The sequence below is a fragment of the Schistocerca cancellata genome, chromosome 7, assembly GCF_023864275.1.
Source record: "Schistocerca cancellata isolate TAMUIC-IGC-003103 chromosome 7, iqSchCanc2.1, whole genome shotgun sequence".
In the NCBI taxonomy this organism is placed as follows: domain Eukaryota; kingdom Metazoa; phylum Arthropoda; class Insecta; order Orthoptera; family Acrididae; genus Schistocerca; species Schistocerca cancellata.
Genome location: NC_064632.1, coordinates 224,290,993 through 224,435,171, shown reverse-complemented (window position 1 = coordinate 224,435,171; position 144,179 = coordinate 224,290,993). Strand labels below are relative to the sequence as shown.

Below are 144,179 nucleotides of genomic sequence, written 5' to 3'. Positions count from 1 at the left end.
GCATGCCTCTGTGCTACACACCAGCAGCTACTTGGACATGGTCGTTCGTCACAGAGTTGCCTACTGCAGCAAGATTCCCATCTGTCTTTGTATGTACTGAAATGAAATGATCGTAGGGCGTCAGTGGCCGGGAGTTCCCAGACGGGAAGTTCGGCCGCCAAGTGCAAGTCTTATTGAGTGCGACGCCACATTGGGCGAATTGCGCGTCGACAATGGGGATGAAATGATGATGAGGACAACAAAATACCCAGTCCATGAGGTGAGAAAATTTCCCACCCCAGCCGGGATTCGAATCTAGGCCCCTGTGCGTGGCGTTCCAATGCACTGACGGTTCAGCTATTGTGGCGGACTTTCTATGTACTGACACCTGGTGGCATACAATGCAATGCGATTCATGCAAAAGGGTCGCTTGCCAAGCACGAAGAGCAAGTGTCAGTAAATTAGGGTGTGGCTTGTTGCAGCCAGCTGGGCAGAGCAATGGCTGACCTCTTGTTGGCCACTGGCTATCTTCGCATGGAGTGGAGGCGTAGTGGCTACCGACAACGACGCGCCACTACGTATTTACTCGAATCTAAGCTGCACTCGAATCTAAGCCGCACCTGAAAAATGAGACTCGAAATCAAGCAAAAAAAAATTTCCCCGAATCTAAGCCGCACCTGAAATTTGAGGCTCGAAATTCAAGGGGAGAGAAAAGTTTTAGGCCGCACCTCCAAATCGAAACAAAGTTGGTCCATTGTAATATGAGACACAATTTAGGTCGAATGAATGAAGATACAGCTACAGTAGTTTGGTTCGAGTCGTAAGCTTAGCAGTTAAGCTTTACCAGGTAGCCATTGCTATGCGTCAGGCGCTCCGTCCGTATTTATAATACGGGTACCCTTCCTTTTTCACGAGCTTCGTCTGGTTTGAATTGATTGCTTATTTTTCTTTGATCTGATAAGTGCCGTTCTCTTTGATATAGGTGTTTGAGTCACTCTAAGCTGAAAATGCATTACTGTACCTGCATTGTTTGTTGCATTCTGATAATGAGTGTTTACAACCTGTCGCCGCTCAAGGCATGGCTTGTTTTTGTGCACGCTACCGCTGCTTACAATAAAAAAAGAGAGGAATCGTCTCATTAGCGAAACAATGGCAAGAGACTGCTATTTGTTGTTACTTGCACTGATGCTTTCTTTGATAATGATCAACAAGCACCAAATAATAGACTGCATATGATAGAAGATGTTCTGAACGAGAGTTTAGCGAAAAATTTTCTCCGTTTGAAAATCTTTGCAGACGCCTCTTTAGTACATTACATTCTGCACAGAAATTAGAGTTATCTTAGATTTAAAAATCTAGTCAATTTCCGTGCTTCATTTCTGACTGTATCACTATTAGGCATAAGAATAATACGAATATAAACATGACATGCGATGTATATTCTTCCGCGTTTGCTGTTGTCTCACTCTAGTTTCGTAGTTTATTAGGCAGACAGGATTTAAATGAGATAGCAACAGCAAAGAATACATGGCAAAATGTTTATATTCGTATTATTCTTATGGTGAAGAGAATACTGCATGTGATTCACAATTCATAAAAGTTCCTATTAGCAACCATCTCTTCTCACAGGTAGGAAAACATTCAGAATGTAGAGTTGGCCATATTGGCAAACATCCCAAACAGTGTTGCCAGTCGGATTTTCGTAGTCCATTGAAATGCTGCTACTTTCGAAGATGAACAATACGGAATTTGTATTTACTTTGTTGGATAATGTATGAAAATGCAGTGGTCGAAACTCGGGGCGGAGAAAAAAAGCTCGTCTTCCACCTTTTTTTTTTTAAATTTATTTACTGACGCAGAGGTTTTGGCGCCAGTATTTATCTTTGTGCCTGCAAAGCATGCCTGTGTAGCGCTACATATATTCGACAGCAGAAGTTAGTTGTGGCAGCACCTACCAACATTTTTCAAAACTTCCGCTTACTTTGCACTCGATTCTAAGCTGCAGGCGGTTTTTTGGATTAAAAAAACCGGAAAAAAAGTCCGGCTTAGATTCGAGGAAATACGGTAATATATGAGTGGAAAATAAAGTAGTATTTTGACAGCCGCTTCTAGCTTGGCATTCACTGGCTTGCTACCCCGCCTCCATCCTCTTCCAAATGCCATGCCGACATTTTAGGTAACTCTCCACCGCCAGGGTCAGCCACAGCAGGAACAAATGTCCACAGAACACTATATTGTAAGGTGGCTATAATTTTGCACCTTACAAGCACTCATCTACATACTTTGCCATGAGTTACAACCAAAATTAGGTATCATTTGATAGGCTGTACATAGTATAGATGAATATATAATAAGACTGATATTGTCACATACACTTTGTAAATAGCTGTTAACACTTAGTGAATGAGAGGTGATGGAGTGTCCTTATAATCAAAACGGCATAATGAATTATTGCTTACACTAGTAGAGATTGGAATGCCAGTGGAAATGAAACAGCAGGCGTAACTCAAGCCCTGGGTTGAAAAGCCTGCACAGGTGTGTTGGTCCTGCTTGACGCAGGAATTAGCCAAGACAGACGGTCGGGGCATCTGAGCGCTGCAGCACAATACAGCGGCGGCCGGCTGGTGTTGTAGCGGGGCCGGAAGGATAACCAAATAATACTTCGGAAACTCTGAAAATCTTGAGCATAGCAGAGAGGAACGAGGCTGTGTTATTTCTGAGGATTTTTAGTCTGAGAAGCATACAATTGTATGAATTCCTAATAAACAGGGATAGGTATTTCCTCACAAACTTTCCATGCTGGACGATAAAAGACTAAAATATAGTTGATAGGCGTTCGGAAGAATCTGTAGAGAGGGAGAATATTCCGTGGTTTCGAGAATATGATTTGACTTCTGCATCTACAAGGGAGAGGAGCTTAGCTTTGCTGGAAGCCAGCATTGCAAAGAAGGTAGTTCTCCGTTTTGAGCGCCTGCCTTTGGCGGTCGCTCAGTATTAGCTTTTGTTGGTACAGGCAGACTTGCTGTCTTTGCACTCAGGAGATTTTATAGTTAGAACAGTTAGCCACTGGACTATTGCGAACTTTTATGATACTGGACTTCACTCCAGGTAGGGAGTCATTATACAATTATACAAAATTCTGTGAAACATCCTGCATAATTTTACCTGGTCATACTTATGCTCTTGGGTTGCATTTAAAAAAAAACATCTTTTCACGAACTGTGTATACTCTTTAAACATTTAAAAATACTTTATGCTCTAAAGCGTTGCTTGACAAACTTCATTTACATTTACTGTGACAACTGATATTGGTGATAAGAGTTTGGATCAACCACCAATTTTAACCAATGTTCTTGTTCACAGTGTATAAAAATGTAATACATTAAAACATTAAAATCCATGTCATCATTGTCAAAGAAAGTGACATACAATATTTTACATAAATAAATACACAGATGTTTAAAAACATTGAAGCACATAGAATCATTAACAAAGAGAATGACAAACAAAAATTTTACATGAATAAATACACAAATATTTTCTTAAGACTACCCTGAAAAATAAGTACAAGATGCTTACAAAAATAATAAATATATTGGAAACTGTTAGTTTGTGGGTATATCTGTTCAGTATTCATCAAATTATATGGCTTTTTTTTTAATCGAGAGTCACATACAGATTCGGATATCACAACACACTTTCATCTTCATTTGTGTATGGGGATGGAAGCTACAGTTTTAGATGAAATTTAGGAAGGGTAGACTGGTTCAAAAACTGTTTGAGATTAGTCATGGTGGCTTTGCAAGTCTGTCTTTGGACCCTCACCCCATTGTTGATCCTGTTGGGTTACAAGTCTCTCGTAGAGTTGATAATGTGGAAGTTCCTCAGAATATACAGCAAGGTAAGTGGCTGAATGTTTTGAAACAGCCAAGTTTTCGTCGAATTTGCACACAGTATGAGGGAGGTACAGTCAGGTAGGATCTTTATAGGTCACCTAAAATTCTTCTGTGTTCGCTAAAAGAAGTGTAATGGTATCTAGTCTTCTGTTCTTCGTGTTTCTTCTTCTTACTATGTTTGTGTTCCTACTCGTATGTTCTTCATGTCACTTCTATCTCTTTATATTAATATTGTATTTTGTATAAGGATAACGGTAATTGTGGACAGGTAGGTTATCTGTTTCTGACATTATACATGGAACTTGAGTCATTGTGTGTGACTCAGATTCCTCAGAAGTAAGGAGAACGGTAGTTGTGGACAGGTAGGTTATCTGTTTCTGACATTATACGTGGAACTTGAGTCGTTGTGTGTGACTCAGATTCCTCAGAAGCAAGTGACTGACTGCTACAGATTATGATGTCTGGCAGAGAACAGCAGAAGGAAAAGCAAACAGAGTTCACAGCTCCATACACCTATTAGCAGTTTTACCGTAGGATTAACTGACTGTATCAAGTGTACAATTTGTTTATCTCGTCTCCTTCGTGTAGTACAACAGTGGAGACAAGTAATTAGTGGCCGTTTAAACACCCATTTTGACCTGACCCAGCAGGTATGCCATGGATTGCAGCACTACCTGCACAGTCGTCTCCTGTGCCGCCAGAGATCTTCAGGTGGGCGCATTTGAATAGGCCTGCTGTTTGCCCACGTCTGCGACATGACTTTGGCTTACAGAGAGCATCCCTTGCTTCCGCTTTTCTCTGTAGTTGAGCTGTTAACCTCCTGTTCCATCTGCACATCACGTTGTTGCTTCCAGCATGTCTCACAAAAGTTTCTTTTTGTGATACCTGTATCCACTATTACATACAATTAGTTTCCAATTTACGCAAATACTATAAAACACATAACACAAAATAACTGACATGTTTCTATTAATATACAGAGTGGTCCATTGATCTTGACTGGGCCAAAAATCTCATGAAATAAGCATCAAACTAAAAAACTACAAAGAACGAAAGTTGTCTAGCTTGAAGGGGGAAACCAGATGGCGCTATGGTTGGCCCACTAGCTGGCGCTGCCATAGGTCATACGCAGGATACCAACTGCGTTTTTTTAAATAGGAACCCCCATTTTTTATTACAGATTCGTGTAGAAACATGAATGTTTTAGTTGGACCACTTTTTTCACTTTGTGATAGATGGCGCTGTAATAGTCACAGACATATGGGTCACAATTTTAGACGAACAGTTGGTAACAGGTAGGTTTATTAATTAAAAATACAGAATTTAGGTACGTTTGAACATTTTATTTTGGTTGTTTGAATGTGATACATGTACCTTTGTGAACTTATCATTTCTGAGAACACATGCTGTTACAGCATGATTACCTGTAAATACCACATTAATGCAATAAATGCTCAAAATGATGTCTATCAACCTCAATGCATTTGGCAATACGTGTAACGACATTCCTCTCAACAGCGAATAGTTTGCTTTCCGTAATGTTCGCACATGCATTGACAATGTGCTGACGCACGTTGTCAGGTGTTGTTGGTGGATCGCGATAGCAAATATCCTTCAACTTTCCCCACAGAAAGAAATCCAGGGACGTCACATCTGGTGAACGTGTGGGCCATGGTATGATGCTTCAACGACCAATCCATCTGTCATGAAATATGCTATTCAATACTGCTTCAACCGCACGCGAGCTATGTGCCAGACACCCATCATGTTGAAAGTACATTGCCATTCTGTCATGCAGTGAAACATCTTGTAGTAACATCAGTACAACATTATGTAGGAAATCAGCATACATTGCACCTTTTAGATAGCCATCGATAAAATGGGGGCCAACTATCTTTCCTCCCATAATGCCGCACAATACATTAACACGCCAAGGTCGGTGATGTTCCACTTGTCGCAGCCATAGTGGATTTTCCGTTGCCCAATAGTGCATATTATGCTGGTTTACGTTACTGCTGTTGGTGAATGACGCTTCGTCGCCAAATAGAACACACACAAAAAATCTGTCATTGTCCCGCAGTTTCTCTTGTGCCCAGTGGCAAAGCTGTACACGATGTTCAAAGTTGTCGCCATGCAATTCCTGGTGCATAGGAATATGGTATAGGTGCAATCGATGTTGATGTAGCATTCTCAACACCAACCTTTTTGAGATTCCCGATTCTCGAGCAATTTGTCTGCTACTGATGTGTGTATTTGCTGCGACAGCAGCTAAAACACCTACTTGGGCATCATCATTTGTTGCAGGTCGTGGCTGACGTTTCACATGTGGCTGAACACTTCCTGTTTCCTTAAATAACGTAACTATCCAGCGAACGGTCCAGACACTTGGATCATGTCATCCAGGATACCGAGCAGCATACATAGCACATGCCTGTTGGGTATTTTGATCACAATAGCTATACGTCAACACGATATCGACCATTTCCGCAATTGGTAAATGGTCCATTTTAACACGGGTAATGTATCACGGAGCAAACACCGTCCGCACTGGCGATATACCACGTACTTATACGTTTGTGACTATTACAGCGCCATCTATCACAAAGCGAAAAAAGTGGTCCAACTAAGACATTCATATTTCTTTACGTACTACACGAATATGTAATAAAAATGGGGGTTTCTATTTTAAAAAAACGCAGTTGACATCCGGTTGACCAATGGCAGCGCCATCTAATGGGCCAACCATAGAGCCATCTGGATTCCCCTTGCAAGCTAGATGAGTTTCATTCTTTGTAGTTTTTTCGTTTGATACTTATTTCATGAGATATTTGGCGCGGTCACTATCAATGGACCACCCTGTGTGTCTATATATATATATATATATATATATATATATATATATATATATATATATATATATATATATATATCAGTAAGGTCATTTATCCATTTATCTTTCCATTTATTATTGTTCTACTAGTACAATCGGCCAAGATGCTCACTTATTTACTCTTATTATTCTGATCAAAATTTCATGTACAAAGTTAATGTTAATTATAATATAATGTATTCCTCAACTTATGCAATTTAATTATGAAATATATGTTGGCTCCTGTATACCTATGAAAAAATACACATAACAGTAAAATTAAGATCGTCACCAGATCCCGATGTTAATAATTGCAAATAAGATGTAGCTGTCACTGCCAAATGTAGATGTTGGCGTGCGGTGGAGGAATGTTGGACGTGGATGGAAACTGTCAGGATGCGCCATATTAAAACTCAGCCTTGATCTTCAAGTATTTTATTATTCCCAGCTATAGTGCCATGTTCCCCTCTGTCTGCATCACAGGGCCCCACAATGCCGAGAACGCCACTCCGCTGTCTGCAAAACAGCTTGGCATGGAAAGGCTACCTCAGCGACCCTTGCAACATACTGCAGCATGCCAGCTGTGTACAGCCACAGTGTTTTAACGACGTCAGGATGCGCCGGCAGCTGACTCAGCGGCCTTTGTCCCCATTGCCTCAGCGCCGCTCGCTGGTAGCCGCAGAGCAGCCTGCTGCATGCTTCTTCGCCGTTGTGATTAAGATCACAGCCACAACAAGCGCCTGTGATCTGACAGCCAAATCTGTGGCTCTCTCCTCGGGATACCTCCGGCGTGTGTTGGGAGCCAACAAGACTGCCCACGGAAGCCATCAAGTGGCCCGCCACTGGCTGGCTATGGAACCCGTGTTGGCCTCAGAGGGTTGAACCAGCGACCTGCTGTCGACTGGAACATTGGCGCCCTATCTGCTGCTGTGTGTAGCCGGTGGTGTGACATGCCTCGCCGTCCAGGAGAGCTGCCACACTTGAATCCCCCTCATTAGAAAACCAGCACCTATTTATATGCGGCTGTAAGCCTCTGTTTTTCTAACTCGCCACTCCGAGTCATGTACTCGTAACACCTAGGTTGGGCCAGCGGGCCCCTTCTGCCTGTAACTTGCGCCTTGCAAACCGATACATTTACTTTTTTCAGTGGTTCTACAGCCCTGTGGCCTCCATTCTACTTCACAACCGCTGGTAAGGGTAACTTACTGTCAACAGGCCCGCACCTGGCTGTAACTTGTGCACTCAGAAATATTGCATCGAATTTAACTTTTCCCTATCTTAAACGGTGGTGCCACTACATTATTCCCCCCTTCGGAAAGACACAATCCCCGGGTCGACCTCTAATTACTCTTAAACGTATTTGGGTCAGCATGTACTTATGACATACACTCCTGGAAATGGAAAAAAGAACACATTGACACCGGTGTGTCAGACCCACCATACTTGCTCCGGACACTGCGAGAGGGCTGTACAAGCAATGATCACACGCACGGCACAGCGGACACACCAGGAACCGCGGTGTTGGCCGTCGAATGGCGCTAGCTGCGCAGCATTTGTGCACCGCCGCCGTCAGTGTCAGCCAGTTAGCCGTGGCATACGGAGCTCCATCGCAGTCTTTAACACTGGTAGCATGCCGCGACAGCGTGGACGTGAACCGTATGTGCAGTTGACGGACTTTGAACGAGGGCGTATAGTGGGCATGCGGGAGGCCGGGTGGACGTACCGCCAAATTGCTCAAAACGTGGGGCGTGAGGTCTCCACAGTACATCGATGTTGTCGCCAGTGGTCGGCGGAAGGTGCACGTGCCCGTCGACCTGGGACCGGACTGCAGCGACGCACGGATGCACGCCAAGACCGTAGGATCCTACGCAGTGCCGTAGGGGACCGCACCGCCACTTCCCAGCAAATTAGGGACACTGTTGCTCCTGGGGTATCGGCGAGGACCATTCGCAACCGTCTCCATGAAGCTGGGCTACAGTCCCACACACCGTTACGCCGTCTTCCGCTCACGCCCCAACATCGTGCAGCCCGCCTCCAGTGGTGTCGCGACAGGCGTGAATGGAGGGACGAATGGAGACGTGTCGTCTTCAGCGATGAGAGTCGCTTCTGCCTTGGTGCCAATGATGGTCGTATGCGTGTTTGGCGCCGTGCAGGTGAGCGCCACAATCAGGACTGCATACGACCGAGGCACACAGGGCCAACACCCGGCATCATGGTGTGGGGAGCCATCTCCTACACTGGCCGTACACCACTGGTGATCGTCGAGGGGACACTGAATAGTGCACGGTACATCCAAACCGTCATCGAACCCATCGTTCTACCATTCCTAGACCGGCAAGGGAACTTGCTGTTCCAACAGGACAATGCACGTCCGCATGTATCCCGTGCCACCCAACGTGCTCTAGAAGGTGTAAGTCAACTACCCTGGCCAGCAAGATCTCCGGATCTGTCCCCCATTGAGCATGTTTGGGACTGGATGAAGCGTCGTCTCACGCGGTCTGCACATCCAGCACGAACGCTGGTCCAACTGAGGCGCCAGGTGGAAATGGCATGGCAAGCCGTTCCACAGGACTACATCCAGCATCTCTATGATCGTCTCCATGGGAGAATAGCAGCCTGCATTGCTGCGAAAGGTGGATATACACTGTACTAGTGCCGACATTGTGCATGCTCTGTTGCCTGTGTCTATGTGCCTGTGGTTCTGTCAGTGTGATCATGTGATGTATCTGAGCCCAGGAATGTGTCAATAAAGTTTCCCCTTCCTGGGACAATGAATTCACGGTGTTCTTATTTCAATTTCCAGGAGTGTATTTACTACTACTATTAGGAAACTTAGATGTGGTCTAGTCCTCTTAAAACACATCACATCAGACAAAACATTTAAATTCCTTACTGGTTGACCACTCCACTTAATGCTTGATCAACCCCTTACCTACCCATTTTACACCCTCAGTATCCAATCCACTGGGATTTGGACTACTGTCGGTTCCCTCTTGGAATTGACTCTCCACCTGATCAGAATGAAAACAACACACAACAAAGTTAAGGCTGCAATGGCACTTGGCACAGAGGTGATGAAAACAATCGTTATTTGTTGTTGCTTTTCACTATATTGAGCGACATGCTGCACAAGCTGCGCAGCTGATATGCGCCCCTCTTGCTCTGAAATGAAATGGTTTATGGATCTCAACAGACCTGACTCCAGAGTTCGATTTAACAAGGTCAGATTCTGCCTTCGCAAAAACTCTAAAGTTGCTTCTGGTCAGTACAGCTGTGGCTGTCTAACATTCAATTGCGTGTCTCCTGAAATTGACGCTAGCACATGAAAGGTTGGTCCTATTGTGTTACACGCAGTTCCATTGATTAAAATTCTGCTCCCCTCGAACTCTATACGTTTTGCTTCTGCAAATACTACCTGCTCAAAACAACTTGCTACTATTCTCAAATTTTTGTAGGTGGAGAAGATCCAATGCATCCTGACCCATTGCAAGCTCAATTTTGGCTCCACAATGTCCCTTGGACAGACTATTTCTTTCCTCCTGGCTAAAAATAACTGCACCTTGCACGTGTTTGGATTGGTGCTTATCACCCTGGCTGGACGTACCATTACCTTCCCTCTTCAAAAAGACTGCTGTCCCTAACAGGCTCAGCCGGCCAGAGTGGCCGAGCGGTTCTAGGCGCTACAGTCTGCAATCGCACGACCGCTACGGTCGCAGGTTCGAATCCTGCCTTGGGCATGGATGTGTGTGATGTCCTTAGGTTAGTTAGGTTTAAGTAGTTCTAAGTTCTAGGGGACTGATGACCACAGCAGTTAAGTGGTCAGAGCCATTTGAACCATTTTTTTGAACCCAGCAGGCTCACAATACTCGAAAACATATACAACATATGAAATTACAAAGCCTAATTAATCTACACAAACCCAATTATACAAAACAAGAAAACAAAAAACTACAAATACTCTACTACTTTCTGGATCACAAAGCTTACTGTACATCATGCTTAATCTATCTTCCTGGTTTTCCCTGCACTTAACACCTCTCCCCACTCTCTCTTTCTTCCTCTTCCATTCCTGTGACATGCCTGGAATCACATCTGGACAACCCTTAAATGGCCGCAACCGCCCAATGTGTACTATAGTTGTTCTAGTTGGCAGCTGAAGCTTAACATTAATGGGGGATGCAGTTTCAACTACTTCGTATGGCCGTTGATACCTTGTGACGAACTTCTTCGTTTTCCCTTTTGGTGTATGAGGGCTGGATACTATTACCCATTGGCCTACACTATACTGCAGTAAACTTTCTTTCTGGTTCACTGCGTCTCCCTGCCCTTCCGAAGCCTTCATATTTGCCCGAACTGTCCTCGCGAATTGACGTACAGATTCACCTGTCCTTCCTTTCTGTAGTTCACGAAATCAAATGGTGACGGCATTTTTCGCCAGCACACTACCTCAAACGGAGACAAAACGGTATCGGTATGTATTTTTGGATTGTATGCGCATACAATATGCTTCAAACACTCGTCCCACTGACGGTGATGAGAATCCACATAAAAATTCAACATCTTCCCGATTCTTCTGTGTACCCGTTCTGTCCTTCTGTTCGCCTGTGGATGCAACTCGCTCGTCCTCAACTTCTTTATGTTCAACAATTTACACAGTTCTTTCATTAAATCTGACATGAAGTTGGTCCCTTGGTCAATAATTATTGTCTCCAGTACACCAAACTTCAAAATCTAGTTGTTTATTAATGCTTGCGCAACCATTGCTGCCTGTTGATTTGACGTAGCCAACATCTCGACATACCTCGAAAAATGGTCTATTATTGTTGGAACGAATCTATTCCCCGATGGTGTGCGTCTGAAAGGTCCTACGACATCAATTCCCAACACAGAAAATGGACATGTCGCTTCTGGCAATCGTTGCAGCTGTATCTGTTTCTGACTCAAAACTGCTCTCTTGTGCACATGGTATACAATTCTTGACGTACTGATCCACATCTTCTGTCCTACCTGTCCACCAATACCTCTCTGCCACTCTCCTATCCGTCACTCTAACCCCACCGTGACCAGATAACTCGTGATCATGTGCTTTTAAACCTCATCTCTCAGCTTCGCTGTCACTACTACCCCTGCCACTAACTTCGTTTCCCTACACAGAAGACCTGCGTACATATTAAATTATGGCTGTGTCCATTACAATTTACGATCGTTGTCAGCGCCCTGTAATTCTTGCCATACTGATAGGTCATAGGCTATGACTTCTACTTTTGCCACCTTTCTATGCAGTGCATCTGCATTACCGTGCTTCTTCCCAGGCTTGTGCACCACCTTGTAGTCGAATTCACTGTGCCTCACAGCCCACCTAGCGAGACTAGTGGACGGATTCTTCAACCCCAACAACCACTTCAACGCAGCATGATCTGTCACTACCCGAAATCTTCTCCCATATAAATAACATTTAAATTATGTGATTCCATAGATTACGCTAAGCATCTCCCTCTCTGTTGTTGAGTAATTCCTCTCTGCTGCATTCAACTACCTAGACACATAGGCTACAGGATGTTCTTTCCCATCAATTTCCTGACTAAGAACACACCCTAATGCTTGATTGGATGCATCGCATGCTAAAATAAATTCCTTTTCAAAATCTGGAAACACAAGAACCGGACTTGATTTTAACACTTCTTTCAGTTTGTCAAACGCTTTCTTACACTCTTCTGTCCACTGAAATTTCGCACCCTTCCGTATCAATCGCGGCAATGGCTGTGCTAAATCTGCAAAACCCTTCACGAACTTTCAATAGAAACTGCAAATTGCGACGAATGATTGCACTTTCTTAACTGTTTTCAACTCCCAAAAATCCCTTACAGCCCGTATCAATCTCGGATCTGTTCGCACTCCGTCCTTACTGATGATATGGCCTAAATATTGCACTTCTTCCAATGCAAAATGACACTTCTCCAGGTTCAACGTCAAACGAGCTGCTCTTAACCTCATAAAGACTTCCCTTAACCGCTGTCTATGCTGCTCCATACTACTCGAAAACACTATAACGTCATTCAAATAGACAAGACGCTGCTGTGGTTTCAAACCCCTCAGCAAACTGGCTAGCAACCTCTGAAACGTTGCCGGGGCGTTTTTCAAACCGAATGGCATTCTGATGTACTGGTAATGGCCTCCAGGAGTAGAGAAAGCAGTTTTTGGACGATCCTCTGGAGCCACCTCTAACTGATGATAACCACTTGTCAAATCCACTGTAGAAAAGTACTGGCACTATACTAAATGATCCAAAGTCTCCGAAGTGTTTGGAATGGGGTATGCGTCCATTACTGTCTTATTATTGAGGTATCGGTAGACACAACAGAATCTGTATTTCTTAGTTCCATCCATAGATTTTTTGGGCACAACGACAATGCCCGATCCCCAGCAACTATTACTATGCTCCATAATATCGTCCGCAGGCTGCTGATCAATGAAATCCTCCACAATCAGCTGCAAATACCTCGATATTCTGTATGGTTCATGGCAAACAGGTGCTTCGTTCCCTGTTGGTATCCTATGTTGAACTAATGGAGTTGCTGGTAATGGCCCTCACGGAAATACAAATACTTAAATTCCCTCAACAATTCTTCCAATACTACGTTTCACAAAACAACCTAATGGATCCAAAACTCCATTATCCTCCAATAGTTCAATAACACATACCGTACCCACAGGTAGACTTGACTCTACACTTATCCAAAGCGACTTCCCGGTGCCGCTAGAAACACACTCATGCAAATTAAGCCTTAATGCTAATGTACACGGCTCGATTGGTTTGTTCATTATGTTGAACGTCCCTTGCGACAGCTCTACATCAACAACTGTTTCCCCTAGCTGAAATACATTCCACCAAGTTCCACAGTTGGTTGTCCAAGGTCAATTTTGGCATGATGTTGATGCAAGAAATGTACTCCTAGGATCATGTCGTAGCCCTCGCTTCCCCATGGTACTACCTCCATGTATGCATCAAATCGAACTTTCCCTGTGCGAAAGTCAACCGGCACTAGCCCCAAAGGTGTGACCTTATCCCCCACTCCACACAACCTATAACATGGTGCGTATAACTTCCTTTGTCGCATTAAACTCTTAGTAGCCACTGACACTTGCAGCCCTGTCCAACAAAATCTTAAACTTTTTATTTCCTATGGATCTCACCCCTGAACATTCTATCTCTGCTTACATATTTGTAGGACTGAAATTAAACGGGAGCTCCCTTAGGTGGGTCTTGGGCCCCTCTGCCATTTAACCACTGTCCACCTCTACTAACTCCACTTCTCCATACTCCACACTGCTGATTTTCACCCCTTTCTCTATTCCTCGGTGACTGGGTACATTGACTCTGCACATGTCCCATATGACAACACTCATAACATTTTATACTTTCTGTAAATACTGTTTGTCTATCACAGTCCCCGATGCCACGTCTATTTCCTCACATTGGATTGCCAGCTGAATGGCTGAATACAAATCTATAGAAGTCCCTTCACGCACTTTCCGCGCCATATGCGCCGGTAACCCCCTCAAAAATACGACAAGTGCCCTTTGCTTGGCCTCCTGCAACAGAACACCATTCGCTTCATCGCTCCAACACAACTCGTAAGTATACTCTTTAATTTCTCTTATTCTGTCCACAACTTTCTCTACTGTCTCCCCCTGTCTCTTAATCATTGTACTCAACCTCTCCCTAAAGTACCAAGCGCTGTTGTGTTTCTTGTACCTCTATGAAAGCCCCTCTTTCAACTGCTTAAATTGTCCTGCCTTCCTTAAGGCCTGAGAACACCTTATACATGTCTTTGCTTCACCCATTAGTCTAATCTAGGCTACATGTAACAACTGTTCATCAGACCAACCATTCACCACAGCTGAAGTTTCCAAATCCTCCATAAACGAATGCACATCCTCAGATGCCTTGCCAGAAAACGGAATAATCAGACTCGTGATATCTGGATAAATCTCCTGCTGCAGCACCCTAGGCAACAACGAATGATCAGATGCACAGTTTCCTGCTCACTCCTACATGTTAATTCACTTCTCAACTGCGTATTGTCCGCTGTCAGTTGTGCTACCTTTTCCAACAAAATAGTACCACTTCTAGTTCTGACACACCTTGTGTCCCTGTCTCTGCCATTGTGTTGCTTTCGTTCCCAGTTAGTCCCATTTCAACCTATAAAATACACAGAAACAAAACATTTAACTACAAAAATAAACTGGCTTCCTAAAGCTCGGTATCTCATCTTACGTTTTATGTGATGATGTAATAGGAGACGATAAATAAAACATCATACTTAACCCAATACAAAAGTAATGAAATGCCACAAAAAAATCTTACTGCCCCAAACACACTAACATTTACTCTGACAGTGCAAAGAAAGGAAACGCCCAACACTCAAAAAGAAAAATTGGTCAATTCTCACACATTTTGTGACTGTAATGCAGGCGGTGGGCTCAAACGTCGTACTTTACAGATGATGACCGCTATTCTCACACTAAACGTTGCTGTCACTGTCAAATGTAGATCTTGGTATGTGGTGGAGGAATGTTGGACGTGGATAGAAACTGTCAGGATGCGCCATATTAAAACTTGGCCACGATCTTCAAGCATTTTATTATTTTCAGATACAGCGCCACATTACCCTCTGTCTGCATCACAGGGTCCCGCGATGCCGAGGACACCACTTCGCTTTCTGCAAAACAGCTTGGCATGGAACAGCTACCTCAGAGACACATGCAACATACTGCAGCATGTCAGCCGTGTGCAGCCGCAGTGATTTGATGACGTCAGGATGCGCCGGCAGCTGACTCAGCGGCCTTCATCCCCATTGCCACAGCGCCACTCTCTGGGAGCCCCAGGGCAGCCCGCTGCGTCGTGGTTAAGGTCTCGACAACAAGAGCCTGCAATCCGACAGCCAAATCTATGGCTCTCGCCTCAGAATGGCTACAGCATGTGCTGGGAGCCAACGAGACTGCCCGCAGAAGTGAGCCATCAAGTGGCCCACTGCTGGCTACGGACCCCGCATTGGCCTCAGAGGGTTGAACCAGTGACCCACCGTGCACTGGAATGCTGGCGCCCCATATGCTGCTGTGTGTAGGTGGTGGTGTGACACACCCTGCCATCCAGGAGCGCTGCCGCACATGAATCCCCCTCATTAGAAAACCGGCACCTATTTATACGCGGCTGTGTGCCTCTGTTTTGCTAACGTGCCGCTCCTAGTCATGTACTCATAACAGCTAGGTTGGGCCAATGGACCCCTTCTGCTTATAACTTGCGCCATGCAAATCCCTGCGTTTACTCTTTTCAGTGGTTCTATGGCCCTGTGGCCTCCATTCTACTTTGCAACCGCTGGTAAGCATAACTTACTGTCAACAGGCCCGCACCTGGCTGTAACTTGTGTGCTCAGAAATATTGCACTGAATTTAAATTTTCCCTATCTTAAATGGTGGTGCCACTACAACTACTTGTTAAACTACTGTCTAGTAGGACGTTTATACTAGACTAACTACAAGCCTATTCAAAGTACTACACTATCGTTGGGTATCACAAGATCGTCCGATCTCATGGCTCTTTGTTTTGTCGTGGATGTCGTCGTGAATATCTGTGAATAAGATAGTGCACGTCTGCACAAACATACACAAATGAACGATTAGGCAGGCTTCTTTTTCATTTCATGCTTTGGCTTGTGTCGTGTGGACAATCATAAACTACAGATCAAGTTTAGTACAAAATTACCGACACTTTCTTTAATCACACTGTCATCTATCTTCTTTCATGGTTTACTCAGTAATACCTCCTCTGTCGCTGTCCTTTCTCCAGAGCTGCTGCTATTACCTTTATCTGTCGTTAACTCTTCCTTTTATGTTAATAAAGTTACATTTTATTTTACTAGTGGTACCTGCAAATATAAAATATGCATTATATAATATGTATTACCCACGATATCGTGCCTTGAATGTATAGCATTTCATACTTTCCTTTACGAATTTTTATGTGTCAATATCCCCTTATTACACGTCAATTTCATGACGTTATAGCACTCAACATTTCGGTACGCTCATATGGTATTCTGCAGAACTAGCCAGCATGTACACATTTCTTCCACCTCTCTGAACAGCATAAATACAACACTTCCATTTACAAATAACGGTGCGCTCTCGCGTAGCCACGTGGCGCAAGCCACACAGTGAACTCTCGTTTCTCTGAATGGAGAAAAATCATACTTGGACGACACACCTGTGTGTCACTGCAAACCAGTACTAGCAAGTCACTCATTTGTGATCCCATTGCTAAACATGGAAAATAGACACTCATTTCATGAAGTAGTTCTAAATATTTATCAGAATGCTGACGTTCTCGGCTAATATGTTCCACATCAATTGGGTAACAAACTTACCTATTCACACATCTTTACAACATTTTTGCAGTACCACACGTTTCTCATTTTTACTTTATTCTTTCATGGACAGATAGCACACCTTAAACTCCAAACACCTTTTAAATTGTACACTCAGCTTGCTGTGCACCTAGTTATATCCTACACAAAGAAACATACCCTAATTTTCTCACCCTCGACATCCTACCCTTTTTATGCACTGTAGTACTTCTTTTAACATGATAATAGCACAGAAAATATTGATAAATCAACATATCCCTTCAGTGTAATAACTTAACTTAAATGCTAACTATATACAATATACTTTACCTTCGCCGTACAACCTCGTTTTAATTTTTCCTACTTATTCTATAAATGGTTTGAGATAGCTCACATGATGGAAGCCTAAAGATTTTCCTGGTATCACAGTTTCAATTTCAACTGCATTTGCGTGCGCCAGTGTTCTTATACGAACAGCGCCGCTGTATCTACGTCTACATCTACGTGATTACTCTGTTATTCAGAATAAAGTGCGTGGCACAGGGATTAATGAACCACCTTCAAGCTGTCTCTCTACCATTCCACTCTCGAACGGCGCGCGGGAAAACGAGCACTTACATTTTTCTGTTCCAGCCCTGATTTCTCTTATTTTATCGTGATGCTCGTTTCTCCATATGTAGGTGGGCGTCAGCAGAATGTTTTCGCGATCGGAGGAGAAAACTGGTGATTGAAATTTTATGAGAAGATCCCATCGCAACGAAAGACGTCTTTGTTTTAATGATTGCCACTCCAATTCACGTATCATGTCTGTGGCACTATCTCCCCTACTTCGCGATGATACAAAACGAGCTGCCCTTCTTTGTACTTTTTCGATGTCATCCGTCAGTCTCATCTGATGCGGATCCCACAACGCACAGCAACACTTCAGAATAGGGTGGACAAGCGTGGTGTAAGCAGTGTCTTTAGTAGACTTGTTGCACCTTCTAAATTTACTGCCAAGGAATGCAGTCTTTGGTTGGCTCTACCCACAACATTATCTATGTGATCGTTCCAATTTAGGGCGTTTGTAATTGTAATCGCTAAGTATTTAGTTGAATTTACAGCCGTCAGATTTGTGTGACTTATCGAATAATCGAAATTTAGCGGATTTCTTTTAGCACTCATGTGGATACCTTCACACATTTCTTTATCCAGGGTCAGTTGCCACTTTTCGCACCATACGGATATCCTAGATAAATCATTTTGCAATTCGTTTTGGTCATCTGATGACTTTACAAGACGGTAAATGACAGCATCATCTGCAAACAATCTAAGAGGGCTACTCAGATTGTCTCCTATATCGTTAATATAGATCAGGAACAATAGAGGGCCTATAACACTTCCTTGGGGAGCGCCGGATATTATTTCTGTGTTTCTCTTCTTGGCAACTGTTCTTGATTGGAATTCAGGAATATTTACTTCGTCTTCTTTGGTGAAGGAGTTTCGGGAAATCGTGTTTAATAACCCTGCTTTAGTGGCATTTCCATCAGTGACTTCACCATTGTTATCGCGCAGTGAAAGTATTGATTGCGTCTTGCAACTGGTGTGCTTTATGTATGACCAGAATCTCTTTGGGTTTTCTGCCAGATTTCGAGACAGGGTTTCGTTTTTTGTAGTTACTGAAAGCATCTCGCATTGAAGTACGCCCTATATTTCGAACTTCTGCAAAACTTTGACAGTCTTAGGGATTCTGCGTTCTTTTAAATTTGGCATGCTCTCTTCGCTGTTTCTGCAACAGCGATCTGACCCGTTTTGTGTACCATGGGGGATCAGTACCATCACTTTTTAATTTATGTGGTATATATCTCTCAACTGCTGTCGATACTATCTCTTTGAAATCATTCCACAACTTTTCTACTCTAACATGATCACATCGGAAGGAGTGCTGACTGTCTCTTAAAAAGGCGTTAAGAGCATTTTTATCAGCTTTTTTTAAATAGATGTACTTTGCGTTTCTTTTTGATGGTTGAAGGAGTTACGGTATTCACCCTAGCAGCTACTACCTTGTGGTCGCTAATCCCTGTATTCGTCACGATGCTCACTGTTTTTCCAGGATTATTTGTTGCTAAGAGGTCAAGTATGCTTTCACAACCATTTACACTTCGAGTGGGCTCATGAACTAACTGTTCAAAATAATTTTCTGAGAAAGCAATCAGTACAATTTCGGATGACGTTTTATGTCTGCCACCGGCTTTAAACGTATATTTTTTCCAGCATATCGATGGCAGATTTAAGTCACCACCGACTATAATTGTATGAGTGGGGTACCTATTCGAAATGAGATTCAAGTTTTCTTTGAACTGTTCAGCAACTATATCTTCTGAGTCGGGGGTTTTAATAATAAATAATTAATAATAAAATAATTAATAGTTTAGTCCGATTGTCAAGTACAACCTCTACCCATACTATTTCGCAGGAACTATCTACTTCAATTTTACTACAAGGAAAACTACTTCTGACAGCAATAAATATTCCACCACTAATTGTATTTAATCTATCCTTTCTGAACACTGTTAGATCGTTAGAAAAAATTTCTGCTGAACCTATTTCCGGCTTTAACGAAACTTCTGTACCTACAACTATTTGAGCTTCAGTGCTTTCTATTAGGGCTTGGAGCTCTGATTCTTTCCCAACGCAGCTATGACAATTTACAACTTCTCTCGAAAAACTTTTGACGTAGCTTCATTTGTTTATTGGACAACCTATAAGACTTAACTAAAGCTTTTTGTCCGACTACTAATTCCCTTACGTGCGCCTTTTTATCCACACACATCTTGTGCTTCTGTCCAGCGACCCGAATACTGCGCAAAGCCTCCTCCACTATGACTTTATGTTGTTGGAGCGTCCTTTGTGGGAAGTCGATCAGTCTTCGAATTTTATCTGGAGGGTCCCTATTCTTCAGAACCATCATAGGTGGCATCAATGTAGTACTGTAGGGGAGCTCGTTTATCACATCCCGAAAATCTTTAAGAAATACATCCTAGCTATCATGATTCTTTCCACAGTATAGTCTGCATAAATTACCCAAATCTTTCATCGTTCTCCCTGCAGGGTTCGAACTTGGATGAAATCTACTAATAAATATGGGCTTTATTTTACACCTTCTCAGTGTTCTATTCCATACCTCAGATTTATATTGAGGGCCATTATCTGAGATACCGGTAATACAATGTACAGTTCCCACTTGGTTTATGGAGTCTCTGCACAAGACTCTACTCACAGTTGCACCAGTCACCCTTTTTAGTGGTATCAACGTCACAAATTTGGATGTCAGCTCTAATACTACCAATATATGTTTATGACCCCTAGATGTATTGGGTAATGCTCCCATTAAATCCGTCGCCTTAGTTGCTCAGGAATAATTGGGTATAATGGAGCCTAAGTCCCTAAATTTGTGGAGTTCGCCTTTTGGCAGTTTTCAGATGGCTAGTACTTTCCTTGTACGTTTCTCCATATTTTTAAAATAGCAGATACTCCTCATTTTCATGAAACATTTTCGTGGATCGAAATGTGCGTAAATTACTTGTGTATACCATATAAACTTATTTATTAACTCATTTGGTATGCACACCACCCACAACGAGTCATTAGCGTTTGCGCTATAAAACAGAATCCCTTTTCTCAAGAGGAAGAGCTGTCTTATGTGGGCCTGCATCCGATCCTTCCATTTTTTCTTTATTTTGACTAAGTCTGTGTCCTTGTCCTGCTCATTCTGGATATTCCGCATCGTTACAGTGACGAAGTTTTCAAACGCAACCCTTTTGAGGTAGAACAACGAAAAGAGCTCTTGATCTAATGCTTCAGCCGTCTCTTCTGGCAGCGCTGAGTGGCCGCGTGGTGTGAGGCGCCATGTCACGGATAGCGCGGCCCCTCCAGCCGGAGGTTCGAGTCCTCCCTCGGTCATGGGTGTGTGTGTTGTTCTCGGCATAAGTTAGTTTAAGTAGTGTGTAAGTCTAGGGAGCGATGACCTCAGCAGTTTGGTGCCTTTGGAATTCGCAAACATTTGAACATTTCTATTTGTCTCTTCTGTTATACCAGTAGGAGAGCGGGACAGGGCGTCAGCAATTACGTTTGTCGGACCAGGCACATACACTGTTGAAAACTGGTATTCTTGAAGCACAGCTACCCATCTCGCTTGTCTTCCACATGGAAGTTTAGCGGTTAGGAGAAATTCTATGGTCCGTATAGACTTTTGTTTGTCTACCGAACAGAAAGTATCTAAACTTTTTAAATCCCCATACTATTGCAAGGGCTTCAAGTTCGCTAACAGAGTAATTCCTTTCACTTTTGGATAGTACCCTGCTACCAAAGGCGATTGTTCTGTGTACTAATTTGCCATCTTGTTCAAACTCCTGAAACAACATAACTCCCAGACCGGACTTTGCACTGTCAGTGGCCATACAAAAATCCTGTGATAAGTCAGGATATGATAAAATAGGAGCATTGACGAGTGCCGCCTTCAAATTATTGAATTCTTGGTGTGAACACTCATCCCACACCCAGGGTGTTCCTTTTCCCGTCAGTTGGCAGAATCGGGGACTAGCTAATGTTTCTACATAGATAAACGTTTTATAAAAGTTTATTGTCCATAGAAACACTCTCAGTTGTTTCCCGGTTGTAGAAATGGCAAATTTTGCAATTGCTGCCACCCTCTCTGTGTCGGGTCTAATCCCTTCTCCTGTTATTCCTGTTATCACGTGTCGGACGAAAGCTAATCCTACTGCTCCCAAAACAAGACTTATCAATATTTGCAGTCATCCAATACCTTTTCAAACTGCTTAACACTTCCTCTAAGAGTTTGTTATGCTCTCCCAGGTATTTCCTGCTATCAATATATCGTCTTCATAACACATGAGCGTCTCTTTTAACTCTTCACTCAATATTTTGCTAAAACCACTGATAAATGCAGCTGGAGATATATTCAATCCAAAAGGGAGCCTTTTGAATTGAATACACCTTCCGTAGGCAATAAAGGCTGTGTATTTTCGTCAGTCAGGATCGAGCTCTATCTGCCAAAAGCTCGATCGCAAATCAAATGAGGAAAACACCGAAACCCCATGAAATCTTTGAAGGAACTCCTCATGCCTTTCAGGGCGATCCGTCTCTGGCACAATAATGGTATTTATTGTCCGCCCCAATAGCTGAATGGTCAGCGTGATGGAATGCCGTCCTAAGGGGCCTGGGTACGATTCCCGTCTGGGTAGGGGATGTTCTCCGCTCAGGAACTGGGTGTTGTGTTGTCTTCACCACCATTTCATCCCCATCCGGCGCGCAGGTCGCCCAATGTGGCATCGAATGTAATAAGACCTGCACCAAGGCGGCCGGACCTGCCCTGTAAGGGGCCTCCCAGCCAATGACGCCAAACGCTCATTTCCATTTCCATGGTATTTATTTAGCGTGAGTCTAGCACCAGTCGAATTTCACTGGTTTTTTTTTGTCTACTATGCGTGGTGGACTATTATACTCAGATCTCGCGGCCTCTATTACACCTTCGTCCTCCATTCTTCATAGTTCACCTAGAACCCTTTCCCAGGATGACCACGGGATGGCATAAGGAGATACACAAAATGGTCTATGTTTATTTACCTCAAATTTATATTGATACCCCTTAATGCATCCGGTTTTAGGTAAGAAGGTCTCTGCGTTATTTTTGAGTGCAAGCTCCAACCCTTGCCTGTCCATATGATCTGTTTTCCAGATTCTCGAGTTTCGAATCAATCTTACTGTTAATTTCATTAATCTGCTCACGCTCTGACTTGATCTTTGCTCTATTCGCATTATTTTTTCTACACTCTTCCCTCGGAACTGTATGTTGGTTCGTGAATTGTAGTATAAAATAGCTCGCCGGAATTTGAGCCTTTATTGTTTTGTCATCAAATCTGATTTTTATTTTATTCTCTTTCCCTAACATTAACTCCCCTCTTCCTAGGTCAGTGATAGCTTTCTGCGCTGAAAGAAAATCTACACCAATTGTTATATCAGCTGTTAGTTTCGGTATTGTGAACAGATTTGCAGTCATCTGGTGTCCCTGGCATTCAAAACCTAGACGTGTTTGTTGCGATATTTCCATACCCTTTCCAACTAAAGCACCTCGTACCTTTGTTTTTTGTACTGTGAGCATCGTTGGATTAACTGAATCCTTACATTTAGCGAACAGCCTATATGAACTAGCTGAGAGTTCACTTCCACTATCTATCACAGCAGTACCCATGATTTCTCCAATTTGTGCTTTTACCACCGGAGAGATTTCCTGTTTGGGTAACGTTTCCTTTTCATAGAGTAATATCTCCCTCATGTCCTCATATTCTATAATATTTGTGTTATTACTTTCGATATGGGTTATGGGTGCATTTTCACTAGTGCCCGTCATCTGGCCTAGTCATTGTTCACTTTCTACGTCATTTTGGCGTTCTCTCCCAGGGTTAGGTGGTCTAGTTTCAATTGATGGTTCCTGATTCGTGTTGTTATTCGTTCCACCCCATCCAGGGTCAGACCGTTGACGAGTTTCTCTATTGTCGCCCCATGATGCGCCGTTATTTTGTGGCTCCTATCTGTGTTCATTTTGTTACCTATATTCTCTACCATAGTTCTTCCACTGTACATTGTTCCCACTACGATATTTATGGTCCAAGTTTTGGTGAGGTGGCCGATTTACATTGTTTTGCCAATTATAGCCTCTATTATTCCCTCCGTTGTTCTCCCTTCTGTCACTCTGCCTACGTTTTTCTCGCGCCTGCTGTTCGTTGAAAGCGAATCTCGTAGGATACACTTGAATCCTTCAACATCACTTTCACATCGGCCGACAAGCGTTTGCTGGTAGGGAATTGGCAGCTTCATATAACACAATCTTATGATCTCAGCTGGTGCATGGGTCGTCCAAATACTGATTTTTCTTGGTCAAGTTTTCGAAACATTTCACCCTGAACTCTCCAAGTCTCTGCTCATCATTATTTCCTGTTTGATCCTGTCCTGTGTCTCCTTGGACCAGTATGAAGTGCATGTTTTGCAATGTTCCGCATGCATTCGGTCGATGTTCCGTCGATATGTAAACATACAAAGTCTAGTTTGTACATCAGAGGCCAGTGAGGAGGTAATGATCAATCAAATTGTCCAATGAAAGGCTTTGGGTGTAAACATTACCATCGTCTTTGTAATGATGGAATTTTCGTACAGAGATGAAATGTGTAACATCGAAAATTTCATTAGAATATCTTCCCACTCGGCCTCCCACATTCTCACTTGGCAGTAACGTATCCGGTCTACCGTTACTTTGGGCATCCTCTCTTCTACCGCCTGTCACGTTTTCATCACTGGAAATGTGTCCCATGGTCGCATTTTTGGGGAACAATTATGCATATGAAATATCTCATTGCTGTTCTCCGTATTCGCAATTTGCTACCCAGTCGCACCCTGTGTAGACGTGAGGGCCCTATCTCTAGCGATATTTTGTTGCTCTGCAGATACACTTTCAGTCTGTAGTTGACGAGCAACTCTTACATCAGAGCACATTCTAGTATCGTCTGGGCTTGGACATGATCGTGCTGAGTTTGAACTGGCTTTTTCGCCGGTCGGGGTGGCCGAGCGGTTCTAGGCGCTACAGTCTGGAACCGCGAGACCGCTACGGTCGTAGTATCGAATCCTGCCTCGGGCATGGATGTATGTGATGTCCTTAGGTTAGTTAGATTTAAGTAGTTCTAAGTTCTAGGGGACTGATGCCCTTCGAAGAAGTTTAGTCCCATAGTGCTCAGAGCCTTTTTTTTTTTTTTTTTTTTGCTTTTTCGGTTTGTGTTATTTCCAAATCGCCTACTATTTCTTTTCTGAAATATGATTTTTGATTAGGTTGCGACCTGACTTCCTGAGATAATTACTTAATTTCGCTTTCTATGTGTTGTTTAAATTGTGAGATCTCCGTGGTCAATGCCTTATTTGGCGCAATTTCTGTATTTTGCAGCTGCGTTGTTTCTACTTGTTTCAAGCGCCTCTGCAACTTCGTTAATGCACCTCTCACTGTCTTTGTCGTATTTTCTGTCTTCTCTAATGTTTCAAGAGCAATCTGCTTTGCGCCCCTCGCTAGAAATCGCGCTTCGTTCGCGGTTTTTCTGACCTCTGCAATCTCTCGTTCTAGTTTTGTTCGGAGCGTCACTACCTCATTTTCCACTTCCCTCGTTTCATGTTTTATTGATTGAATTTCGACACTAACGTTTAGAATTTTACTTCCCATTTCAGAGCGTACTTCATTATTCCCGTTTTTTATTTGGCTTCCCAATTAAGAGCTGACCCTTTGAATTTTATTTCCCATTTCTGAGCTGACCTTCTGAATTTTATTTCCCATTTCTGAGCTGACCTTCTGAATTTTACTTGTCATTTCACTTCCCATTGCTTTTAGGTATGCAAGGATGCCCAACACACCTGTGTTATCTAAATCTTCTCTCGTATTGTAACTTTCTCTTCCTCTACTCTTAGGTGATCTCCTCTTTTCCCTTTCCATTTCTCGGTATTCAAGGAAGTCATCACCGCGCGCCCCTGATATGCCTCATGACGATGTCACTAACAGCGCTCTACTACGATCCTTAGTTGTCTGCGATCACTTGGACTCCCTACAATATAGTCCTGTATATTTACGATTGCCTCAACGTGTCTCTGTGCCTCATCTTCGATATCAGATTGCGCACCACGGGCTTGACTGTGTCTATCATCCTCAAAAAGTTCCCTTGGATAGGCTTTCTTCTCACCTGTGCCTTGTACTGCTAACAAAGCAAACTCTTTCTCGTCCATAGGCTTTCTTGACTACCCTGTGTATCTGCCATTTCTATATTGTTACAACTACTGATCTGTTGTGCTGCTAAGTGTGCTTTCACCCTAGTTACCAAGGACTGATCCCTGATAACAGTTCCCTCTTAAAGTACACACAATTTACACTACCCACATTTATTATGTAACGGGCGTGTAACATAAAATATCTACAACAAAGAAGGTAACTAATGGCATCGTCATGAATGAGCAGTGTTGTTCCAATACAAACAAAATACAACGGCAAAGGACATAACATAAAAGTCAATAAATAGCAGCCAGCAGGCTGAAGCACAGCACTTCTGAATAGAAATACAATAAAATATACAAATATTATTTTTTGTTAACACACGACTTTAGCACTGCAAACTATACACACAAGCAGTTGATCACTATCAGTAACACTTAAACATTATAAATGGAATTTTTTTAAATTTCCGAGGTTTCAGACCACTTTATAACTACTATCAAAAGACTCTAAGTAGGATCCTGGTAGGGTAAGCCATATCCAAGATGCTACTCCAGGCGGGTGTAAAATAAATGTGCACAACAGAAAATATTGAACGGGAAAATGAAGAATTGACCCTGTCTGACTACTCTTGAAGCAGATCTTAGGATCTCTTAATGGTGATATTATCTCCTCCTTCTTGCTCTTTATCATATAAATTAGATAAATGAATGATTAAGGGAACTTGTAACTACAAAATGGTAACTGCTGTTTCTGCTTATAGTACATTTCTTGTAGTTTACAATCCCTTTACATGTTGCAAATGTTTATATATTAATGTCCAATGGACATAAAGAGACAAATGAATTTCCTAACTAATATTAGTGATCAATTGCCCAAATCTTCCTCTTTTATGGCTACACGATCTAATATAAATAACGCGAGATGACTGACATTATCTATGTACCAAACACTAGAAGACACTACTTTCAAAGATGATCTACAGTGGTGTGCAAACTCAGTGGAAATAAAAGTTACATGATCACAGATGTTTAGCTTTATAGCTCTAATAAGCCAAAGCAGTTTGCAATATCACTGTATGTACTGTGGCTGGTGCGTGAGAGTGATGGTTCTCGTACACATCTGTAATGATGGAAGAACTCCAAGCACAAAATATAAAAATAACTCATTCAAATACTAGGACGGCAGAAGATGGTCCTCTGACTAGTACAATCTAATACTGTCTCCTCCTCTCTGTGTTCTACAGACGAGAAACGCGAACTCCCAGCCACAAGGACGGAGTTCAGATAACAGCGCAATGTAGGTATAGGCAGAAGAAGTTCTCTCAATCACTGAACACTGCGTACTCAGTGACGACTCCCTGCTGGGAGGCGAAGTCCAGAATCGTATAAGTTCGCAACAGTACAGTGCCTAACCGTTCTAACTACAAAACCTCCTGAGAGCAAAGACAGCAAGTCCGTCTGTACCAACAAAAGCTGATACTGAGCGACCGTCAAACTCGGGCGCTTAAAAATGAAGACTACCTTCTTTCCACCCCTGGCTTCCCAGCAAAGCTCGGCTCCCCTTCCTCGTAGCTGCAGAAGCTAAATCATATTCTCGAAACCACGGAATATTCTCCATCTCTACAGATTCTTCCGAACGCCGATCAACTATATTTTAGTCTTTTGTCGTCCAGCGCGGAAAGTTTGCGAGAAAATACCTGTCCGCGTTAATTAGGAATTCATACAATTGTATGCTTCTCAGAGTAAGAATCCTTGGAAATAACCCAGCCTGCGTGATTTCCGAGGTAACGCTTCCTCGTTCCCCTCTGCTGTGTCCAAGATTTTCATAGTGTCCGGAGTATTATCCCGTTATCCTTCTGGCCCCGCTAAAATACTGGCTGGCTGCCGCTGTATTGTGCTGCAGTTACTAATGTGATCTAAAATCAAGCAGAATATGATCAGCATATGCACCATGCGATTCAAAGAGCGCAGAACACCCACAAATTCGTGAGCAGAAATACAGTGCTATGAAACTAGCTTCTGTTTCGAAGGAAAGCAAAATAAATGAGGAAGATTTTAAATCAACCAATAAAGGAACAAGATGATAGAGGTTGCAGCACTCCAAATGGTGTGGCAGTGAACCATGACTGTGTTACCTACAAATCCCTATACAAGTTTCACCCCATGAGCCATATTGGCAGCAATTTATTGCTTGTGTTTGTGACCTTCAAATCTTTGCTGCCCTGAACATTTCAACTGTCTACAGGAAAGAGAGAAATGAACACAACGTGATCAAATCTATCTGGATCTGTTGCCGTACAGAACAGAATTGGTCACATTAGTTGCTGGCATTACAAGGCACAGCGCTGTATTGAATAAATGGTGGGTGTGGTTAAATACTAAAATCTTTGAGATGTTATAATGTATTTATATTAAATCTGTAACGTTAGGTCATGTTTGGTTGGTTTGAAGCCCGGATTAGTCTAATTACTGCATGTACAGAGGCATTTAAGCAAGCAATGATTCTTCCGTATGTGATCATTCTACATGTGAATGGAATGGGAAGAAAACCTAATATGTAGTACAACAAGAAGTACTTCATATCATGCACTTCACAGTGGTTTGTGTACTAAGACTGTAGATGTAGAATTGTGCACTGCATTAACCACCATTTTCTTTTGAGTTTTGGTCTTATAGTGAAGTCATTTTGACAACCAATAGTAGTTTGTTTGGCTTTATGTTCAACTCTTCTTTCATATAGTTAATATTTGTAGCCACTCTTCCTCAGCTGGCATTTATATGATCAGTGCCACATGGTGTTGCCTGTCCAGATTCCAAACAATGCTGATGGTGAAGGTTGTGATATTACCTGACTCCATAGATATTTTGACCAGCTTTACTTTTGTACTTGTTAGGATAAAAAAAATATATATCCAACCTCTAAAGGATTGCGCAAAGATTTATTAAAGTGCCAGAACTTAATGTAAGATCAACAACAGAACAACTATATATTGTTTAAAACTTCACAGATCTCTAATACAAAAACAAATACATCAAAGATACTTGTACACGTGTAATAGACACAAATATGAACTTGTAATATTATTTACAATCGTTTAACACTCTCCGCAAGTTCGTATTTCATCACCAAATCAAGAATTTAACTCAATCTTTATTTTCATTAGTTACTTCCATCCCAATCAAAGTTTTCATTCTTGATAGCTTCTTTGCTGATAAGCTCTTAGTAAGAATGTCAGCTGCCTGACCTTGTGTTGAAACATACTCGACACTGATCTTCTCATTGACTAACTGTCGTACATACTGATAGCGTGTTTCAATATGCTTAGCGCGTTCATAGAATCCTGCACCTTTGATATATTTAATAGCACTTTGATTGTCAATGCATAAAGTAGGAATTGAACTCTTTTCAACAATGTCAGTTTCTTTCAATAAAAGATGAAGCCATACTAGAGATTTACTTGCCTCACTGGCAGCAACAAATTCAGCTTCCATTGGTGATTGTGCGACACATTTCTGTAGTTCACTTTTCCACATTACTGGTCCACCACAAAAATTTCATTAAACCTCCATTTGTTGAATGTCTATTCAATTTTTCACCTGCATAATCAGCATCGATATAGCCTTCTATAGCAGAATTGTTCATTTTCCTAAACTGAATTCCTTCATTTATTGTACCCTTCAAATAATGAAGAATTCGTTTAATTAATTTTAGGTGTGATTTGGTAGGCGAATCTTGTGCTCTTGAAGCAAAATTTACAGCATAAGCTAGGTCTGGACATGTCCCTAATGTTAAATATGTGAGATTGCCTATAATTTCTCGGTAAGTGTCGGTATCAGTAGCTGGTGATGAATTACCAGGTAGCCATCCAGGCTCAATTGGTAATGATATTGGCTTTGCATCAGTCATATGATACTTGGCTAACACTCTTTTCAAATATGCAGTCTGATTAATCCTCATACAATCATTAAATCTTTGGACTTGCAAGCCAAGATAACAATCCACTTCACCCACTACCATATCAAACTCTTAATGCAATTCTTTTGTGTAATTATGAACTGTTTCCCCAGGTCCCATTATCAATCCATCATCCACATTAAATAAAACGATTATATTAACATTAAAATACATACAAGGATCAGCACTATTCTCCCGCAAATTTGATTTCTTAAGGTATAACTTTAACATACCAACATTTAGCTGCTTGCTTCAATCCATACAAGCTTCGAGGCAGTCTGCAAACATGGCCTGTGCCATCATCATAACCTTGTGGTTGTTGCATGTACATTTCTTCCTCCAGTTTAACATTCAAGAATGCTGTTTTAATGTCAAATTGTTTGATGTTCCAATTTCTTTGAACAGCAACACACAAGAGGGCTCTCGGAGTTTCAAACCTAACCACAGGACTGGATGTTTCGGAAAAATCAAGCCCTGGCCTTTGGCTAAACCCTTTTGCAACTAGCCTTGCTTTTGTACCATACAATGTTATTGTTATTATCCAGTTTAATTGCAAACACCCATCGATTTCCAATAGCCTTCCTTCCAGCTAGTAAATCAACTAATTTCCAAGTACCAACATTTTGATGTGAGTCCACTTGCTCATCCATTGCAGCTTTCCAATTTTCTACATCTGAGGATTTGACGGTAACGTATCAACCTTCTAATTGTTTGTCTGTCCCTCAAAACTCGACGACCATCTTCATTTTCAGTCACTTCTACATGATCCTGATGATCCAGTCTTGTAATATTTTCTTTTGATATTTTGTCATCATTAGAATCAGATGTTTCTGTATCATTCATAGTCGATATGTCAATTAATTTGGTATCATCACTCTTCAATAATTGCTTCAATATTTCATCATTGAATTTTACATCTCAGCTAACAATAACTTAATGCCTATCTGGAAGGTATACTATTGGAATTTGTGCAGCTGAATAAGTATTAAGGAGAAAAAAAGGACATTTTACTAATAACTATATTTGCACATTCAAGAACAAAAAAAAATTTGTAGCGAACACAACAGAATAATTAGCGCACACAAAGAGTGTTAGACAATGCCAAAGAGGTCTATTTTACACAGTGCACTTTGCGCCGTCACACACGAAATATATTGTTCACACAATTCCAACACCCCTCCTTGAACTTATATTTTATGTGTTGCTTCCACAAGATAAATCAAATTGGCCCACAATCTTCTCAAACTTCTCCCTTTCCAAGGGTTTGGTCAGAAGGTCAGCTAACATGCCTTCTGTGCGCAGATAGTCCACAGCAATGTTCTGTCGCTCTATGGGTCCCGAATGAAATGGTGCCGTATATCAATATGCTTTGTCCTAGCACTAGTAACTTCATTTTTAGCTAGGTTTATGGCTCCCTTATTGTCACAGAAGATGGTTGTAGGTTCCTCAATTAAATTGGGTTCTATTTCACTTATTAATGTTCGTAGCCATAATGCTTCCTGTGTGGTGTAAGATAGTGTCATACACTCGGCCTCTACGGTGCTCAATGCAACAGATTTTTGCTTTTGACAGGACCATGATGTGAGGCCCCCCATTAATTTAAAACAGCAGCCAGTGGTGGAGTATCTGTCTCCCAATTCACTCCCACAGTCTGCATCACTATATCCCTCTAGTTTTGCGTTACCATCTCTATGGTATTTTAACTCATAGTTTGAGGTTCCTCTTAGGCATCGGAATATCCTCTTTACAGCTTTCCAGTGCTTTTCCTTTGGGTCTCTGCAATATCTGCTCACTGCATTGGTGGCAAAAGCAATGTCGGGTCATGACGTTTGAGACAAATATAACAGACTCCCTACTGCTTCTAAATAAGGAACATTCTTGTCACATTCTACATCAGTCTCATTTACACTTAACTTCACTCCTACTTCCATTGGAGTACTTATGGGTTTGCAATCACTCATGCCAAATTTCTTTAATATTTTTTCCGTGTATGATGATTGACTTATGCTCAATTCTTGTCTTTCTTCATCCTTAGTAATCTGCATACCTAAATAACGTTTGACTTCTCCCAAATCGTGCACCTTAAACTTGGTTTGCAGCTGTTTCTTGAAAATTCTCATTTGGCCTTCACTTTCAGTCAGGATAAAGAAATCGTCCACCCATATCGCCATTATTATTATTTCCTCTTTTCTCTCTTTATAGTAAATGCTGGGATCTGCCTTGGATTGCTTCATATTCATATTTATTAGAGTTTCATGTAGACATCGATTCCAGCAATGTCCACTTTGTTTAAGTCCATAAATACTTTTTCTCAAACGCCAAATCTTTTTACTTTCTGATCTGGTTTTTATGGCTTCCCTTGGTGGAATGACATATATCTCCTCCTCTAATTTCCCATTTAAATATGCTGTTTTAACATCCATATGATGAATTATTAAATTTCGTTTTACTGCCAAGGCTAAAAGATATCTCAATGATGCATACTTGACTACAGGTGAAAAAGTTTCTTTGTAATCTACCCCTTGTTTTTGTGAATATCCTTTTACCACAAGTCTCGCTTTGTATTTTGGTAATGAGCTTTCAGGGTTCTTCAAACTGAATACCCATCTTGCCAGCAGTGGTTTTTTATCTCCTGGCATATCTACCCATTCAAAGGTTTCGTTCTGATATAAAGATTCTAATTCTCTCTTCATCGCTTATTTCCATTCTTGACAGTTTGGGCCACTCATTGCTTCTTCTGCTGTTCTTGGCTCATCATTAAAAGACTGTGCTGTATACTTCTCAAAATCCGGATATTCCTTCGGTTTTGGTACGCGAGTAGAATGCCTTACATTGTTTTCTTCATTTTTTTTATCCTCTAACTCATTGTCATCATAAATTGTATTCATTTGTCCATGGCTGTCGTCTTCCTCTTCTTCACTTTCTGTTTCCTCACACAAGGTTTCACCTTCTGAACTAGGTGCAGTTGACTTAGTGGTTTTGCTCCCTTTTGAGTCCTTTCTATTTTCAAAGAATATTACATCTCTACTTGTGACAATCTTTTTAGTCAATGGATCCATTAATCGGTAGCCCCTTGAATTTTCACAATAGCCTACAAAAATATACTTTTTAGCTTTTGGATCCCATTTTCCCCTTAGCTGTTTTGGAATATGTGCCATTGCATCACACCCAAAAACCCTTATATTGCTTAGATCAGGTTTCTTTCCTATCCATATCTCATAAGGGGTTCTATTCTTTAATGCTTTTGTAGGTGATCTATTGTTCAAATATGCAGCTGTTGACACTGCCTCTGCCCAAAAATCTTCGGATAATTCAGCGTCAGTCATCATGCTCCTTGCTTTCTCAACAATGGTCCTATTAGCCCTCTCAGCAACCCCATTTTGACACGGGCTGTACCTTATGGTAGTTTGATGCCTGATTCCCTTTTCTGCCAGAAGTTTCTTCAATTTCTGGTTAATATATTCTCTCCCATTATCAGACCGGATGATCTTGATCTTCTTTCCCCTCGACCTTTCAACCATATTGCAATATCCTCAAAGATATCTCTCACTTGGTCTTTAGAACTAAGAAAATAAACATGAGTATATCGTGAGTAATCATCAATAAACGTAAGGCCACGCACTTCTGTGTGGATTAACTGTAAGACTTCTGTGGATTTACTCTTACTAGTCTTCAAGGGTAACCTTGCTTGTTTTCCCTTTATACATGTCTCACAAGGATCCTTGGACACACTAAAATTCTGTATTCCCTTTACCATATCCTTTATTATCGACATACTCATTCTATTTATATGTCACAGCCTCCGGTGCCATAAAAAACCTTCTGCTGAATATACTGAATCACTAACATTTTTATGTTTACTGTCAATGGTATCCAACTTAAAAATACCCCTTTCGTTACTTGCTGTAGCTATAACTTCACCACTTTCACTGATTACTCTTGCACCCTGCGTGTCAAAAGTGACTGAATTTCCTTCCTTGACAATTTCCCCTACAGACAGCAGGTTAGTTGCCACATTTTTCACATAATGAACATTGTGTGCTGTAACCATATCTGATTCACCATTTACACTTACACGTAGATCTAGTTTCCCAGCCAGGTGACATTGGAGCTTGTTGCCATCAACAGTAGATATTCCCATATGAGTCTTATCTTTGATATCATTTGATTTATCTTTAACAATATGCACAGATGCACCTGAGTCTAAAATCCATTCCATATCACGATTACTCATCGCACCAAAAGAATAAAAACATGAGAGTGCCTTACCTTTGTTATTGGTCCTTCTCTCTGGGCTATCAGTAACATACCTCTTTTGCTGAGTGTCTGATCTTTGCTATGCCCATTTTGCAATCTTTCAAAAAGTGTCCAATCTTAACACATGAAAAGCATTTCTTCACATCGCGCTTGCTTGAATTTTGCACTTCTTTCACATTACCCAATTTAATTTTTGCTTCGTTGCTGTGTAGATACACTTCCCTTGGTTCTTGAAAACATTGCAGCAGCTACATTTGTTTCTTCTCTGTCTTCAATTCGCAGCTCATAATTCAAATACCTTTTCTGTAGTTCATGCCATGTTTTGTCAGCTTGTGGTAGATCATGCCAAGTTACGTAAATGTGATCAAATTCTTTTGGCAGCGTCTGAAGCAAACGTGCACACAAATCAGCTTCCTCTGTTGGTTTATTTAGCATAGACATCTTTACTTCTACTTCGTCAAATTTTGCTAAATGACCTTGCATACCACCTGACCATTCCCACTCGATATTGTGAAATTTATGTCGTAACAAGTCGATATTTTCAGCAGACTGAATATCATAAATCTGGTGTAACTTATCCCAAACATCTTTTGCAGTTTCACGTGTAGCTACTCGAAATAGCGGTTTTGTTTCTAGTGATAAAACAAGACGTTTCTTCGCTTTTGAATTCGCTTTCGTCCAAGCACTTAATTTCTTTACATAATCTTCAACATTTGTTTCGAGTTTCACAAAAGATCGGCATACAACGTCGTAAAGAGTGTCACATTCCAAGACAGCCTTCATGAGAATACACCAGGTAGCCCAATTTTCTTCGCCATTTAATTTTTCAACCTGTTGTTTTTCTTCAGTCATGATGTCTTGCCCTTATTTTCTGTTTACGCTTACAAAAACGTCGAATAACTTCGTAAACTGTCTGCAAAAAGGGTGATCGCGTCGCAAGCCGTCTGCTTGAATTAGTCGATTCTGACACTATTAAACACGTCTCAATTATAGATCAAATCAATGCTAATCGGAACCACGCTCTTCTGCTACCATGTTAGAATATATACAACATCTAAGTGATTATGCAAAGATTTATTAAAGTGCCAGAACTTAAAGTAAGATCAACAACAGAACAACTATATATTTTTAAAACTTCACAGATCTCTAATATAATGAACAAATGCAGCAAAGATACTTACACACACATAACAGAAACAAATATGAACTTGTAACATTATTTACAATCCTTTAACAGTACTGAACGTAGAATGAATGGGCTGCCACATGGTGTCAACTTCTACTACGCTGAAGTCCTCGCCGCTTCCTTGAGGCAACTGGTGATGAGATAGTTTTCAAAGAACTTACACCTACATATGTGAAATCTCAGGCAGCCAGATCTCCAAAATGGAGATGTTGTAATGTGTTGTCGCCTTAGAGTACTAAAATCTATGGCATGAACAGTCGGGTGTGCAGAACGAGTATTCTGTCCGAAAAATCTACTACAGCTCAAGTCACATGGTCCTGGGATGGTGCAATTTAGCCCATATAGTGCTTACCGTATTTTCAGTGCTATTACTTCGCTGCTACAGACGGATCACCTTCAGAAGTAATGTGAAACTTTGTACATGCATTTTAAAGTCATCTTAAGAATTAGATACCAGGAACTGAAGTTTGCTTAAAGATGTGATGAGCAATGGTATTGTGCTCTTTTGCAACAATATCATAGCTCAGATTCCACTCCATTTAACTTACTTTTGATTATGGGCTAAGAAATGAAAGAGTTAGGTATTGTATTTCATTGATTCATATTGTCGAATTTCTTCTAATTAATTACGTTATAATGACACTGTATAGGAAACTATCTCACGTGGAAATACTTAGATACACACAAGGGTTTGTGAACCTGCGGAAATTAATCAGACTGTCATATATAAATTCGCATATTAACTTAGTAGTAGTATGTATACGCTGGCTAGCAGTTTACTATAACACACTTGCAAGTTTATCTAGCACTTGTCTTGTGGGGACTGATGACCTCAGATGTTAAGTCCCATAGTGCTCAGAGCCATTTGAACTTGTCTTGTAAACACACGGCCATAAAATCACAGAAATTATCTCTACAATACAATACCGTACTTTATAGCACTGTGTCTCGATATAATGTGCTTTATATCAATACGTCATTTACCGTTATACATTTTTTGTACATAGCTATGAAAAGTACCTTATCCTCCTTTCACATACTTCTCTTTACATCGTTAGCAACAACAATACTGCACCATAGCTGTTACTAATACTCAAACGTGCAGAAACGTATATAAAGCAAGGGAAATACATGTAATACTCAAGTTGCGATATTACCGCAAACTATAGACAGGCAACGTTGCCCCAAAATGACGTGACTGGCCCGGTTTGATGTTGAGAACATGCGCAGTAGATCATGATCACTTCTTAGATATACATATTCTATGGTTGGCGCCAAAGACTATCGTAGTGCAGTGCGGCGCGCTAAGTAAGAAGGCTGTGGTGATAGATGTTTTTTAAAAGTTGATGGCAGTAGGGAAATTTGACAACGTATTTCAACATTATGACAGTTCATCCCAATGTTTCGAGAAACTCTTTTTTCAGCTGACCAATAGACACAAAACAAAATTAAATGGCAACACCTAACCTCTTCGGAGAAACTTCAGATTGGAGAAAAAGTATCCTGTCACAACTGCAAAACAGAAACAGACAAGAATGTCAGCCCTTTAATGACCTCATAGCCCTCCGTAAGTAATTCACTCGGGCTGCAAAAGCCATTCAATAAAGTCATGGAGCGTTTTTAATCGTAATGGGTGAAGTGTAGGTAATGTTTACGATTTCCTAACCTATAAATCTTGATGTAACTGTGTTGTGGGAATATCCTGCTGAACATTACCATGTTTTATACAATTTTAATAGATGTGGCGTTGTTTTTTAATGCTGCAACGATATTTATTCAATGTGACTCACGAAACATCTGTGTTACCATAATGTGCTCCAACCTCATCGTGTTTTCGTATCACGCCAAAGTCACACAGCGATTTATAAAAGATTTAAGAAATTTTGTAAATTGTCATCGAAAAATATTTTGTGATGCAATTTGTGTTACTCGCTTTCAGATAATCGCCTTTTTGAAAGTGCGGCAGCATTACGAACTGAAAATCGTGAATTATTCGTTGAAAATGAGACCTTGCGCCGACAATCCCTCGAAAGACTGCCGAGAAATAGTTTGTCTGATGGAAAACCCAATGACAGAGTGCAGGCCCTGGAACAAAAGCTACTCATGCAGCAAGAGGAACTTACAGAACTTCACCGTCGAAAGGGGGAAAATGCGCAACAGATAATAGATCTAAACAAGAAACTCCAGGAGAAGGAGAAACAGCTCAATGCCTTAGAAATCAGGTACGGATTTGGTAGCGATTAATCGTATTTAAATTATTTTAAGTGACGATCCCGATATTGGCTTCGTTCCGTGACGTGTTGATGGTGTAGTATTTGACGTCATATGTGTGCAAACAGACAAATGGGGGACAATCTACCGATATGGGATGTCGGCTTTTCCCCGTGAGGTAACGATTCATAGTGTGACGACATACATGTGCCTTAACTGAAGACTGGCTGATTCTTTCTCTCACCACCTTTTTCTTGTCAACTGTGACAGTATTCATAAAATTGTTTCTTTACCCTAGTCTACATTAGTAAAATAATGGATCATTGTGTTGAGTGTTGTCTCTGTTCATCAGTGCTTCATTTATTATTGTGCTGTACCACTTATCCTATTCAGTTCATTCCATGTTTTCTCATACCGCTCAAGGCTGCACAGTGGCAACACATTGGACTCACTTTCAGTTGATTCAGATTTCTGTCTGGCCATCCAGATTTAGGTTTCCCATGGTTTCTTAAAGATAGCCTAAGGCAATTGTTTGGATTATTCCTTTGAAAAGGACATGATTAATTTCTTTGCCCGGCGTTAACTGAGGTAATTTCCATAATGACATTGTCATTAATTGAATGTTGAGTCATAATTTTCTAGGTCTTGTGAAGAACAGTAAGCTGTGGGGAGTTAGAGGAATGTTTGCTATGATTGTCAGCTTTGACCAATGACGTAGGCAACAAGTGGCAAACACTGTAGACAATAAGACGACTATAATGTGATGTTACGGGCAATTTTTCCAAACAGACTAAGCTATAAATCAGTCTGTCACCACAACCAGTTTTCTTTTTTAATATCACATCCGTTGCCATTGCCAACTTTAAACTGACCTACCACTGTGCTGTGTAGCCTAGGCCTCTGGCAAAGCTACAAATCAGTATGTTATCACAACCAGTTTTTATGCTTTCATATTCATTGGCTTCACCAGATAACAAAAAAAAAAAAACTGTGAATATGTGCACCAAAGGGGACGTGACAGCAGCGACTATAATTGTCAATGGCCAAAGACTACGCAATTGAACATTTCTCTTGACCTGCCAATGGTATATTTCTTTAAGTGCGATATCATATGTTTCATAGGTGGCATGTTTAGTGTTTTTATTTGTATATTTCAATTGTGTGTTTCGTTTACAATATGTTGTTTGCTTGACATGGATGGTGGCTTATATCATCTCCTTTACTAGATCTCTGGGGTTTAGTGGAAATGGTGAGTGTATAGGGGAAGAGCATTGTTGTTCTGATATGACCAGTGATGTCACTGTGAGAACGTTATTATTATTATTATTATTATTTTAATTGATGTTGTGCTGATGATAAACTGTAGCATAGGTTGATATTAGACTGTAAGGTGATAAGTGGGGTTTGAAAGTGTTAATTACAAGAACATCCCCACCTAAGACCACCTATTCCCATGAAGCGGCCATCAGATGGTCAGCTTTTATTTTGCTGATATTTTTGTGTTCCTGTCTGCACTGATTTGTTGTTAGTTGAGGCTTAAATCTTTGTGATATTGATGATTTCATTAATTTGTCGGAGTGGTGCTATGGTGTTAACTAATCGTAGCCTTTCTTACTTTGTTGCCTCACATTGTGCTCTAAGTACTTAGAATTTATTTTGATACTACAGATGAAGGCTAGGCGTATTTCTGTCCACATGTAATTGTATTCTTTTTATTTGTTTATAATGAAGTTTTACATCATTTGTCAGAGCTGGAATAAACAAACAGATTATTCACATTCTGGCTGGAGTGTGGTGTTGGGACACCACCTTGAAATCTTGACTGATCTTAAGTGTTTCCCATGGTCTTGGTTAGGGTGGATGGTGATAATTTGTTTTTGAGTTGGCAGAGCCCATCAATGTGAATGCCAAATAAAGGTTGTGGCAAGAGACTGACATTTAACGTAGCAAAGTTTTCTTTTCATACCATATTTAACACACTTCCCATTTTAAACACACACAAATTCAAAAAATCTATATCATATTATGTGCAAGTTTCCAGTAAGTATTTTGATATATATAATACAGATATCATGAACAATGGAGTTGGGGGGGGGGGGGGTCCACTTCGTAACCTGTACCCACTTTCTGTGCAGGTCAGAGCTTCCATTATATTTTCCAGATCTGTGTCTCCAGTTGAAAACATAAATTAAGATTTCAACATTTTCTTATTTCATGCCCTCTACCATTTCATACAATTTCAGTTGAGCAAACAGAGGACAACCAAATTTTGTATGTAAATGTCAGGTTACTCAGGTTTTTACAAAAATTGTTTAAGTATCTGTCATGTGAGGCTTGTTCTTAAGGAGAACATTCATATTTTAGGGTAGAAAAGTAAGATGGTTAAATGACATTAGGTAACTACAGGTACATTGCAGGTAAGAACCTAAAAATAGTCTGTTTTTATTAGTGGGAATGATGCCCGCATATTAGGGAACAGAAAGTAAGCTGAAACTAGAAGGGAACAGGAGTGAAATCTTAAATTCTGATGGAAATATAAACTGTACATTAAAAGTTTTGCTCTACATGCATATCTGTGAATGTTTGTGGACTTAGGTTCCAGGTGAGGAGAGAATGAAAGACTAGGAATGGTCAAAATTGCCAGACTTTCCAAATATTGGGCGAGACATTGCTGCTATAGCCTTTGTCATTTTTTGATGGATGCTCTTCCAAGGTCATCCACTGAATAATAAGGTTTCCTGCCACAATATACTACAAGTTTCAATTTGTCCTAAACGTGCTCGATTGGATTCTCTTAGCAGGTCATCTATTTGGTTGATTCTTACCTTCTGCAGAAAGGTTTTTAGAATTGTCGTTAATAATGGATAGCTAGAGGCCAAATTTGTGTGCAGACATTTGTGTATTTTCTGAGTTGACAAAGCCCTCCCAGTTGCCACCATAAAGTGTGATATGTCGAATCCTCCTTGGGGTACGTATGACTCACAATTTATAGGTAATAGTTATCAGCCAGTGGTTTTGATCACTGACTAGCACTATGAAGTAGATCTTGAAAGTATCGTTTTGCAAAATATCAGTTAAATGTTTGAATGTCAGTGTGCTGTATGCCATTTAGACAGGCAGCTTCCTGTATTGACAGCTTGTCTTGCCATAAAGTGACAGTGTGTGCATGCTTAAGCTTGAAATGACCCTTTGAGGCTGGTTGACAAACTGAGTGACAGACTAAAGCTGGTGAATTGTCCTGGATCACAGTTAGACACATGGTGCACTCTAAGGAGTGGTTGGCCAACTTAAAAACACTGTACTATATTCTGACTACTTGTTGCTCCTTGGCACTATCTTTTGATGTTATCATTCATTTTTCTGAAAACTTCTCAGAACAGTTAGAGAATCAGGGAATGAGGGCACGGGCTTTGATTTCTTGGTGACTAAGAGACATTAAATTTTTTGTTCAGTTTATGTGAAGTAAAAGCAAAAATGTCCTCAACTTGAAGGTTGGTTTGAATACCACAGTGCTTTACTAGACATTGTCATCCTGTGGGTGGTATCCCCTTGTATTTGTCATGCCTTTGAACTGACCTACTGGCACAGTTACAGGGGACCTACTTCTTAACTTCAGCTCTGAACCATGTTGCAACATGATATTTCCTTATGTGTCACTGTGAATGTGATGTCCTAGTACACCACCAACTCCCTTGCCATGGCTGCAAGGCCTTTCCAAACATCCAGTATTACCCTGGCTTTGGAAAGCTCAACCACATCCTTCACCATTGTTTCAACTATCTCTCGTTATACACTGATATGAGGGATATCCCACCCACATCACCCAAGGTAATGTTTTGTAACACACCCAACCTACAGGATATCGTTGTCCATCCCTATTATACTGCTGCTCCCAATCCTGCACCACGTGGCTCATTTCCTTGTGGTCGGCCCAGATGCGAGACCTGTCCCGTACACCCACCCACCACCTCCTACAGCAGTCCAGTCAAAGGCATCACATATTCTGTAGAAGGAGGGGCCACATGTGAAAACAGCCATGTTATATATCAAACACTCTAAAGTCCTTGTTGGAATACCAACAATATTATGAAAAGGTCAAATTGCTACTCACCAGAAAGATGACATGTTGAGTAGCAGACAGGCATGATGAAAAGACTATTACCTATAATCTTTCAGCCAAAGCCTTCTTCAGAAAAGAGAGAAATAAACACACACACACACACACACACACACACACACACACACACACATTCACACAAGCACGCGTACTTCACCACACAATAGTTACCTCTGGCCAGACTGGCTATGCTGCAATTATTGCACAGCATTCTTTATGGACATGAGAAATAACAAACTTCGTGTTTCTTTAGAATAAACAGTTGGAAGTTCTCTTTCCAGCATATCCTATATTCTTGCAATCCCTCAGGTCTAGATCTCCACTAACTTCATTTCCCACTACCTTACCTTACCTTTCCCCTTCTCTCCTCCACCAACACCACTCTTTCCATGTCCAGATCCTGTATACTGCCTTCCCTCGACACACTTCCTCTTTCTCCTCTACCCCCAGCATGCAGGTTCTCTCTCTCTCTCTCTCTCTCTCTCTCTCTCTCTCTCTCTGTGTGTGTGTGTGTGTGTGTGTGTGTGTGTGTGTGTGTGTGTGTGTGTGTGTGTGTGTGTGTTAGTTATCTCCCCTTCCTCTCAGCTTTTCCCTCCCTCTCCATCACTCTTTATATCTTACATGCTCTACTCTCTGAACTTCTTTCGTCGTTTTGGGCAGCCAATGAGTCATCTGCCAAAAGACATGCTTCGCTCTATCTCACTACCGCCTCCTTGCCTTGTGCATCTTTCCCTGCACCTCCCAACTTCCATTAGTCCAGGCAACAGCTTTCAGTAATCAATAATTAGTCTCACCATGGGAATGTATATTTGGGTATTTTTTTGTGTTCTTTTACTAGGAAAAGAGAAAGAGCTTGAAAGCTAGTGTGAACACTGCTTTTTGTTGCATGTTTCTATGCTCCAAATATCACTCCACTGTAGGTGAGTGATTGCCTTTCCCTTGTTTTATATATGATATTTTTTTACATTTGCAAATCATTGTCGGAGGTGAAAAAGCCATAAATGACAACAAAGATACTAGAAACTCCAGGTTGGAATATCAGCAATATTAGGAAAAGAATAGATTGCTACTCACAGCAACGATAACCTGTTGAGTTGCATGCAGGCACAATGAAAATGCTTGTGTACCTTATAGCTTTTGGCCAAATCTTTCTTCGGCAAAGAAAATACACATTGTCACATTTCAGTTGGAGCTGCCAGTGGTAGCGGTCATGTATGTATGAGGTATGCCGGCTTGTGAGAATGTGTGTGTCTTTTCTTTGCTGAAGAAGGCTTTGGCCGTAAGCTATAATATGTAAGTCTTTTTGTTGTGGCTGTCTGCAGTTCAATAGGTCATCTCTATAGTGAGTAGAATCTACCATTTCCCTAATATTCTTAATAAAAATACTAGGACTGAAAGTAGTTTGAACCCCAGACATAGAACTCGTAGCCTGGTACTTACCCACTGAGCTACTAAAACACACTTGTGAAGGAGACAATCTGTGTCCTTAAGGCATCAATGACTGCATGTATTGACTTTGAAAGGCCACAGCCGCTTTCCTTCCCTACCCTTTCCCAGTTTGAGCTTTGGCTCTGTGTGCACTGAACTTTTCATTGAAATGCCATTAACCATAATCTCCTTCCTTGTTTCATACACACAGATGACTGTGATGCTGAAGTCTTTTTCTTAAATTTATTTTGGTGAGGATGGTCATTCTATGGTCCACTGAAGGACAGATGCACATAATTATAGGGATACATTGTTGATGTCAGTCTGTTGTGTTATGGAACATATTGTGTGCTGACACATTATGACCTTTTTGGAGAAAGAAAATCCTCTCTGTAGGAATGTGCTTGGAATCTGCTAACGGTAGTGTTGTTAACTCAGTTGGATTGGCTCTCTCAGTTCTTTTTTTACCTGCAAGGTATGTGGAATGGGCCCTGTTGTTTAAAATTTTGTGTATTATCTGAGCTTTAGTGTAAGCTTTGTAACTGCAATGTTGACTGTGTTACAAAACTGTTGGCTCATCCATTTTTTAGTTTATTGACATCATCATTTTTTTCATCTAGCTTAATGTTTTGTACCTTAACTTCAAAGGGTATTCAGTATAGTTCTGCACTGTCACCTACAGAATAAAATATGAGCATAAAGGATATTGGTCCAGATTTGTGTCTGGATTCATGTGACATCAAGGAGGTGTCTATATTTTCAGGTGTATAAGTAAATTTCAAGTGGCTGCGTGTGAGTGTTACTGTGTTGTTACTGTTCAGTATATTTTAATGACCTGATGGATAGTGTCAGTAGCTCTTCTGAATCTGTTACAGACAGTGTATATAAGAAACCTGCAACACCAGAAAATTGTAGCAATATGCAGGAAGTCCTATAGAGAATAGATGCGTGGCGTAGCAACTAACAGTTAAACCTCAGTATAAACAAATGTCAAGCATTACACATAACTAGACAGAAAGACTCATTGTTGTTTGACTGTATAATGTTCCTTGTAGAATAGGTAGATGACAGACTAAAATAGTTTGGTAGAATGCTAAGGAGGTGTGTTTCACATTGAAAGATGCAGCTTACAAAACCCATGTTTTACTAATTATTCAATATTGTTTGTCAGTCTGGGCACCGTTATTGGGAAGAATTGATAGAGGAGGTTGATAAGTTCCTAAGAAGGACAGCAAATCTCATTATAGGTTTTAAGTAACAAATGGAAAGCTGGACTAAGACTTGAACTTGGGATTTATGACTTTTGCAGGCAGATGCTCTGCCAACTGGAACCATGTCTCAAGTTGTGGCTAAGCCATGTCTCTGCAATAGCCTTTCTTCCAAGAGTGATAGTCCTGCAAGTTTCAAAGGAGAATGTATGTGAAGTTTGGAAGGTAGGACATGAATATTGTCAGAAATAAAGTTTTGAGCATGGTTTGTGAATCATAACTTGCATAGCTCACTTTGCCTGCAAAAGTCAAAGGTCCTAAGTTTGAGTCTTCATCTGGCACACAGTTTTATTCTGCCAAGAAATTTTATATCAGCACACACTCTACTGCAGAGTGAGAATGTAAAGCCCTGGTTGGAATCTGAATAATGGGAGGAAATGTTAGAAATTCCCGATAAAGTTGAGGCAGACCTATGAAAACATTTAAAACATTGCTAAGCATTCTGACAGTGTGTCCCTTCAGAGCTAAGTGGTACAGAATACACCTATACTTCCATGGCTGTGTTATCCCAGCGGTCTACCTTTATTGCTTCGTGGAGAGAAATAGGAGTGCTAATGACGTCCTGGAGTGATAAGTATGGGTAAGCATTTTAGGAGAGTACTGAAGATAAAAATTGAAGGCTTAAAAGAAAAATGTGATATAAACACATTAAATATGTGCAGAAAACAGATAAATGATTAAGTGAGCTGGCTGTTACGGGATGTGTGGAGAACAGTTGGAGGATCCAGAAAAAAAAGAAAAAAAAATTCACTTTGTGCTGAAGGATGGTTCCATGGTGTGAGAATATGTGTTTGTATGTCAGTGATCACAGCTCACAGGAAAACCTTTGCCTTATGAGAAGTGGTGGTAGACACATATTACATTAAATAATGATAGGAACAATGTATGGAGGAGGAGTGGCTAGATTATGGTCTCTGTGAGATGAGGGATTGGTATTGACAGTTCACCCAAACACATGGCAGTATTGCTGGACATGGCTTAGGGCACCCTGTACCCATTTGCTGTTACTCATGTTCTCTAGCGCTAAAATCAAAAACCTGAACAATATGGAGGTTGTATTTATGTGCGTGAATTTATTTACACTTACTGTGTGTAATATACAAACTTGAAAAATTGAAAAGAGTTATTTAGTATCTAATATGCTGAAATTTCTTTGTTATAATTCACAATAGGACTACAAACTTTTTCACAATATCATTGAACATTCATAGTTTTTGTTTTCATTGTTAAATATTTTCATTATTAACTAGTTCTGCAATGGGCAACAAAACATAATTTTTCTGTATATGTAGCACATCATTTAATCACTGAGTAATATTAACTTGAAATCTGGCAGTCATATAGGTAGGTGGATAATGAACATTACGTCGAAGTAGTAGTGCCACAAAGTCTTACAAAACTGCACTAGTACTTACTTTACTCTCTGTTTCTAGGCAATAGCATCTAAAGTCTCTTCCTCCAGAACTATGCAGCTTTAATGGACTTGTCATTGAGCAAAAATAGATCTTCTGCTGTGAGAACAAACTCCATCCCTGAACCTATGAGCAAACGTTCAATTGTCAGTGTTTCCACACATTTGCACTGCTCATCTTTGGAGTAGCCCCACATAACCATGTTTACTTTGCATTTTGTGACTCCCGTTCTTAATCTTTTCTGTGCTTTCCATGTACTGTACTCTAGTTGCTACACTGGACTCGCATTCGGGAGGACGACGGTTCAATCCCGCGTCCGGCCATCCTGATTTAGGTTTTCCGTGATTTCCCTAAATTGCTCCAGGTAAATGCCGGGATGGTTCCTTTCAAAGGGCATGGCTGACTTCCTTCCCCGTCCTCCCCTAATCCAATGAGACTGATGACCTCACTGTCTGGTCTCCTTCCCCCCCTCCCTCCCCCCCCAAAAAAAAAAAATCTAGTTGCTGCCTTTGTGTGATTTCCTCTTTGTGGTGCAGGTTTGTATTTCGTTCGCAGAATGTCCAGCTGTAAGAAAGGCGGCAGGTTTCAGGTCGGCCTCCTAGTGATACTATTCATTGGATAAAGCTCTTAATTGATTTAAGAAGAGTTGTATCTGTTTGGTGGTTATACATTACATGCTGTGGGGTGGTTTGCTGCTTTTTACTTTCTGCCTTGCTGTTCTGTACTATACTAGTAAAGAATGGTAATATTTTTGCATAACGCAGACTAGAATGAAAACATAGGTGACAGTGTGGAAAGGCAATAGGAGACGGGAAAAAACGTAAGGGAGGCAAAACAGCAATCATTTGACACATAAATGTGACTGGAAATGTTGCCAAGCTTTGGTGGTGTCCTCCTGAGCTAACTAGTAAGTGTAGTAACCAAAACCAACTGCAGGAACGCCTTGGGCTGCGGATCGGAGCCACAAGGCGGCAAAGCCGCCGGCAGTGGAGCACGCACCACCGGGTAAACACAAGGATGAGTCGGATGACAGACCAATGACAACTGACAACAACCGACCATGACCAACACAACAAGGAAGAGATAAACAACGGAGGCTTGTGGAAACCACAACACCAAACACCAACAGTGAATCCACTCGGAACCAGAGCCAGGCAAATGTCAATAACGAGCAACAACCAGAATGCAGTACTGCCGAGATAGAAACGAAATCCAGAGCGAGTACCAGACTGGCTGGACTAGGGCAGAGCGGGTCCCTATATACGAAACCGGAGGGAGCGGCTATTGGCCGCTGTCTGCACGTGGCGTAGTAGTGGCGCCCTCACTGCACGAGAGCCACTGCGCGGAATAGCCACTGTCGAGGTGGAGCCCTCTATGGGCTGACCACGTCCATTTGTTCTGGCGCGTGTTCAACTTCCACGGCGGAAGGTACTAGAGTAAGGAATTCACACCCACATAACTGCATTGCCCTGGCCTATCAACCACTCAACACTCAACTGTACAGTTAGCAGGATATATGTTTCACAGGTTTCTTGCCATTTCATATTTGTGCACAACCTCAAGATTTTTATGATTTCCGCTGTCCTCAGTGTCAGGACTTACCTACAGGCCATGTTGCAAGTTTTATGAAATGAGTGATGGAATAGCCATGGTTTCTCTATTGTGTCGAGTAATGGCTAATTTCTTTATGGACCATTTTAAGAACACACATTAAATTCAGCTCTTCTTTGTCCATCTTGCTTCTTTCACGGTGTTGACAACTTTATGATATAGGATCAAAGCTCGTCATATGTTCAATGACCATATGACAGTGAAAAGAATCAGTTACTGACAGTATAATGTAAATGGATAGATGAAAAATCTATTCACCAAGCGGTGGCAGGGAACACACACTCAAAAGGGTTTAACTTTTACAAGCTTTCGAAGCTAGTGGCTGCTCCTTCTGGCAGAAGAGTTGAAGGGGGATGAAGAGGGGTGAAGGAAAAGGACTGGAGAGGTTTAGGGAAAGGGGTACAGTTCATACAACTCAACATCTCTGCTATATAGTGAGTAGCAGTCTATCCTTTTCATAATGTTGTCATTATTCCATCCTGGGCTTTCCATAGTTTATAGAGTGAAAAGTTACATTAAAATAGATTTCACTCTAACTACAGTAAATTTTGTATGGGGTAGCAAGAAATTCTGAAGTCAGTGAGAGGTCTCCAGTAAGTGTCTTTGTGAGTAGAACTGTCACGTCACATTAAGCAACACTGCAGCAGAATGCAAAACAGCCTGCATAATATCCAGTCATGATAGAACTGCACATCATCTAACATTTTGGTAAAGGGGTTGTGACCTGCAAGAAATGGTAAATTTCGACAGTAGTGAATTAATGGAAGAATGAGAGCCTTGATGATATGACTTGTGTATGGAATGTGACGGAAAACTCCCGTGTTGAAATGGAGAAGATCGTAACATCAGTGTTGTCCTTCAATATGCTCAGTCTTCTCATATTTATCCAGTTTAAAGTTTGACTCTATACGCCAAATTGTTTTGGAGATACATTGGCAGTATGTGTGGGTGAGATATTTGGGTATGACCCTGGCACCTCATGTACAGCTTCAATATTGTATGCTAACTGTCATCAGAAACGCTCTATCTAGAATTGTTCCATGTACGTGCAGGAAAAGATGACCCGTAAAATTAAAGTAATCAAGCACGAATGCAGTAAAATGAGTACGGCATAAATCCTGCAACAAGCTCATTACTTACTGACATAGTTTATTACTGCAGTGGTGGAACTAGTGTAAAAAAGTAAGCATATAAACACACACAAAGGTGTATGTAAAAACCCGCACATGCAAATGAGCTTACTAAAGTGCTCCAGAAAGTCACCTCCCAATGTATATAATGAATCCTCAATGCATTACAGCTCCATATCAAGCCACATTTACACATAATTGATGCACAAATCCATTAGTATCTCCACAGCATTTGAAACCCAACTTTGATCAGTAAAATTTAAGCAAAGCCAAAAAACAGGCAACCTTAAGAGCCCAAAACTGCTAGCCCACTCAACCTTAGTTCTGTCTAGTGGAACTGATGTCATCTTCACAGACACACAGTTAAAAAGTGAATCTGGTCTCAACCCAAAGATTGGTTAGAATACCATAGTGTTTGACTGTTAGTGACTTGGTGGACAGGGAATGCCCTTGCCTTTTCTGACCTTCAAACTGACTTCTCAACAAATTATGAGGGGGCTACAATTTAATACAGACTCTGAACGATGATGCAACTTTGGAATTTTCACGTCACTTATTCCAAGAGATGAAACAAGTGACAGAAAAAAACTGTAGGACCTACTGAAGATTCAGCCCCACATCATCAGATCTGTGCTCTGGCACTGAGCCACCAAGATGTGCCTACTGAGACTGTGGGCTATGAAGTCTGAGTCAACCAGTGATTCCCTCAGCCAGTCAACCATGCTTTGATGTTTCTCTAATTTGGAAGAAATTAAGTGAAAAATCAAACAAAAACACCACTGTTAACATGTCTCCCACACTGCTGTTGACAGTAACAGTTTCAGAAGACTCTGCAGCTATTTCTTCTACTGGAAGACTTCAGTGCAGACAAACTGCAATGGGGCTTATTCAGTGCTTGTCCAGCTTGTTGAGTGCCTCATGATTTCTCAGAACTTTGTATCCTTAATATTGGCAACACCACTTAGTTCAGCACTGTTAAGAGCCACTCTCAGCTATAGACATTTTGTGCTGCCCTCCAGCACTCACAGATTTTGCTCAGTGGGAAGTTATTAAAGAATATCCTTCAGCCCAACGGCCATTTCACAATCTGGACCCATCAACCACAAAGATGTGTTCTTTAAAGGAAGCCACCACGGTGGATGATCCTCAGAGCAAATGGGAGATATACAGCCAGCTGGCTTGTTTTTACAATCAAGATGTTGCCCATGATTTGCTGGATCAGATTTCAATGTGCAAATGATTCATAAACTCCAAAGCCCTCAGGTTATCTTAGGAGATAACCTATTGAGTAATAAGGGCTCTGTGCAAACTAACCTAGGCATGTGACGCACAGTTATTTAACTCCTGATCAGCCACAGAAAATCTGCCAGTCTTGGTTTTATTCAATTTTGATTTTATTCATCCAGATGTCATCTCCCAATGATATAGGATTTGTCTTCATAATGTGATGAAAATTAAATAGTTAAAAAATGTAAATACACACAGATCTATTATTTTGCCTTTTATGCCTTTTCCTAGTATTTAACTCCAGTCACTTAACAGAAATAAATTTTTGTCTCACTTATCTGAACAATTTCTTTCATCTAATAATACAATTTTCAATCTTTTAATCATCTGAGGATTTAGTTGGCATACATTTCTGTAGTACTGTGTTGGTTTATAGCTTGGTGTCTGTCTTTGCTATGATAATCCATTCACTATGCTGTTCATAGTAGTTACCTACACATCTTATTCATTTTTGAACTATTCCCTTGTCCCTGTTTTTGAGTTTGTGCCAATAACCTACACTTGTTTGTTTGTTGTTGTTGTCTTCAGTCCGAAAACTGGTTTGATGCAGCTGTTCATGCTACTGTCTCCTGTGTGTGCCTCTTCATCTCTGAATATCTACTGCAGCCTACATCCTTCTGAATCTGCTTACTGTATTCTTCTCCTGGTCTCCTCCTACGATTTTTGTTTGCCCTCCACAGTTTTCTCCAATACTAAATTGGTGATACCTTGATGTCTCAGAATGTGTCCAATCTACTGATTCCTACTTTCAGTCAAGTTGTGTACATTTTCTCTCTACTTTGGACATCATTAGTTATTTTGCTGTCCAAATAGCAAAACCCATTTACTATTTTCAGTATCTCATTTCCTAATCGAATTCCCTTAGCATCACCTGACTTAATTCAACCATATTTCATTATCCTTGTTTTGCTTGTGTTGACATTCATTTTATATCCTCCTTTCAGGGCACTTTCTACTCCATTGAACTCCTCTTCCAAGTCCTTCACTGTCGCTGATAGAACTACAATGTCATCAACAAATCTTAAAGTTTTCATTTCTTCTCCGTGTACTTCAAGTCCTACTCCAAGGTGTGTTTTTTTTTGTGTGTGTGTGTGTGTGTGGGGGGGGGGGGGGGGGCGGGGCGCATTTTACTACTCGTTCAGTGTACAGATTGAATAACAAGGGGGTAGGTTACAACCGTGTCTCAATTGCTTCTAAAACAGTGCTTCTCTTTTATGTCCTTCACCTCTTATCACTGCCATCCGGTTTCTGTACACGTTGTAAATAGCCTTTTGTTCCCTGCATTGTACCCATGCTACCTTCAGAATTCCAAAGAGTGTATTCAGCTCAGCAGTTTCAAAATCTTTCTCTAAGTCTACACAGGGTAGAAATGTAGGTTTGTCCTTCCTTAACCTACCTTTTAAGATAAGTCATAGGATCAATATTGTCTCGTGTGTTCCTACATTTCTCTGGAATCTAAACTGATCTGCCCTGTTATTGCATTCTACCAATTTTTCCATTCTTCTGTAAAGAGTTTGTGTTAGTATTTTGCAACCACAACTTACTAAACTGATAGTTTGTTAATTTTCACAACTGTCAGCAACTGCTTTCTTTGGATTTGGACTTCTTCTTCCAGTCTGAGGAAATTTTGCCTGTCTCATACATCTTGCATGCCAGATAGATGAATTTTGTCATGGTTGGCCCTTCCAAGGATATCAGTAGTTCTGATGGAATATTGCCTATCCCTGGGGCCTTATTTTGACTTGGATCTTTCAGAGCTCTGTCAAATTCTTCTAGCAGTATCATATTTCCCATCTCATATTCAGGTATGTCCACTTTGCTTTTTTATAATATTGCTTTCAAGTTCATCCTCCTCCTATAGACCCTCTATATACTCCTTCCACCTTTCAGCTTTCCCTTCTTTGCTTATGACTGGTTTTCCATCTGAGTTCTTGATACTCATACGGCTGTTTCTCTTTTCACCCCACCCCCAACCCCACCCTCTTTAATCTTCGTGTAAGTGGTATCTACCATTCCCCTAGTGATTTATGCTTCTAAATCCTTACATTCGTCCTGTAGCCATTTCCGCTTAGCCATTTTCCACTTCCTGTCAATCTACTTTTTTAAACATTTATTTTCACTTTTGCCTGCTTCATTTTTAAATTTCTTCCTTTCATAAAATAAATTCAGTATCTCTTGTTATCCAAGGACTTCTAGTATGCATACCATCTCATCTCTTAAAGCTACCCACTCATCTTCTACTTTGTTCCTTTCCCCTGTTCTAGTCAGTTGTGCTATTTTTCCTTCTATTACTACCGAATTCCAGTCCCCCATCACAATTATATTTTCGTCTTCTTCAACTACCTGAATAATTTTTTTTATCTCATTGTACATTTCTTCAGTCTCTTTATCATCTGCGGAGCTAGTTGGCACATAAACTTGTACTACTGTGGCTAATGTGGGCTTCGTGTCTGTCTTGGTTACAATAATGTATTCACTATGCTGTTCACAGTAGCTTATCCACATTCCTATTTTTTCATTACTAAGCCCATTCCTGCATTATCCCTACTTGACTTTCTATTTATAACTCTGTATTCGCATGACCAGATCTCCTGTTCCTCCTGCCACCTAACTTCACTATACCTAACTTCAACGTATCCATTTCCATTTTTAAATTTAAATTTCCTAAACTACCTGCCTGATTAAGGGAGCTAACATTCCATGCTCCAATCCGTAGAAAGCTGGTTGGAGACACGAATGGGGCACTATTTTATCTCGGAATATTTTACCCAAGAGGACATTATCATCATTTAATCATACAGTGGAGCTGCAGGGCTGTTTTGGTTGATTTTACAAGGCCTGATCAGTCAGTCATCCAGACTGTTGCTGCTGCAACTACTGAAAAGGTTGCTCTTCTCTTCAGGAACCACATGTTTGTCTGGCCTGTCAACAGATAACCTTCCATTGTGGTTGTACCTATGGTATTGCTGTCTGTATTACTGGAAAAATGTACATTACTGTGGAGGCGTAGGAAGAATAAACCTGTGATGTTTGGATACAATATTACTAGTGTCCTGCTTGACACAGTCAAGTCATTTAAATATCTGGGTATAACGAAGCAAAGTGATATGAGGTGGAATGAGCATGTGAAAATTATAGTACACAAGGCAAATTGTCGACTTTGGTTTATTGGGAGAATTTTAGGAAAGAGTGATTCATCTGTAAAGGAGACCACATCTAGCTGGTGTGACCTATTCTTGAGTCCTGCTTGAGTGTTTGGGATCTGTACCAAGTCAAAGTGAAGGAAAACATTGAAGCCGTTCAGAGGTGGGCTGCTAGATTTGTTTCTGGTAGGTTCGAACAACGTGTAAGTGTTACAGACAAACTTTTGGAACTCAAATGGGAATCCTTGGAGGGAAGGTGACATTCTTTTCGAGAAACAGTATTGAGAAAATTTAGAGAATCGGTGTTTGAAGCTGACTGCTGAACAATTTTACTGCCGCCAACATACACTGCATGTAAGGACCTCAAGGGTAAGATACAAGAAATTAGGGCTCACACAGAGGCGTACATACAGTCGTTTTCCCTCACCCTATTTGTGAGTGGAACAGAAGGGGAAATAACTAGTAGTGGTACAGGGTACCCTCTGCCATGCACGGTACGGTGGCTTGTGGAGTATGTACATGTAGACAGCTCAGACACGAAAGCCACCACATTGACAGCAAGGTCCGTGGTTACCTAACCAGAATTGTGATCTTCCTGCCACTGCATTTCACTCATTCACAGTATAGCTAACCACCTTGTTGTAACCCTGTACAGTTAGTGTGCATAATTAAATAGAGCACACCTGCATGGCCAGTTTAAAGAGACTGCCATACTCGCCACAGATGGCACAGCAAGTACTGTGCCCTGTGAAATCTGCGTTATACAAGCTGGCACTCTGGACCCTCAGCAGCCCAAATGTTTTTAGTCACTAAAGAACACTTTGCTGTTAAACTTTGCATTTATGCAACACATTATTTCATGTGCTTGTTCAGATTACAGTGTCCTTCAGCATGTATTTGCCTTTATTTGGAAGCTAATTAGAAGTTGGTTTGTGGGAACTCCAAAATTGTTTGTACAACATTTACAATACCTGTCCTGCCTATTTTATTTTAAATTCTCCAACTTGCTTACACAACTGTGGGATCTAGCATTCCACACTCCTCCTGACAGAACACCAGATTTATGTTACCTGGGACAACATCCTTCTGAGTAGTCCCCCCCCCCCCCCCCCCCCTGAAGATTTGAATGTGGGAGTACTTCAACTCTCGAAAATTTTACCCAGGCAGATGTTATCATCACTGAACCATGCAGTAGAACTGTGTAGTTTCATAAACTATAACAACTGTAATTTCTCATTGCTGTCAGCAGTTCACAGCACAAATATAGCAAAGCCATGTTGGTTAGTGTTATATGACGTCTTCCACAGCTTATATAAGAATGGTCATCTGAAAAACAAACAATATTAACACTGGCCAAGACAGTAGTTTACACTGCTTACCAAACCAACTTGCATTTGTAGCCCTGTTAACTTCCTCCCAACTCCACTCCAAATGTGGATATTTTAAACCAGTTTCACTTTGAAATTAATTCTTTAGAGTACATTAACAAATACACAAACCTTACTCCATAAATAATTGTTACATATGCAAGAATAAGCCTTAAAACAAAACTCACTCGGTTCAACAAGTATGTCAGTGAAATAACTTTAAATTAAAGCCTATTAGATTACGATTGTGAGAAGCGCCTCTTACATTCTAAAACCCCAAAGCAATGTGGTAGATACGAAGTAACTTTAAAATATCGAACGACTAACCACTAAACGATACTTCTTAAAATCTGTATAAATAAAAATGTAAAAGTTGTTTGTTCAATATTTTACTGTACGAAAGTTCTTCACTGTGTTGTAACCACAAATCTCAAAAAGCTCTTGACTGACTTACTTCAAATTTTTTTTTAATTACTCCAATAAACATTCAGATACATATTTTTAATGTGTTATTTATAAATAAGTGTATATATATTATGTACTAAGGAAACAGTGTTAGCATAGATCTCACTAAGTTATTGACTAATTTACTTCATATTTTTACAGACACAGTAATAAATATTCAAATGGAGATAGGCTAAATATTTTTTTAAACAGCGATGTACAGGTTTTCTGTTAGAACTGACTGCAAGAAAGAAAAATGTGCTTCGCTTTTCTGTAAATAGGTACAGTTTTGTTTTCTTCCATGCAATTGGTTTTCACAGAAAACAGAAAAGTTCTATTTGTAACAGCTTTTGATTAAAATACTACTATGGAATTTTAATTTGCTATAACAATAAACGAAGCTCAAGATTAGAGAGGGTGGGAGGGGGATGAGGACAGAGAAGAGGGACCGGGGGAGAGAGGGGAGAGGGGAGAAGGAGGAGATGGACAGAGAGAGGTGGAGAGGAGGAGGAGGAGGAGAAAGGGGGGGAGAGGTGGAGGAGATGGGGAGAGAGAGTGAGGAGGAGGTGATGGGCAAAGGGAGTGAAGAGGAGGAGATGGGCAGAGGGGAAGAGGAAGGAGATTGACATACAGTCAAAACCAGTTAAAATGATGTCAAAGGGACCGACAGTTTATGGTAGTTATAGGTGATAGTTGTATAAACTGGGATTGTGCTGTGGTTTTTGATAAAAAAAATGGTAACTGTAAATTTTAGGCTGTAATAGAGTGAAAACTTCAGAAAGTAGTGGAAATACAGTAAGCCTACAGCATTAACAATACAGCATTTGTGGAGGGGGACTGAAGAGGAATTTATCTTATGTTTATGCAGTACTGCAATAATATATCAGCAAAATGAAAGAAATTTTTATAAGTGAAGAAAAAATCAGCAACAATTTAAATTGTTGAATAATGTTGAACACAGCCTTTGATAATGAATGAGATAAAATGTTGTGCATGTTTAAATGTAACTGTAAATGCTTTATAGTATAATAGTTGTGAATGACACAACTTCATTCCAGTTACTGTATTACAAAAACTAATCGACAGTATCAAAATGAAACTGCAGTATACTATACATAAATTACACAAAAGCCTACAATTTTTCCTATGCTTTTCTTTAAAATGCTTTACAAATGTGATGTGCATTAGGTAACAAATTGAAAATATCCTACACACATAACCACAAAACATCAATGATGAATACTCTATTCCTCCATTTCTGTACGTTGGAAAAAATACCGCACATTGGAATTTAACAGTATTATAAAAGCAAAGTTGCTACTCACCATATAGTGGAGATGCTGAGTCGTAGATATTTTTTCTACAAACACATCAATGATGATGCCGTTTAGTTTTTGCAACCAGTCGTTTTAACCTTAAAACACATTACAGTAATGCATACTGCAGTACACTGTCCTACTTAAGGGAATCGGTTAACTTCATTTGCTTTTTGCATTTAAGGTGTGCATACGCAATTTACATCTGTTGATGCATTCATGTTAAAGCCTCATCATTTGTATTAAACTCCTCCTTGAAAATAAATGCTTTTTGTAAAGTTTTCACTGCACTTAGGGCTTCGTTAAGTGAGGGCACAACAAACTATTCTTCTTGTTCAGTTTCATATTTGTCAATCACATGTTGCCTTTGGATGTCAGTTAAAATTTCTTCTTCATTTGTTGAGATGTACACAGCTAAGATCATTGTGTGCCTGGGTGAAATCCTGTGTTTCACAAGCCGACAAAGATGAACAAGGTTCTTGTATGATTCTGTCAGAGGTATTTCATCCTAATCTTCATCAACAGCACCATCAGGTGTTGCTGAAAATGCGTCGCCTTCGCCATGGGATGGAAAAGAAGGGTCTCTGAATCCTGCATGTTTAAAACAGTTGCCAGTTGTCTTTTGGGTGAGATTTTCTTATTCTTCGATATCAATGAAATTGCATCAAGAACATTCAAAACTGTTTCTTTACCTTCTTAAATTTTGTGTAGCATGTTCATCACTTGACGTTTCCTGTACTGCATTTTCAGAGATTTTGTTAACTCTATGGTCCATAAGTTGTAGAACTGAAGTGACATCTTGAGTTAAAAACACAAGCTTCTTGTGCTGCAGATTGTCGACTACTGGATGAGCAGGGTGGTTATTGGCCAGGAGAATAGTTTTTCGTTTCTTTGATTTCAGCTGAGAGTCCCACTTATGCAACTAGTTTTCAACAAAGGCAGATGTCATGCAAGATTTTGCATTGTTTTCATGAACTATAAGTAGGAAGTGAACATTTTAAAAACACCTAGCTTTTCTCAATTTTCTTATCACCAAAAACTTTTCTTTGCATGGTCCTGTCATATATGCAGCAGCCATAACTGTGATTCCTGTCAACATTTTCCTGTCTGAACTCTATTCCCCTTCAAATTTCAGTGTGATGTATGGGATCATGTTGTAAAACAAGGCAGTTTCATCTGCATTGAATGTATCATCTGGTTTGTAACTGTCATACAATATAGATCACCTTGTAGCTAGCTACTCATCTCTTGCACCATCAGGTACACTGGCAGCTTCACAAAGAATTTTCTCAGAGATAATATGCTGTGGTTGGAAATGTTCTATCCTAGATGAAGAACAATTGAAGTTCGGATTTTCCAACAGGTGCATAAATTCATTGGCTTTTGCTTGATGAATAGTTCCATTGGTCGGCACATTATTTGTAAGTAAAACATCTTCATTATCTTTGTTGTCAGATGATCTTACTCACTTGAGTTTCAAGGAATTGTGTTAGATAAGGACTGTGTTTTCTCTGTGCCGTTCCGAAATGTAGAAATTGTTGAGTGTGAGGCACCAAGTTCCTTCGCAGTGCCGATGTTTGTTCCGTCATTTTGTAAATCACATTATTATGTTTGAGTGTTTTTCAGATACTTTCCTATTTTTGCAATATCCTTAAAGCAATGGTGGCATTGACTGTTTTAACACACACTGATTTGAAACACACCATCTACAACAGTTTAAAAATGGCATTACATTGTTGTTAGTAATACCCAAATATATAACAAACAAAAATAAACATTGGATGTTATTGCCAATATATTTCTCCAAAAATTTAATAAAAATATCATTTAAATGATAAATCACTATAAGTGATGCCGTACCAAGCCATTTTTTTAAATATAGCATTTACATATGATTTAGACGGAACCATTAGATTTCGCTGTTATAGCCAATATGTCCTTCAGAGATGATGCTGAAACAGTTCCCATGCAAATTTAGAAATTATAAAGAATTGCCAGGTTTGCTACTACGACACACAAATTTTTGCTTCCTACTCCCTGGCCACCACTGTAGCCCAGAATATTAGATCAGTTAAATACAGCAAACACCAGGGTAAAACTAACATCAGGATACCACTTCTTACTCTTGAGCCATACAACATTAATGCCCAATATCCAAAATGGCAACAACTTCATAAACACAAGGCTCAGTACCATAATCATCTCTTACAGACTGGAGGTTCCAGCTACACCCTCAGAAAATTTCAGTATTTAAACCAAAGCTCACGAGTTGGGAAATGAAACCTCAGAACAGCCTGTATGAAATCCACAATCCTGAAGAAATTATACAGTCAAACACAGTCCTAGAGCTAACAAGCCACTTTAGATAACAGGAATGTACCATTTGTATTTAATACTCATTGTAATGCCATGCAACCATTCACAGAAGATTTCCCCCCCCCCCCCCCCCCCCCCCCCCCAAGGGGCTCACCACTCTTTGGTGAGTATGTGCTTTGCTGCCACAGGGCCCCAGCCTTTGTGGTGCTGCTTCCCTTTCTGTGCTGCATGTATATCCTTCTGCTATTTTTTTTCCCTTCTTTGGGGACCGAGTCGTATGACTTCTTTGAGAAATCAAAGTTCTTGGTAAAACTGCGTATGGATTCGTCCTGTCCACCCACCCTTATTTCCCTATCTGTTCTTTTCTTGCCCTTTCTCTGCTTTGTCATTTGAGGTCTCTCATTTTGCTATTCTTATTCCTTCTTTCTGTGTGTTGCTGAAGGCTGTTCTGTGTGTGTGACACATAAAAGGCAATTGAGTGACGTGTAATTCCCTGCCCAGGTGTGACGTTCACCTGCTTTATTTCTTCGTTGATAGTCCTCAGAGTCGACGTACTGCGTTGTTATACTGGCTGAAAATGGAAGGTGGAAGTTCAACACTGGCTGCTGTGAATGATGTAGCCGACAATAATTGCATTTCGCAGTTCTTTACTTTCACTGTTCACAACTCCCCCCCCCCCCCCCCCCCCCCAATATTACATAATTATATGGCCAGTACACTATTGTTAAATGACGATAAGTCTCATTAATAGGTTGCAGGCAACGTCAGCATATTGCTACAATAGTTTTCTCTTGAACATCTATGGGCTATAAAAACCTATACCACACTGGTCACAGTTCTTGCAGAATAATATGGTACATGTGACACTATTTTTCAATTAAATTAAACAGACATTGTCATTAATCATCCTAACACATGGCATATTTGTGTTACACTTATTCCTCTGTTAAGTTGATGCGTTGCTGTTAATCTAACCAAAATATGTTTCATGTCTGAAAATTGGCCGTGGACTGACTGTCTCAGGACCAAAAATAGGTCCTTTATACATCCTCACAATATTAGGCACTGAAACTATATAGTGTTCAATGTTTAAGTGACAGAAATTACAATTAAAATATAACTCATTCAATTAACTGAATATATCAAACAATTCCTTCTTTTTAACAGTTCCTTCTACTACAAAGTTTAGGTCGAATTATTTGTTTAAATAATGAAATTAACAGCTATGGTTTGCAAACAATACTTACGACAAACCTGGTAATTACTTTGGAATTAATTAAGGGCTGGCTTTGCTACTATGTTTCCAAGTAGAGCCAAATAAATACTTAAAGAATTCTAGTAGTTCTTCTTCCAAATGTTTATAATTAGTATAGAATTTGTATTCATTTATTAGTCAACAATAGAATCCAAGTCATGAAACAATTATTGATTTCACCCTATTATGACCTGTAGCAAAATATATTAACTAGGAATGCTCAAAATAAATTAGGAAATTAATTACAGACACAAAAAACAGCACACATTAGACCTGGTACTATATTCCTTAAGACTGAGGGAAATGCGGAGTATACTCATGCATGTTAATGGTAATTAGGCAAAAATGAAAACTGAATGAATTTAAGGAGGCAGACTGCAAAACAAGAGAAGTAGAGAGATCCCACCTTGCTTGAGAGGGGCAATTGCCTGAGCTGGTACCTTTGTCTGTGCCAATTGATCCCTCTGTCTATAGTTCAAGAGGTGTGACCTGAGGTGTGGACATCAGAGTTGCTGGCAATCATGGGGGATTTCTCTGCGATAAGTTCCTCATCTCAAAAATGTAAATGGATTGAGGTGAAAGAATTGACACCTCTCCCAGGTGTACCTGATACCTTGTGGTGTCACGCATGGAAGATGGTCACAATTTCACAACAATTAACTGTGAAGTCCTACTTTCAGTTGTGTAATGGGACCTTGCAATTTGAGATGGATAGTGCTTTTCAAGTGTGGAAACTGCTTAATGCAGCAGTTCTCCACAGCTATCCTGTTAAAATAGAGGCCCACCGCACTCTGAATTCCTCCCATCGTGTCATACACACTTGCTGCTTGATGGTCTGACCAAGGCTGAAATAACAGCGTATCTCACTGATCAGAGTGTGACTGCTGTTCACCATGTCATGAAAGGGTTGATAAAAAATTAGTGCCATCCTGCACTCTGTTCCTCACACTTGAACATGTGGCACTTCAATCAAAAATTAAGGCTGACTATGAAGCTGTTACTGTCAGACCATATATCCTGAATCCCATTGCTACAAATGTCAGAGCTACAACCACACCCACGAATCTTTTGAAAGAGCAGCTAAATGCGTAACCTGCAGCAGGGATACTCATGAGAGTGAGTGTCCACCTACTTTCCCTCTCTGTGTCAACTGCAAGGATGATCATGAGAGTCGTTCAAGATCTGGGTGAAGGAAAAGGTTCCTACTCACCTTGCTTGGAAAACATTGGCTAGCTGCAAGCCTTGTATATCACCCTCTGGCAGGAGTACAGTTCTTGCTACACCCCGACTTATGAAGGACATGGCTATGCAAACTTGCAACTTCCAGTTTAGTGCCACGGTTGTGAAATCGTCTAGCTCCAAGGTCACAGCCTCGTCTTCACCTGGTACAGGTGCACACCATGCCTACAAACCTTCGCCTGTGCCAGCGAAATCACTTGTCTTGCAAATAGAAGCATGGAAATCCAAAAAGGAGTATTCCTGCGATGACTTTCTGCACACATCTAACCAGCCAACATCTGGGTCTTGACAAAAGCCGAGATTCTAAACAGTCAAACAAAGGGGAACGATCTTTCCCTTCTCCATCTCGATGTTCTCCTTAAAAGGCGTCACCACTTGGTACCCCTACCCAGCCGACCTCCATTTCACCGGGACACAATGTCAGCAACCAGTCTGCTGGGCAACCAAAGGAGAATACCTTTGTCAAACTGATGGACCAGTATCCTCCAGCCTCTGAACCTGGTTGCTGTGCTTATTCGAATTCTGACACTCGGCTGTCACCGTGGTGGCTGCTCCCCTTATTTGACCCGTCTCCTGTCTATTGTCGGATGTGGTTATTCTCCAATGGAACATTCGCGGCATCAGGTCCAATAGGGTAGAATTACAGCGCCTCTTGCGATTGTTCTGTCCAGTTGTTTTCCGCATCTGGGAAACAAAATTATCCCCTTACAATTGCTTTCACCTCCAACACTTTGCTCTGTTTTGACCCTTCCTCTGAGTTAGGGACTCCAGTTCATGGGGGAGTCATGTTGTTTATTCGGGATGACATCTATACTCACACCATATCCTTGCATGCCCAGCTTCAAGCCGTTGCTGTCCATCTTTCCCTTCCCAGTTTCACCTTCTCTCTTTGCACCGTCTACTCATCCTCATTTTCTGCTGTCACCAGGGAAGACATTTTGAAACTTATTGCTCAACTTCTGCCCCCTTGTTGCTGCTCAGCAACTTCAGTACCCACCATCCTCTTAGGGACTCTCCATGCCCCTGTCCGATATTCTCTCTCCTAATAGGTATCTTCAACCAGCTCAATCTAATCTGTTTGAACATGGGTGCACCACATTTCTTTCTGATTCCATGCATTCCTTTTCCCACTTGAAATTTTTGATCTGAACTGCCCTGCTTACTTGTCGTCTCGGGTGGTCTGTTCTCTCTGGCAAACCATTTCCTGTGTGTCATTCATTTGCTGAAGCCTATCCCATCTGTGCATCCAACACACCAGCGGCTTTCCAAAGCTGACTGGCAACTCTACTCCTCTCTAGCTACTTTCAATGAACACCATTTCCCCTGCATTGATGACCAAGCAGAATATCTTACAAACGCTGTCCTTATTGCTGTTGAATGATACATACTGCACACCTCTTGCTCACTTCGACGTGCCCCCATACCCTGGTGGACTGAGGCAAGTCGCGACGCAATCTGCATGTGGAGACGAGCTCTTCATGGTTTTAAATGCCATCCCTTGATGGCAAACTGTAACTGTTATAAACAGCTATGTGCACAGTGTCATTGAATTTTCAGGGATCAAAAAAGCCTTTTTTTCCAAAGCTCTTTTAACAGTTCTACTTCATTTTCTATTGTTTGGGATAATCTTCATCAGCTTTCAGGAACTGTGGTTCATTCCCCAGTTCCTGGTCTGACCATAGCGAACAATGTTATTGTAGACCTTCTTGATATCTCCAACGCCTTGGGCTGACATTTTGCAGACATTAGAGTTCCACCCACTACCATCCTGCCTTCCTCACTCTGAAATGGGTGGCGAGGCAAGGACAGTATCTCTCTCTTCCCAGAATTGTGGATGTTACAGTACTGCTTGTACGATGAGTGAGCTTAAAAATGCACCCTCTTTGTCCCAGTTGTCCATTCCAGGACCGGACGGCATTCACATTCTGATGTTGGAACACCTATCTCCTGATGGTCTACAGTCTACACTTTTCCCCCCATATGTATAACTGCATTTGGACAGATAGCACATTTCACAGTTGCTGGCATGAGACCATTTTCGTTCCCATTCTTCAGCCTGGTAAGATCAAACACCTTACTTCCAGCTACTGCCTAATTTCCCTCGCCATTAGTGTCTGCAAGGTGATGGAATGTATGATTAATGGCCGGCTGGTGTGGTGGCTCGAGTCTCGGAATCTCCATAGGCACCGCTCTGCAGTTGATCATCTCGTCACTTGTCAACTCACGTTATGAACTATTTTTTGCAGATGTGCCAAACTGTGGTCATGTTTTTTGATTTGGAGAAGGTGCATGACACCCCCTCCATATCATGTGAGGCTTCTGGTGTCGCCTGCCCCTTTTTGTCTGGGAATTTTTGAAAGACCATGTTTTTAAGGTATGTGTAGCTCAGCTCTGTCAGTCACTTTTATTCAACGGAACGGGGTGCCTCAGGATTCTGCACTCAGTGTCATCTTATTTGCCATAACCATTATCCCTGTTATGGATTGTCTCCTGCCAGGTGTCTCAGGCTCTCTTTGTTGATGACTTCGCAATCCGTTGCAGCTCTCAATGAATCAGTCTACTTAAGCAGCATCTTCAGTGATGTCTAAGTCATCTTTACTTGTGGAGCATCAGCAGTGGCTTCTACTTTCTACTGACTGTATGAACATCTGGTGGCACTGGGAGTTTCTTTCCCCATCTCTGTGTCTTGGCCTATTCCTTCTTGCATTCGTTGACATAACAAAATTCTTGGGACTCGTGTTTGATAGGAAATTCTGTTGGTCTTTCCATGTCTCTTACATGGTAGCTCGTTGTACTTGCTCCCTCAGTGTGCTGTAAGTTTTATGCTGCACCTTGTAGGGATTGGATCAAACCATCCTCCTCAGTTTATACCAGACCCTAGTCCATTCGAAACTGGATTATGGATGTATTGTATATTCATCTGCCCCTACATCTAGCTTACGTCATCTTAACACCATCCACCAATGTGGGATACATTTAGCCACTGATACCTTCTGTACTAGTCCCATTGGAGTCTTTATGCTGAGGCTGCTGACTTAACATTGACCTATCAGTGGGATGCTCTCCTCAATCATTATGTGAGTTGTCTGTCTTCTATGCCTGGTCTCCCATCCTATGTTCCCTTTTGTGATCATTCTCTTGACCGCCAATATGGGCTGTGCCCATCTTCTCTGTTGCCTCCCAGAGTTCACTGTGGTTTGCTGCTTCAACAGCTTTGCTCTACTCTTCCTGCCATGTTCCCCCTGGGTGCAAGTTCTTCACTGCTCTGCCTTCGTACTGAGTTATGTGTTCATTTCAGACTCCTTCCGCTTCCTAAGGACATGACTCCTGGCCGGGTGTATCATAGAAAGTTTCTTGCACTTCGCACGCAGCTTGTGGACAGCGTCTTTGTTTACAATTATGGTTGCAAGACTGACCATGGTGTTTTGTGTGCCTTTGTACTTGGCAGTGATCCTTTTCAGTATCGGCTTCTTGACCCATGCTCGATTTTTTACTGCGGAGCTCTATGCCATTTATCAGCCCACCTAGTACATGTGGCGATATGGGCTTCCAAATTGTCCTCTTCTCAGGTGCTCTCAGTGCTCTTTAGGGCCTTCATGTGCTGTAGTCAGTCCACCCTTTAGTACAACAGTCCCAAGACTGCCTATACTCGCTTACTGTGGGGGAGTTGTTCATGTGGGTTCCTGGTTACATGGGTACCTCTCCCAATAGTATGGTCGACTTCCTCTCAGCCCTCACATCACGAGGTGGTCAGTCTAACCTGGCTGCATATAGGACACTGTTGTTTCAGTCACTGCCATTTATTAAGGGGAGCCGTAATGATGAGAATTACAAAATTAATGTTTTTTGTTTTTTTTTTTCATTATAAAATTATTTTGAGTTTTCTGAATAAAACAAATCAAGTTTCATTCTTCTAAGTGAATTCTAAGTGTCTTTTTTATTGCTGCAAAGTTGACGCGCTGCGTAAACGGTTTTAGCGACTTGGTGTGTCACCTCTGATGGCGCTGCTCGCGGGCTGCAAGAGGGTATCTTTGCGGAATTAAACAGTGTTTTGTTTTCCAACGTTGTGTGGCTTTATCTCTGTGACAAGTGACTGTTCATATCAGTAAACATAAATGCTATACCATGTGTGTTGACTTGTGGAGTTTGCTCTTTGTTGTTTAGCTGTTCAATTTTGCGTATTTGACGAATTTTGCTCGTACCTGTTTTACGTATTTGGTTTGTGGATATCAGTATGCTCCATTTCAGCAATCGAGTGTGTAAGAAAAGGTACAGTGAGTGGAAGAAGAAATCTTTTGTTGTTTCGAAGGGAGATGCTGCTCAGACTGTTTCACTGACTACTCCAAATAAATGTGATAGAACTTCTTCCAGCAAGAAACTTTGTGACAGCAAAGAAAAATTTGAAAACTACGAAAGTGACAGTAATGATGTGAATGAAATAATTAACATTTCCTTGCTCTCTAATATTTTGAAACATAACGTATTATGCCAAGTTTGCAAAGAAAGAGAACTGGAATTGAAAAGAACTTCACACATTGGTTTAGCATGTAAAATGTTATTGAAGTGTAACAAATGTGCTGCAGAAGTTTTGTTTTCTAATTCTAACAGTATTCCTCGTAGTGGTAATGGTGAAAAGAAGGTTGGTTGGTTGGTTTGGGGAAGGAGACCAGACAGCGTGGTCATCGGTCTCATCGGATTAGGGAAGGATTGGGAAGGAAGTCGGCCGTGCCCTTTCAGAGGAACCATCCCGGCATTTGCCTGGAGTGATTTAGGGAAATCACGGAAAACCTAAATCAGGATGGCCGGACGCGGGATTGAACCGTCGTCCTCCCGAATGCGAGTCCAGTGTCTAACCACTGCGCCACCCCGCTCGGTGTGAAAAGAAGGTGTATGATATAAATGTTAGGCTAGTGTATGGCTTGCATTACATTGGCAAGGACAGTGCTGCGGGGACAATGTTATGTGCAATTATGAACTTGCCAAAATCACCAACCATGTTTGGATTTTATAATGAATTGGTGGGATCTTCTGCTGAAGATATTGCTCAAGCAATAATGAAGAAAGCAGTTGAAGCTGTGACAGATAATGGGAATTGTAGAGATTTAACTGTTGCTTTAGATGGATCATGGCAACGTGGAGGTAATAAATCTTTAAATGGAGTTGTGACAGCTACCAGTGGAGACAGTTGCAAAGTAATTCATGTTGCTATTCTCTCAAAACATTGTAGATGTAAGGGCAATACCAAGGACAAACATAGTGAAAGTTGTGAAGCAAATTTTCACAGCACGAGTGGAGCGATGGAAGTAGAGGGAGTGAAAGCAAATTTTTCCAGATCACAGGAGTGGTATAATGTACGATACACTAACTATCTAGGAGATGGTGATTCTAAGGGATATAAAGCTGTAGAGGAACTCGGACCTTATGGCAGTGAAATTCACATTAAGAAACAGGAGTGCATTGGACATGTGCAGAAACTTGTGGGGTCTTGCTTGCGCAAACTAAAGCAGACATTAGGATCCCAGAAGCTTAGTGATGATAAGACCTTTGGAGGAAGAGGAAGATTGACAGATGAAGCAATTGATAGATTGAAGAGGTATTATGGGTGTGCAATTAGGCAAAATACAAGAAGCATTGAGCATATGAGGAGAGCAGTATGGGCATTATTTTTTATACTGAATCAACAAATGAGCACCCACAACATGCACTGTGCCCCACAGGTGATGACTCATGGTGTAAGTACCAATCAGGAAAGGAATATGCCCATAAAAACAGTTTGCCAAATGCTGTAATTAAGCCCATATTCAGACATTTATCACAGCCAAGTTTATTGGAAAACTGTTTACATGGGAAAACACAAAATCCAAATGAAAGTGTAAATACTTTAATTTGTATTAGGATTCCCAAAAGAATGTTTGTACAGATAAAAACATTGCATTTTGGAGTGTATGATGCAGTGGAAACATACAATGAAGGAAACATTATCAAATGTGATGTGCTGAAACATTTAGGTTTCCAACCAGGACACACCACCATGCACCACAATGCACCTCATTAATGAAGAAAGACTAAGAGGTGCAGGAAGAAGAGACAAAAGCCTACAACATGCAGCAAAAGGGAAGAAAAGACCAGTGAAAAGGAAACTAACACTGGAAAAACAAGAGGATGCTGATAATCCATCGTATGGGGCAGGAATGTATTAAACTTGGGAAGCCCTTTCCCGTAACTTTAAAATTTTCATCTTTGAGGAATATTTTCTCAAAAACTGCTAACAGTAATCAATGAAATTTATACACAATATTGTTTACTTCTTTTCCTTCATTTTTATAACAAATCGTAAAAAAATATTGTATAATTCAAGTGTTATAGAAGAAAAAGTGCAATATTTTAGAGAAAAAATAAGCATCTGTTTAAAAAAATTGTGAAACAAAAACCAATAAATATTTCTTAACATGGCATAACTTTGTAGAGAAATATTCACTGAACATGTATTCCAAATTTCACAGCAATATGCTAAATGGTTTTAGAAAAAATGTTCCTTCTATTTGCTAAAATTATCATGGAGAAGATGGATCGTTCCGGCTCCCCTTAAGTGGCGACCCTGCCCCACTCTGTGCCTACTGCTCTCAACCCTCAATGGTGTGCCACTTCCTGATCCAGTGCCCATTTTGTACCTGTTTATGTCTGTTTCCGGTCTACTTTGTCAGATGTTTTAGCAGATGGTACACATTCTGTCAATCGCGTCTTACTTTTTATTCACCGCAGCAGCATGGCGAAACAAATTTGATCCCCCCTGCAGGGACCTCTGCTATCTCAATGATGTTTTGAGAAATTTTCCGAAGGGATGTTGTTGTACTCTTTTAAGGTTGCTTGATTGGGTTTTTGCATTTTTGCCTCAGGTTTTTATTAAGTACTTGTTTTTTTTCTTATGTTGTGATATGGGCACTTATGCCCTTAACAGTTTTGTGCCCTTAAGCATCCACTGCACCACTCTGCCCCAGGCATGCCTCACAACAACTGGTTACAGGCAGCTCCCCTACAATGAGCCATAGATTCTCTTGACAGCTAAAATGTGTTGCCAAGTGGCACACCAGATAAATAAAGTATCCAGATACATAGATAACACTTCAGTGTCGTTGCACCCATGGTTGACGGTATTGTTGAGGCATGCAAACTAACTCACCACCATGACAATGTCTATGCTTGTGGAGGGAATCTGGCCTGACTGAAGACAATTCTGTGACAGGCTCTCCTGCAAAGATCACATCCATTTGGATTTTTTTGTAATTGGGTTATATAACAGTACTTACAGAAATAATTTACTTGAAATGCTTGATCAGTTGTATGTATTCATTTGGTTCTTTCTCTGATAAAATGCTAGATGATGACTTGGGGAAGATCTGTCACATATACAGGGCATAACTAAATCCCATTACTGACTTTGAGGACAGGTTTCTTACACTACAACAAGAAAACTCGTATAGTAAACATGCACTCTAAATGCATATGTTAAGAGGAGGTATGAGCACTTGTCAATTGAAAGAGATGTGTTTCACAATAGTGAAGATGAATAAGTGCCCACAACTCTTAGAGCATGCATTTTAGAGCCCATGTTTAATGGACTGTTAATTTCTTGTTTTGATCAATACTACTTCCTTCCAGAATATGGAAGGCAAAGGAGCTTGTTGTAGAAAAGAGTTGTTTCACAGTGTTGGAGGCAAACAAGTGCTCATAGCTCTTAAGGTGTGTATTTTAGAGGCCATGCTTTGTAGGTATTTTTTCTAGTTTTTGAGCAAGAAACCGGAAAAGGGAATTTAGTTGCATCCTGTATTTGAATAGGAAATTCATGTCCCTGAAAGATGTATCTTAACGAGTGCAGCACTCTGTTCCATTGCCGCTGACAGCACAATGTCCATGACAAGGAGTCCAGTGCAATGTTGCTTGCTTGTGGATAATCTTGTAATTTTTGTGTGTGTGTGTTTTATGTTACCCATTCTCTTCATATTTTCACATGAAAATGAGGGCCACCATTGTACATTTTGATGATTTTGTGAGGTTTTATGGCATCAAATTTGATTTGAAGCTGCTGCGGTTACACCACCTCTAGGACCTGAAGTCGCAGAACATCTGAAAGTGCCCTAACCACGTGTCTGGTAAAGGGGAGAGGAGGGATAGACAAGCAATTTGCTCCAGTTTATAAATGTTTTGTGCAATCCTGGCTATTTTATGGATGCACAGTGTACTGATTCGTGACACAGGCTCAATGAAGCTGTCGATCTTGATGGGCTCAGGCTCGGCTCCATACACAGCTTCTGCATTTAGGTTAACTCAGTGGCCACTTCTTACTGTCTATAAGGACATAGATTCTTCACAGTTTCAGAGTGACTTGCATACCATAATGTTGCTTGCCCTGGTGTGAAACTGATTTTCAGTAATTGACCAGAGAAATGAGGCCATTTGCGATCAATGCAAAGCAAAGATCCATTGGTTGCTGGTGTGGGACAGATACCTACCATATCCCAGATTTGGTGACAACTGCTGAGAGGGACACAGGTGGGATTGTACTCCTGAATATCTTTTAACTGTGTATGTAATAATTTTTTCAAATGAATGCAGTGTATGAATATATTCACACATATGGACCCTTCACCACATACTGTATGATGGCTTGCAGAGAAAAGATGTAGATGATCATCTATGGTACTGTTTTATGTTTTTTTTTGGGCTTGTCTTCAAAGTTTACTTAGAAATGAATTTATCATATTTGATGGAGAGTCCCACGCAGTTTTTAGAAAGTGTAGCTGATGAGATTTTCATGTACTAGAGGAACTCCAGATCTTCTCTGGCTAACTGAGTGAGTGCCCTACATTCCATACAGTGAAACTGTCAAGTAGATAAAATAGTCCATGACTCCCTTCTCTACCTCCAAAAACAGCCAAAGGAGTATTTTCATGGTTACTAGGACACACTGGAATTCAGGAAAATAAATTTGCAAATGGTACACCTAGTAAAATGTCATTTTCTTGAATGTTGTGAAAACATCACTAATTGGGTGTACATAACTGGATACACAATTCAGTTTGCTTCTTTCAGTAACTGCAGTAATTGCTATTCATACAGCATCATAATAAACAGATAACTGTCAAAGCATTTTTAAATATAAGTGAATAGTTTTAAAATAGAATTAATCATATATTAGTGACAGTTTTAGAACTTTTTTTGCAAACAATGCACAGTATCACAATATGTGAAGAATACATAATGATTATAAATTTACACTCTCATTTCAGCTTAAAAGACAGCTTAACTGTAAGTAACACACTGCGTTTAGATATACAGTTATATCAAAACAAAATAAAGGAGTTGGAAAATTTGCTGCAATTATTGCGAGATGAACATCAAGCTTTGCAGCTTACTTGTGCATCCCTGGAAGAGAAGCTCCGAAAGACGCAGGTAAGAGACAAAAGTGTGAAATTTTTATACCATTAGTATTTATTAGTACATGAATAGACTATATTATATTGACAATAATCAGTCATGTTCAACTTAGCTGAGGATACTAGAATGCAACATTTTGAGAGTTTTCCAATTTTTTTTTTTTTGTAACATGTAAACATATTACTTGGATTCTGTATATATTTTCCACAAGTCACTGTATGGTGAGCGGTAGGGGTACATAATCTGAATATAATCATTTTACTCGCTTTTTATTCCAATTGTGGATGATGCGTGGCAAGAACAGTTGCCACTGCATTGCTACGCAAGACTAAATATTTCTCATATTACTGTTATGGTCATTTTGTTTTTATGTGTGTGGAGGGCTGTAATATGTTTCTTGATTCATCATGGAACATATGCTTTGAAAATTCAAGAGTAAGTCATTTATCCTGCAGTGTCTCATGATGGAGATGAGCATTTTAATGATGATTTTATACTTAACAAAGTGGTGGTTACTGAAGCAGCTCATCCTTGAACACTCTCTCTCTCTCTCTCTCTCTCTCTCTCTCTCTCTCTCTCTCCCCCCCCCCCTCCCCCTCTCTCTCTCTCTCCCCCCTCTCTCCCTCCCTCCCTCCCTCTCCCCCTCCCCCCCCTCCCCCCTCCCTCCCTCCTTCCCTCCCCATTTTAATGTAATTTAGTAATCCCAGAAATTGACTAAGTGAGAATTTTATAAGCACTCTCCATTGTTTATGAATTACGATTCCTTAAGAGTCTTCCAGTGAGCATTGTCTTGGCATCTACCTTCCCCACAACTATATTTATTTGGTTTCATGACTTTAAATTGCTTTGAATAGAGAGACATAGATATTTGCTTGTAGAGCAGATCCAAGTGATGGCTTGGCAGTGGTGTAATCAAACAACTTTGTGTCTTAAGTAGGTCTACATTTCGTGATGGACATTAGGATATTGAATACCTGCTGTATCGGGCAGAAGGGAAGGGGTGGGGGTAGGAAGGGAGAGGGGAGAGAGAGAGAGAGAGAGAGAGAGAGAGAGAGAGAGAGAGAGAGAGAGAGAGAGAGAACTCTTTATGTCAGGACAAATGTAACAGATAAGTGTGCCATGTGAGAGAGATGTCATCAGAACGTGTCATCTGTGTGACTGTCGAATGCAGTATGGGGAAGACGAATGGTATTCATTGCATTTGATTGTGAACAGCTTGTGAGTACCCCAAGTATGGGGTACTCCATCCCTGAAGTCATGTGTGCTCTGGACCTATCATGTGCAGTGATGTCCAGGTTGTATTGGACTCATCAGCAATGAAATACGAGGAGGTACCGAAAGAAAGAAAGAAAGAAAGAAAGAAAGAAAGGGGAAAAAAATGGAATACTATTGCTGTGGGCAGACCTCGTTTAGTACACATTTCTCCTGCTATGTGTGTACAACGCAACTCATCACCAGTTCAGTGCCATCTGTGTTGTCAGCCTGGCTTGTTCTGTTCATCTGCAGTGACTGCTTATGCCTGCGCTGTTTTGTTCTTGTTTAATTTTTCATGAAGGCAGGTGTAAGTGAACATCTACATCTACATGATTACTCTGCAATTCACATTTAAGTGCTTGGCAGAGGGTTCATCGAATCACAATCATACTATCTCCCTACCATTCCACTCCCGAACAGCGCGCGGGAAAAACGAACACCTAAACCTTTCTGTTCGAGCTCTGATTTCCCTTATTTTATTTTGATGATCATTCCTACATATGTAGGTTGGGCTCAACAAAATATTTTCGCATTCGGAAGAGAAAGTTGGTGACAGAAATTTCGTAAATAGATCTTGCCGCGATGAAAAACGTCTTTGCTTTAATGACTTCCATCCCATCTCGCGTATCATATCTGCTACACTCTCTCCCCTATTACGTGATAATACAAAACGAGCTGCCCTTTTTTGCACCCTTTTGATGTCCTCCGTCAATCCCACCTGGTAAGGATCCCACACTGCGCAGCAATATTCTAACAGAGGACGAACGAGTGTAGTGTAAGCTGTCTCTTTAGTGGACTTGTTGCATCTTCTAAGTGTCCTGCCAATGAAACGCAACCTTTGGCTCGCTTTCCCCACAATATTATCTATGTGGTCTTTCCAACTGAAGTTGTTCGTAATTTTTACACCCAGGTACTTAGTTGAATTGACAGCCTTGAGAATTGTACTATTTATCAAGTAATCGAATTCCAACGGATTTCTTTTGGAACTCAAGTGGATCACCTCACACTTTTCGTTATTTAGTGTCAACTGCCACCTGCCACACCATACAGCAATCTTTTCTAAATCGCTTTGCAACTGATACTGGTCTTCGGATGACCTTACTAGACGGTAGCTGCGAAATTTTGTTTTGTACTTGGTAAAAATGCTGCTGAAACTGTTTTAATGTTGAAAACAGTGTACCAAGATGATGCTATGGGAAAAGCTCAAGTGTATGAGTGATAATAAAGTCAAATCAAACATCAAAACAATGCTGATTTGCTTTTTTTTATGCCAAGGACATAGTTCGTTCATAGTTTGTTTCCCCAGGTCAGACTGTCAATGAAACATTTTATTTGGAAGTTTTAAGAAGATTGTGCAAGAGTGTTCATCAAAAAGTGATTTGTGGCAAGCAGGAAACTGGTTCTTCTACCACTACAATGCACCTGCACACACTCAACCGTCTCTGTTAGTTTTTGGCTAAAAATGGTATAGTTCTTCTGCCCCATGCATCTTTCTCACCTGACCTGGCACTGTGCAACTTTTTCTTATTTCCACGCATGAAAAGACACCAGTTTGATAACATTGAAGAAGTCAAGAAAAAAAAGAGGGAGGAGCCATTTCTAAAGATGTTTTGAACAGTAGAAGCACCAGTGGGACACGCATATTAGTTATAATGGAGAGTATTTTGAAGGAGAGAAGGTTGTTTCACGAACAGTTTGAAAATATATAGCTTTTAAAAAATAATTTATTTTTTGGGGTACCCCTTTTATGTTGATAAACACGTCAGAATACAAATTTGGCACAGTGGTTCAATTCTCTTTGACTACACAGCAGGTGATATTAAAGGTATTCGCATTTGGGTGAGAAATAGCTGATAATGTCTGATATTGTGTCTTAACAGCTGAAGTGACCTACAGACGATCTAATTTGGTCAGGCCGTTGGCGGATTTGGTCAGGTCAGATGCATTGTTGGGTCATGTGTGTAGCTGTCGGCTAACAGATCTCTTGTTGGGTCCTTGTCAGATGGCCATGCCACCTGATAGCCTGACCACATAAGACCATATGTAGCGCCGTCGTGTGACACACTTATCAGTTGTGCTGTGGACTTCACTGTGAGGAGGTTGTGCATACGTGCATCACAGTGGTCACTGTTACTCTTAAGTGAATTGTGAGTATTTACTCTTAAGTGAAATGTCATTATTGAGTTCCTAGAACTTAGACTTATTATTTGTGGGATACATCTGACAAGCAGTATTGCAACAAGAACATGAGAAATTAATAGCTGAAGTTATTTTTGTGGGGCATTAGGAAAGCTCACTGTAAAATAATTGATGATGAATGTAAGTGATACCATTCCATGTCCTCCCATCACATTCATCGTCATTGTGTTGTTTCATTCAGTGGTTTCAGCAGTATGTGCAGTTCAACAGTTCCCCCAATTATTTCAGATAAATGAAGTACTGCTGCACAACTTGGAGCAAAACAGCAAGAATCTGAAAACAGTACTTACGCTGTGAAAGAATTCCTTGTATTTAATAATTTTGGTACACACACAAAATAAATTCTAAATAAGTGATTTACATTCTGAGAAAGTGTTTTCTTTAGACGTATGTAGGTCCTCAGAACTTAGCACCTTGTGTCATATGTTTTAGAGATTATTTCTTAAAGTAACTATTGAGAGATTGCACTAGTATATTTGAGATCTGCACTGTCTCTTCCATTAGCCAAAAATCATAAAGTGGCAACCAGTCTTTCTTCAGCATGGCATTGTTCTGGTTCAGTTGTGCAGTCACCAAGTGCAGCAGTGTAATGAAACTGTTATAGTCCATTCTACAATAATTGTGAAACTCTTCTCTATCCAGTTATCTCAGTAATGTCATATGACTAAAATACTTCCATTTCAGTAACATTTTCTAGCCCACATCATTACATTTCTTATTAGAGGAGTTTCTAGCAGTGCTATCAGAGCAGTTCCAACTTTCTTTTGTTTCAGTAGACCGAGAGGCATGCTGCATGTGTGCATTTGTTCTTGGCAGAAGCCAAGAGCCAGACAACTAAATCAAGTGCTACTTCAGGCCATGTGGGTGCCACACCTGACTTTGTCATTTTCACTGTCGGGCTGACAGGTCAGGTCATCTGTACCCCCTTAATGATACAGTAACTTTTGACCCTGTCATGTGCTTCAACTTTTCACCTTAACAGGTAGGATTGACAGAAGACATCGAAAGGGTGCAAGAAAAGGCAGCTCGTTTTGTATTGTCACGTAATAGGGGAGAGAGTGTGGCAGATACGATACGCGAGTTGGGATGGAAGTCATTAAAGCAAAGACGTTTTTCGTCACGGCGAGATCTATTTACGAAATTTCAGCCACCAACTTTCTCTTCCAAATGCGAAAATATTTTGTTGAGCCCAACCTACATAGGTAGGAATGATCATCAAAATAAAATTAAAGAAATCAGAGCTCGAACAGAAAGGTTTAGGTGTTCGTTTTTCCCACGCGCTGTTCGGGAGTGGAATGGTAGGGAGATAGTATGATTGTGGTTTGAGGAACCCTCTGCCAAGCACTTAAATGTGAATTGCAGAGTAGTCATGTAGATGTAGATGTAGATGTAGCATCCTGGAGACAGTACTCCCAGGTTGTGCCAAAATCGTTTGAATAACTCTCCAGACATGAGGTTGGTTATGTACTCCCCCTTCCCCCTCCCTTCAATTAATGTAGTCCCTCTGTAATGGCTAATCATTCCGTCTTCACTGTTTCCAAATTTAAGTCCTAAGATGTGCAACTCCATGTCCATGTACTTGATCTCAAAGCAACTGTCTACAACAATGTTTTGCTTCCTATCTTCTTTCTGTGCGTAAGCATCTCATTCAGACATATTACAGAATATGCATTATTCACATCATAATGATCAGTATGCTAATTTTTCTTAACACTGGCTGCTACTATTAGACATTTCAAAATTTGAAAGAGGAGCATAAATCTCATTGTAGTCCATTATAGTCCATGCCTCCTACTTTGCAACTAAATGAGTTTTAAAAATTCGTTCTCACAAACTGTATTTGTTTAAATTTTGTTAAATACTTACCCATTCATTCTTTACTGTAATTACACCAGATGATAGCTTGACCAGTTTCCAAGCGTCATGATTCTTCAAGGAATTAATTTCTTCATCCATTCATTCATTGCCGCTATCAATTCCACTGCCTCATCAGAATTAACTACCTGATGATACTTCCTTCCACTATGTCTATTTGTGCTTCTTCCACATAAGCCTTCCCTTTGGAAGGAAGTATCATTGGATGACATTTTCTTGAAACCATTTTTTCGTTTTTTGTACCTGTTCTTAGCCTGAATTGATTGCTTGAAGTTTTGGCCTGTTCAACAAGCTCCTTTATTTAATAAAGACAAAACCAAATTTTCTTAATGATCTAAGAAATCATAAAATTCCTCTTCAGTGTTAGAATCTTCTTTCACTTCACATTTCATCTTTAATACTTGGAAATAGTAATATTTCTTCGTTGTATGGTGCAACAAATTCATTATGTTCCCTTTTTTCAGCTGAGAATTTGCTATTCAGAATTTCTAAAAATTCTTCGAATATACAGTCCTAGATTCCACAGCCTGTTTTGTTTCTGGCTTCCACATCCTGTATCCACAGCCACACAGAGAATGTCCAATAAGAATGCCATTTTCTGCCCTTAAATGGTTAATTCAGAACAATGCGTTTGTGTGGGTACGTGAACAAAAACTTCGCATCCTGTCTTGTATGAATGTCACACACTAGGATCTCTACCTGCCTACAATTTGTAAGGTGTTTTTTTTTGTTGTTGTTGTGGCTGTCTGTAATATAATTGCTTACATATACCACAGTGTACATCATCTCAGCCAAAGAACTCTTCGGTAAATCGCTTCCTAGCAACGGCAACCTTACAACACCCATTAATATTCCATTAAGGCACTCAGATATACCATTTTGCTGTGTTTTAAGTGTCATTGTTACTTCATGCTGAATTCCTTCAGATTCACAGAACTATAACTATTTGTGGGAACAGAATATTGGGCCCTTGCCATTGTGGATTCTCTTCAAGTATTATCGGGTTTGTTTTTCACTTGAATTTTCCATTTCTAGAATTCTGCAAATACTTAATCCTCACATTTTTTAAGAAATGCACAACGTTTCTCTGCTTGCATCATTCATGATACTCATTAAATATGTTACCTTCCAAACTTCGAACATCAGTAGGTGCCATGATATCACTATGAACAAGTTCTAAAGTGGTTGATAATTTCTTCAAGTTTTGTGGTACAGTTTTTGGAAATGGTTTTCATGGCAGTTTACCCACCAGTCAGTCATCACAAGGGTTCATTTCATGTTTCCTACAGTGTAATCACAAGACTGCATCACTTTTGTTATGTTATTGATTGTATTCTTGCTGAGATGCATCATTCTACGATGTCATAAGTCTAGTGATTTTATGTTAAATTTGTTATTTCTCAATATGTTTATTGACCTGTTATTTGACTCCATATCTATCTAATGTAAATGATGTTTGTGTTGAGTTTTAATGAGCAGCCTTCCAGGTTCATTGTAAATTTTCCAACCTTTTTTTATCAAAAATAACCTTTCTGTCATTGCCTCATGGATGAGACTGCTACATTTCTTTTAGGCAAATCTATGTTGTCAATTATCTTCACTCTTACTGTGCTTTTCCCTGCAGTCATCTAGTAAGATTATGATTTCAGCTGATACATTTTTATCAACAGCTGAAAAATAATTTTCATTTGGAACCATGCAATTAGTTGCTTTTAAATCCACTACCCAGTTATCACTATTTGATGTAACTCTGCACGAGCAGCACTCGTACTAACAGCACTTTATTTTTTCCCATTTTCGAGGCAGTGTGACCAACTTTGTAATGAACAGAAGTACCTTTTCATTGTTGCTTCTTTCTTTATTTGTCACATTGTTCAGTAATTGATGTTTTTGGGTGACCGTGATTACCAGTATTCTTTCAGGGACATTGCAGAATGTTTATCTTCATTACATTCTTGATGTGTAGCATCTCCAGCAAGCAAATGCCTTTTGATTGTTGCACACTTAAAATCATTATTGGGCAAATTGCACAATGCCCTAAGGGGACATCCATTGATTACCTGAGCTTAAAATAGAGGGAAGATCTGACAAAATCTTACCAGATTTCATTTAAAAGGTGGGGGCAAGAAAATCTCACAACAACTTTTTTTTATAACAGATAACATTTTGTTTTATAAAATTTCTCCTGAAAATAAATAATGTTAAAGTGCCTACCAATCTTTATGGCCTATCTGAACTGAATGAGATGTGCATACCCAGGATTTCCTGATTTGAAACAAGTGTCAGATTTCATTTGGGTAGTTCTCTGCCATGCCTGTTGAAATTACTGCAGGTCAGTCAGTGATGATATTCTGTGAAGCATATAACGCCGACATTGTTGTGTTCAGCATAATCTATATTAAAACTTTCACAATGCATATGTTACATAGCATGCTGACAAGTCAAAACAAATATGCCAGCAAAAAGTAAATCATTTGTGGAGGGAAGCTAAGCTAAGCTAAGCTAAGCTGAAATTCACCGACAAGAATTGTCTTTGTGATCATATAAGTGAAGATACTGAAAAGCTGTGTAATCATATACTTCAAAGGAAGGTACAATCAACGTTGTGTTTCATCTGCAAATTAAGCAAAGGTTCAGTGGCATTTAATGTATATAATATATCAACCGAAGGTCAGTTTGTTAGGGATCTGTCATAATTGTTAATATTATTTTCATGGAGCCTTATTGTCCATCTCTCTGTCCATTCAGTTACTACTCGGGTTGGCGTATTTAAAATAAAAATTAATCACGTGTTGAAAACACTGCTTAATACACTTTCTAAATCTATACACTACCCTTTTATTCTGTGAAATTAGAGGTGCGAATGATAATTACGTCTAAGGTCTACTATAATGAGTTTAATTAAATTAATTTTCTTGAAAACTGCCTAGTAGCAGAGAATATTCATTGTTATAATGGATAACATTTTGTTGTATGAAATGAATTCCGAGCAACCTAGTTGAAATGAAGCAAAAACATGAACATATCAAATAAATTTAATTATTTAAAAATTACAGTGTAGACATTACGTGAGTGGGAGGAGAAAGGTGTCAAAATTAAATGGAGGTATTCATAGAATAGTCATTACTAGAGCTCCAGCTGCAATTTTGTCACCATGGTCACCAGATCTGCTACAATACTGCTTATCAGTCCTAAATAATAGATTCACAACTGTTCATCTTTACTGAACATAATTTCCTCCTCAGCTTCACAGTACCAGTGCAAAATTTGCTTTCTTCTGGGGCATATAATGAAGTTCTTCCCATACTGTTTCTGGATTGGTCAGATTTCATACGTGCACTTGTTCACCGCATATAGGAAGTTAAGTTTTGCTAATGCCTTACCTTGACGGGTTATATGTACCTTTCTAATCATCAACTGGTGCACCTTCACCAGGTTCCACCTTGCCAAGCTCAATTATAGACCACAAATTGGAATCCATTGAATCATTTTCATTTTACACGATCAGGAAGTGCAATTCACTCCATTTAATTTGTCAGTGCTGTGTCTGTTCTGTGTCATCTCTGTGTATTTCGCTAATCAGCTCACTTTTGTTAAAGGAACACATTTCCTGTGAAATTCATGAATATAATTCAGCATCAGTTAACGTTTTCCAAATGTGTTGCAAAAGAAATACTAAATCGGAATTGATAAATATTTCATCTTACCCAAACATACAAATTTTAAGACTGTTGAATTGAAACACAGTTTTCAATTTTTTGTTTTTTAATTAGTAGACCTGGACTCATAACTGTTGCTGGAGTAGAATAAAATGGTTATATCACACTCATTAATCTTTATTGAGAGAAAAAAAATTGTGTACACAAGGAAAGCAGAGAAAACTGAACTTCTTGTCAACAGAACAAAGACTACTTTATTCCTCATTGTGTTTTTAGACATCAAAGAAAATCCAGTGATGTCACAAAAAAAGAAAAAATAAAGGAACGTTTGTTCACTTGCTTAACTCTAAACAGTTATGATGTAAGATGAGCCATCAGTGTTCTTTGACAGTGAAGAAACAAAAGAATACTTACATGCATCTTTTGAAGATACCATCTTTACCATTGACTGCATATATTTATTATACATTTTTACCAATGACTGTGCATGTTTACTGTAAATTTTTGGGACTTAGAGGAAATAAATGCAGTCAGAGGTGGAAAATTTTTCTTCAAAAAATCCATTGCACCTGTAGACCTAAATCAATTATAATTATTTAATTATGTGAAACTTCCTGTTAGATTAAAACTGTGTGCCGGACCGAGACTCGAACTCGGGACCTTTGCCTTTCGCGGGCAAGTGCTCTACCAACTGAGCTACCCAAGCACGACTCACGCCCCGTCCTCACAGCTTTACTTCTGCCAGTACCTCGTCTCCTACCTTTAATTATGTGCATTTTCTTGTTTTCCCTGTGAATCGACTGATTCTCTAGGCTTCAGATGTATTGCCAGAGAAATACAATTTCTTTCACTGCTTTAATTACCAGGTCTATACATTCCTGCCATCTTCAGAGTGAGTCAACTGTCTGGAGCTACAGCACACATCTTGCCCCGTAGAAACATAAACACTGAATCACAGTTCATGGAGCTAAAGATATCTTTGTCACAGAGATATTTTTTGGATAGCATAGAACTAGTATGAACTTCTTGTAACTGACAATGGACAGAAACTGTGGTGAGAACTGAAACAGGTAGAGATTTTGATGCATTAATGGTAGTGTCACTGTTGTGGCATTTTTCAGAACTATTCAAAAGAAGAGCCTTATTCCACAATTTTTCCATTCTGAAACCACTGTCACAGTTATTTAAATTCTTTGCCCACAAATTTCTACACCTTCTTACACAGTAAAATCGCCCCCTCCTCCCCAGAAAAGTGATGTTGACACCAGTGTTTGATAATGTCATACACCATTGAGGGAATAGTATTCATGCATTGCTTTGCCAAAGCCAATTTATCTGAGGGTAAGAGCTGTTATTTTAGTCAATGTTCTGTGTATTTCTTATGAATTAATTGTGTTGCCTGTCCAATATATTACAGTCTACACTCACAGGGATCTTGTAAAAACTACAGAGTGGGTTGATGCAATAGTAAGACACATGACACATCTTCAGCAAGATGGTGGTTAAGATCCCCACCTTGTCATCCAGATTTAGGTTTTCTGTAGTTTTCCCCACATCTCTGAAAGTCAGTACCAAGGTGATTTCTTTGAAATAGGATAGTCAGTTTCCTTCCCCAGTCCAAACTTGTGCTCTGTCTGTAATGACCTGGCCGTTAACAGAACATTAAACTCTGATATTCTGTCCTTGTAAATCTTACCTGTACAGATTATGAACTGTCCTTATGTCCAAGAAGTCCTTCTGTCTCCAATTGAGGGCAAAATATCAGTTTGCATTCCATAGTCATAAGGATCTGGCCTGTCTTTCAGAAAATACTTTATATGGTGGGAAATCCCTGTATTTCAACCACTACATTTCATCTTTTCCATTCTCAAGGCCTACGTTATGTAGTATCTGTAGCACTTTGCAAATCTGTTCTTGAGAATATCCATTTACTTCAAGACTTCTTTAAGTGTATAAGCTCATCTTGCCCTTGTTAGCAGCACTATGCGCTCTATGCACTAAAGTTATAAAGACACTCATAGTCTGGGAATTATGGTGGGAACCATTTACTTCACACGTTTGTGTGGATTGGCCTGCAATACAGTGTGTGCACCAAGATTCCATAATCTTTGCAACAAACGGAAACATTAAAGACTGGAAGAGAATTGTTTATTATTCCCATGGTAAAATGAATATTTTCATGGTTGAAAACTACAAAATTAGTGTAACTTAGTCTTTCCACACTACAAAAGTATCATCAGTATATCCTCCATAATACTGTGTGTTTCAAACCTCCAGATTCCAGTACCTTTTCCTTTGAATCAAGAAAAAGCTAATCAGCAGCAAGGCTTATCTTTGGTGACGACCATACACTTACCTTGACTTATTTTTTAATCTAAGACTGAAATTTATGGACAGACTGATGTTATTAAGATCAGGTGGATCTTTCTCAGTTTTGCATCTGAGTGACATGCTCCCTTCCCCCTTTTTTCAGCCAACTCAAATCAATCCACTTGTATTCCCTGAAGGAGGAATGTTGAATGTAATTTTTTTTTTATTGATCCACTTTATCATAAAGCATAAATTACTTTCTGTTCTGTCATAACAGCTACACACTCAATCATAAACCCTTCACAGCTAGAGCTTAATTATTCTGAATTAACCAAAAAGTTCTTTGGTACAAACTTTCTCAAAACCAACCTGTCGTAAAGTGATAATTACTGTGTGGACAAATTAAAGTTTACACTGAGGTGACAAAAGCCATGGAATTCCTTCTAAGATTTTGATGGACCTCTTTTTGCCCAGCATATTGCTGCAACTTGATGTGACATGGACTCAAAAAGTCGTTGGAAGTCCTGTGCAGAAATATTGAGCAATGTTGCCTCGGTAGCCATCCACAATCGTGAAAATGTTGCTGGTGCAAGATTTTGTCCACGAGCTGACTTGTCGATTCTGTCCAATAAATATTCGATGGGATTCATTCTGGGCTCTCTGGCTGATAAGATAATTTGCTTAAGTGTCCAGAATGTTCTTCAAACAAATCATGAACAATTGTACTATTGTGATTCTTCAGTTTCTCCTGGCGTATTTATTGCTTGAACAGTTCATGGGTATACTGCCGGTTCATAGTGTCCAACGGGCACAATATTTCAGCGATCAGATGTGTCGCCATCGTCAGGTGCTCAGTTCGTCAGTGCACCTGACGATGGCAACATGTCCGATCGCTGAAATATTGTGCCCGTTGGACACTACGAACTGGCAGCATACCCGTGGACTGTTCGAGGAATTGTACTATTGTTACACAGTGACATGACATTGTCATTTGGGAACATGAATCCCATAAATGGCTGAACGTAACCATTTACAAGTCAGTGATCAGTTCAGTTGGACCAGAGGACCCAGTCCATTCCATGAAAAACAGCCGACACCATTATGGAGTAACCACCAGTTTGCACCTTGTTGACAACCTTGGTCCAGGCTTCTTGGAGTCTGCGCCACTCTTGAACCGTACCATTAGCTCTTACCAACTGAAATTGCAACTCATCTGACCAGGCCAGAGTTTTTCAGTTGTCTAGTATCCAACCGATAACCTGCCAAACCCCGTGTGAAAGAATAAATAATAATAAAATGGAAACAAATATCAATATCACTATGAAATATTATGTATAAGGATGCATGGCCCTTATAGCCCTTCATAGCGCATGAAGCTGTTGTGCATATGCAAAGTGCACTCAAGTAGGTCATTCATATTTCATGACTGTACCAGAAGATAGTAGACACAGCTGCCCTTTGCCTTGGGACGTATGAGTTTCCATATTTTGGAGTCACCTAACCAAGAATTTCAGGGACTAAATATTACCATGTATATAGCATTCAACAAATAATGTATTTTGCTTTCTTCAGTTCATGGATTAGGCCATTTGTTGCATGTCATCCTTTCCATCTCTTCTTTAATTTTTCTGTTTTGCCTTTCCATCTCTTCTTTAATTTTTCTGTTTTGCCTTAAGATTTTGTAATGTTTTGGTCTTTCTGGATTCAATGTCTGCAGGAGTTCATTCCATCACTTTTTCTTCTAACTGTTGTTGTTCTCAATATCTGTGAAATTGTTTCGTTCTTTGACTATAGTGGCCTTGTTTCTTATTTAAGTTCCACAATACATTTCCCTTTATCTGTAAGGAAGAAATCACCTTGAACATTTGTGTTTCTTTTCATATTTTAGCTTTTAGATGCTGGTTGATTATTGTCTAATGTGTTCTTTAATTAGCAATAGTTTTAAGTTGGATAGGAGTTTTGTCTAGAAGGGCATTTCTTCAGTGCTGAGAGTTGCCATTTTTAGTTCACTATCTTTTAAAAACAGTGAGGTGGGCTTGTCGGGATGAATAGATTAGTTTTAGCTTTTGTGTAAGTATAAGTCCAATCTGTAGTACTGTCAGTCTGGATACTAAATAACAGTCAAATACTAAATATACTACAATCAAATACTAAATAATGCAGAAGATAAACTTCATCTTTACCTTACATTTTATTTGCTGACATTGGATTTGTAAATTTTCCTTCACTATCACAATTGTCATGTTTTCATAAATATCATGTTTTAAACTGACAATAAAAAGCGTAATGGGAATGCACTATGATTACATTTATATGCTAGCTTTCCTGCAATAAAATTGTCAAACATTTTCTCATAGTTGTGAATGGTAAATGTATTTTTGGTTAAATTCTGTTTGCTTTTAACAAGCTGATGAAATGAATATTACACTGGTGGTGGAACACTCACCTCTAAAACTTGTTTGTTATTTTGTTAGTGTATGTCCCACTGATATTTAACTGTTGAGAATTTTGGCATGTAGTTTGTAATATGTGGTATCCCTGGGGTTATTACAATAAGTTTTTATTTTGGTCTTTTTTCAATTTTTGGTATAATTTTTTTTGTTTACAACATGTATTTTGAAATTGTAATGGACTATCTTTTAAAAGCCTTTCCTTCATGATTTTTTTACAACTTCAAATGATATCAACAACTCTTTCATAATTATTTCATGTAAACCATTCATGTAACTTTTTAAGCTATTTTATCATTCTTCTGCATACCTATTGTTTGATGAGAGCAACATATACTGTGACAACTGAAAAATAACATGTGAAAAGAAAAGAGTGCAGTTTTTCAAAAAAGTGCTTTTATTTATATTTATTTATTTATTTCCTGTGATATTTTGCATAATTGCAGTATTAAACGAGCAACTTCTGAAGTAAAAATTAATTGAATTGTTGATTGGATTATATTTTGCTATCTACTTTAATGCATGACAGTATTTGAAGTTTTTTAAGGCAGTGAGTAACAAAGCAGCAGATTCAAAGGTGTAGTTTCTTACATATTTAAAGCTTTTTGTTCACTGAGAATGACATCAAAGTCCAAAATATATTTCAGTTTGAATGTTCACAAGTATCTGGAAGTAAACAATGGTACTAATCTTTAATAGCTATAGGTTACATACTATGTAGTTTAATGTTTTGCTAATATTGCTGTTTCTGACATAACTGAAAACATTGATATCCTAATGAGTTCTTCTTACTCATTCAACATGTTTTTGAAAAATTTATATTGTCTGAAAAAATAAGTTACTCTGCTAATTACAAAAGGAAGGATTTCAGTGGTGATTAATGTATTTGCAGGAGGAGAACAATACCCTTGTTGAAAGACTTATTAGGTATAAATCAAAAGATGCAGAGAAAATGAATGAAGAAAATGAGAATTTTGTCAGGTATGTATGCATTTCTTATAGGGAACCAGCTTTCTTATTATTGAACACTATTTATGTAATTGAATCTTGTGTATGAATGTGTCTAGACTGGCAGCAGTACTCAGCCAGTTACATTTAGTGTTGCATGTTCTTTTGCATTCATATGTGCTTTTGTAAAGCTTGTAGAAACTTTGTGAAGTTCATAAGATATCCGTGCATTAGTTAATTCAATGAAAACTGATACTCTGATTTAGTTGAATGACATTGTAATTTTGTAAGCTTTGGCACTCGAGACAGAATGCAACTAGTTGAACTCTGTGTCCAAAGTACTTATCCATTCAAATACCGTTTTAACATTTGACTCACTTCAGCCCATATAGTCCTGTTAGTAGGAAAAACTTTCATTGCCTATATAAGACCAACAAGAGGAAGGGAAGTAATGGCATGAATGTCCTGGCCACCAGATGTTGCTCCAATGTCTTAGGCAGGGCTGGTACAAGGCATTTGAGAACTGAGCTTTGATAGTAATTTAACAGCCATACTTTTCTTCCTGAAACGACAATAAAATACATAGTCAGAGAGTGCTGGGTTAACATACGTTTCTATTTTCTATGTGCCCCAGGATCTAAATGAGTGCTTTTCATTAAATAAGTGCACTGTTTCAACAATTTTTGACAGGAAATGAAACAAAAATATGGTAAAGACTTTTATTGTGTACAGTATATTTGTATGAAATGTATAATAATGATTCCTTACAGAGCTGGTTACATTGATAATGAACTGTGGATTTTTGCTGTGTCTCTTAAAGACTTAGTGATGATGGAATGTGCTGCTCTAATCTATCTTCCTTCCTGTCCTTCTGTCTGTGCAGTAGGCCAGCTGCTGTTCACTTCATAGCAAATAGAAGTTTTATCTAGTTTATTGTAGATTTACTTTCAGTTGCTATATGTTGATGCTTCCTCACAGCCGAAACCATCATCACCAAACACTCTGAGAGTTCTGCTCACTTTGCATGATAATGATATACAGCATGGTGAACAGTCTTTTTTTTGGGGGGGGGACACCTTATCAATAGCTTTGTTTCTACAGACTACTTGTAGCCCATTCATCTTTACCTGTACAGTTAGCCTCGATGGCAGTGTCTTCATCAAACCTGGCTCAAAAGTTGGTGGTGGGAATAATTCATTGTCAGTGTTGTGTACACAACAGTAAGGAGTGGTGGGCCACTGCTGTTCTAGGAAAGCCGGACCAGAGCAGAAATGATTAGGAACATATTAACATAGTAAACAGAAGATTTACTTAACTTGTAAATTTCCAAGTGAAGGAAGACACTACAAATGGTGCCACAAGAAAGAGAGTCCAGTTCATATAACAGCAACAACAATGGTGTTGGAGCCACGACTAGGTGGAATCTGCACGGCTTCCTGTACTGAAATGGCTCTGAGCACAAGTTTGGTGAGCCACTGCTACTGGACCTTCTATATTACAGTGGCAGAGAACACTTGAGGTTCAGAGCTGCTGGAGGTGTGGCTCAGAGAACGGGTTGGATCCACCAGATCCCGTGTGGCTGTTATCGCCGTCGGATGGAAACTTGCAATTTTGCAGCTATGACGCCTGTAGCCTGGTATTGATATGTGATACCACAGTCAATAATGTAGTCCACATCAAAATTGAAGTTCAAACCCTTTAATTTCCCTTGGTTGCTAAATTAACTAATGTTTATGGCCAGTTCAAGCCTCATCTACTTTAATTGTGGACAAATAAAATGGATACCGTAGCCACATACTACACTCAACTGATCTCCTACTGTTGCAGTCTGAGTCCAGTTACCTAATTTAGACATGCAGTCACAATTGTTTGCATGTGGAACACGTATAATTAACACAAGCACTGAATATAACTCTTCAAACACTGTCTTCCAGATCTAACAGTCATATCAGTATGAAACCAATGTGCATAGTAAATATCATTCAGAAGTAACATTATTCGTTGTCTGATCCTACTGTCATGATTAGCATTTGCAGTTATTGAAAGATTAACTCTTTAATGGAAATAATTATAAGTTCACAGTCAGTCACTGAATCATTGCATAAACTCCCAAGTGTGAAATTTAGGGTAAACATGGTACTTTTCCCAATTTGTGATCTTAACTAAATAGAGTGCAATACCTTATCCTGCATTGGCAGACATAGATCTTGCTCATTTCAGACCTCACCACAGATTGAACTAAAAGGACTTCCAACATGCCTCTGTTACAAGTTTACAATAATTAAAACTGGAGTTGTTTACTGTGACTTCCCTGATTTCACAGATTACAATTAAAGAGTTACATTTCTAAGTAACTGAATAGTGGATGGAGATTCATTTACTCATGAACTTCCAGATACAGTAATAATTTCCATTGAATTATGCTGGTTAGTTTGTGCAAATATGCAATTCTGACCAGTGAAAATGTTTTATCTAAATCTGTTTATTACTTCAAAATCAACTGAGTGTAGGTGTTGCTAACTTATTTTTGTCTCTGGTTGTATGAGTACTTTATTTCTACAGCTTTTTTTAAAATCTACTTTATAATAAAGTCAGTAGTCACGTATTTGTTTACATATGAACAATGATAAAAAACTTTACTCATATTTTGTAATTAGCTTGATTTTTAGGCATAGTAACTAGCTGATTATACTCCTAGTAACCAAAAGAATGTAATAGATAAATAAGTTGAATTTTCCCTGGGTCAATAGTAGAGATTTTTAGGTATTGTGCACATGCTATATAAATGACAGCACCAGAGACATCACAAAATTTAATAAAAATAATAATAATTTTGGGAGGAGAAAAACATAACGGATGAACTGCAGTCCATCTGCTTTGTCACATACCCACTGTCCAAGATAATGCACAAGGTTTGGTCTAGCACAAATACTTTGAGTCAGTTACACTCCTATAGGCTATTATAATTACATCTTCCTGTACAGTAAGAAATGTGGTGTTGGATATATTTCAGAGATTTCCTGTGTCTAGGAAAATAGATTCTGCGTATGTACCCGCATTTCAAGTTTATAAGGTACTATATGAAGGTAAAGTTACTGTATCAATGTGCCTGATGTGTGCATACATATTGTCTGTAGTAGAAAGTTCAGGTTTGATTATTGTTTTTACTGTGACTTGACAAAATGCATTAGTAATGTCAGTGTGTAAACTATGTAATCAGTCACAGATTATTGGTAAATTTTGGGATCTTGACCCTTGTTCTTATAACACAGGTTTTGGTAGTAGTATGTGGTGTCAGTTCTTTTTTTTAGAACAGTGGTTATGGGTTATACCAGTATTTGTCTGTGTTTTTTCCTTTTTTTATTTTACAATTTGTAACTATGTACACATTTGTTCATTTAGTACTTTTTGCTTTGCTATGTGCTTGTCATAGTGAAATAAGCACAGCAAAACTTCGGCAGTGTACATGTGACATGAGAAGCATGAGTAAACCTTCTTATATTGATTACTGAGAGCCTGATGGACTACAAGAATTTTTTGGGTGAAGTTTTTACGTTTTTATCTACCTCTCTTTTTTGCCTTGTCACATTATTTATCCTTCAGAAAGCAAAATGAGGAGCTTGAAATAAGCAGTTATCTTAGTATCCATGCATGAGACACAATTTGTTTCTTCCTTAATCTCATTGGAACTTGTATTTATTCTTCACTTCATGATTTAGTGCTTTGCAAGTTAAATCTTATATTATTTGAAAAAAGTAGTTCTGTTTGTAAATTTATTTGCAAATTTAATTGCCAGTAAAGTAGTGATCAGTCCTTTGTAAAGACCAATCTGTTGTACATACAGTTTTGTAATTATGGTCATTTGTGGGTCTCTTGTAGTTTCTTTCTAACATATTTATTTAGAAACAGTAGAGCCATCAAGCATCAATACTTTATTTACAGTGCACGTGCCATTAGCCCAACTGCCTTTCTGATACAATCTCTCAAATTCTTTGGGTAAGTTGAAATAAGCTAACTGCAGTAATAGTTTATTAAATACAGTTTTTCTGAGCTTTATGGGGGATCTCTCTTAGCTATTGTGTGTGGGTTAGTACTATGTATTATGGCAAAATAAGACATTTATTATACACTGTGACCATCTCCAGGAAAGCATGTTATAAGTTGGAGAAATCACTTTTGTTCTTTTATTGTGTATTCTGATAGTACTTGAAAAGAGAATTAGTGTTGTAAAAAGTAGAAGTATTTGGTAATAGAACTAAATTTTCTGTGCATATTTCGTCACAATACTGGTTCTCTTGAAGTGTAAGAAAATAAGTTTGTTACATAATTACCTTTTTTTACTACTTTCACGTGTTCTTTGGACACTTAAGCCATATAGTTTGTTTCGTCCAAGAGATACAGCAGAAATTTAAAAATTTTAATTTCCACCCACACTGTTTATTACGTTCACTACCCTCCTTGTAAACTCTTTCATTCCAACTTAAGGTATGGATTCATGGAGACAACCACTTACATTAAAAGTATAAGTTACAAAGACGTTACGTGGCAAATCAAACTGAAATGTGCAGTATTTTCTTTTGGCAACCACTTTTTCGTGTCGTACATTGTTAGAAAGCAGCATAACATGGTATCCTGCTTCTGTTCAAATATTCTTTATAGTTCTTAGGAACATAAAGAATAGTGCTTTTCCATAACACTAGACATTGAAAACTGCCATCCCCACTGACAAGGATGTCATTGAATGTGTCCATTTATCAATTGTTGATAGAATCCATATGTTAATATCAAAACGTAACTATGAATTTAGAATTAGATTTTTGGCCAGGAAATCACTATCGCAAAAGCCAAAGGAAACCAACGTCTTAAACTCACTCTCTGAGAGGTTCAGACATGGTACATAGTACATAACCTCAAATAAAATGCTTTGCACATTATTCTGTATTGTAACTTTTGGCTTCTCTTCTTCTTGTTTGTGTGTGTGTGTGTGTGTGTGTGTGTGTGTGTGTGTGTGTGTGTGTGTACGCGCGCACACGTATGTGTGTTTGCGTGTGTTACAAGTTGATGCATGTAGAAGCTTCACTGTTGACACTCTTCATGGAAGTGTACAAATAAGTTTCATGTTACTGTGTAAAAGTTATTATATGTGTCCGTGTCATAGTAACTGTAGAGTATGTTTTACTGCCATATGCTTTTGTGTGTTTGCCAGATTTGAAATAATCAACAGAAATGCTGTGTATTGTTCCATTTGTACTATTAAATAATGGTTGTAACTTCAAAAATGTAATTCTGGTACAATTAATAGACACTGGAAAATCTAATGTGAAATTTCTTGGTGTGTTTGGTTTGCTTCCAGCTCTTACTTACTCTGACCCTAACTGATGTATAAATCTTAAGTACTTAAGTACTTAATTGGGGCTTAAACTCCTGTCTTTACTGTGTCCACATTTCACACCAGATTTCATTGTAATCTGTTCAGTTCCACAGAGGGCCTGCTGCATACTGCAACAAATTATCAATTTTTTTCACAATGGAATGACATTTCGACAGGTTTCTTAAAGAAAAATTCTATATTTTAAATTGCAGTTAAATGTTACTGTGTGTAGCAAAGGTGTTTCACATCCATTCGTCTTTTTTATTCTATCCTTATACTAATTATCACTCAGATCTGAAGATAGTGGATACTGCAATGAAGTATTTCCTAAACATCTTTTATTCAAGTTGCAGTCAAGTCTTTAAAGGAAGCACTTGAGAATTCACGAGGACACAGTATGCCAATGTTGATAATTTTTTAGAAGTGCATATGGGGCCTGAAGATGCAATATTGAGTTGCGAAAACTGGTAGTGAAAACAAAATAAAACTACTTCTCAATTTGGATGGCTGTTTGGCTAATTTCTTTGTTAAATAAATGTAGGAATGTAGTTGGCATTGGAATTTCATGTACTTTGTCCAGGTCCAGCATCTGTGTGACAGCTGCTGAGAGAATTTTTATGTCAGATGTCAAATTCTGTTGATGAAACAAGTACGGAAAATGCATTTGGTTCTTGTACTGTCCCAAAGTATGTCCTGGTATTTCTCTTTTGTTTTATGCCCTTAGGAGCATTACATACAATTTTTCATATGCATAAGCAGCCACTTTACATTTGACAATAGTTCTACACATACTACCAATAGATTGCTTACTGTAAGACTGCTTACAATTCTTTTTCCAACAAAATAACCAGATATTACAACTTACGTAAGCACTACAATTGCAGTTTTAAATTCTGCACACCACCATGAGTAATTTTTGTATTGTTCTCATTTACATTCTTTTACTCATTTTAGTATAAAGAGCTCTTTCAGGAAAAATGATTCCTATGCACATAAAGTTTATGTTCTGCACACCGTTAAAATCCTATCATTCATAATTATGGTATGCTAGTATTGCTCTCTGTCTGAAGTTTAAAAAAAAAGTTATAAAAGCTACAGGCTACACCTCACCAGTGAAAAGGTTTTCTACATTATCTGATCAAAAATATGTGGAAACTTACATAATGTGGAGTTGACCACAAAATGTCACAAAGGTGAGCCCGCCAGTACGAAGGAAGAGGGGAGAACTGTGCTGTCAGTAGAAAAGATGTAACAGAAGAATGGGTTGGAGAGCTTAGTGAGCTTGAAAGTGGACTAGGCGGTAAATGTTACCTGAGTAACAGATCTACCAGGTATCAGGGATATTTCAACCCTTCCAAAGCGGTCCAGGTCAACTACTGGTGGTACAACAGTGAATCGGAAATGCAAAGGAACAACCACAGCTAAACCAAGACCAGGCAGATGGATAGGGACTGTCAAGAATTACAGAGGATGGTTGTAAAATATCACATGAAAATGCAAGAATGAATTGCTCATGAGTTCCAAAGTGCTACAAGCAGCCCAACTAACATGATGACTGTGAGTAGGGAGTTCAAAAAAATGGAGTGCAGTGGGCAAGTAGCTCCTCAGAAGTCACACATTTCTGTAGGCAGTGCTATGTCACACTTGAGGATTCTAAAAAATGACACCGCATAACAGTGAGTGATTGGTATTTCACGATTTGGATTGACAAATGATGCAGTAACCTGTGGCAATCAGATGGATGGGTTGGTGTTGGTGAATGCTAGGAGAATGTTACCCGTCATTGTGTGTAGTGCCATCAGTGAAGTACGGAGGTGGTTTTATTACAGTATGGGATTGTTCTTTGTGTTTAGGATATGGTCTGGCCTACAAGAAGCTGCATCTGACAGACAATGGTTTGTGGAAAATAACATTCCTGAAATGGGCTGCCCTGCCCAGAGTCCTTACCTGAATCCAATGGAACACGTGTGGAATTAGTTGTATTATTGACTTCACTCTAGACCACAGCATTAACATCTGTATCTTCTCTGGTTTCTGCTCTTGAGGAAAAATGGCCTGCCATGCCTCCACAGATATTCAGATTCGTCTTTGAAAGTGTTTCCAGCAGAGTTCAAGCAATCATACCCCTTATTAATGTCCACAAATGTGTGTCTGGATACTTTTGATGAGACAACATTCTACCATACCACAGGTCATTAGTAAGTAAATCCTCTTTGTCAGTATTATTGAATGAACATTATGAAAGGCAGAGATTTACAGAATAAAAACATAGCCATAATTCACTTATGTTAGCCAGAGATAACTCTCGTTAATTTCTGGTTACGTGCTAACAAGATTGGTTATAATAGAAGGAAACATTCCATGAAGGAAAAATATTTTATATGTCTGCTTGTGTCTGTATATGTGTGGATGGATATGTGTGTGTGTGCGAGTGTATACCCGTCCTTTTTTCCCCATAAGGTAAGTCTTTCCGCTCCCGGGACTGGAATGACTCCTTACCGTCTCCCTTAAAACCCACATCCTTTCGTCTTTCCCTCTCCTTCCCTCTTTCCTGATGAGGCAACAGTTTGTTGCGAAAGCTTGAATTTTGTGTGTATGTTTGTGTTCGTTTGTGTGTCTGTCGACCTGCCAGCACTTTCATTTGGTAAGTCACATCATATATGGTTATAATAGAAGGAAACATTCCACGAAGGAAAAATATATCTAAAAACAAAGATGATGTGACTTACCAAATGAAAGTGCTGGCAGGTCGACAGACACACAAACGAACACAAACATACACACAAAATTCAAGCTTTCGCAACAAACTGTTGCCTCATCAGGAAAGAGGGAAGGAGAGGGAAAGACGAAAGGATGTGGGTTTTAAGGGAGAGGGTAAGGAGTCATTCCAGTCCCGGGAGTGGAAAGACTTACTTACCTTAGGGGGAAAAAAAGGACGGGTACACACTCGCTCGCGCGCGCGCGCGCGCGCGCGCACACACACCCACACACACACACACACATATCCATCCACACATATACAGACACAAGCAGACATACTTAAAGACAAAGAGTAGGAAGGAGAGGGAAAGATGTGACTTACCAAATGAAAGTGCTGGCAGGTCGACAGACACACAAACGAACACAAACATAAGTAGTAGGTAAGTCTTTCTGCTCCCGGGACTGGAATGACTCCTTACCGTCTCCCTTAAAACCCACATCCTTTCGTCTTTCCCTCTCCTTCCCTCTTTCCTGATGAGGCAACAGTTTGTTGCGAAAGCTTGAATTTTGTGTGTATGTTTGTGTGTCTGTCGACCTGCCAGCACTTTCATTATATATATAATAGAGGGAAACATTCCACGTGGGAAAAATATATCTAAAAAGAAAGATGATGAGACTTACCAAACAAAAGCGCTGGCAGGTCGATAGACACACAAACAAACACAAACATACACACAAAAATCTAGCTTTCGCAACGAACGGTTGCCTCGTCAGGAAAGAGGGAAGGAGAGGGAAACACAAAAGGATTTGGGTTTTAAGGGAGAGGGTAAGGAGTCATTCCAATCCCGGGAGCGGAAAGACTTACCTTAGTGGGAAAAAAGGACAGGTATACACTCGCGCGCACACACACACACACACACACACACACACACACACACACACACACACACACACATATCCATCCGCATATACACAGACACTAGCATGCATGTCACACATATCCATCCGCATATACACAGACACAAGCATCATATATATATATATATATATATATATATATATATGAATATAATAGAGGGAAACATTCCACGTGGGAAAATATATTTAAAAAGAAAGATGATGAGACTTACCAAACAAAAGCGCTGGCAGGTCGATAGACACACAAACAAACACAAACATACACACAAAAATCTAGCTTTCGCAACCAACGGTTGCCTCGTCAGGAAAGAGGGGAGGAGGAGGAAAGACAAAAGGATATGGGTTTTAAGGGAGAGGGTAAGGAGTCATTCCAATCCCGGGAGCGGAAAGACTTACCTTAGGGGGAAAAAAGGACAGGTATACACTCGCACACACACACATATCCATCCACACATACACAGACACAAGCAGACATTTGTAAAGGCAAAGAGTTTCGCTTGAAGAGATCTAATTTTCTTGCCCAGCTTTACCATGCTTATAACTATACTTTGCACATTATGAGTTGATAGCGTATGTTTACTGTTTAACTAACTTTCTTGTGACATGATGTTTTTTTCATGTAAATGTATCCGTGACTTATGAGGATTAAAAAAAATGACTGTGTTGTTATTGTTCCAACTAACTGGAAAACAGTCTCTACAAACAGTTATGTAAAATTCAGTATGTTCCTGAACAGCTTGGTAAAGATCTTAGATTAGCACTAATGGTAGAACTGCAGTTCTGAGTGGCTAATTACTGGAGCAATGTACTCCTTGTGTAGGCTGAAACAATATTTGTAAAACATTGACACGTTAAAAGCTAAAAAAGTACAGACAATCATTTTGGCCGCATTGTTTTACTATGATAAATAATGAGTCCTTGTTGTCAAAATATCTGATTGTACTGTGAAATACGCTTCCACATATTTGATTGTTTAGAGGAGGATGCTGTGCTGCTGTGTTTGTCCTGATGCTACCATCAATTGTAAGGACATTTTAAGTGAGTTAGTGCTTATTATGCCACAAACACCATGCATACAAGGATGCAGCTATACTCTGAGCTTGAAAGATACTGATTGAGCCTGGACAATTATCGAGGTGTCTTCGTCTTCAGTTGAACACTTCTCAAAAGTTGATTCCTCTATCTTTTCCCGAAAACTGCTTCACCTGTTGCCTCGGAGTGCTTGAAGGAATTTCATAATGTTCACTTCAGTGACACCTGTTCTAATGAAATTTCTGACCTGATATCTAACTTCATTGCTGCTATAAAAATTTATCATGATTAAAGCGTTGTACAACATTTATCATACAGGAACAAATTAGGTCTCAAATGGGAACTTCACCAGCATCCCCCTTCTGAAAAAGAGGGCGCAATGTCAAGATAGGACTCAGATTCATGAGGATGGCAGTTAATGATTCAAATATTTGCATTCAAATTAAGGTTTTCCTGTGATTTCCCTAAATTGCTTAAAGCAAATGCAAGGATGTTTCCCTTAGAAAGGGCATGGCGGATTTTCTTCCCCGTCCTTTCTTCAATCCAAGTATTTGTTCCTTCTTTAATGACACAGGACATTAAACACTTAATTAGCCTTGCCAGCAATGTCCCACATTTACACAATCTCTTCATATAGTTGTAACTACAACCTATGAATAATCATGTCAGATAATACCTGACATCCAAAGCACAGAAGGCGGAAAAAAAAATTGTTCTACATTTTAGAGGCAACTGTGTAGTGGAGGCATTGAGCTGTCAGTAAATGTCTAAAAACAAAGATGATGTGACTTACCAAATGAAAGCGCTGGCAGGTCGATAGACACACAAACAAACACAAACATACACACAAAATTCAAGCTTTCGCAACCAACGGTTGCTTCATCAGGAAAGAGGGAAGGAGAGGGAAAGACGAAAGGATGTGGGTTTTAAGGGAGAGGGTAAGGAGTCATTCCAATCCCGGGAGTGGAAAGACTTACCTTAGGGGGAAAAACACACACCCACACCCATATCCAACCGCACATACACAGACACCAGAAAGCAGAATCTATTGCTCTAAGCATCATGTGACATATTTTTGCTGCACTTCACTGCTCTTGTTTTACTTTCGTTAATGTTCTTTGTACAGTCTCTTTTCAAGACACTATCCATTCTGTTCAACTCATCTGCCAGGTCCTTTGCTGTCTCTTGACAGAATTACATTACAATTTTTAATTATTCTCTCTGAACTTAATTTTTGAAATTTCTCCTTGATTTTCTTTACAGCTTGTTCTGTCTACTAACTGAAAATTTTTGCTTCTCAAATAGTGTCTCCTTTTCTTGTCCACTGACTCTCATAACTGCACTCTGATTTCTGGACAAGTTGTAGATAAACTTTTACTTCTGGTACGTTACTCCTGCTTCCTTCATAATTTCAAAGTGTGGTTTCCAGTCCACAACGTCAAAAGCTTTCTGTAAATCTACAAATGCTATAAATGTAGGTTTTTCCTTTCTTGGATTTATTTTCAAAGATAGAATGAATGGTCAGATATTGACTTGCATGTTCCTACATTTCTCCAGAACCAACCTGATTTACTCTGAGGGCAGCTTATTCCAGTCTTTCCATTCTTTTATAAATAATTGGGGTCATTATTTGGCAACTGTGACTTATTAAGCTGATGATTTTGAAATACTTAATATGGTATTACATCTGATGGTTTCACCTCATTTAAGTGAAACATGTTGAGTTCTGTCTGCTGTGAAATCCTGTATCGTGTCATTATTTACATGTTGTCAGAATTTTATATAGCTTAGACAAGAAACTAGTGTATATGGTGTGTAATACAATTACCACTCTAACAGAAATATAACCACATGAGATGTATACATAGCTGCTAAAAATTATGTTGATAACTGATTGTGAAATATTATCAATCTGCAAATTGTATTTTTTTTTCTTTCTGTTTGAAACTACATTGATATTCATAGATTGTGAATAATTGTGTTGTAGTTCTCTTACAGAACAGTCATCAGGCAATAATACATGTTTATGTGTCAGCTGTGCTGAATCATTCCTGCTATAACACCTGTTTGTCACTTAGTTTCTTTTCTTAATTTTCTTCGAATATTCTCATAGCTCCTCTTGCACTTGGAATTTTTTTAAAAAATTTCGGTTCTTTCAAGGAACTTCAAAGTTCTTGTCATGTATTCCACTTACGTGAACTTTTTATTATGCAAAACAGATTAAATATTTTCCTTTCATAATTAAAATTTTGAAGCAGACCAACCATTATCAATAAATCTTTACTTAGTGTAACTATTCACAAATGTGCTTCCTTCTTTTACAGCAGCTGATGAGGCAAAATGCAAACATCTCAAAGACCCATAAGTTGTAGGCTGGAAGAAAAGTCTGTCTATAAGGGGTAGTGAAATGAAAATGAGGCAGGTGGAAAAAAACTAAGAAAACTATTATTTCAAAAGTAATCACCATAACTGTTAATACACTTATCCTGCAATGAGGAAAGATTGTCAATGCCATAATGAAAAAAAAATTGTGGTTGCTTGTGGAACCACGATTGTATCCAGGCATGCATCTCTTTGTCCGGAGCAAATCAATGGCTATGAATGACATCCATTAGGCTCCAAAAAATGTGGAAATCACATTGGGAGAGATCAGGACTGTATGGAGGATTGTAAGAGCTTTCAAGAGAAACTTCTACTGCATAGTCGAAACATTCTCTGCAAATATTGACGTGCTCACCCGCTGCCACAAACATTTTTCCTTGAAGGCAACCATCTTGTCTCTCCATGGGATACTGTGTTAACAGTTATAGTAATTACGTTTAAAATAATAAACAGTTTTTTTACTTTTTTAATCTGACTCATTTTTAACTGCCCCTTGCATTTCTCCTTCTGTTGCAACTCCAAGAAAGTGAAATTTCTATTTATGATAGTCTGACAGTTCATAAAGCTTTTCATATTATTTTCTTTTTCTGCTTTCTGCCCAGTACTTTCTTAAGTGCATATATTTCATGCACCTTGAACATTCTGTGTTAATTTAGATTATCCATTCAGATTTGCAAATTGGTAAACTGATAAATGACAGATTCTGTATTATTAAAAATACCATCTATTCATTCAGCATTCATGACATAAATACTCATCGAGACTTACCAATGTAGGTTTTCTGTTTCTTTCTAATGTTACTTTAATGCCACACTTAAATTCTTGTGAAACATCCCAGTCTATTTTATTGCTTTGGTAGTCTCATCAAATGTTAACAATCATTCCTTGTGTAATATCAGGGTGGCAATTCTTCTGGAAAACTGGAATTCTCAAGAAATTACATATTACCTGCAAAAATCGTGGAATTTCAGGAATTTTGCAAAATCTCAGGGAATCCTGTGTTCCCTTTAACCATTAATTTATCAGGAGCTTCTTATGGCATCATCTTCCTCTCGATGCCTGGAATTCTTGGGGATTTTTTTTTCTTCTTCCAAGTCTGAGTAACCACCCAGTAATAGTCATGTTACAAGCAACTTCTCCTCACCTACTAAAGAAGTTACAGAGTGGTGAAGATGCTGACTAATATTAGGAAGTGGGGCTCAAATCCACATCCAACTATCCTGATGCAGGTATTTTCCAGTATCCCAAAATCACTTCAGTAAAATCTACAGCGGGGTCCTTGAGTAAAACCAGGAATGATTCCTTGCACAATTCTTTTTGCATTCAAGCTAATGCTCCTTATCCAGTGATGTTAATGTCTACAAACAAATTTAAATGTAATTTATACCACTGACACCTTGCCCTATTTGTTTCCTTGTTGTATTTCGCAAAAAAGGCATTATATAGAGAGCTCAAAGCCAGAAGTTCATGCTCTGTTTTATATGTCATAACTGTACACTCTGCCAGGTAAGTGGTAAGATTTCTTTAGGAATTCACTAATATCAGTGAGTTTGAAGTGAAGTGTGGAACAAATGGTTATGCTTTTCATTACAGGAAAAGACAAGCTAAACTGCAGAAAGAATTAGAGGAAGCAGCAAAAGACACAAGGCCAACTTCCCCTGATAAACTTGGAGAGGGAGCTGCAACAGTTTTAGAAAATACCTTGCCAACGAAACTATCTACTAAAATAGTAAGTTAATGTGTATGCTACAGAATCCAACAAAAGCACTGTTGAAGTTATAATAGGAAATAATTGCTAATGTAGTAACAGTTGTGGTTTCTTCTATGATATTCTGCAATAAATAAAATAATTGACAAATAGAATGCGGTATTACATCAGCATTAGAAATCAGTTCGAAGTATCAGATTTTAAAGTGATACATCTTTCATCAGTACAATTTTCATTGGTGTCTCCAATTTCCCACACATTCATCAACAACTGTATTGAATTCTTAGTATACAGGTTTCTCATCTCCCACATGTGTTTATATTCCTTGGCTTGTAAGTCTTCTTGCTGCCATATTCACTTCAGTCTCCACTCTGGAAGACCCACCTCCCTCCTCCCCCCTCCTTTTTTTTACAGTAGTATCTAGACGCTGGTAATTTATGCTAATGTGAAAGGGGAAAAAAATCTTAATTTTTATGAATTTATGGTGAATTTGTAAATCCAAAGTAACACACCATTTATGCAGGAATGCTCTAGTAAACTGTTTAGTTAGTATATATCAACAAATCACTTTTTCACTTAAAGAAATCAATTTTAATTAATCCTTACAGCTACATTAGGAATGTCACACTCATCTTAATGTCATTGCACTATGATGTATGTTTTCCCAGCCTCAAACACTTCACATTTGTGAAAAGTGTATCTTCCAGAGTGAATAGTCCATATGAATCCAAATTTGGTGTCTGTATCGAGCAATATACATGCAATAAGTGATTATAATTGCATAGAGATTGCATCCACATAGGCCTAACACCCTTATATTTTACATGAACAGAAAGGTCATTGCTACATGAAGCAGAGTCAGTAAAGAGCCAGCAACCAAAATGTAAATGTGAAAGGAAATGCCAATGTGATTCATAGACATCAAAGGTATGATTATCAGTATGGGAGTAAGTTTGAACGGAACAGGAGGACTGGATTCACCAAATCACGACTTTTAGTACCTGCATGGTTTACTGCTACGAGAATCTTATTTGCTGGAATTAATGGAAAGAAGAGAGTGTGGAGTGCGAATGAGTGTGTGCTGAACCACACAATGTGACCACAATATTTTGCTGCCCAGATAGCAGAACTCTTCTACTACTTGTAGTGCAGCATCTCCTTAGCTTCCTTTATTGCTTGCTCAATGTACAGATTGAATAACATCACGGATAGGCTACAATACTATCTTGCTCCATTCTCAATAACAACTTCCCTTTCAGGCCCTCAATGCTTATAATTACCATCTGGTTTGTGCTCAAGTTGCAAATAACCTTTCGCTCCCTGTCTTTTATCCTTTTTATCTTCAGAAATTCATAGTTTTCTCTACATCTGCAAATGCTACATGTTTGAATTTCCTCAACCTATCTCCTGGGTTAAGTTCTATACTGAGCTTTGCCTCACATATTTCTACTGATCTTCCCAGAGGTCAGCTCCTCCAGTCACTGAGTTGGCGAAGGAAGACAACAACACTGATAAGAAGAAGATGGAATGGCAGAATAGCAACTCCAACAAGTAATCCAAATCAACAAACAAAGGTATAGCAAGTACTGAGACCAAAATAACGATGTGTAGTGACAATGATACCTGAGGGTGGTGCAGTCATGTCTGAAGACTGAGCCACCTCTGCTGTTAGCTTTAATGGGTGGTCATGAGTGGTGGTCATTGGCTGACAAGGCAGGCATGCCCCTGGGATCACTCCTGCAGAGGCAATGGCAGTGCTCACAGTTGTATTGGTGCCACCTAACATCCATCATCGAGTTCCGTGTCTTTTGGTGGGCTTTCAAAATAGCTGGGCTGGTATACACCATATCCCTCTACCCTGAAATGGTCATGTAGGGTCAGACATGACCTGTATGATGCTTTGGAAGGTGCCCTGGCACTGAAGCTCAGCTGTTGGTGGGAGGAACGAGGAGGATCTGGCAATTTGCTGGGGCGTGGCATTGCTGGCAACATATTGGTAGTTACAGTATGTGTCCGTGACATGGCCATTCTTCCAGAGATGGCAATGGAATTAGGACAGTTGAATGAATTGGATTGTGTGATGAAAAGAGATTATAAGATGAACATCAACAAAAGTAAAACAAGGGTAATGGAGAGTCATAAAATTAAACCAGGTGATGCCAAGGAAATTAGTTCAGGAAATATCGCACTACAAGTAGTAGAAGAGTTCTGCTATTTGGGCTGCATAATAGCTGATGATGGACCATGTAGGGAGGATTTAAAATGCAGACTAGGTATAGCAAGAGCAGCATTTCTGAGAAAGCTGAATTTTTTAATATCTAGTATCAATTTAAGTGTTAGGAAGTCCTTTCTGAAGGTGTTTATTTGCAGTGCAGCCTTGTCTGGAAGTGAAACATGGATGATGAACAGTCCATGCAACAAAATAATAGGATATTCTGATACGCTGAAGATTAGATGTGTGAACTGAATAACAAATGAGGTGGTACTGAATTAGATTTGGGGGGGGGGGGGATTTAGGTAGCACAACTTGACTAAAAGAATGGATTGATTGATAGGATGCACTCTGAGGTACCAAGGAATTTTCAAATTGGTAATGGAAGTTTACGAGTAAAAATTGGAGAGGGAGCCCAAGGCTTTAATTTAGTAAGTAGGTTCAAAAGCATGCAGTGTGTGGTAGTTACAGAGATGAAAACGCTTGCACAGGATCGACTAGCATGTAGGACTGCATCAAACCAGTCTTTGGACTGAAGATGACGACGACAACGACAACAACAACAACAACAACAACAACAACAACAGACAGATTCAAGTCCTATTTTGTCAATGTAGTTCCTACCAAATTGGTATGGAATATACATAAATAAATATAGGTTTCTGGCATGTCAGTATTAATTTTATTCCTTGTAACTATTTAAAAAATGTGAAATATTGGTGCAGTGTACCACACTTATATTTACATCTACCATTAACATATAATTAAGGACAAAATTTGACAGCTCCAAGATTAGCAAACGGATGCAGTCATTTTATACAAAACAGGATTGGTATATTTTAAGGACTGCCAGTCAGATTTTGAAAACAAGGAGACTAAAACTTGTAGTACACTAATGATTGGCCAACTTGAGATTATTGTAATGGTCATAGAGTTGTTAGTAATAATTTTTTCTGTTACTGTACTTCAAAATGTCCCCCATTGACAAAGTATCTGTTTTGTAGTCAAAGTTCATTGTACATGGTGGAATCTGAAGTACCTCTACTTCATTATTAGCTCAAAATGCAGCAATTAATAATTCATTACAAAATTTCTCGTCAATTCTTGAAGACACACACATTGCACAGATAATGGTGAACTGCCAGACTGATTATAGGCATTATTGTGTGTAAATGGGCGAGTATTGTTGTGGACCGCACAATCACTTCTGTTTATTTTTCCCCTAGTTGTGCAAGTGTACTTCCAGCTCGCATTTCTTTCTCAAAATTGGACAGATCTTTATTGTGAACACAGGAGTAATTAAAATTGACAATCCTAAGTTTTGCACTTATGACCAAATCATCGAGCACTTTATTTTCAATCACTACATTTTCCAACTTGTTTCAGTACAAACATTTTTTATTTTTCTTGGTGCAGTTTTATCCAGTCTTTTTTTGTGGCACGATTAATTCAATTACGAGAAGTTGTAAATTTTTTTGCTTCTGTATCATTAACAGTATTGAAAGTTTAGTTGAACAAAATGGTATTTCTGAAAGTAAAATGACTTGTCTGGCTTTCAAAAAATAAAAAAAGTTCAAAGTTGCACAATTAATGTCGCCATTATGTAGACTCTTCTGTCAGCCTGCAACATTCACTTTTGTTCACCCAATACATGACTGCTTTTTATTTGTTTGTTAAGGTAATTTAAATTTTTGGCATTTCTTTCACAAATAATTCATTATTCAGTGTGGCACTGTCACTCATAAATTCTTCGCAGCTATAAGTTTCTTCAGTTTCTTTGCCATCAGTGGATTCACAGTCAACATTATTAGGTTTTTGTCATTTCTAACTATAAATGTTTAAGTTCCATTTCACACATCGCATACTCTTCAAGCATGTTTTCTGCTGATAGTTTGTTGGCAAAACATTCATTGGACTTCCCGTCACCTAGAAGGTGAAATTCAATCTACAGAATATTTTTTAAACCTGATCTAGGTTCAGAAAGAAGTGTTTTCAGATATCTACCAGAAATTAAAAGAAAGAGCCCCAGAAAAATGTGTGTTAATTTACTGGTAACTTTTTTTAACAAAACCTCGAAGCAACATTCCTTTTAAATGACTGCTGTAGCATTGACAAACCAGTTGTACTTCCCCGATTGTGCGCACAACACTTGCCTAACAGATAGTGAGATTCATGGATATCCATCTCTTAGTTGCAAGTGCCAAACAAGGAAATATTTGTTTAATGAATTTTTTGGATGTTTTCTAGTTCATGTTAGCAACTGAAACATAACATGTGGTTTAAACTGAGGTTGAGTGGGGGGGGGGGGGGGGGGGGGAGGGGGGAGAATCAATCATGGCAGGTTTTGACATGACAACTCTGGCCATTAGTATCCAGATTGCAAATTTCCACACACAGCAGAATGAATGATAAAATATTTATAACATTGTCTTATATTGTTAGCACAACAGCCAAGGATTCTTGTAGGAATGAGCTGTAGAAGGAAATAAAAGCTTCCAAACACTCATATTCCTGTTGAAGCAAACACTTGTTACTCAGTATGAAGAATAGTAGTAGTAGTAGTAGGAGGAGGAGGAGGAAGAGATAATGATGATGCTGCAGTAGTGTGTGTGGTAAAATTTGTAATGATTCAGTATCCTGTCATGGATTGCTGGGAACCTATGATCAGGCACTGAAGATAATAGTTAATTGACAACATAACCAGAATTTATTGTTTGGTATGCTTCAGAACCCATCTTGATACTGACTTCTGGTGCATGTCCACTGGGTTGCACTGCACAAATCATTCTCTCAGATTCTCTGGAACGTTTACAATGGAATTGCATGCATTAGGCTATGCCACACAAGTCAATCATGGAAAAATGCAGCCTGAATAGTCAAGGGGGCTACTACACATTTGGCACATGCAGCTGGTGCAGGTGACGTGACAGAATACTTATCATTTCTCTGAAAGTTATAAAAAATGTTTTAATCTTAAGCAGCCAGTACATTTTGTCAACAAAGAGACAATAACAGGGATGAGATAGTAACAATAAGGAAGCAACTACATAATTTTTTAATGCACATCACTCAATTGCAAACAATTGGATTGCTACATTCCTAACAAATCGGATGCAGAGAGTCTGCATGAAATACACTAATAGACAAAGCAACTCAATAACCGAAATACTATCAAGTAATAAAACTGTAAAGCAAGGTGTTCTGCAGGGCTCAGTATTGGGACCCCTACTTTTCCCTCTGTATATTAATGACTTGAGCCTGAATGTTGATGCACACAAAACAATAATATTTGCTGATGACACAACTGTAATCCTCAAAGGGGAGAATACAGAGGCTGTGCAAAAAGCTGTGAACTTGGCCACTGAACTACTCAGCAACTGGCCTAAAGTCAACAGATTAACTATCGACACCAAAAAGACAGCTTCCATGAACTTTCACACAACACAAAATGAAAATTCCTCTCAGCCATTTGTCACTGTAAATAACCAGCCAATAGATACTGACACTGTTTTCAAATTCCTAGGTCTGTGGGTTCAAGATAACCTGAAATGGAATACACATACAGGAAAGGTAAATGCCAGAATTAGTACTGGCTGTTATGCATTAAGTGTACTGAAATCATGTGCTAGCCTGAAAACGTTAACCAGCACGTACTATGCTTCGATACAAGCCCACCTAAAATATGATGTGATATTCTGGGGAAATTCTCGAACTGCTCTGAGCACATTCAGAATCCAGAAGAGAGCAATGAGGATTATTACTGGGAGCAAACCCAGAGACTCCTGCAAACCCATCTTCAGAAAGTTGGAAATCCTTACACTGCCTTGCCTATACATTCTCGAGACTCTAAAATTTTTCAGAAACCGCATAGTGTCAACTGACACCAGAGTTGTAAAAAATAATGAAATACATGAACCCAACACCAGCAAAAATGCAAATCTGCATGTTTTATGTACAAACACTCAACTGTGTAAAAAGGGAGCTTTCCACATGGGCCTCCAACTGTTCAACAATCTTCCCATAAGACAACATAAAATTTAGCAAAGCTGTGAAGTCGTATTTGTTGCCACTGCTTTTACTCTGTAAATGAATACTTAGAACAGTAATCTTGCTATTTGTGTTAAATTGAAAACATTGAGCAATATCATACATTAGGATACTGTAGGCCTATGTTAATATATGTTAACAATGTTAACTGATATTTTCCGACATCTGCAACTCACGGTGTACCATCAGATCACATTAAATAAATAAATAAATAAAATATAACAGTAGGAATTCTAGGTTGGAATACCAACAGACTGCTACTCACTACAAAGATGACACTTTGAGTAGCAGATAGCCACATGTACAAGAGTCACACATTAAGCTTTCGGTCTGAGCAGCCAAAGATAGCGGGACATGTGTGTGAGGTGTGCTTGCATGTAGCCATGTATGGAAGTGAAACATGGACAATAAACAGTTTAGACAAGAATAGAATAGAAACTTGGGGTGCTACGGAAGAATGCTGAAGATTAGATGGGCTGATCATGTAACTGAATAGAATTGGGGAGAAGAGGAATTTGAGGCCCAACTTGATTAGAAAGAGAGATTGATTGGTAGGACACATTCTGAGGCATCAAGGGGTCACCAATTTGGTAATGGAGGGAAGTGTGGAGGGTAAAAATCATAGAGGGACAGCAAGAGATGAATACAATAAGCAGAGTCAGAGGGATGTAGGTTCGGTAGTTGGAGATGAAGAGACTTGCACAGGATAGAGTAGCATGGGGAGCTGCATCAAACCAGTCTTTGGACTGTAGACGATGACGACAACAACAACAACAACAACAACAACAACAACAACAACAACGAAGCATGTAAGTGAGAAAAGGTTTAGAAAAGTTTGGAATTATGTTTAAAGTTCATTGGAATTTGCTAACTGCTCTCATTTTGAAGCACTAGATGAATATGTCCTGAGTAATTTGCGCCCCATTTTAAGCGAAAGTTAGTTTTTCATGCATCACAATCTTTATTATGTCGTACCTCCTGAACCACATGTTGTGCAATCTTATAATTTTGCAGGTATATTCAGTGCTGTATGTGGGCACTACCTGCAACTTGTGTTACAAATCCTTTTTTTAGTAAAGAAGAAATTTAAAATGTCATGTCTGATGCTGAAGTTCCCTGCATGAACAGTGAAAATGTTTTAAGTGATCAATTTTTTTTTATCATTTCGTGAGATCGATTGTCAGTGAGAAAAAGTCTCATAAAGGTTTGACGATACGTTTAAAGTTTGTTGCAAGTCACTTAGTGCTGTGATTTTGAAATACTGGAGAGTATTTGCATATGGTGAATTAGTCTGCCCCAAATTGCATACACAATTTATAAATGTAATACTTGTCTTGCACATAGGTTTATACCTCTAAATTCATAAATTATGTCACCAATTTAATTTTTTAAATTCAGTTACTGTTTATATGAAATATTGGAAGTCAGTTTTTTGTTGACGTTGAAAGTCTTTTGATTGGCAACCTGCATTTGGGTCTGGGTTCCGTGCCACAGGATAATCGCTTAGTAATACACATCTACATCTACATACATACCATGCAAGCCACACTTATAGTGTGAGGCGGAGGGTACCCTGTACCCCTACTAGTCATTTCCTTTCCTTTTCCACACACAAATAGTGAGGGGAAAAATGACTGTCTACATGCCTTCATATGAGGCCCATTTTCTTGCATCTTACCTTTGTGGTCCTTATTCAGAATGTACATTGGCGGCAATAGAATCATTCTGCAGTTGCAGTCAGCTTCAAGTGCCAGATGCCGGTTTGGTTTTTGTCTGAACCTACTGGCAACAAATTGAGCAGCCTGCCTTTGAAATCCTTCAATGTCATTTTTGATCTGACCTGGAATTAATCCCAAACACTCGATCAGTACTCAATAATATGTCTCACTAGCCTCACATATGCAGTCCCTTTTACAGGTGAGCCACCCTTTCCCTTAATTCTCCCAACAAACCGTACACTACAGCATAATCATCACATAGCTGCAGATTGCTACTCACCCTGTCTGCCAGATCATTTATGTCTGTAAAAAATAACATCATTTTCATCACACTTCCCTGGGGTACTCCTGACAATACCCTTTTCTCTGATGAATGTTCCCCATCAGGGACAACATACTGGGTTCTGTTATTTAAAAAGTCTTAGAGCCACTCTCATGTCTGGGATCTATTCCATATGCTTGTACTTTCATTAACAGTTTGCAGTTCGGGACCGTGTAAAATGCTTTCCCTAAATCTGGAAATATGGAATCTGCCTTTGCCTTTCATCCTCATATTACAGTACGTCATTTGAGGAAAGGGCATATAGAGTCATAATAGCTTGCTTTTATCCACCACTCCTGTTATTCATCAAAATTTCCTAAGTGATAGAAATATAAATAAGAAAACACAGCTAATAATGGAAGTTATTCAGACTAATATTTTTTTGAGTTAATGAATTAATGTTATAAATTATGAAGTGAAGATGAACATCCCTGATAAAGATTTTCCTTTATTGTATAAACTATTTGTAGTAGGTTGACTCACTGACTTACCTCCATGTGTATTTTTTTCAAATAGGATTCTCATGAAGGAGAGGTCCATGCAGTAAAATGGAGTCCTGTTGACAGAATTGTTGCAACTGGTGGAGCAGACCGCAAAGTAAAGCTCTGGGATGTATCCAAAGGTGTGTGAACTGCTCAGTTAATTCCAGACTTTATGATTTAGAGATTTGAAAAAAAATAAAAATAAACTTGTGGGTAATTTTAATGGAAATACTAACTATGATGTTTAAAATGCCATCTGTATCTCATCCTCGTCCATTTGACATTCACTTGCTGGATAAAGACTAGATTTTTTCCATGCATCATGGTTTTCAGTTATATGTATCCATGTATATATCCATGTTGTTTCTGCATGTTCTCTCGTGTCACCTGCCCACGTTTCATTAGCGTATCATCTTTATCTTTCTTTTTTGCTTTTTAAAATCCAATAAAGAAGTTCTCTAATCCATCTGCCATACATTTTCTTGTCTATGTATTCTGTCCTCCTCCTCCTCCTCCTCTTCATTTTCAGTGCAGTCCTTACTACATATTTCATTCTGGTCTTTTTCCTGGTCCATTTCTCAGTCTCTTAGTAATTACTGATATCCGTCTCTCTCTCTCTCTCTCTCTCTCTCTCTCTCTCTCTCTCTCTCTCTCTCTCTCAAGTTTTGGAAGGTTTTGTCATTACAAGGTCCATGCCTTACTGCCATAAGTCAACACTGCTAATACACGATGCAAAATTTCCATTTCAGACACACAAGAAGTTCTGATTAGTCTACTAAAAGAAATGCAGGCCATTTTCACTATTCTGTTCATTTCTTTTGCTGTCCATATGTTCATTGCCTTCAGTTGCATTACATGTAAAAACTGATCAACTTACTTAACTAATTTTCAAGCCTACTTTCAAACTATTGATCTATTAAGTTCTTACATTACTTGGTAAAGTTAATCTGCATTAAATGCAAACAGTACAAAGTAATCAATCTAATGAAAGTTGTTTCATTATCACATTCCTCCTTTTTTCCCCCAGTTAAAGACTCCCTTTAGAACTGTTTATTAGTTTTGGTACACTGAGTCACTGTATGCCATTCCTATTTCAGTTCTGTATTTCTCATTATCCTGATAAAGCCCAATAAAAACTTCAGTATTGATGACTATAGCTTCAGTATACAGTGGAATTTCACATAGCGAATATAATTTGTTCTAGAATCTTACTCATAGTGTGAAACACTCATTAAGCGAAACACTTCATCCAATATAAATTAATGTAAAATACAGTAATGTGTCCCATGTAGAAAAAGTACTAAACGTTTTGTCTTATTTCTGACATTTATTTTAAAAAAACTAACTCTTTTTTACTAGGAAGCTGTCTAGAGTAATTTGTTTCTGACGATGCTTCAACACTTCGCAAAAATGTGACATAGAATTATCATCTAATAAATTTATAGCACATGTAGCCACTGCTTTGTTGGGGTATTAATTTTCAATGTACGATGCAACCAATTCCCATGCTTTCAACATTTCTTTTATTGCACCAGAAGATTGTTGATTTGCCGTTACCGGGACATTTCTAAAAAGGCAATTGGCACACACAAAAACACTGTGTGAACACAATCTTAGAAAAAAGTGTGATCACATGCTGCACTAAGATAGTAGCAGAAAGAGTGCCAAACCCAGACTGCAGTACATACTAAATACATTGTTCATATGCTACTGCCGACAATGAAATGTGTTCATATTGTTGAATGTTATGTTTCCACCGTTGCATGCAAATGGATGTCACGCTAAATCATCACAACTTGTTATGCAAAACATCGCTAATTAATGAGTCATTTTTTACAATTTATTTTGCTTGTTATGTGAATTGCCCTTTATGGGAGGTGCTCGTGAAGTGAGGTTCCACTACAGTCACATAGATTGAATCTGTTGTGTACAACTTTGTACAGAAGGAGAGGTGAGCAGAGTGGTGTGGCAACTGTCATCGTAGGGAAGTGGGCCAGGAGCAGAAATGACTAGTGAACGAGTAACACAGGGAACAGAAGATCTACTTAACTTGTATTTCTCCAAATGTACGAGACTCGTTACAAATGATGCAACAAGACATTGAGTCCAGCACATACAATAGCGGCAGCGATGAGGTTGTAGCATTGTCTGCATGGCGTCTCGTAGCAAGATGACTCCAAGTGTGAGTGTGATGAGTGACTGCTGCCAACCATCCTATATTGCAGTGGCAGAGGTCACTCAAAATATGGTGCTGCTGGAGGTGTGGGTCAGCGGGCGTGTGCCATTGAGTCTGTTATCTGTTAAACCCTGCGTGACCGCTATTAGTGTTGTACAGAAACTTGCCTGTGGGGCGGTATCAATACATGGTACCACATCCCTCCCCTCAAATCATCTCATCATTATTGTGTAGTGTAGACGAGCAGACGGCAATGGGGAGAGGGCCAGATGCAACTGGCAATGAGGAGATGGGAGTCGAAACTGGGGCTGGTGTCGAGCTCCCACTTGCACCCTGCCGTACACCCTGAGACTGCCCAGGCATGTTCTGAAAAACCAGGCGGAGGGTGTGCACCCACATCTAGTGGTAGACCAGCAAATGAAGATTGAGGCATCTTGACAACTGCAGAGAGACCCGAGGTGGCACGTGGACCAGCCACTGGAAGGGGGGGGGGGCACCCCAGACGGTAGTTACTGTAGAGACAGTGATGACCATGATAGGGCATTGACTTCCATCCATTCTGGGACTAACACTGATGATGCGGGATACGTGGGAGCTGGAGGCAGTGAGGACTGCTGCATCCAGATAGGCATGAAATCTGAAAGCGCAATGCATGCACTAGGATCACACAGTTAACATGGATGGATTTGATTATGGTGAAATTTAAGTAGCAGCAAGAACAATGGGGAGGGACACTTTTAAATTTGCGAATAATTACATTGAGCTTTTTTCAACAATTTTGAAGCAACGACAGTGGGACTGTCAACCAAACCAAATTTATATAACAAAACTGCACTGATGCTGTAACAGGAAGCATCCACAGGCAAGACCACAGGTTTGGCAGGATCAAATGATCACTAAGCAAAGCATCTTTCAACGTCTGGAAAGCAGACCAGCACTCCAGCGACCAAACAAAAGGAACATTTTTCTTGTACAGGCAATTCAAGGGAGCCACAATTTGAATGGCGTTAGGAATAAATCAGATGTAGTATGTGAGCTTCCCTAACACAGATTGCAGTTCCTGCACACTGTGTGGGGATGGAAAGTCACAGATAGGGCAAATGTGATTGCAATTGGCGAACACTCTGGCTGTTAATGACATGTCTTAAGTACTTCAGTTTGTAAAGACACACACATTTGAGATTAGCTTCAGACAACACTTGAAACAGAATGCAAAGATTACTTTTGTGTTCTTCAGGAGTGCAACTTGAGATGACAGTGTCATTCAAGCAAACAGGAACTTTCGCAATCAGTTGCTCCAGAAAATGGTGACATATGTCTGGTGCAGAGGCACTGCCGAATGGTGGGCTCCAAAATTTGAAGAGATCGAGTGTTAATAACCAAGACTTCTTGTAACTGCTCACCCAGTTATATTTGTAAGTAAGTGTTTTGCAAGTCAGTTTTGGAAAAGTAATGGCCAGCACCCAATTTATCCATCAGTTCTTTTGGACATGGCAAGTGATAACTGTCAGTGATTGAGGATTCACAATTTACTTAAAATTGGAGCACAGCCAGAGTCTGCTGGATGGCTTATTTACAATAACAAGAGGGGATGCCCATTGACTGGCAGTAATATGACCCCACTGTCTTGTAGGAAGCTCCTGAGACACTTGGTCTTGGAAAGCCTTGGGTACAGGATGAGCTCGTAACAAACTGTGGCTGTGCACTGCCCTTCATTGTGGCATGGGCAACAAAAGTATTGGCTTTGCCTAAACCCTCAGAAAACAAATCCTGAAATTCTGCACACAATTTAGCAACAGTCCCCTGAGGATCAAAGGCAGAAACAGAATTTACATTGTCCTGAATGCTTAACTCAAACAAATCGAAAGAGTCAAGACCAAAAATATTAGCACCATATCAGGAAGAAAGCACTGTAAATGTCACTGTCTTTGTCAAATTTCGTAACGTTGAAGGAAGGCTACAAGCGCCTAGTACAGGAATATCTTCACCATTATATGCTTTCAGTGTATGGTGTGATGTGCACAACTGAGGTTTGCCAAGAATTCATAAATGCTTTAGTTGAGCAAAGTCCTGAAGTGACAGTGTCAAGTTGCAAATGGGCTGATTGTCCTGTGGTAGTGAGAGACACAAAAAGTTTGTCGTCTTCACATAGCACTGAAAATGAATTTGGAACCTTCCCTGAATGGCTGTGACACTGTTGTTTTCCACTAATGAAACTCTGGGACTTTGAAAACACACTACACGCTGTTTGTGACTTAGACTTGCATGAAGGAGTAGCAAACAAGGGTGCCTTACACTTTTGTAAACACACAGACTGTACATGTCCCTGTTTGCTGCAAAAAAAAAAAAGTGTGTGTGGGAGGGGGGGGGGGGGTTGCTTCACGTAAGGGGGCGAGATTGGCAGCCATGTGCTGTATTATGGTGAGGACATGGCTTCACACATTGTGCTGGTCATGACACGTTGTTACATGAGGGCTGTGGCTGTTGCCGCTGTTAGCGAGACAGTGGTGAGGCCTGCTTGTTGTGGCTATCTACAGAATAAACAGGCACCACCTCAAAACTGTCGGCTGCACTTTCACAGGAATCTTTACAGTCAAGTGTCTGTAAAGCATGATGCAAGAAGTAGTATGGGTATTTAAAGATCTGTTCCCTAATTCGAGAGTCAACTACATTGTGCCTGATGACGTTGCGAGCCTTATGATTACTGTAATATTGGCCGCAGTCACATTTGAATCTACACTGTCTAATAAGGCCAGGCAGTAAAGTCACACACTGATGGTATGTCTATCCTTGTTGCTTATGTAGCCTATAGAATTTGTAACAGGCAGCTGCCACTTGAACCTTGTCCTCATAATGCTTCATAAGTGCCTGCAATAGTTCCTCGTAGTCTACCAACTCAGGGCATGGTGTGGGAAATAGTTTGGCACAAAACGTATAAATAGTCAATTCCACAGTGGTTAAGAAACAAGAATATCAGTACCTTGTACGTGATGTGCTGTGATCTGCATGAAGTTTGTGAGGTACTCTGTCAAGTTTTCCTTTGCCTCGTCAAACTCATGAAATGGTGGCACATGTAAATAGGCAGTGGCACTGCCATTGTGTTTGGCATCTGTGTGAAGTCATCTGCACCATCCTGAAGTGATGAATCACTTCAAGCAGTTGCAGCATTTGTTAACTCTGAAACTGAATAAACTGAGTTAGATCAACTGCAGGTGATACAGCAAAAAGCAAAAATAGCACAGAGAAGGCAAGAAAAGGTTGCAAAAGCAACAAGCACAGAACCTAGAGCATAAAGTGCACAAGCAAGGCAAACACTGCATACTCAGAAGACAGTGAATCGAGGAGAAGAAAAAAAAAAAGGCAAGGCAGCAAGAAAGTAACTATATGTAACTGTCACACACAGTTTCAATGACTCATTGTCAGATGCTGTGTATGACTTCGTATTCAATGGTAAGGGGAGGTGGGCTACCGAGTGGTGTGGCAACTGTCATTGTAGGAATGCTGGACAGGAGTGAAAATGTTTAGTGAAAAAGTAACACAGCAAACAGAAGATTTACTTAACTTTTATTTCTCCAAATGTACGAGACTCATTGCAAACGATGCCACAAGAAATAGTCGAGCTCGTATAATAGCAACAACAATGGGACAAGGCATTGTCCTGTAGCGAGGTGGCATGAAGCGCGAGTTGGCTGAGCAGCTGCTGCCAACTGTTCTGTATTGCAGCAGCAGAGAGGGCTGGAAGTACAGGGATGCTGGAGGTGTGGCTCAGTGGACCCATGCTGTTAGGTCTGCCAGATCCTGCGAGACTGCTATTGGCATTGAACAGAAACTTAGAATTCCATTACCGACATAACAACACCTGTGAGGTGGTATTGACATGTGATACTGCAGAATCAATGCCTTGTTTCTCCGGGTGAAGCTAACTAATTCAACAGCTTTCTCAAAATAAATGAAACCCAGGCAAAGCAGTAAATCTTACTCGTTGCTCCATTCTACAATTTCATTCATGATCTGCCATTGGTTAATTGTGCTATATCCACTTCGTCAGCCAACTCTTTTTGCCTATTTAAAATCATTTTTTTTTCTATCTGTTTTGTGGTAATTTCAATGTATGTCTTGTATATTATGAAAAGGAGACTAATAGGTCTGTAGTTCTTTCTTTCTTCCAATTTCCTTTTTTTTTTTTGTATAGAGTAATTACAACATTGTTCCAATTTTGGGAGAAGATTATTCTCTGCAAACATTCTGTTAACAATTTGCAACCTACTTTTGAATGGATTATCTCAAGCTTTAATCATTTCTAATATATAAGTGGCACTCAAATGAAAATGAGACAGATGGCAAAAAGTAAACAAACTGTTCATGCACCTCTTCATCCAAAACAAATAGACTGCCACAAATTTTTTCTTCTGGGTTTGAAAAGATGGAAGTCATTTGGGGACCTATCGAGACTGTATAGAGGATGTTTAAGGACTTCCCAGTGAAACTTTTGCAGTGTAGCGAAACAACAGGCACGCCAGCTCCAGGAAAGTCACGATGGTCTTTTTGTTTGACTTCAAGGTGCTGCTGCTCACTGACTTTCTGGAACACAGTGCTTGCCAACATGTTACAGAGGTTGTTTCACATATGTGTTAGAAGTTGTGCTGGGGAGGCCTTACATATCTTCCATACAGTCCCATTCTCTCCAATGTGATTTCCATATTTTTGGAGCCCTGAAGAAAGACCTTTGTGGCTGTTGATTTGCTTCGAATGAATAGGTGCACACCTGGGTACAATCACAATTCCATAAGCAAAAGCAAACGTTTTCCATGAAGGCATTGACAATCTTGGCTGATAGTGGGATAAATGTCTTACAGTTAAGTCGGTTACTTTTGAGACGATGAACAGTTTACTTCCTTTTTTCCCCATGTATCTTAGATTCATTTGACTTCCCCTTATAATACATCTCCATGCACCTTTCTTTTCTTTATACCTGGTATGGTTAAATACAAATTACCTGAAATTACATCTAGAATGTCATTCTCTTCGTTATTGACTATCTGTGTTCCCAATTTCTCTTTGTAACTATGCAGAAATTTGAAGTAGTTTTGGTCCATTGTACTCATTTCTCTGCAGTTTGTGACTTTGCTGTCTGCCATCTTAACCGAGGATAAGCATTGTCTGCTCAACAAAAGTTTTAGTTTTTTCCCTTATTGTATTGTTATTGTTTTTGTATCAATTATGAGGCAGTGTTTCTGGCCAGTACTTGTCTTCTGGAGTCAAAATGTGTTGTGTTGACGATGGACATAGCAATAGCATTATGCATGTTGATGTTACTACACATTTTGACTTCTGAAGGCAAGTACTGACCAACAATTCTGTCTCATCCTATTTTCATTGTATATTCTAAATCCTTTCTTAGACATTTCTGAATAATTTCGTTTACTTAAGATATTCCATCACTTCCTATTGCCACTTGGTTGAACCTCTTTCCTTCTCTTTAACAACTGTCATGCTCTATTTGAGGTATTCTTTTCATAAACCCTCCTTGTGCTTGCAACAAATTTTGCTATTACCTTAATTAAACAATCACCCCTTTTGTCTCTGCTTATTTCAACTTCACTTTTTGGAGACATTCATTCCTCTGTTAATGTGTATTGAATGCCTTATTTCTTAAAGACTGTTTTTATCTTGTGTTACCTCAGTTGTCATAGAATGTTGGTAAAAGCTTAAAGAGGAAAGAGAGAGCAGGGTTTTTATTCATTTAATAAGGTTAAGTGCACTGTCAAATTTATTTGTTTATTGAAAAGAAATGTAACTAGATGTACCTTGTTGAGAACAGCCATTAGATCGTACAGTTAAACAGGGTTGCCACAAGTTCTGGAAATCAGGGAATTTCAAATGTGTCGGGGAAATCAGGAAAATTTGGAAAAAAAACCTGGAAAAATTTCGTTTTCGTGTCGGTAGATGAAATCATTTGTTCACTGATATGTCGTGCATCGTTGTTGGCTGGGCGCAGCTGAGTAATTGTGCCATTTCCCTACTCCCTCATTCATACAGCTTCTTGCTTGTCCACCAGTCTCCTCACCTTGCTGTCATTGACGCCCACCATTTCTTGCCGTTAGCCTAGCAGCTGCCAACGAGAGGCAGGAAGGCGTGAGAAGTGGTTTGTTTGGCTCTGATTTTGAGAGACTGTTGACACAGCGGCCAGAGACAGCAGTCATGACTGCATGAGTTGTGTGTGAGTGATTGTGTGAATGTGTTTGCTCTCGTTTTCTGACAAAGACTGTGGCCAAAAATTTAGTTGTGAGAATGTGATTGTCTTTTCTATGTGCCTGTCTGCGGCTCAGTGATCATATTTACAGAGAGTTACTACCTATCCTCATCAGTATTGATTCTCAGAGGAAAGTTGTCTGTTGCATGAATGGATCACCGCAGTCTCATTTCATCAACATGGTGATGTGGAATGTGAATATGTGGCCACACAAGTGAACTTCCATGACAGGCCAAAACCACGGGCCATTTCTGGGAGCAGGCCTGCCGATCTGAAGCCAATCATTTGCCACTAATGTGCAGGCCCTGTCCATTGGATCTCTCACTGATCTGCCTGCAGGTCAGCTTTGTTTGTGTGCGGCATAACGCAGTGGATTTTTCTAATTTATCCATGGACCAAGGACTGCGGTGCTTCTCAGCAGGCTGGGGCAGTGGGCGATGAATTTCAGGAATTGCGACTCTCGCACCGCAAGTACATTGTACAGTGTGGTGTTTTATAGACATTTTACATATACTAGTGCATTTTGGAACTTTGAAAGTAGTTTATACATTACAAAGTATGGACAATAAGAAGAAAACTGGCAGTCGTTGGCAGTTTGTACGCTATGTACTCAGGTATTTCTTGAAAGAAAAAGCACATAATACCTGTAAAATAATAAGACATAACACAGAGGGTAATAACGAACAAATCAGAAGCAACATTTTATTGGCGGTCACCTATAGTGCTGGCTTACACAACTCTTCCCTGCCTTATACACTTCTTTCAACAGGCTTACTTTAAATGCATATTTTTGTCACCAAATTTGTCACCGTATTTAGTTTTATTGAAATAAAATAACATCAGTGGTTTTAATGAAACACACATACCATTTGGCTTGTTTTCTCCATCTAAAAACATTTCACTACCCTTGAGATGACAAAATTTGTCAGGGAAAAATGCTAAAACTTGTCTGGAAATCAGGGAAATATCAGGGAATTTCACTTGGGGAAACTTGGGGCACCCCTCTGCAAGCATCTGTTTTGATGTTCATTGAAAACAAACAATTACTGACAAAATAATATAAATGGATAAATGAAAAAGCTACTCACCAAGCAGTGGCAGAACGCACACCTAAAATGCGGTTGTAATTGGCAAGCTTTCGGAGCCAGTGCCTCCTTTCTCAGGTAGAAGGGTTGAAGGGGAAGGAAGAGGGTTGAAGGAAAAGGACAGGAGAGGTCTAGGAAAAGGGATAGATTTTTGGACACGTGTGGTAAGTCTCCCCCAACCCACGGTTCTGGGCAACTTTCTTGAAATCTAACCCTTTTCCTAGACCTCTCCAATCCTATTCCTTCACCCTTTTTCTTTGCCCTTCACCCCTTCTGCCTGAAGATGGCAGCACTGGCTCGGAAAACTTGCTGATTACAACTGTCTTTTATATGTGTATTCTGCTGCTGCCTGGTGAGTAGATTTTTTTATCTTTTGGTGTTCAGTGTGACTCACTGGTAGACAAGCATGTAAAACTGGGAGAGTTAGGACCCTTACAGAAAAAAAATTAATTTCTAAAGTAATATGTTTTTGTAATAAGGATTAAATAGTGCACACTATCTTTGTGCATGCATATTTTGCGTCTGATATTCGGAAGGCTCCTAATCTCTTACTGTGATGTCACGGGGTAATAGACTAGTAATGAAAAGTTGAAAATTTTGTTTCTGTTTGCCCTTGATAACAATTTTCTCTCTGCACCAACTGGTACATGGTATTGTTGAATGCATCTTTCCTTCACAGCATAGCATGCAAACTGTTTCTCTGCAAACTGGAACAAACAGTTTTGTATGCCACAGCTTCACTATTGTGTGAAATCCAGCTAATATCTTAATTATTGTTTGTGGTGTAGTAGATACAATTTTCAGTCTCTAGATTCTGCTACAGTTTTCATCTAACATTCTGTATGAGAAAACTCAGAATGCAATTCATTTAAATACTTTTGGCTTTCTTGTTTAAATGTGGTCATTGTAATATATGACCATGAACTGATGAAATTATTCTCGAAAGAAATCAAAACTGTTGGCAACTTTAAAAAATTATGATCTGAAAATTGTATGTGTCATGTTCTGCTATAAACTACCCAATCTCTTGCATTGTGTCTTCCTCAAATGATACATCATTGTTATCGTAGTAACATGTCATTCAGTGAAGGAGGAAACCATTTCAGATGCTCCAAGTTCAACTGTCATAGAGCCTTTTTGTTTTTGTCAGTAAGAAGTTGTGGAAAGTCTTTTGTGACTTGCAAAGCTATATTCATGATGATGCATATACAATATTCACTCTATGGTGCATGTTAAGTGGTGGCTTGTACCATCTCTACATAAACAAATACAAAACTAGTATTCTCCCCCTCTCCCTCCCCTGTGACCGAGCGAAGTAGCGCAGTGGTTAGCACACTGGACTCGCATTCGGGAGGATGATGGTTAAAACCCGCATCCGGCCATCCTGATCTAGATTTTCCGTGATTTTCGTAAAGTATTTCAGGCAGGTGCTGGAATGGTTCCTTTGACAGGGCACAGCCGACTTCCTTCCCCCATCCTTTCCTAATCCGATGGGACTGATGACCTTTCTCTTTTGTCCCTTCCTCCAAATCAGTTGATCAACCAACCCTCCCCCTGTACCTCCCCTCCCCTCCCCTCCCCTCCCGTCCCCTCCCCTCCCCTCCTCTGCACTTTGTTGACGTGTACAGAGTGCAGTAAGTGTACGAGTTGTGGTCATCAAACAATGCAAGGAACTGTTAGTAGTATGTTTAGCCACACTCATCAAATTTTGTGAATGAATTAATTCTCGTAATGCTGAGCATAGTCATATTAACATTGCAGGTTCAAAATAAATTACAAACTGCACAAAACATAGAAACACATATATTATACATTTGCTGTTTCGTTTTTACATATATTTCATTCTTGTTAGGTCTCCAGGGTATCCATTTTTTGTTTAATTTGTAATACTGTTGACAAAGTGGTCTTTAGAGATGAGAGTATGTAATGAAGCATTACCCATTCTTGCTTGTTTCTAGAGTGATTTAAGGAAATGAGGGAAACATGACTCGGGATGCTTGGATTCATGTTCATACAGTACTTCTGTTACTATTGTGCTGGCTTGCTTTCTGTTTGACTTGTTATGTTGCATCCAGTGTGGTCTGCTATGGTCAGTTTAACGTCAGACTGAGGGTAATCTGGGAATGTTACAAATTTCAATTGCCCTCATGTTAATTTAGTTCCCTACTATAGTCTGTTTCTAAATTTACCACATATTTGCAATGCCTGTAAAATCTGCCCCAACAGTGTAATTAATATTTTTAGGAAATCTGCAATATAGTAGGCCTTTCCAAGTTTATGCTCTGTCTCTTAGAGAAGGTACATAGCAGTTCTTCCATCACACGATCTCGTCCAGGTATTAGTATGACATTTTGTGTGAAATGTTTTAAGCAAGGGAGAGTTTCTACTTACAAGCACCTTAAGCAAGACTCACGTCCACACAAGTTAATAAACAGGACTGAAGCTTAAGCTTTCAGAAGTTCAAAACAATTTACTATTAAGGAGAAGAGGAAAGATAGGAAATACAGAGAAAAGATATGAATTGTATATGCAGGAGGTGAGTAAAAAAATCTGTTTGCTTTCCAAATTAGATGGGACAATAGGTACAAGTAAATGTTAAATTTTAATTATATGTTAAAAGTAGGATTTCATAATGAGAAACTGAGATCGACGAGAGGAGAACAACATTTCAAATCCCTTCAAACTATCATAATGTAGGTTTTCTGTGATTTTGCTAAACTGCTCGAGGCAAATGGTTCCTTTGAAAAGGCATGACTGATTTCCTTCCCCATTCTCCTCTTATTGAGCTAATGCTTCATCTAGAATGACCTGCTTGTCAATGTGATATTAAACTCTAATCTACCTTCCTGATAATGAAAGGCCAGCTGTCAGTTCATCAAAGATGGGACACACTTTAAGAAAAACTACTCAGTGCAAAGGGAAATAAAAATATAGGAGGGAGCCGAGAGAAGTAAGTAATATAAAAAATGGAGTGGGATGATTAAAGGGAGGAAAACATAATGTCAGAGAAAAGGGACTCATTTTTGCTGCTGTTTGTTTTCAGTTATTGAAGTATACCTACTCAGTCTCCCAATTTAATATTTGGAAATTTTTTTTCTTCACTTCAACTCCTTCACATTGTATCCTTGATTCATTTTATGTAATTTTGTCTCCTATCTTATACAGTTATCACTTTTTTATGATTTTGATTTGGAATTAGATTATTACTTTTCAACAAACAGGAAATGTTTAGAAGATTTTTCCTGTGGTTATATGTCTTTAACTTTATATTTGTATTACTTTTGCTGCTGATACTTTTTATGAACTGAGTTTAAACTGTATTCTTTCAGGCTCATCAACTGTTCGAGAACAGGAGTTATAATATCTGTTCACTTTCATCGCACATATACATGTCTGGTCATCTGTGGGTCTAAGTTTTTGCATATAATTTTTCCTAATTAATTTTACTATATATGGGATGTGGAAAAAAAGGATTAATGTGCCAGAAGTTTGATTGATATTGAATATCCCATTTATTAATATAAATTTTGTATGTTCGGTTATTGGTTATCAGGTAATTTGCAAGCCTGTAATCTGTTGCAAAAAGAAATGATAATGCTGAGGAGAACTTTTTTTTTACTATTTATTTATTTATTTCTAATTTACAAAGCTTGAGAGACTTAATAGCTGAGCACTTTCCTCTCAGCAGATACATGACATAAAAATTAGATCACTCATGCTATAATTAGGCTGCTTAGTGTATTTATCATGTTCAGTGTCCTCTTGTGTGTAAATAAAGCAAAGTTATTTTCTTAATTGAGATGTGGTATTAGTTATGTTTATCAAAAATACTGTTTGTTCATGAACTTTGTTGTTGGGCTGTTTGGGTAAATGTGTGTGATGTTACTGTGCTTTTGCCTTTTTGTGTTTATGTGGTAGTGGGAATATACTACTGGAACGTTATGAATCAAATGGAAAGCATTTCATGACATGTCTCTTCAATTGAAAGTTTGGTGATTTGTCTCGAAATTGTCTTTGTCTTCCATATATCAGTCAGAGACTTCAGAATGCAATCACTCCAGTTGTAAAAATAATTATTTTCTTTTGTTGTAAGTATTTTTTTAAATTTTTGTAATACACATACTAATGGAGTTCCTGTGTCAACTAACTGTGTTCGTGTATTTCATAAAAAAAACTAAAAAGTTTGCGTGACAAAGAAAACATATTTTTGTACCAGCTATGAATATTTTTAAGAATAAAGCTTTTACGGCAATTTAGAATTGTAATGGTAATTTATATGAGTGTTTCCTGTGGCACTTTTCAACTCTGAAGTATTGTGTAATTATTGTATTGTAATTAGATTTCCTAGAGGTTTGTAATGTGGTTGTCAAAATTAATTATAAGTAATAATTTCCCACAAGTGTAATTCCTGCATATAATATGATTATATTTTGGAATATGCATTATTGAGTCATTTTATTTCAAACATATTGAATTCATTATTGCTAAAAATTGTAATGTTCTGTACCGTTCAGAACAAAAAATTATGTTACTTTTAATTTCTCCATTGCTCCAAAGTAATTATTTTTGAAACAAATTTCATACTATTATTATGTAATAGAGGTGAAAGTGAACAGATTATTCTATTTGTGTGGGCCATTTATTGTTCTAACAACTGTTACTCGACCGGTAATTGTGAGCCTGAAATGTATAGTCATTGAAAAAATTCTGTTCATTTCAGTAAAGAGTTAAAAATATTTTTGTCAAAATAGAAATGGAATTCTGGCTAAAATGTGAAGTAAATTCTGTCACAAACTGACTTTTAAATGTTCAAATTGGATTAGTGAAAAAATATGCATCAGCTGTAATTTTTATTTTGTTGTTTTGATTACTTATTTATTTTGTTTTCTTGGTAAATTTTAGTAAATTCTTTGTTAGTATTTGAGCATATGTTCGTAGACTTCTGAAGTCTCTAGCTTCCACAGGAAAGAATCCCTTTGTATTTGAATCCATATGGGAGAAATTGTTTGTGGAATTGTTACTGTCATCAGCTAGTTCGAACATATTTTATGATGATGTTAACTATTTTTTATAATGCCCATCAAATGGAACACAACCTTTTTTAATTGTGTAAACACAAACTCAATTCATTTACAACCATATAACAATAGGAAAAATGTATGTTTAGTTCCCATGCAACAACAAATGAATAGCTATTCTCCAAATTTAGAAATGTTGTTCAGAATCTTGGGTGCTACTGCATAGGAACATAGAGCAGAAGATTAAACTGTATTTCATAGTGATAAAACTGCAGTCATAAAGGTCCTAGTGTTAACTGAGGAATAAATTACTTAGTGACAGTGGGGCAAGAAGAAATTATAGAAACAGATGAGATTTGAAAGGATAGGAATTAAGAAGTGGCAGGAACAATTGTCAATGGCTGATAACTAACAAGAGATGACATTGTGAAACTAAACAGCAGAGTAGAAAAACATGTGTAAAGGAAACTATAGAGAGAAAGTGTGAGGACGGGAAGAGAAAGAGTTATGAGTAAATTGGGGTCAAATTCAGTCCCGTATTCAAGCAGTGACAGTTACAGCAGAGGAGGAATCTAACATTATGTCCTGGCTGAAGTCAAACTGGAGACTTTTTATCTTTTCCTTTCTCTGGTGTGTTACAGTCTGTGTGTATATATCTTGAGGAAAGCTGATGATTACTGGTGTTATGTAACATATTTTCTCTCTCTCTCTCTCTCTCTCTCTCTCTCTCTCTCTCTCTCTCTGTGTGTGTGTGTGTGTGTGTGTGTGTGTGTGTGTGTGTGTGTGTGTGTGTGTGAGAGAGAGAGAGAGAGAGAGAGAGAGAGCGAGAGAGAGAGAGGGGAGAGGGGGGGGGGTAGTTGATAAATGAAAAAAATAGTTGAGATAAATGGGGATGAAGAAAAGACAAGTAGGCAACAACTGCAGTTTTTATGAAAATTAACAGTAGGTTGATAACCGGATTTAGTACAAGCTACAAGTCAAAAACTCTCCTGTACAAAATACTGAGCTCCTTGTTTTTGGATATTAAGGCAGTGGGGAAGGGAGTATTTCACGTTAGTAGGACAGCAATAACGAAAGTGCAGATAAATATGTGATAGTGTGTGTTTTGGAAAAGTAATGTAAATTACTAGTTTCCAAAGACTTGGTCTTTTTTGTCTCTTCAAGTTCTGCATGCCTGTGCAATATTTCAAACTATGTGGTGATGGCTTAAACTTACACCTCCTAGGAAAGACATTACGTACATGTTAAATGAAACCTCTCTTTTTCTTGTTATTCAATAGATCGTTGACTATAACACAATATTACATCACCAGACATTGTAATTTCGGCATTATTATCACAAATTTCACATCAATCCTTCCTTTTAGCACTTCAGATTTCACATTTATAAGGAACTGCTGGCTGTGCAAAGTCTTATAAATGATGCTGATGTCAGCACTTGTACTTTCCTGTTTAGAGTGTTCAAAGGCTGTAACTGTTTGTGGATGGTGTTCCCAGATATTAACAGAGAAAGGAGGGCTTTTTTTGTGAGGTAGCATTTTGTCTTTTCCATGTTTATGAATTCTGTACTACATGGATTACTGTTAATATAGTTCCCAGTATGCAGGTGGAGCAAGCTGGACTTCGAAAATTAGTCGACACTATCAGTGTCATGGAAGATCTTTGGGATCACTGAGAAAACTGGCTTGTTTGTGTGTGGGCATAGCTTCTTCCGGGTAATAAATAATCCTGCAGGATGCTTTCTTCCAGGTAGTTCTGTTTTAAAGGAGAGAAGAACAGAGACAGGTTACAAGGATTGGGTTGTAAAACAGAGGGCCAAGAATCTGGATTAGGGCCATTTCAGGAAACAAATGTGAAAGGAGAAAGGTTAGTGTAATGTCATGTTGGCTTTGATTCCATCCGAGGCCAAGCACATGCTCAGTAGGTCACGGCTGGGGAAGAAACTAGTAACATACTTCTTAAAGGAAGCACTTCAGCATTTGGATGAATGGAAATCACATGAAACTTAATATAGTCTAGCAAGGTAGAATGCTTATATTTTGGCATACTTCTTCGGGTAGTAAAAGGTTTCGTGCATAGTTATATTTAAGGCTGTCAATGTTTCCAAAGTCTCCATAATACAATGAATCTACAACTGCACCCATACTCAGCAAACTACTGTAAAGTTCATGGTAAAGGGCTCTTCCCAATTTACCAACTGTTAGGGTTTCTTTCCATTACATTTGTGTATGGAGCACACTAATAATGTCTGTGCTATTGTGGACAACTTCATCAATCATTCACTGAAGAGGAAATGGATATTTTTATTATTTTATTTACTTACATATTGTGATGACCTTTAATACCTGTTTAGACTAATATTCATCTTCAAGAACACTTCTTTTAGGCTGTGTTCTGAACCAGAACTCAAATCTGGATAACTGCCTTTCATGGGAATAGGCATGCCATTTAAGTTATTCAGTCAAGCCTTAGGGATGATCTCAAGATTTCTGCTCCAACCACTCCCTCTTGTTGAAGTTCTCTTTCAGTTTGTATGATGCCCTAGGGTCTCTCAGATGAATTAAGAGTAATGCCTACAAAATGCAGGATTAGAGTTGAAGCCTTCTTTCACATACTGTTTTAGCTTGTTGCATGTAATCAACACATAGCATCAAAAAGAAAATTCACTTGAGAAAGCCAAAAAATTAGAGAGACACAGAATGGATGTCTGGTATTCATCTTCAGAAGGTGAAATTTCAGTACTGATAATAGAGTATAATTGAACAGATAAAAAATCTACTCACCAAGTGGCACACACAAAAATTGTGGAAATGTGCAGACTTTTGGAGAAGTGGCTCCTCCTCCTGGCATAAGAGTTGAAGGGAAAGGAAGAGAGATGAAGGGAAAAAACTGGTGAGTTTTAGGAAATGGAGTGATTTTTTTTTTAAAAAAAAAAGGGAAAAAAAAGCACCACGCATGGAACCCTGAGTTAAGGGAGTGTTACTGGATAGGATGAGAAGGAAAGAGTGATTGTTGGGGACTGCCCTGAATGAGATTTGAAAGCCTAATAGCTTAAAAGTAGAAGACAGAGATTAATGACAAAACATCCTGCAAGAGTTACTAAGAATGGAAAGCTAAGTGCATTTGCATTATTTATGGTAGATAGACAGGGGGAGAGTGGGATGGAATAGACAAATCAGAAAATAAAATATACAGAAAATTAAAAGCGAGGAAAATAAAGGGATGTTACATAAAAGAAATGTTGAAATTGAAGAAATTAATGTAAATGTAGACAAAGTATGTGGCAAGAGGCAAGGACATGCTGTAATGCCAGTTCCCACCTGCGGAGTTCTAAGAAATTGGAATTGGTATTGGTATTGGTATTGGTATTGTGGTGTGAGGTGGGGGGTTGAATCCATATGGGACATGTGGTGAAACAGGCACTGAGGTCATGACTGACATTTTGTAGAACACATTGTGCAATAGAATATTGTGTGTTGCCAGTATACATCCTCCGTCTGTGCCCATTCATCCTAACTGATAACCGGGGGTAATTATACCAATGTAAAAGGCTGAACAGTGTTTACGTGACAGCTGGTACACAATATTTTTCACAGGTGGCTCTCCCTTTGATTTTGTGTGTTTTGCCAGTTACAGGGCTGGTAGTAGGAGGGTGCATAGTCCAAGTCTTAACACAGGGCAGATCTTAGGGGTAGGAGCCATAGGTAGGGAAATAAGTGCACTAGGAGCATAGGGTTTTACTGGGATATATGGGAGGGGTTGGGGTGGCGTAAAGCTGTTCTAGGTGTAGTGGGCAAAATGTGAGACAGAATGGACCACATTTCAGGGTATGATTTAAGGAAGTCATAGGTGTGTTGAAATAGCTGATTGATCTATTCAAGACCAGGATAGTATTGAGTGACAGGAGACGTACTCCTGAATTGTCATCTGAAGGGACCAGCGATACCAGTATTCAATGTGATGACCCAGGAAATCTGCTTTTGAACTAGACTGGTAAGGTGGGGTAATTATGCTCATTGAAAATGAAAATGAACACTGAGTTGTGGATAGTGGTGCATTTCTGGAAAGAATCTGCACCTGAATAAATACATTTGCCTCAAATGCCGAGGCTGTGTAGGAGGGAGTGTTTGACATGGAAAGGATGGCAACTGTCAGAATGTGAGTACTGTTGTTTCTTTGTAGGTTTAATATGAAAAGAAGTGTATAGCTAACTCTCATTTAGGTCAACATCAAGGAAAGTGGCATGGGATTTGAAATAGGACCATGTGAAATTTAATTGGGAGAATGTATTTAGAGATATCAAAATTTTAACAGGTGATCATCATCATCATGAGTCTGTATGACAAAGATATCAATGTATCTGAACCAAATCAGAGGCTGAAGGCTTTTGAATGCCAGGAAATCCCCCTCCAAGCAGCCGATGAAAATGTTGGCATAGGAAGGAACCATCCTAGTTCCCATGGCTGTGCCTTTTATACATTTTTATGTCTGCCCCTCAAAGGTAAAGTAGTTGCTCGTAACTATAAAGTTGATTAAGGTGGGCAGGAATGATGTCATTGGTTTGCCACAGATGGGTGCTGGCTGATGTAGTGTTCAGCAGCAGACAAACCACATACATAGGAAATGTTGGTGTGTATATAGGGAGATCGTATCAGTGGTGACAAGCAAGATATGTGGTGGGAGTGGTCACAGATTTCAAAAAGTCTGGGAGGTGGTTGGTGTCTTTGATATAGGAGGGATGTCTTTGTACTATAGGTTGCAGGTGTTGATCAACCAAGGCAGATATAGGTTCAGTGGGTGGGTAGGCAGAAGCAAATTTTACTTGTGACCTCATGAGTTATAATGGACATGAGGCTCCACAGCTGTTCAAAAAAAGTTTACTGACATAAGGCACCTGAGTCAGCTAATACTTCCTACTATTTATTCTCATGTTGCTGGGATCTAAGACTAAAATGGCTACTGAACCCCAGTTGCAGGTTGCCTATCTAGTGGCTTCCAGGTGCAACAAAAGTTATTGGCCAAATTTAAAATTCTGTCACAACTTACTCATGAAGAGTATAATTGTACATTAAAGAATTGACACAATAGGTCATGACACAGCATACCTCAAGGTATGCAAATTACCCAGAATAGATTAATCCACTATTTGAGGGTCTCAACACTTAGTGACTTCCAACAAACTTTACACTTAATTTCAAAGCTTTTTGAAAGTTTTTCTTGCTGACCCCCCCCCCCCCCCCCCCCCACACACACAGAGAGAGAGAGAGAGAGAAAGAGAGAGAAAATACTTCATTACATTTTACTTTTCGCTGTACATGCAGTTAAACTTCAACATAAGGTATGATAATTCAATTTATTATTTCTTTACTACTTACACTATTTACAATACATTTTGCAGACAGTATTCACATATAACAATTAATGCACCCACAAAATTTTATCGTTGTACAACACACAGCTCAGGAGATTTGATGTCAAAAACATTGAGATATGTGAAAAACAGGTTTTTCTCAAAACAAAGTTTAAATTACCCAGATTGTACTCAACCAGATGGGACAATGAAGTGCTAAACTTCAGATATTTTAATACATTAACTCATTTGTAATCAGACATTTAAATCTGTTTTATACGTGTGAATTCAATTCTTTAAAATCAGTGGTTAAGGAAGAGGGAGGAGGGGGTTCCTGTACTGGTAGGATCTGTAGCACAGATAGTGGCTGAGTTAAGCCGTGATTTGCTCATATGTCTGATTAGGGAGAAAGCACTTCACAAGTTGGTAAACATACACATGTTGGCATGTGTCGCATTGCCATAACATGGTGCATTATACAGAGTACTTCGTGGGCAGTTCATGTAACTTCATCATTTCCAATATTTGCAGGTTCTTTGACATGCCAGTCATTTGTTACAGATCTGTTGTTCTTAGATACAGTCTTTTGCAACAGATGGAGTAGCAAATATTCACTGCCAGCATTTGTGACCACAAGAAAAATCTTCATGGTGCAACTCAGGTTAGACACCAGTTGTAGTCTTAATGTGGGGCTCAATTTGTAAATGACTGTCTTGTAGGTTCATACGTCCTCCCAACACTAGTTACAAATGCTGCTTACAAAGACATTATTCAAAATGATCTTTCAGGCTCTCTCTACAATGTACCTTTGCAAGTAAGTGGAAGTATGTGGTTTATGCAGGATGAGACTTCAGCTCATTCAAGTCACATTGTTCAAGTTTTATTAGGTGATATCTACTATGACATACAGTTCAATCTCATGCGTATTCCCACAATTTCAGATAGTTGGGTTGTTACTTGTGAAGCTGTCACAGACAATTTATGCAACAGATATTAATAATTAACAGGTTCTTCATTACTGAGTCATGGAAGCCTGCGAAATCATTAACTGTGTTCCAGGCTTATCTGAAAGGGGTGACACACAATAATTTGCCAAGTGCTTGCATGTGTAGAAACAAGCAAAGAACATTTTGAATATTTATTCTGAGGTTCTTAATTAAGAACATAAAGCACACACACACACACACACACACACACACACACACACACACACAGTGTCCATACACAAAAAGAAACACCTTAAAGGTACTGGAGATCGACAGAATTGAATTGAGCAGTCTGAAGTGTCTTATAGCTGTCGAATTTTTTGATGATGATTTTAAACGTTGTTTTTGTTGGAAGTTGGACAATAATTTGTAGGCTTGGTCTATTCAGTAAACAAATAGATTGATTCAGCTCTTTTTCTGGAATATGAAACATCAAATATTGAATGCTGAGTTTCACAGACTAGGCATATTGCCTCAGGGAAACACAGTGGTTGTCTTGTAAAATATTCTTATTAATATTTCAGCCTCAAGTCATTCAGATTAGCTCATTAAGCTTAAAAAAATTAATGGTATTTTTTATGAAACTGGTTACTCCAATTCCTTTTGTACTTTAGGAGAAAGATTATAAGGGCAGTGAACAGCATTGAAAAAATGAATCAGTGAACTTTAATTAGTATGAAATTGCAGTGGCTGTGTTGTGAAGGAGCATGATACTATGTTCCTTCTGCCATGCATGCATTTCCAAAGGAACGTACACTGCAGTGACTGCAAGAGCTATGAAAGACATGAAATGTATTCACATTTGCGAATAGACTGTTACGGCCAGTTATATGCGACCAGGGTAGAGGTTTGTTGATGGAAGTGGGGCTGTACTGTGGACATCCTGAACACGTGCTGGTGTTGCTCCAGTAATACTAATTGGTGCAGTGAGTACATGAATATTATGTATGGTTCACAGAAATATGAAACTGATTTTTGTGGTGAAATAAATTAAACTTGCTCCTAGGGCACATTTATGGTCATGTTTACTTTTGGGATGACACTACTCAGCCCTAGTACTATGGGGAAACATATAGTAAAGTCTAGTACTATTCAGGATCTTCTCCAGATGTAACTGAAAACTTTACAAAAAACCTAAGACCCCAATCATACAACAGTCAATTGGGAAAATTACGATCTTGTAAGTGGTGACAGTTTTGTAAGTGGTGAGAGAGTGGAATCCATCAAGCAAATAACTGAGGACTTAGGAAGCAAGTACTACTGTGATGGAGAGGTTGGCACAGGAGAGGAACTCATGGTGGGCTGTATCAAACCAGTCAGAAGACTGATGACAAAAAGTAAAATGCTGACTGTCACAAGGTGTCCTGCACAACTTTACTAAACACATTATGTTTGAGAGCTCACTCAAGATGGAAACATACTGGATCTAATAGCACCAAATAGCCCTGACACCTCTGAGAAATTGGGTATTGGTGACCATGAGGTAATTGTAGCATCAATAACTGCCAAAGTACAAAGGGCGCTAGAACAAGTAAAAGGATATAGGTTGTCGGACAGCTAGGAAAAGAGACAGCATTGCTGTATCTCCATAAGGAGCTCAAAACTCTTAGCTCTGGAGAGGAGCGTGTAGGAAACTGTGGCTCCAGTTTAGAAGACAGTATACGTAGAACAACATACCATGATGAGAGTTCGACCCTCCATGGTATATGGTCCCTGTAAAGAGCCTTTGAAAGAAACAGACTTCTGGGCTACAGGCATAGGTAGGGAGCTGCTGAAAGAAACTCATTTGGTTGTCAAGATGGCAATGCTTGAAACCGTCAGTGATTACTATAGCAGAATATTATTGAAGAATCTCTCTCAAAAACCAAAGAAATTCTGGTCCTGTCTAAAGGCTGATAAAAGTACCAAAGTTAGTGTCCAGACACATATGGATTAGACAAGGACTGAAACAGAGGTTAGCTAAGGAAAAATGCTGAACTCATTTTTCAAATGTTCCCTTACAAATGAAAATACAGTGGTATTGTTATTATTTAATTCTTGCACCACTGGCAAATGACTCATGCAGATATTACTGTCAATTGAAAACCAGCCAAAATTGCTAAAATTGAGCAAAGCTCTAGAGCCTGATGGAATCCCTATCAGATACTACACCAAATTAACAACTGAAGTAGACTGTCTTTTAACTATAATGTGCCGCAAACCCCGCGCACAAAGTACTGTGCGCAGTACCTGGAAGAAAACATGTCACGTTTTGTCCCATAGGAACTTGCCACCAAAAGTATGTCATACCTGTCTACAAGAAGGGTAGCAAAAGTGATGCACAATATCACAGTCGAGGATTTGTTTTAGAGTCTTGGAACATATTTTGAGCTCAATCATCATGAGGTATCGCAAACAGAATGACCTCCATGCCTGTTGTTGTTGTGGTCTTCAGTCCTGAGACTGGTTTGATGCAGCTCTCCATGCTACTCTATCCTGTGCAAGCTGCTTCATCTCCCAGTACCTACTGCAGCCTACATCCTTCTGAATCTGCTTAGTGTATTCATCTCTTGGTCTCCCCCTACGATTTTTACCCTCCACGCTGCCCTCCAATACTAAATTGGTGATCCCTCGATGTCTCAGAACATGTCCTACCAATCGAGCCCTTCTTCTAGTCAAGTTGTGCCACAAGCTCCTCTTCTTCCCAATTCTATTCAATACCTCCTCATTAGTTATGTGATCTACCCATCTAATCTTCAGCATTCTTCTGTAGCACCACATTTCGAAAGCTTCTATTCTCTTCTTGTCTAAACTATTTATCGTCCACGTTTCACTTCCATACATGGCTACACTCCATACAAATACTTTCAGAAACGACTTCGTGACATTTAAATCTATACTCGATGTTAACAAATTTTTCTTCTTCAGAAACGCTTTCCTTGCCATTGCCAGTCTACATTTTATATCCTCTCTACTTTGACCATCATCAGTTATTTTGCTCCCCAAATAGCAAAACTCCTTTACTACTTTAAGTGTCTCATTTCCTAATCTAATTCCCTCAGCATCACCCGACTTAATTACATTCCATTATCCTCATTTTGCTTTTGTTGATCATCATCTTATACCCTCTTTTCAAGACACTGTCCATTCCGTTCAACTGCTCTTCCAAGTCCTTTGCTGTTTCTGACAGAATTACAATGTGATCGGCGAACCTCAAAGTTTTTATTTCTTCTCCGTGGATTTTAATACCTACTCCGAACTTTTCTTTAGTTTCCTTTATTGCTTGCTCAATATACAGGGTTATTACAAATGATTGAAGCGATTTCACAGCTCTACAATAACTTTATTATTTGAGATATTTTCACAATGCTTTGCACGCACATACAAAAACTCAAAAAGTTTTTTTAGGCATTCACAAATGTTCGATATGTGCCCCTTTAGTGATTCGGCAGACATCAAGCCGATAATCGAGTTCCTCCCACACTCGGCGCAGCATGTCCCCATCAATGAGTTCGAAAGCATCGATGATGCGAGCTTGCAGTTCTGGCACGTTTCTTGGTAGAGGAGGTTTAAACACTGAATCTTTCACATAACCCCACAGAAAGAAATCACATGGGGTTAAGTCGGGAGAGCATGGAGGCCATGACATAAATTGCTGATCATGATCTCCACCACGACCGATCCATCAGTTTTCCAATCTCCTGTTTAAGAAATGCTGAACATCATGATGGAAGTGCGGTGGAGCACCATCCTGTTGAAAGATGAAGTCGGCACTGTCGGTCTCCAGTTGTGGCATGAGCCAATTTTCCAGCATGTCCAGATACACGTGTCCTGTAACGTTTTTTTCGTAGAAGAAAAAGGGGCCGTAAACTTTAAACCGTGAGATTGCACAAAACTCGTTAACTTTTGGTGAATTGCGAATTTGCTGCACGAATGCGTGAGGATTCTCTACCGCCCAGATTCGCACATTGTGTCTGTTCACTTTACCATTAAGAAAAAATGTTGCTTCATCACTGAAAACAAGTTTTGCACTGAACGCATCCTCTTCCATGAGCTGTTGCAACCGCGCCGAAAATTCAAAGCGTTTGACTTTGTCATCGGGTGTCAGGGCTTGTAGCAATTTTAAATGGTAAGGCTTCTGCTTTAGCCTTTTCCATAAGATTTTCCAAACCGTCGGCTGTGGTACGTTTAGTTCCCTGCTTGATTTATTCATCGACTTCCGCGGGCTACGCGTGAAACTTGCCCGCACGCGTTCAACCGTTTCTTCGCTCACTGCAGGTCGACCCATTGATTTCCCCTTACAGAGGCATCCAGAAGCCTTAAACTGCGCATACCATCGCCGAATGAAGTTAGCAGTTGGTGGATCTTTGTTGAACTTCGTCCTGAAGTGTCGTTGCACTTTAATGATTGACTGATGTGAGTGCATTTCAAGAACGACATACGCTTTCTCGGCTCCTGTCGCCATTTTGCCTCACTGCGCTCTCGAGCGCTCTGGCGGCAGAAACCTGAAGTGCGGCTTCAGCCGAACAAAACTTCATGAATTTTTTTACGTATCTGTAGTGTGTTGTGACCATATGTCAATGAATGGAGCTACAGTGAATTTATGAAATCGCTTCAATCATTTGTAATAGCCCTGTACAGATTGAATAACATTGGGGATAGGCTACAACCCTGTCTCACTCCCTTCCCAATGATTGCTTGCCTTTCATACCCCTCGACTCTTATAACTGCCATCTGGTTTCTGTACAAATTGTAAATAGCCTTTCGCTCCCTGTATTTTACCCCTGCCACCTTCAGAATTTGAAAGAGAGTATTCCAGTCAACGTTGTCAAAAGCTTTCTCTAAGTCTACAAATGCTAGAAACATAGGTTTGTCTTTTCTTAATCTTTCTTCTAAGATAAGTTGTAAGGTCAGTATTCCCTCACGTGTTCCAACATTTCTACGGAATCCAAATTGATCTTCCCCGAGGTTGGCTTCTATCAGTTTTTCCATTCGTCTGTAAAGAATTCGCGTTAGTATTTTGCAGCTGTGACTTATTAAACTGATAGTTCAGTAATTTTCACATCTTTCAACACCTGTTTTCTTTGGGATTGGAATTATTATATTCTTCTTGAAGTCTGAGGGTATTTCATCTGTCTCGTACGTCTTGTTCACCAGATGGTAGAGTTTTGTCTGGACTGGTTGTCCCAAGGCTGTCAGTAGTTCTAATGGAATCTTGTCTACTCTGGGGGCCTTGTTTCGACTCAGGTCTTTCAGTGCTCTGTCAAACTCTTCACGCAGTATCATATCACCCATTTCATCTTCATCTACATCCTCTCCTATTTCCTTGATATTGTCCTCAAGTAGATCGCCCTTGTATAGACCATCTATATACTACTTCCATCTTTCTGCTTTCCCTTCTTTGCTTAGAACTGGGTTTTCATCTGAGCTCTTGATATTCATACAAGTGATTCTCTTTTCTCCAAAGGTCTCTTTAATTTTCCTGTAGGCTGTATCAATCTAACCCCTAGTGAGATAAGCCTCTACATCCTTACATTTGTCCTCTAGCCATGCCTGTTTAGCCATTTTGCACTTCCTGTCGATATCATTTTTGAGACGTTTGTATTCCTTTTTGCCTGCTTCATTTACTGCATTTTTATATTTTCTCCTTTCATCAATTAAATTCAATATTTCTTATGTTACCCAAGGGTTTCTACCAGCCCTCGTCTTTTTGCCTATTTGACCCTCTGCTGCCTTCACTATTTCATGCCTCAATGCTACCTATTCCTCTTCTGCTGTATTTCTTTCCCCCATTCCTGTCAATTGTTCCCTCCATGACTACCAGTATGGATTCCAAGAGTGTCAGTCCTGCAAAACCCAACTTGCACTTTTTCCATATGATTCCCTGAAAGCCCTGGATCAAGGCAATCAGGTGAACAATATATTTCTCGATTTCTGAAGAGTATTTGACTCATTGTCAGTACTAAATCTACGCTTATCATCAAAAATGTGACCAGATGGGGTATCAAGTGAAATTTGTGACTGGATTGAGAAGATTTTGGTAGGGAGAATGCAACAAGTTATATTGGATGGAGACTCATAGACAGTTAGAGAATTAACTTTCAGTGTGTCCTAAGGAAGTGTGGCAGGTTACTTGCTGTTCAGCTTGTACTGCCTTTTTGCAGATGATGCAGTTATTTGTAATGAAGTCATGCAAAAAAAAAAAAAAAAAAGCTTCACAAATAATCAGTCAAATCTTGCTAAGATTTCAAAGTGGTCCAAAGATTGGCAGGTTACTTTAAATGTTCAAAAATGTGAAATGGTACATTTCACAAAATGAAAAACAAAACACCATTGTTTCCTATGAATAAGCACCAGCAATTCACTGCTGGAATTGGTCAACTCATACAAGTACCTGTGTGTAACACTTCATCGGAATACAATATGGAATGAACACATAGGCTCACTTTTTGGTAAAGCAGGTGACAGACTTTAGTTTATTGGTTGAATACTAGGAAAACTTTACCTAATCCCATACTATAGTTGCTCAAACACAACTCAGATTGACTATGTCCTAGTAAGATATTGAAACATCATAGATGTGTTATATCTGAAAGTTGTTCCATATGAAACCGGTGCATTGCAACACCAATCAATCATCTGTAAGCTTCAAATAAGCCCATTATCTTGGTGCTCTGCAAGAAATGGACCATCAACAACTCAAATGATGGTGCTTCTAGGAGAAGGATGCTAACGTGATGATGAAAATTACAGTGTCACCAATTGCCACAGTCGAAGACAGCTTGACTAAATTGAAGACCTCTGCTCGTGAAGCTGTGCATTCTTCTTGGAACTACGAAACAAGGATGATGAAGGATCAGCAAAGACATATGGCTTTGTAATGATGATGATAAGGGTACTATATGCAAGAAGAAAAAATTGTACCACAAATTTCTTGCAGATGAAACACTATCTGTTGGAATGCCTACAAACAAGAGCTCATAGAAGAGCAAAGATGTTACTGCAGTCACAAAAGCAGACAGGAATTCAGACCTCTACACAAAACTTGACCCATACAAAGGAGAATGTGACGTTTATTGACTAGCCAAATCAAAGCCTCAAAAAATGAAAGGCATCCATCGTTTTTACATCAACAACAATGAAATGCATGCACTGCTGGTGGTCAGAAGAAGGCGAGGGGATACTGACAGAGCTACTTTGAGAGAGTTTTGACAGAGAAATCTCCCCATCCGCCAATACCACCCATGTTGGCTGTTGAAGGACCAACCAAGGAAATTAACACTGCCAAAATCGATTGTGCTCTGTAGGAGATTAAGAGAGGGTAGGCCACTGACCCAATGACCCTGATGATCATTTGATCTTCCAGCAGAGTTAGAGTACTGTCAACAGTGGAATGAAGCAGATTGTCTAACAGACCTTTTCAACCAGATCAGAGAAGGTGAAGTGCCAACAGATTGTCAATGGAGCATCACTGTACCAATCTTCAAAAAGAAAGGAAGCCCCACTGAGTGTTTCTAATTACCATCGGATCAGATCAGATTACTGAGCCACATGATGAAGATCATCACACACATTCTTGACAAAAGGATTCATGAAGCAGCTCAAATCAAGGAACCAAACTGGATTTATGGAAGATTGTGGTACAGTTGACACAATCCATGCTGCACAGCTGCTGGTTGAAAAGTAGATGTCACTGCCACTCACTTCTAGACTTTGAAGAGGCTTTCAATTGGGTACTGCATGCAATACCCAATTGAAAGCCCAATCTGATTAGCACTTTGAGAACATGGCATTCCAAAGTACCATGTTAACTAAGTATGGATTCCCTATGTTGAACCGAGGAGCTGCTGCAGGAACATCCAATGACTTTTGCACCACTGTAGGAGTCCACCAAGGTTCAGCATTATCACCACTGCTTTTCATTCTCATCATGGACATTGTCTCATCAGACCTGCACATGCCAGTACAATGGCTGTGTCTCTATGCCAATGATGTCACATTGTCTGAGAAGATCGTATTTGATCTTCAGTGCCAAACATAAAAGTGGAGCAATTGACTTGCTCGATAGGTCTGTGGCTGGACAAAACGAAAACTGAGTGCATGACATTATATCCATGAGAAGTTGATACCTTCAGTGCTGGCGGATAAGATCTGTCACGAATAACAAAATTTAAGTATCTCGATTGTACAATCTGTAACAATAACAAACTTACAAATGAGATCAATACAAGAATGCAGGCAGCATGGTTGAAGTGGTGAATGACAACTGGAGTCACCCCGATTGTTGGATGAAGGATCATCTGAAGTCTAAGATTTAGTGCACTGTCACCCATCCTGTTGCTCTCTACAGCATCAAGTGTTGGCCAGCTACAAAAGAGGCAGAAAGATGACTGGGGGGGGGGGGGGGGGGGGTATGGAGACTAAGATGCTTAGGTGGACAGGTGACATCACTCGACTAGATCATGTTTCAAATGATACTATATTTTGGGGTCCCACAGTGCCAGAAGGAAGTGGGAGAAAGCTGTCTGCGATAGTTTGAACATTTGCTGTGTTCAGATGACAGTAATATAGTAAAGGCAGCATACAAAGGTAGTCATGAGAAAGAGACCCAAGGAATGATCAAGACAGTTACAGGCTAGCACACTGGCCACTGACCTGAAGGCAATAAATCTTCTTCTAGACATAGCCCACAATCAAAAAGGAGACAGTGAATCCATTCATTTGGCCTGCCACCAGGCAGGACTAATGCTAAGGAAGAAGAAGAAGATGATGATGATGAAGCAGATACTAGGGAAATGCAGTCAATCTGTAAAGGAGCTTACACATCACTTGTGCAACTCACCCTAAAGTATTTCTCATGTGTGTCTGAGCTGTATCATAGAACTAACATGGAATGTTGAATGTATACAGAGAATCACAGCATGGATGGTCACAGATTTGTTTGACCTGTGGATGACTGCCACAGAGACGCTGAAAAAACTGAACTGGCAGGCACTACAAGATAATGCAAACTATTCAGAGGAGGCCTTGGTCATTTCGGAAGACACCATCAAAGGTGTGTACACTGTATTAAGACAGTGATTCACATTCTTCACCTTATAGCCAACATCCTCCTCAATACCTTGTTGAGTTGGTGACTGTGGTAATATGTGATATCCAGTCCATATTACCATATCTTATGGCAAGTACTTGGCACTATAACCACCATTTGCTTTGGCTATCTACATCTACAATCTACATACATACTCTGAAAGCCACCATGTGGTGCATAGCGAAGGGTACCCTGTACCACTACTAATTTCCTTTCATGTCCGCAGTTCGTGGTCTAGTGGCTAGCATTGCTACCTCTGGATCATGGGGTCCCGGGTTCGATTCCCACCCGGGTTGGGGATTTTCTCTAACCGGGAACTGAGTGTTTGTGTTGTTCTCATCATTTCATCATCATCCTCATCATTCTTGACAGTGGCTGGACTGGACTGTGAAAAAAAATTGGACTGTGAAAAAATTGGGACTTTCTACGGGCACTGATGACGGTGCAGTTGAGTGCGCCACAAACCAAACATCATCATCAGTTTCCTTTCATGTTCCACTCACAAACAGAGGGAGGGAAAAACTATGGCTTATATGCCTCCATATGAGCCCTAATTTCTCTTATCCTATCTTTGTGGCAGCAGCAGACTCATTCTGCAGTCAGCTTCAAATGCCATTTCTCTACATTTTCTCAATAGTGTTCCTTAATAAGAATGACACCTTCCCTCCGGGAATTCCCATTTAAGTTCCCAAAGCATCTCTGTAATACTTGTGTTGTTCGAACATACTGGTAACAAATTTAGAAACATGAATTCTGAATTGCTTCAATATCTTCCTTCAATCTGACCAGGTGCAGATCCCAGACATTCAAGCAACATTCAAGAATGGATTGCACTATTGTCCTATACGTGGCCACTTTTACCGATGAACCACACTTTCTTCAGTTTATCCCAATAAAATGAATTCAACCATTCTTCTTCCGTACATAACCCTCACACACTTATTCCATTTCACATCACTTTGCAATGTGCCATGTAGATATTTAATTGACGTGACTGTATCAAGCAGCACACTACTAATGCTGTTTTTGAACATTATGGGTTTGTTTTTCCTACTCACCTGCATTAACTTACATTTTCCTACATTTGGAGCTAGATGTCATTCATCACACTAATCAGAAAATTTGTCTGAGTCATCTTGTATGCTCCAGCAGTCACTGAACTTTGACATCTTACTGTACACCACATCACCATCAGCAAACAGCTGCAGACTTCTGCTCACCCTGTCCACCAGATCATTTACATACATAGGAAATAAACGGCATCCGTATCATACTTCCCTGGAACTTTCCAGATGATACCCTTGTCTCTGATGACCCCTCGTTGTGGAGGACAAAGTAGTGGATTCTATTACTTAAGAAGTCTTTGAGCCACTCACGTATTTGGGACCTATTCTGTATGGTTGTACCTTCATTAACAGTCTGCAGTGGGGCATCATGTCAAATGGTTTTTAAGAAGTCTAGGAATCTGCTTGTTGCTCATCATCTGTGGTTCACAGTGTATCTTGTGAGAAAAGGGCAAACTGTATTTCACATAAGCAATCCTTTCTAAATCTGCGCTGATACGTGGGCAGAAGCTTTTCTGTCTCAAGGATATTTATTATATTCAAACTGACAGTAAATTCAGTAATTCTGCAGCAAACCAATGTGAAGCAGATTGGCCTGTAATTTTGCAGTTCTGTTCTTTTATCCTTCGAACATACAGGAGTTACCCATGATTTTTTTCTGCCACTTGAGACTTTGCGCTTGGTGAGAGATTTATGATAAATCAGAATACTGTAGAGTATTCTTTGTAAAACCAAACTGGGACTCCATCCGAGCTTTCAGTTATTCTGTCCACCAGGAAGTTTCGTACTGTGTCCTCCATATGGGACACTGTGCAGTGGTTAAACGATGATATGTTTGTACAATTCTCTTGCGTGGACAATTTCTTCAATGCAAAATTTAAAACTACAGCTTTGCTTTTGCTGTCTTCTGCTGCCACACCAGATTGGTCAATGAGTGACTGAGTAGCAGCCTTAGTCCTGCATTATGATTTTATGTAGGACTAGAATTTTCTTGGTTTCTCAGCAAGAACTTTTGCTGAGGTATGACAGTGATAGTAGTTACAAGCTTCGTGCTTTCATCTTTTTATAGCCACGCGAACTTCTACTAACTTTTGTCTGTCATCATTTGCACATTTTCTAAACTCCTTTGTTAAACATGGAGGGTCTTTCCCGTCCCTAACCCACTTACGTGACATATACTTCTCCAGAGTATGATTTACAGTCTGTTTAAACTTTGCCCATAATTCCTCGATGTCCATAGTGGAACTAATTTAATGTCACTTCTGTCTAAATGGGACTCTAGCAGCTGCGTATCTGCTCTTTCTGGCAGATATTCTGTCCTAGCCTTCTTGACTGATTTATTAACTTTAGTAACCATAGTCACTATGATGAGATCATGGTTACTAATCCCTGTCTTTATACTGATGCCATCAACAAGATCAGGCATGTTTATTGTTACTGGGTCTAAAATATTTCCATTGTTTGCGTACTGCCTAACTAATTGTTCAAGACAGATTTTGGAAAATGTGTACAAAAGTTCTTTGCAAGACTGTCTCTCTGTACCCCCTGCAATGAATACATTTTTGTCCCAGTCTCTACTTGGTAGGTTAAAGTCGCCTCCAGCTAATATTGCATGATCTGGGTATTTCCTGATTACGGACTGTAAACTTTCTTTGAATGACTCGAAAACTGTCACAGTTGGCCTGTAAAAATATCCAGCAATTAACTTGATTTCACCTGCACCTGTTATACACAACCAGAATATTTCACTATCGCTCTCAGATTTGATCTCAATAGAGACAGTATTTTTGTGAGTTATTGCGAACACTCCACCTCCTATGGTGTCTAATATGTCTTTGAGTATACATTTCATGAATTGCTAAATACCCCAGAGCTTTCTAGTTTGGGTTTCAGCCAGTTCTTGGTCCCCAAGTATAATTTGAAGGCTTAAAATTTTCTGAAGGAGAGTAAGTTCAGGAACTTTTTTACAAATACTTTGATAATTTACTGATAAAATTTTGACAGTTGAAGTGTCGTTACTCTGAACGGGATCTTGTTTCACAGCCTGCATGTCATCTGGCAAATATTCATCAGAGTACCTCAAACTACCCCTAGCCTTAAAAACTCCCATGTCCACTCTAAAAGTACTCTGCCACCCAGGTCACTGCTTCCTTTGTGTAGTGCACTCCTGACCCATCATAGGTAGTCCTACAATACCCCACTCGAAACGCAGGTCCAAAAATCTGCAGCCAAGACCATCTCAGAGTCGACGAAGCCTTTGATTGAGACTCTTCACTTGGCTCCAAACCAAAGGACCCTGATCAACTCTGGCAACCATTCTGAAAATTGTGAGATATTTCTGATGTTGGTTATCTTTGGTTGTGTTGACACTTGTTCTGTGTGTGGTGTCTTCCTTGTTTCTCCTCTGTGAACCGAGGTATTAAATTTGCTTGCACATTTTTTCTTCCTTGCTTTTGTGCCTTGAGAATGGCAGGATGTTCTCCTGTCGAAATATTGGCAGTGTTCGACGATGTTACCCGGCAGCAAACCCGTAAGTTATTTGAACGTTCGATTCGCCGGGAAAAGTTAAGGTCTCACATCACAGGCATGTTTGATAGGGTTCATGTCTGGAGAACATGCTGGCCACTCTAGTTGAGTGATGTAGTTACCCTGAAGGAAGTCATTCACAGGATGTGCATAATGGGGGTGCTAATTGTCATTTCATGAAGACGAATGCCTCGCCAATATGCTGCTGATATGGTTGCACTATCAGTCAGCAGATGGCATTCACGTATTGTACAACCATTACGGCACCTTCCATGACCACCAGCGGCGTATGTTGGCCCCATATAATGCCACCCCAAAACAGCAGGGAACCTCCACATTGCTGTACTCGCTGGACAGTGTGTCAAAGGCATTCATCCTGTCTGGGTTGCCTCCAAACATGTCTGCATTGATTGTCTGGTTGAAGGCATATGTGACACTCACCGGTGAAGAGAACGTGACGCCAATCCTGAGCGGTCCATTCGGCATGTCTCTGGGCCCATCTGTACCGTGCTGCATGGTGTCATGGTCGCAAAGATGGACCTCACCATGGGTGTCAGGACTGAAGTTGCGCATGATGCAGCCTATTGCACACAGTTTGAGTTGTAACACCACGTCCTGTGGCTGCACAAAAAGCATTATTCAACGTGGTGGTATTGCTGCCAGGTTTCCTCCGAGCCATAATCCATAGATAGTGGTCATCCACTGCAGTAGTAGCCCTTGGGCGGCCTGAGCGAGGCGTCATTGACAGTTCCTGTCTCTCTGTATCTCCTGCATGTCTGAACGACATCACTTTCGTTCAGTCCAAGATGCCTTGTTGAGAGCCCTTCTGGGCACAAAGTAACAATGTGGACACTATTGAACTGCGGTATTGACAGTTTAGGCATGGTTGAACTGCAGACAACACGAGCCGTGTACCTCCTTGCTGGTGCATTGGCTGGAACTGATCGGCTGTCAAACCCCTCTGTCTAATAGGCACTGCTCATGCATGGTTGTTTACATTTTTGGATGGGTTTAGTGACATCTCTGAATAGTCAAAGAGACTGTGTCTGTGGTACAAAATCCACAGTCAATGTCTGTCTTCAATAGTTCTGGGAACTGGGGTGACGCAAAACATTTTTGACGTGTGTATCTTACTGAAGCCGCTGTTGAAAACTTCCACTGAAGTCAGGAAGTTTAACGGACTCTTTTGCAATATTTATTTTATTACAGCATTCAAAACTGCTTTCCCAGATGGTGAACAAATGATAATTTTTTTTTTTTTTTTTTTTTTTTTAATTTCAGTTGGCCAATGTGAAAGCAAGGGCACACTCGTGGGCAGTAGCGGTGCTATCATGTCAGTTGACTTCGACTGCACAGGGTGCTTTGTGCTTGGAGCTTCCAGTGATTTTGCCAGCCGGGTGTGGACTGTTTCGGATCTGCGACTTAGGGTGAGTGGCAAGAATTCATCATACTGAGATTACAACCCCTGAGAGGCAAGTGATATGTACTCCGTTTTCACCTCAACTATTGCAGTTTCACTGAACATGGAATAATGTCTGGTAATTTGAATTATTTTTATAACCAGACAAAATTTTGTTGAACAATAATTGATCCACAGTGTGTTATATTATTTATACAAGGATAAATATGAACATTCCGATCATTTTGAAAGCACTGCAGGAATGAAACTAAGACATACAGTTTGCTTTCTGTGCAGGAAACTGTGAACTAGGTGTGTTTGCCAAAATAATATATGACAATAGCACAAGCAGGGCTTTAAGAGGCCTGTATTTTGAGCTTGCAGGACTAGAGGCACAGATTTAGATACGTACTTTGTTGATTGAGAACTGAACTCAGACATCATTTACACAAATATTTTATTGCTTTATAAAACCTTTATTATTTGGTCACTCTGTTGTTGTAATCACTTATCTTTCTGTTAGTTTCACAATGGAAAAGCATTTATTGTGTACATTTGCTGATTACTTATAGGAAAAAATTCTTTTACCACTGATGATTGAACAATGCTTAAGGAAAGAAGCAGAAATTATGTGCGATAATATACATGCTTTATAATTTTGTGATGAGAAAATCGTTATTTCATACACTTCCAATATTAAACCCATGGCCATATTTGTGCATAAAGCTTGTAGTTGTTGAATTAGTAAACAGCCCTTGGGCGGAACTACATATCACAAATTTCAACATGATGAATACTTAATTTTTTTTTAGCCCTGTTGAGTCAAATTCATTGACTTAGTCTCACACTAAAATGAGTAAATATATCTTCAGTGTATAGTGGATGTACTGAATATTAGATAGTCATGTAAACAAGTATATGGTATCACAGCTTATGAAATTTTATTCTTTTTTGACTGATCTTACTCATTGTACTATTTGTATTCCACCCAGAATTATACAGTATCATATTAGATTCAGTCTTTTTGTAAGCTGAGTTTTCAGTTTCAGATATTTCCCTATAATGTTTTAGATGAGGTGTGGAGTTGGACACTTAATGCAAATGACTCATGATTAACTAACAAAAGAATGTAGGGTGGATTTCCACCCTACATGAGATATCATGGTAGTAGTATATGAAGGCGTGGTAAATGACAGCTGATTTATGTTATTTGTTGCTACATTTTTTATGATGTGATTAATATGTCAATACATGTGACATGTTAAAAAATATTGATTTCTTTTTTTAGAAATTTTCTTAATTCAACCAATTAAATGTTACCCCTTCAAAACAAGGTGAA

General features: G+C 39.5%; 1 protein-coding gene across 3 annotated transcripts; it reads left to right on the top strand.

Moving 5' to 3' along the window:
- The first annotated feature begins 36,627 nt into the window (after nt 1-36,627).
- On the top strand, nt 36,628-142,910 carry LOC126092301 (autophagy-related protein 16-1-like). 3 transcript variants are annotated; one of them, XM_049907822.1, is made up of 8 exons: nt 36,628-36,914; nt 37,287-37,569; nt 70,179-70,341; nt 84,966-85,054; nt 88,964-89,017; nt 99,018-99,153; nt 107,948-108,053; nt 142,723-142,910. In XM_049907822.1, the coding sequence occupies exons 1-8, from the start codon at nt 36,800-36,802 to the stop codon at nt 142,893-142,895; spliced, it is 1,119 nt and encodes a 372-aa protein (XP_049763779.1). In that variant the 5' UTR covers nt 36,628-36,799; the 3' UTR covers nt 142,896-142,910. The 3 variants fall into 3 exon arrangements, with proteins under 3 accessions (XP_049763779.1, XP_049763781.1, XP_049763780.1); XM_049907824.1 differs by lacking the exon at nt 142,723-142,910 and adding an exon at nt 120,757-122,280; XM_049907823.1 differs by lacking the exon at nt 88,964-89,017.
- Nucleotides 142,911-144,179: the final 1,269 nt, after the last annotated feature.

Excerpts from the sequence above, each read along its gene's own strand:
- LOC126092301 (XM_049907822.1), top strand. The coding sequence starts at position 36,800 with ATGGCAACACCTAACCTCTTCGGAGAAACTTCAGATTGGAGAAAAAGT. Across the intron at positions 37,570-70,178 it reads CTCAATGCCTTAGAAATCAG|CTTAAAAGACAGCTTAACTG; the intron begins GTACGGATTTGG and ends CTCTCATTTCAG. Across the intron at positions 85,055-88,963 it reads GAAAATGAGAATTTTGTCAG|TGCACGTGCCATTAGCCCAA; the intron begins GTATGTATGCAT and ends CTTTATTTACAG.